This window comes from Poecilia reticulata, chromosome 3 (assembly GCF_904066995.2).
Source record: "Poecilia reticulata chromosome 3, P_reticulata-male-v2, whole genome shotgun sequence".
In the NCBI taxonomy this organism is placed as follows: domain Eukaryota; kingdom Metazoa; phylum Chordata; class Actinopteri; order Cyprinodontiformes; family Poeciliidae; genus Poecilia; species Poecilia reticulata.
This window is the reverse complement of record NC_088832.1, coordinates 19,602,634-19,725,587: the sequence shown is the minus strand read 5'-3', so window position 1 is coordinate 19,725,587 and position 122,954 is coordinate 19,602,634. Positions and strand designations below refer to the sequence as shown.

General features: G+C 38.8%; 3 protein-coding genes and 1 long non-coding RNA gene across 10 annotated transcripts; 3 read left to right on the top strand and 1 right to left on the bottom strand.

The window, feature by feature from the left end:
* Window positions 1–1,015: 1,015 nt before the first annotated feature.
* cgnl1 (cingulin-like 1) lies at window positions 1,016–43,195 on the top strand. Of its 3 annotated transcripts, none has more exons than XM_008405379.3 (19): window positions 1,016–1,162; window positions 6,570–8,215; window positions 8,734–8,828; window positions 10,847–10,952; window positions 11,242–11,343; window positions 12,320–12,456; window positions 13,700–13,838; window positions 15,203–15,415; window positions 28,646–28,852; window positions 28,945–29,049; window positions 29,681–29,833; window positions 30,829–30,999; window positions 33,454–33,615; window positions 34,704–34,793; window positions 38,838–38,921; window positions 39,071–39,195; window positions 39,973–40,081; window positions 40,652–40,815; window positions 42,063–43,195. In XM_008405379.3, the coding sequence occupies exons 2-19, from the start codon at window positions 6,620–6,622 to the stop codon at window positions 42,211–42,213; spliced, it is 3,909 nt and encodes a 1,302-aa protein (XP_008403601.2). In that variant the 5' UTR covers window positions 1,016–1,162; window positions 6,570–6,619; the 3' UTR covers window positions 42,214–43,195. The 3 variants fall into 3 exon arrangements, with proteins under 3 accessions (XP_008403601.2, XP_008403600.2, XP_017159645.2); XM_008405378.3 differs by having other exon boundaries at window positions 12,317–12,456; XM_017304156.2 differs by lacking the exon at window positions 38,838–38,921 and having other exon boundaries at window positions 12,317–12,456.
* A 12,276-nt stretch (window positions 43,196–55,471) lies between these two features.
* myzap (myocardial zonula adherens protein) lies at window positions 55,472–71,442 on the top strand. Of its 3 annotated transcripts, none has more exons than XM_008405376.3 (14): window positions 55,472–56,352; window positions 57,176–57,244; window positions 64,249–64,335; window positions 65,954–66,118; window positions 66,219–66,311; window positions 66,394–66,507; window positions 66,597–66,749; window positions 67,049–67,174; window positions 67,366–67,494; window positions 67,581–67,675; window positions 67,792–67,897; window positions 68,734–68,817; window positions 69,089–69,150; window positions 69,244–71,442. In XM_008405376.3, exons 1-14 carry the CDS (start codon window positions 56,272–56,274, stop codon window positions 69,791–69,793), a joined length of 1,914 nt encoding a protein of 637 aa, XP_008403598.1. In that variant the 5' UTR covers window positions 55,472–56,271; the 3' UTR covers window positions 69,794–71,442. The 3 variants fall into 3 exon arrangements, with proteins under 3 accessions (XP_008403598.1, XP_008403596.1, XP_081461312.1); XM_008405374.3 differs by having other exon boundaries at window positions 55,473–56,352; window positions 69,044–69,150; XM_081605186.1 differs by lacking the exons at window positions 55,472–56,352; window positions 57,176–57,244 and adding an exon at window positions 61,016–61,150 and having other exon boundaries at window positions 69,044–69,150.
* LOC103462521 (uncharacterized) lies at window positions 60,511–112,966 on the bottom strand. 3 transcript variants are annotated; one of them, XR_014086907.1, is made up of 7 exons: window positions 112,702–112,966; window positions 105,063–105,194; window positions 104,858–104,977; window positions 94,831–94,938; window positions 83,397–83,611; window positions 83,127–83,287; window positions 60,511–60,597 (listed from the first exon to the last, which is right to left on the bottom strand). It is a non-coding gene; the product is annotated as an uncharacterized LOC103462521 (long non-coding RNA). The 3 variants fall into 3 exon arrangements; XR_533354.2 differs by lacking the exon at window positions 60,511–60,597 and adding an exon at window positions 81,063–81,559; XR_533355.2 differs by lacking the exon at window positions 60,511–60,597 and adding an exon at window positions 81,063–81,559 and having other exon boundaries at window positions 112,732–112,966.
* On the top strand, window positions 73,269–77,636 carry polr2m (RNA polymerase II subunit M). The gene is made up of 4 exons (XM_008405377.3): window positions 73,269–73,662; window positions 75,595–76,116; window positions 76,196–76,418; window positions 77,097–77,636. The coding sequence occupies exons 1-4, from the start codon at window positions 73,553–73,555 to the stop codon at window positions 77,238–77,240; spliced, it is 999 nt and encodes a 332-aa protein (XP_008403599.1). The 5' UTR covers window positions 73,269–73,552; the 3' UTR covers window positions 77,241–77,636.
* Window positions 112,967–122,954: the final 9,988 nt, after the last annotated feature.

The window sequence follows — 122,954 nt, the reverse complement described above, 5'->3', positions numbered from 1 at the left end:
AGTTATAAAAACAAATCAAATATTAATCAGAATGAATTAAATAAATAATGTAGATGGTGACAAATACAGACCCATTCAGTGAAATAGATTATTATTGAAAAGTAATTTGTATCAGTAACTGAATTCACTAATTAAACCACATTAATAAGATTAATTACACGCAGACATATGTTTTCAAGCCTTTCTTTCTACTAATGATGATGATTTTCTTCTTGCAGTTAATAAAAACATAACATTTAAGATTAAACTATTACATCAGACTAATAAAAACATTTTAACCCAGAAATGAAGCTGTAGTGAAAACCTACCTTCACTTCATGCCTGACTAAATGTAATTGTAATATAATCCTAATCTCTCTTCTTCTTCTGCCCACTAGATGACGCTGTAGGTTTTTAAAGACATGCATTATAAATTACATTTATGCAAAGTGCTAATAAGTAATTAGGAGTTTTATGCGATCACAGTTGTGTGTAATCCTCATAAAATTGTTAATAAACATATTTAGAAAAATAATATTCAAACAAGAGGAAAAAGTTTAAGTTTCTACAAAATTATGTTTTAACGAGATTTATAAAGTAAATATATGTCATAAATAATATTATATTGAATAATAATAATAATAATAACTATTAATAATAATAATATTATTTAATAATAATAACTATTTAATAATAATAATAAAAATAAAACTTGCATGTAAATGTTATTTTTAGATGAAAACAGTACTTTTAGATGTTATTTTAAATTTATTTATTTATTTATTTATTTATTTATTTATTTTTTCTTTTTTGTCCATTATCCAGCCGGTGGTGAATTGTTCTGGTTTCAGGGCGTGTGAAAAGTTGACCCGGTCCAAACCGAGTCACCCTCACTTCCTGCAGGTCTTTCCAGGTCCGTGGCGTGGAAACCTGTTCCAGGACCGGCCGCGGTGTTCCTGGGTGGGTGGGCGGGTTTTCTCCGCTCCTCTCTGGGGGCGGAGCGGCCGACTCCTCCCGGAGGGTCGGGCGGACGGGCGGGACGTCCTTCTCCCTCACACTCAGCAGACTTTACCGAAGCAAATAAGTTTGCAAAGTGCGGCAAGAGTTTCTTCCTTAGAGGGAAAACTCCGGACAAACGCTTCTAACCTGCGGAAAGGAGGATCCAGACACAGACTCGACCCTGGTGAGTAGCAGCGCCGCAGCGAGAGGGGCAGAAAATTAACTTTTAACTCGGATTATGACAGATTATTAACCTGCTGCAGGTTGGAGAAAAGTGATGAAGCGGAACTTTCTCTCCACCTGTTGCTCCGAGCATCTAAACTCCTCCAAACCAGTCCAGCGTGTTCCCACTGAAACCAGTAGCCTCCAGCGAGACTCCCAGTCTCGGGTCTGCAGCTATTGTGTTGGGATTTCAGCAGTGTTTACTGTTGCTACTGTACCCACACAACCTGACGCTCTGATTCACGTTACGTAACTTTTGCGTATTTTCCCACAGTGTAAATCTTGGCGTTGCTTCACTTTTTTGTCCCTCCGCTCTGATCCGCGGTGACCTTTAGGGTGGAAATCACTTTGAGTTTCAGAAGATACTACAACAGCATGGGGGTGTGAAATGTTGAGTATCCTGTTTGGTGTGTTCTGTTTCCTTGTTGTGTTTTCGTCAAGATGACTTTTTCTCTTTTCATTTCATCAGTTTAAGGAGGCTGGATTGTCATTCTGTCTCCACAACGGTGCAAAGGTGAAACCGGTCAACCCAAAAAAGCAGGAATACATTAAAAGTATTTGCAGACATACCAGAGCCTGCGAAGGTCTTCGTGCACTTTCCACGTACTTTAACTTAAATTCAGACCAACAAAAAGCAGAGCAGAAATCTGAGGTTGAAGGAAAATCATTGTTCAGTTTTAAAACCTTTCAGATTTGAACAAAACCTAAAAGTTTCGCCATTATTCAACGCAGCTTCAGGTCGTTTGGAAAAGTCTCTTGAGATTGAAAATGTGTGTACATCATTTTTCAAACCTTAAAAGGCAACTGGATTAAGGCCTGGACTTTGACTAGACCATTCTGGACTTGATTCTATAACCCTCTCAGTGTAGCTCTGGTTTAACGTTTGTTTTGGTCTGACTGCAATAATCCATACAACTGGATATTTTTGAGCTGAAATATAAAACACACGCAGATACTCTGCATGACTGTTTGCCTCTGAGTTAATGAGCTACAGCCCATCAGAGGAGCCTGGTTTACACTTTAAAAAAAAAAGCAATGTTTGTTTTTTCTAAAGGTTTTTCCGTCACTACATGAGCGACGTTTCTTCCTCTTTTTTCTTTCCATCTTCTCTTTAACTTAATTAGCTTCCATTTCCACTGCATGATGCTGCCACCACCGTGCTTCACACTGAGGTTGGTGTCTGAGGACAGAGTGCAGTTTTAGTTTTCTCCTTCATAAGTTCAACTCTCACATTTGCAATATAATGACATAGTTAGTGAAATAGCACAAAAATGAGGGCACAGTACACAAATATTCACACAAGTAAGAGTAGCAGTACTTCAACTTATTTTTACTGTAGTAAAAGTAAAAAGTAGAAGATGAAATTACTCAAATAAGAGTAAAAAGTATTTTGGTAAAAAGGCTGATCAAAACAGTCATTTAATATTTAAAAATTACATAATCAGACAGAACAAAATATATAGAAATGTTTGTATTTTAAAGATCAAAATGAAAATAGTTAATATAGATATTAACAAAATCAAGCAAAAGAAACATTTTTCCAAATCGGTTTATTTTAATATAGATCTTATGAAACTAACAAAAGTCACAGTTTTGTGTCTGGTGATTTATTTTTTTATTTTTAGTTAAAATGAACTTGTTCCTCATTCAGTAAGGTTACTCTCAGTATCCAGAAATATTACTCAAGTACTTCATAATTAAATAATTCAAGTAAACACAAAAAGTACATATTAGTAGAAATACTCCTAAAAATATGTATATATTTTCCAGAAAGTTACTCAGTTCCTACCCAACTCTGTATCTGAGTTGGTTGCACAGGATTTTATTAAAGGGTATTTGAGTAAAGGGACCAAAACACATGTTCTTGTCACACTTATTCACTTCGCATAAAATACTAACAATTTAAATAATTTTGTGGTTTTTATGTGTCAAAATGTGGAAAAATTCATGTTACAGTTTCGTCTGCAGAGTGCAGGTCAGTGAAGGCAGCGCCGCCGTGACTCAGAGATGTTTCTTCTTCTGGTGGAAAGACACCAGAAACGAGAGGAAAATGTCTTGCACATTTAGCTGAACCTTTGCGTATCAAGCAGTGGTAACGGCAAACATGAAAGGCTCCTTTGTGTCGCCTTAATCTGTCCTTGACTGCTGTCCTGTTCAGGACACCTTTTTCTTTCTCCTCGCTCCTGTTTTTTCTAAAGTGTTTGACGCAGAAATTTTCCAACTACGCAAAGCAAAAGTCACTCACTGGCTTATGGAGATGTAATGAAAATGAATCTTGGTTGTGTTGCGTGTTTTATGGCAGCTAACAGAAGAAAATTTACAGCTTTATGAGCTGAATGTCAGCCTGGAATGAAAAACGTGAAGCGGTCTTATTTTCAGTGGGTGTGGCTCTTATAAAGGAATCTATCTCACAAAGCAGCAGGGTTGTGGTGTCCTTCCAGCTTCCGGCTTCACATTCAACATCTTTCTTTATTGGAAACGCTCTGCCAGATAACATGACTGTGCTGAAGTGATTTGGTTGATGGAGGAGACGGGACTCATTCGACATTTGAGTAAACAAAACAACTCATGTCCATTTATATTACTGCGAAAACACAGACTCAAGGATTTCTGGTCTAGTTCCTAGTACAAATATCCTACTAAGGTTGGACAATAAATCAATAATAATATATTGATAGATAACACATCAGATGGCATATTACTGAACTCTGATCCAGAACTGCACTTCACGTCGCAAAAACACAAAACCTTACCAAGTATTTTTGGTCTAGTTTCTGGTACAAATATCTTAGTACACTTTAAATAAGACAAAACTAACTTATAGGTAACTTTTAAGCAAGAAATAAAAGCTTGTTTTATGCCAATAATTTATTAATATTGATAAAAATGTGTTGGCTATTAGTAAATAATCACTCTTTCATCAATACTGAGGAATTATTGACTTAAATGAGCTTTTATATCTTGCTGAAAAGTTGGTTATAATTTAGTTTTTTTCTTATTTAAAGTATACTGACGTATTTATACTAACAACTAGACCAAAAATACTCTGTAATCTTTGTGTTTTTGCAGTGTAGGCGGTCAAATTCTCATGAACAGCTAAGAAAACTTGGAATTAACTCACTCGCTTGTTTTTTGGTTGCCTAGCAACTCGCTCACTCTTGGGTTGCCTAGCAACACCTTTTGAGTTAATTGGCAGCAGCAGTTTGAAGTTTCACCACTGTGCCTTATAGCTGCTTAAAAATAAAAAAACAACGTCGTGGAGTGAAAACAGAAAAGGTCACGCCACCAGTTTGGCATCATCTAAGATATTTTAAGCACAAAAACTAATCAATAATTATCGCTATGAAGCGGTTATATCATGATATATTTTTTCAGCCATATTGTCCATCCCTAGTAACTTGAAATAAGACAAAGCCATCTTAAAAGAAACTTTCCTGCAACATATAGGAGCTTGTCTTGACTAAGTAATTCCTTAATTTTGATAGTGGAAATGGTATGTTTGAAGGAATTAAGTAATTATTAACTTAAAACAAACTCTTATATCTTCCTTGAAAGTTATTTGCAAGTCAAATGTGTTTTATTTAAAGCGTATCAAGACATTTGCACTAGAAACTAGACCATCAGTACTTGGTAGCGTTTTGTGTTTTTGCAGTGTCTTCAGCTCAAATCGGTATTTAGAGCACATTTTGTCCGGCCGTCCTCCTGCTTCTTGTACTGCATCACTTCCGAGTTGTTTTGTCCTGATTTATCTCCTGCTGATGCTCCATATCCTGCCTTGGCCTTTGTTCTCGGCCTTATCAGCGTCCTTCCTCTGGGCTCATCTCGTTCCGTCCTCACATTGTAACATCAGGTAGAACGGGCCGCTGACAGCAGGGCAAACAGGAATCTGCTCAAGCCCCATTGTCTGCTGAAACACATGGTGCCTCTAATGGTTTCCCAGGAAAAGTAAGCGTGAGCTGCTTACTTTGATATTTGTAAACAGTAGTATTTTTGTTGCCAGCTGAGCTGCTTTTTTCCCCCTCCACCATCTGACTGCAAATCTGTCAGGAAACAAGTGTTAATTATGGATGTTGAGCTGGATGACGTCCTGCTGGCCTTTTTGTTTCCTTGTGCCACTATTTTACTTTTCTACTTTGGCTCCTTACAGTGTGTAAAATGGACGTTTGTGATGCAGTGGGGAGAAAAGTTGTAAGTTTGATTCCAACTTGGAAAGACTTAAAAACTGGGATTATGATGAATCATTTCAAAAATGTTTCCAACTGTAAAGTTACATTTTGACCTGAAAAACAAGTTTGTGGAGAACAAAGATAAAGGTGCAGTTTGCACACCCTTAAAATAAATGCTTTGTTTTATTTAATTTCAGCATAATGTCTTTAAAAAATACACCGGTAAATAAGGTGCAGTTTTCCTGACCTCTGTCTCTTTGCGTTTTTTGGTTGAAGCCACAGCTTGCAGAAAATTAGATAATCATTCACAAATGCGTGAGTCAGAAAAAAGGAGAAAAACACACAACAATAATCATCCATATTTAGCAGGAAGCAATGAAATCCTGACTTCAGTAACTGAGATTCAGCTTTCTGTGGTGGAAGTTGATCAACATCCCATCCACTTCTTGTATTTTCAATAATTTCCTTGGTACTGCTGTTGAACAGACATTGGAGATAAATAGGAAAAATAACAATCCTGTTAACACGGACAGTTTTCTTAAACATCAGGATTATTATTATTATTTTTATGGAATTTATTGTGACAACGATGAACTAAAATCTTACCATGATAAGAAATGTATCACGATAAATGATACGATAAATTCCCATTCCTAATTTGAGGCATTTCAGTACTGAGAGGCGTGAACTGAAGAAGACTGAATGCTGAAACTAAATCAGACGCTTCATCAAAGTCGAATCATGATTTAGAAACTTTTGAAATGGTTTCATATAGTCTCAGAAACATGTCAACAGGGGTGTGTGCACAAACGCCCTCAGTGCTGTAGAAATCTGGGCTTATTCTCTAACATAGCTGACTCATTTTTAAGTATTATTTCTCAGACACGGATCAGTTTTTATTATAACACGCAGGTGTGTGATAATAATTGTTGTGTGTTATTGACCTGCGTCACGTTTTGAGTCACGTCTTCAGGGCGGTTGTGGCTTCAGAGAGGTTTACCTGCAACAGAGGGAGATTTTTATCTCCTGAATCATTTAACCTTAACTGGAAAGTCTCACCGAAAACGTCTCCTTGAAGATGGAAAGACAAACATCTAAGAATGCAAAACAATGCAAGAGAATGAAAGTGGAAGAGATGAGGTGTTTGAATTATGCAGGCTGATCTCTGACTAATCCAGCCGGTCTGATTCTTTGCTCTCATAGGTGGGCCACCTGATCCAGGGAGAGGGATTTATTTTCCTTCTAAATTCCTGATGGAGTCCTACAGAGCGACTGGCATTCCTAACAGCGGGTCGCAGCGTGGATACACGCAGTCATCCCGTATTTCCAGGCCCAGTAGTAATGGAGCCGGCTCTTATGGCCTCAGTATTCGTGTCCAGGGTATAGATGGACACCCCTATGTGGTGCTGAACAACCAGGACAGGGGTCACCAACCTGACAGCAACGGCTACCTGGACACAGAAAGCTCTTTTATTGAGAATTACCAGGAGTATGATTTCAGAGGGGATAAGGAAGCTGGATCCAGCGACCCCTTCATGGAGTACAGGACACAGAAGATGAGGCACTACTCCGGGCCTCAGAATGGGCTTCCTGAATCTCAGGCAACGAAACCGTCCACGCTTCTGAACTTTCAGAGGCACCCCGAGCTCCTGCAGCCCTACGATCCCCGGACCAACTCCCTAAACATCGAAGGCTTCCACAGCCTCCCGTCCAGGCCTGAGCCACAAGCCGACACCAGGATAGAATACCAGAACCCCTACCCCAAATCTGAAGTACAAAAAGACCTGAAACCCTCCCGTTTCAGGTCATCAAGCCTTGATCGTCACCTAGACCGCACAGAGCAGGAGAACAGGCAGCCTCCTCAAACGGACCTCAACACCCCCAAAATGAAGTCTCCATCATTACCTCCAGTCCAGGTTCCTCAGCCTCAAAGCAGAACGCCGTCCCAGCCGACCCAGCCTCAGATTAAACCGTACCTCACCAGTCTGAATCCATCTCAGCCCAAGCCGACCTCTAAAACTCCCCCAGTACCAGCAGCGCAGCCTCAGCCGTCCCCCATGTCAAGTCCACCAAGTGACCAGAGGAAAGAGTCTCCTACTTCCACTCGTAGCGCCAACTCCAGTCTGGAGCGCACCCACCACGACCCTGACGTCCTTCCCCTACGCCGGACCGACTCCGGCGAGCCCATTCAGTCCTCCTCCCGGTCCCGCCAGTCCTCCTTATCGTCCACCAGTAAGTCGCTGATAGACGAGCAGATGGAGGCTCTTTACACGGACGCCATAAACCGCCACGAGAATCGCCGCTACATCCCCTTCCAGCCCGGTTCAGGCAGAGACATAGACACAGGGTCCATCCCTGCAGTTGATGAGCTAATTGATAAGTTTGATGGCAAAGATGGCGGCCAACAGCGGAGGGGCAGGGCGGGGCGCAGAAACAGGATCAACCCGGAGGACAGGAAGCGGTCGCGCAGCGTGGACAGCGCCTTTGGGTCGAGGTCTGACTCCAGCTTCATGGACGAGTTCGGTCAATCTCGAGGCACGTCAAAGGAGCACGTCCTTCGGCCGTCGCAGCTGCGGCTGCAGAGGACGGCGAGCGGTCAGGACCCCTGGTCTACGGCTGTGGACGGGCCTTCATCTCAGGCCATTAGTGCGCCAGGATCCCCCCAGAGCTCAGTCTCCAAATACATTGGCTCCCTACGGGGTTACACAAAGCTGCAGTCACGCCCCGCCATACCGTCCTTCAAGAGCAGTGAAGAAGCTCCTTCTTCTGTCGGAAAAGTCTCAACAGCGTCCCTGTCCAAACTCCCGCCCACCGCTGACAGCAAGACCAGCACCGGGGCAGACGTCCAGGTGAAACTCCACAACCCTACATATAACGGCACATTAGGATGAGAAAATGTAATTCTACATTTCTGCCAAAAAATCTCAGAAAATTTCTGGAAAAGAACACAGAAACTTTTGAGTTTGAAAAGTTGAAAATTTGATAAAAAAAAAAAATCTGAAATTTTCTACAAAAAAAAAAAAAATTTTTTTTGAGTTTCAAGTAAAATATTTTTGACTTTCCAAACTCTGAAAATTTCCAAAAGTCAAAATATTTTGAGTTTTGAAACTTAAAAATTTCAGGTTTTTTTTCTCGCAAAAATTTCAGAGATTAATCTCAATATTTCAGGGTTTTTTTTCCTAGCAAATTTTCTACTTTTCAAACTACATTTCCATGTTTCTACTTTAGATTATTTGGTGAAATTTGGTAAGAATGTTCTCACCTCTTTTCTGCAATGGCCCTAATACGCCGCTGTTGTAATAACGCACATGTGGTTTAACTTATTTAACTTATTTAAAGCTGCTCTTGTCTTTCCCTCCACATCCAGGCCACGCCTGATCTCCTGAAAGGTCAGCAGGAGCTTTCACAACAAACACACGAGGAGACAGCCAAACAGATTTTGTTCAGCTACCTCAAAGAAGGGTGAGTTTACTAGACTTAACTTTAAGCATTTATGTTCATAAAAAGTCACCTGATGTAACCAACATATTTTGAATGATTGGTAAGTAGTTATAGTGTGAATGTGCTAATTTCTCTCTCCCATACTTACTGTTATGAATTGAAGGATTTGTTTACATACAAGTCATCATGTGGCACAGATTTCTCTTTAATGAAACACTTGAATGGGACCTATTATACAAAACAAACATTTCACACATTTTTTACATTCTCTTGGATCTCAGCTGCTTCTACAAACAGCCTCAGGGCTTTACGTTAATGTTTTTTGGCATCTTGAAATCAAGCCATTTCACAAACTTCCAGATTAAGTCACATTCCAGGGGCACTGCGCTGTTACCTAGCAACCCCCAGCAAAGCCCAGCCCCGTCACCTAGCAACCAAGCGGAACTCCAACACATTTGGACAGCTGGTTTTACTGCTGCTTTAAAATGCAAGTGTTTTGGTAATATTTCCATTCAGATGATAGGGTTAGGTAACCCTATAATCTGACCCTATTTTAAAACTACACTAGCTAAGCTGTGCGTAGCGGTGGCTGCAGCTAGCCGGGCCAGCTAATCTGCTAGCATCTGCTTGGTACACAAGAATAAGTGCTTACTCCACAATCTGGTATGTCAGAATCACAATAGCACTTATCAGTAGAAAGTTAAACAATATAACAGCTGCAATAACCAATGTGCAACATTATTTTTGCCACAGTAGGAATAAATGTTGCTTTTATGTGTTAGTTTAGTCGTGAACTTCATTACTTTATGAAAACATTTGTTACTTTTTGATCCAGTATTGACTGGAATAGTGAAGTTGAGAATCAAAAAATTGTTTTTACTGAAGCACAAAACTGAAGTGGACACAGCTACAGGGAGTACAAGACGGGAATGTTAGTCTGGCATGTCAACAATGCTAGCGTGTGCTGTTTAATGAATATCTGACCAGCTGATCAAATTTCCTATCTGTGTTGAAATCCAAAAAAATTTTTCCACGCCGCCTGAGAAAGGGAAAAAAAACAAGAGAAACTTTTCTCAGCGTTCCCTGCTGCCTTTGCAGCTTTTGTTCTTTGTTTGATGCAGGCTTGACTGACGGCCCAAAGGCAGCCAGGGGGAAATGAATTATAACATTTCTGACACAACCAAGAAGCCAGTCTTGAATTTTTGATCAAAAATCACAAACATGTGGAATATTTTAACCTGACTCTGACATTTGTACAGTAAAACAGCTTTTGGAAAGACTTGTTGCGTTTTTGTGCAGTACAGTTCCTCCATTCGCTGCTGGCTTTGAATATTGCAGAAAGCTCAGGAAACTGCTTGGGTGTGTCGGAGCGCAGGTCAGGAGTCGCAGGACAAAGGGAAGGAAAGGAAACACAGATGTAAGTTCAGGGGCTGAAACTGAGCTGCATTCCCCAGGCTCCGAAGACAAACACCCACCAACAGGGGTTATAGCGCTCTAATGAAAATCATCTGTCAGAGCAGAGAGCAGAGGATGGTGATGGGGGATTTGGGTTTTCTCTTTCACATTTTAATAACAAAAAGATTGATTGTTGCTGTCAGAGTTACGAAACTTTGGTTTTGCTGAGTCAAAAGCTGGATGATTAAATGTTCCTCCAAGTCAAGAAAACTCCCACATTTTTGTTTTTTCGTGGCGAAACTCTACAAAATCTTTAAGCTTTATCTTTCGTCAGTTTTAAACTGAAGGGAAGCTGATACTGAGGAAATCAAATCTACATATGGTGTTTACACTATTAGGAAAATTATTTGCAGTTTTAATTCCCACATTGAACAAAAGAGAGACATTTATGTTCATTTAGTATCGTAATGAAGCTGTTTGTTCTGTGAAGTGACACATCGGAGCATCATAAAACCTTCCTGACTCCTGCTAAGCCGGGACGGAACTGCTTTGTTCCCCAAACAGCCTGAAGTCGTGATTCACCTCAAAAACACACAGAAATGTTTTTTCATTAATTCAAATGTTTCACCTTTTTCCTCACGCAGAAGCAATGATAATGACGACCTGACGAATAAGAAGGTGAACTTGGTTTTTGAGAAGATCCAGACGCTGAAGTCCAGGGCCACAGCCAGCGCACAAGGCGACAGCAAAGTGAGTCTCCTGTTGCATTGTGGGTGTTTTTACGCACAGCTGCAGTGTTCTTTATCATGGCTTAAAGGCAGATATATTTTTGCAAACTTAATGATAGTTTTGTTTCACTCTCCAAAATAAGCTTTCTGTTTGGTGACACACAAATATAAACCTGCTCCTTTTTGAGAAAATACTGTAAAACTGCATGTCAATCAGCAGCATAATTAGTTTTATTTTTTCCTCTTTTTTTTCTATTTGAAATGAATAAATAACTGTGTGTAAGGGATAAATATCTGATTTGCTCTCGCAGTCGGTGGACCTGGCTGCACAGACCAAAGCTCTGCAGGAGCAAAACGCTGAACTGGAAAAAGAGATTATTGAGCTGAAGAGACAGCTGGAGGAACAAATGAAGGTAACATGATGGCAACTGCAGCTGTAATGCTGATACCAGGCTGTTTATGCTGACATATCCCTTTAATGCTGAATTAGTTGTTCTGGAATATCCTTTAAACATGGCTTTGCTCTCTGAAGAGCTTTAAGGGATCACAATTTAAGGATTTGTTTTAAGGCCTTTGTTTAGATCTAAAGTGTCAAACTTAATACAAAAAGCTAATTTTTCTGGAAAAAAGCAAAACAGCTGTGAAGCAGTTAGTTGGATTTTAGTTTTTTATCAAGCAAGGTCAGATTTATAAAAGATAAAAGCAAAATCTGTATTTTGATGTCACTATTTTAGTTGATACACATTTGTTTTTTATTTTTCCTTTACCTTGTGTTTAAATCATTTACACATATGTCAGTTTTATTTTTCAGCATTTTTCTCTGAATAGATCTTTACAGTAAAGTTTTTAACCTGCATTAATTATTAATTAACTCTGAGTGTGTCAATAAAATCAAATTTAAGCCATAAAAACTCATGAATGATATGTATAACAATAACGTCTCCATTGTTATTTGTCAGGTAAAGGGATAAATGGATTCTTTTTCATTTGGAGTTTAATTTTAACTAAACTAAAGCCTATTTTAATTTTTTTCCCCTCACTTCAGTATCGTCATATTTACCATAATATAGTCAGGCTTTTGTCCTTGTAAAAGCATAAATAATATTGCTTTAATTTTAATTCATCTTCTTAGTTGCACTTTGTACATATATTTCATACTTTAAAGAGAAAAATGTTTTTATTTTATTTAAATTTCTACATTTAAATTTTTTTTCTAAAGAAAAACAAGTTGTTTAGATTAATAAAAAAAATTATATATTGATAAGAAATGTAAATGGAAGCAGCCAAAAAATACGAGTAAAAATGTGCTCAGATCAGTTTAATTGAAATACTATTTTTTATCAGCAAACAATAACTAAATGAACACCTGCATTGTGTTGTTGCCAGCAGAAGAGTCAGGCGGACCGGCGGGCGGTGGCGGGCCTGAAAGAGCTGCAGCAGGAGCTACAGCGGAGTCTGGATGAGTGCAGGCAGCTGAAGGAGAAACTGGCTAAAACCGAGTCTGAGCTCAACTCCTCGGTGGAAGAGTGAGTGCTGCACAAATCATTAACCTTCTCGTTTATCTTTTCTCGTCAGTGCAAGTGATTTACTTCAGCTAAACGTTTAAACTTTTGAAATGTGTCAGTAGTTAAGTAACCTATAGATAATGTTTTTCTTTTGTTTTTTTGTAGCATAAAGTGCGACGATTTGCATTGAGAAGTTGGTTAAGGTGTTTTTGTTGCTTTCTAGACTTTGGGTGTTCTGGTGAAGCTGCTGGTTTAATGTTCAAGCTGATTCATATTTTAGTGGAAATAAAGTGTGTGGTTAAATTTATGCAACAATTAAGCCCGGTGCAAAAAGTTAGATCATTTTAATTCTGATGATTTAATACTTTTTTAAAGGGAATTTTTCTTTTGAGAGTTCATAATTAATTTTTTTTTTCTTGACTTTACTTGGGGGTAACTCCCACTTACCTCCAAGTAAGTCATGGTTTTTCTCTGGTTATTTCTTGTTTTATTCTGAATATTTATAATTTCTTCCAGTTCCAGTGTGACGTGATCTTTTCTGAATTAAAGTTCATCAGTTTCATTTTATTATGCCATTATCAATAGGCCTGTCACAATAAAAAAAATTTGCTGAACCATGAATAGTCCCAGAAGTTATTGCGATAAATAATAATATTGTTGTTTTGAGACCCATTGCAAGTAATATAATGCTAATGGCTTAATAATGCAGGAATGCATTATCAAAGATTAATAAACATTAAATTATAATGAATATTTAACGCTGGAGCTGGAAACCATTTTAAATATCCAAAATAAATAAAGAAAACAACAAATAAAATGGATAGACTTTGTAAACAAAATTGTCTGGCTGAGACTAAAGCACCAGACTGAACAGAAAAGAGAAAACGATAAATCATGCAGAAATCAGGAAATTACTGAGTTTGTTTTAATTTATCATGCAATTAATTTATTGCTCATTGTGCCTAAGTATCAATATATTGCTTGAAAAGAATCTCAAAATAACGATATTATTTATCGCGATAATTGCTGGTTTATCTGGTTTAGTTGGTTTATTTATATTGCTGGTTATCGTGGTGGGAACAGTATCAATTGGACAGTAATAAAGGTGTTTCACATTAATTACCACCAGTGATCCCATGAAAGCAGGTTGCAGGTAACCTCTGAGGGCTCCCGTTCGGCTCACCAGGTGTTCCCAGTTATGTGTGTGAATTACAGGTGCATGAAGAGCGGCTCTCCGGAGCTGACGTGTCCTGTGCTTCGTCAGGCTTTTCCAGGTGAAGATGGAGCGGGAGCAGTGCCAGACGGAGATCAGAGACCTGCAGGACCAGCTGTCAGAGATGCACGACGAGCTGGACGGCGCCAAGAGGGCCGCCGCTGACGGAGAGAAAGACGTCCTCATGGCGGTGAGCCGCCATGCTGCTATCAGGCTGAGCTGCCAGGACAGACTCACTCTGTAAACTAGGAGGGGCGGGTGTTTGTCGCATCGCTTATTGTGATGAATTTATCATCATGAGAAGAATTTTGATTAATCTTTGTCATGAGAAATTCAAGTTAACGGAGTTTAAAAAACCCAAAACTGTTTGTATTGTCTGGGTTTCTCCACTATTTTTCAATAACAATATCAATAAATGCCAAAAATGTAAAAATATGATTATAAATGTAACTATTGTGCAGCTTTATGTGATTGATTTTAATTTTGTACTCTTCACCCTGGTCTGATTATTTCCTGACTGCCACAGAGTTTGTCACACTGTGGCAGTTTTGCAAAGTGTTTATGATTAATTATTTACATAAGTATTGCTAATTTGCTTTAAGCTAATGTATGCCTTAATTTAATTACATAATATCCTCTGAACAATTTAGATTACAGAGTCTATGATCAAGCTAAAATAATCACAAGTGACCTGCTGGTGGTAGATTTTCTCCCAGTAAATTATTGAAAATTACATTAAATGATCAGTTTTAACAGCAGGTTGGAAACAAATTGGCATGAATTGAGGCTCCGTTGGTACGAATGTCCCATATCTGTAAAAGTTTGGTACAAAAACACCTAAACAACATATGAAAAGGACAAATTGACCAAGATTATTTGTGAGAAACTATTTTTAATGAAGATTTAAAAAATATTTAGAGATTGAAATGTTTTATTTTGTTTTTAATGGCACAGTTTTAATAGTTTCTGTATCTTCACTGTAAAAACAGAAAATCTTACAAAGTGTTTTTGGTCCAGTTTCTAGTGCAAATATATTAGTGACAAAACTAACTTATAAGTAACTTTTCAGCAAGAAATATTAGTTTATATTAATGAAAGCGTACTTTTTCTATTGGTAGATTATTTCACTTGTAGCGTGGAAAAAAATATCTTGTTATTAAGTGAAATAATCTGCCAGTGGAACTAGTAATTTTCCATCAATATTAAGGGATTATTGATTTAAAACAAGCTCCTATCTGGCTGAAAAGTTACTTGTTGGTACACTTGAAATAAGACTAAACTAAGGTATTTGCTTCTTTGGTAGGATTTTGTGTTTTTGCAGTGTTGGACATGATGCACACGGCTCTAGATTATAAACATCTGTTATCTAATTGATAATTGGATTGATGACGCGCATGTCGTTGATTACAAAACCTCCAGACTCTGCTGCGCTTCCACAGATCTTAGGAATGAAAACAAACGGTTTTAATGAGAAGACCTTCAGGATGTTAGCTGAACTCTGCAGCTGAACTCTTGTCTGAGATAACGTTAGCAACTTGGCTCTCTTTGCTTCAGGACATGATGCAGCTGAAGGTGGAGATGCAGGAAGTGGTCATTGCCAAAGAGGAGCTGGAGGAACTGTTGAGGAGGCGAGAAAGGGAGCTGGCAGCCCTCAAAGGAGCTTTGAAGGACGAAGTGGCCGCTCACGATCAGGAGGTGGACAAGATGAAGGAGCAGTACGAGAAGGAAATAAGCCGGCTGCAGACGTCTTTGGAGGAGGCCAAGCAGGTAATCATCCTCCCTTCTCAGCCTGCCTGTCACAGAGCGGCATGGAGATAAGCGCACCATGAGGGGAGCTGATAGCGCCACCATATGTTTGTCGTCAGGCCTCGGCGTTGTGCTTTAAAGCAGCACAGTTTGATCTGGTCACCATTTTCACAGGCACCAGGGGTTTGTAGATTAGCAGGGTTTGCTAAAGTCAGAGGCCAGCTCGTCTTTTACAGGAGAAAGGAGTCAGCGATGCGTTTTTTATTTCATCACTTTGCTGCCTATTTTATTGGGATGTTGGAGAAAGACCCAAACAATAACAGACCAACAGTAATCACCAAACAGCTTTAATGAAGTAGAATTACACACAGATGGACTCTATTTACTGATAAGGTGACTCCTGAACAGATTCACTGTCTCTGCTGAAGTAAAGACATCCCCACATTATGATGCTGCCACCACCATGCTTCACTGGACTCCTTTAACCAGACCACCATCTTTTACATGTTTGCTGTCCCCCTACATGGACTAGATATCTTGATTTATAATTTACAGAAATTATATTTTGAGCGTTTTAGCTCTTTGTTTAAACCAGAGGTGTCCAAACTTTTTGTTTACTAAGTATGAATTAGTTTAAACAAATTAAGTAAACAGATTTTTTTTTTCTTTTTGAAAAAACGGGATCATTGATCCAAAACCTCAAATGGCTTTTGCACGTCTTCCTTGTTAAATGAATCCAGATTTCTTATTATTTTGGACTTGATTGAAAAAAAAAATAAATAAATAAAACAAATAAAATAAAAAAATATTCTATTCTCAAGTATAAAAACAATATCTAAATCAGTCTTCATTTGAAAACACTTTCTATATTGAGGCAAGTTTTAACACAGCAATGTTTAGTCAATGAGTCGATGTGGTCCTAGTTACCATGACAACAGAAGGAAAAGATTAGCATTTTGTGTTGCATCAAACATTTTTGTTGGTAGATTTTAATTTATAAGTCATGGCTTTGTCCTAATCTATTTAGGTTATTCTTGTGGTCAGGGGGACACATAAAATCAGTTCAGGGGCCCTAAATGGCCCCTGAGCCCCTATTTGAACAACCTTGATTTAAGCAGATTTACACCTGAAGGCTCATTCATATCCATTGATCTTTGGCAGTTTGACGATATGAATCAGGAAATAAACCATTAAATCACGTGATATTTCAAATTACAAAGACTAAAAAAAAAGTAAATCTAAATTTGATTGCAGATTTTATGAGTCAACATCGACGTTTTTATGGATTCTGAGAACTTCTAATAAGATGCAACTAATTAATTCAGTGGGAATAGTTTAAATAAACAGTTTGTTACAAGCTTTGTTGGATTTTCTCTTAATAAAATGATTTATTGGTGCGGAAGCCAAACCATAAAAGTATTATAAACTAGTATAGATGTCTTATTATTTAAATCTGGTTTCCCAGATCAATTATTCCCTTATTTGACATCTTTCTGTTCTTCCTGCTTTTGTCCAACAAACTGTAATTACAACATGTGGACTCTATTTACTATTTAAGTAACTTCTGATTGGTTCCACTGAGTTTTGTTCAGGGGCGACATACTGGACAGATTTTTATTTGTTGAATAAGAAAAACTCATTCATCCTCTCTTTCCACAAACACATTTTGTCGGTCACATAAAATCCCAATAAAATGCCTGGAAGTTTGTGGTTGTAATCTGACAAAGTTCAGACGATGTGAATAAATCTGCAAGGCATTGTAGCTGATGTTAGTAAATAATATCTTGTTACCACAGTGGCAGCTTTACGCCTTGCTGGAAGAGCGGCAGCTGACTTCAATTAACCTTTAAATTCCAACCTTAGCAGTGTAGATGTCTTAATGTGATGAGCAGATGGTTTTCTGCAGATGGTTTGCATGTTTGCAAAGGAATGCAAAAGAGCTTAGATTTTTCATTTTGTAGCGATTTAAATCACTTTGGCCAACATGAATTATGCAGAATGGGCAGCACTGAAAACTATATTTATCTACAGCTAGGAATTTTGTTTCTTTCAGTTTCTTTCAGAGTTGCATAAGCAGAACAATCTGCAATCTACATGTAGCTTATCATTTTGCATGGGAAAATGATAAAACGTGTTCTTATCTGAGCCTGTTACTATTCATATAAACATTTTTACAGGAAGAGATCTCTTGAAAATGTTAAAAAAAAAAAAAAGAATTGCAAATGAATCTTGTAGGTTTCTGCGTAGGGATACTTTTATTGAATTGTGACGTCACGCTGTCCAGAACTCCGCCATGACGGACGTCAAAACAGCATCTGGTATGAGCCCCAACCAGACGTGTTACGTTCACAGACAAATTAAAGCTAGTCTAACAACAGACATCTGTAACCTGATATCGCTTCTATCGCTTCCCTCGGTGTAACCGCGAATTTGCAGCGAACGCTTTTTACAAGATAAAAAGACTAATGTTCATATACTTTTTTAGCGAGTATGATTAGAAAGATATGTAGTATCGCATTATGGAGAAGGTAGCGTCTAGTAACCATGGAGACAGTGCCGCCGTCATGTAGCCTAGCATATATGTAGAAAAATGGTTTGCAACTCGTCTTTTGTAAGTTTTTAAATCTACTCCGGTGTAAGGGGAACGCTGTTTATGACATTGTGATAAAAGTCATGTGGTGTGAATTCAGACAAAGTCAGTAATTTGATCAATACGTCAGAAGGGAGGAAGTACGGGTCGGCTTCTAAGCTAGACGTTTCAAACTTACACCGCCGTCTATGAACCTCAACCAGGTGTGTTACGTTCACAGACGAATTGGCTCGACTCGAATAAGTAGAAGCCATGAATAAACTAGCAAAAACAAATTTGGAAAACAGTTTCAGTCGCTCTGTTCAATAATCCCGTCCCTCACTTCCGACGTCCATCATGGCGCCTCGATTAAGTGACGTAGTTGCGGAGGGTCAATAGTTGTGGTAGCTTCACGGGTAAAGTTGAATCAAAACTGGACGTGTAATCGTGTTTACAAGAGATATAGAGACTGGTCGCACAATTTGAGCATCATTTTTTCCGTGTGGCTCATGTGCGTCCTGTTTGCCTCAAAGAGTGGAAGTCGTCGTTGTTCTGGGCTTCCTGCGGGCCTGAGCGGGTCCTCAGCGACGCTTTGCAAAAAAAGATCCATGAGGAAATTTCCTTTTGTTGAACAGAGGACCTGCTTCTCCTGGGAGTTTGTCATCGGGGGTTTAGCCTTGCCGCTTTGTAAACACCTGGCCAGATAAAGTCATTGTTTCACTTTTGGAGCATAAATGAGTCACTCACTGAAGTTTTTTCCGTCTGATTCAATGCAGGATTTTTCTAAAGCCGCATTTGTTGTTCTCGTTAGTTCCAATGTTGAAATATGACTGTGTTATTCCCAAGGCTGGGGGATAAATCAATTTGATCAATTAGTCAAATTTGGGGAAAATCGGGATTTTTTTTTCTCCCGTGCACTCCTTTGATTTCCATAATCAGTGCCATTTTGTTTGTCAGGCTTGTTTTAAAGATTTTAATTATTTTAACTTTAATCAGGTCAACTCACAGAAGAGCTAGTTGAAATAAAAGCCAGTTTTTGAAAAATATTTCTGATTTCATTTTAAGAAAAGTGTAAATAAATCGACGATAATCAGAAATTTAAGTTGTTATAAAAAATTGTAGATCCTGACCTCATCTAGATCCAAAGTATTCTCTTCCTTTTTTCAAGGAAGATAATAATACATCAACGTTGAGGTACGACAGCGTATTAGAGACATGTAGATTAAAAAAAAGGTGTAATTACGGACTAATTAATCATGTTAATGTCTGATTAATCTTGAAAATGTCCTATAATAAAATGACTTGGAAATATTTGAGTCTGAAAAGTGAAAAATTTGCTAGGAAAAGCACAGAAATTTTGATATTGATCTCAGAAATTTCCTAGAAAGTAATGTCAGAGTTTCAAAAGTAAAAAATGTTCCACCAAAAAAATAAAATTAGCATCAAGGCAATTTAATAAAAAAAATAAATGCCAAGAAGCAGTCGAGACTTTTTCCAAGTAAAATCTGTTCAGGAACGTCTCACTACTGCTGCTTTCTTTTTGAAACTAAGGAATATCCAAATCAAAAAAATTTTGGCTTTTGAAACTCAAAAATTTAGACTTGTTTTTCTAAAATATTTCTGAGTTTTTTTTCTTGTTAAATTTTGACTTTTCAAACTCAGAAATGTCCATGTTTTTGCCTAGAAAATATCTGAGATTAATCTTAGAATTTGTTAGTTATTTTCTTCCAAATTTTCAAATTGTGGATCTTGTTTTTTTTCTTCGAAAATTTCTGAGATTAATCTAAAAATTTCAGCATTTTTTTGGCAGAAATTTGCGCTTTTTCTTCCTATCTACTATGGCTCCAATATGCCATTGGACTTATGTGGCCATGTAAGAATGCTGGAAAGTGGAACACTAAATTGCTCTGTATGCATGCTAATTGTAGTGGCAACCCATCACCAATCTAATGAGCTGCAGTTCCCCCGGGCGTGCCGTGCCCCCTCTTCTTTCTGAGCCCCGGAAAAAAAAAGTGGGTGGCAATTGTGGACCTCGGTCAATAATGAATGATGAGTTTGTTTCACACAATAAAAGCAGCGGGGGTTGGGACGTGCTGAGTAAGTGGGTCAGTGTGCTGGAGGAAAGGGGGTGCGAGGCCAACCCCGGTGAAAGGAATTGGGGGGCCTGTTTTGTGTCTTAACTTGAAAGCTGCATTGTGTTTTTGATGGGCTGAAATCTGTGGAATTTTATCTGGGTTGAAAAATTTTGGACGTACCGATTAGACTTAGCTTATTTTCACAAGTATTACACGGCGATCGGTGTTAACAAAAGCCATCTGCTCGTTTGGAAGCGGTCTCGCTGCTTTGTGCCTGCGTGTGAGAAACGCGCAGGGATGATGTTGGGTTGGAGGAGATGAGGTTTCTCTTTCAGGAATGTGGGGGTCAGATTGGAGAATGTGCACCCTGTAGACCTTCATCTCTACTCAGCTCCAGCTCCGTTACACTGTACCCACTCCCACTGTGGGAGAGGCTCATATCTTTTCATTTTGGCCTCCTCAGGGCGCAGTAGTCGTGTCCCCATCTCTGCAGCGCTCCAGATTCCCAGTGATGGAGGCTTTAATAGGTCCCAGCCCTTTCAAACTTTAGAGATGGAGTCTCGTGCTTATCGCATCATTTCCAGGTCTTGTTATGTTTCGCCAGCTGACCTAAACCATTGTTATCAAGCCCTCATCTGTAACCTCAATCCCCAACTCTGTATTTTTTAATTTCAAAACTCCACAGTGTCTCCTGCTCACCTGATCGCTGTTTATTTCCCGGCCTCGCTCCTAACACAGCCCGCCTCTCTACTAATCTCTACCAGCGTGTGAACTCAAGTCTCGCTGTCTGATCATCAAACTTGCACAGCCCAGAGAAGAGTTCCCCCTCAGGCTTGTTGTGGAGGTAAAGACTCCAACGTGAGTCTGTATATTTGATGATAGCGCCGTATTCCCCAGCAAAGCTCTGGGAGACGATTTACCAGACGGCTGGAAAGAAGAGGAATGAAACGTAGGACGGCCAGGCAGGGAGGAAATGGTGATCTCCACGCAGACAGCAAGGAATTAACAGTTTATCCCACGTGAAATATGACTTCCTCCGAGTTTTCAAATAGTCATAGTGACAACTTTGTAGTCTGATAGCTTTGAACCATCTCAGGAACAGGAACTAAATACTCAGGGGGTTTTTGCCACAAGGTGTTTGGTTCAGAAATGCTGCTGGGCAACTTTATGTGGTTTAGACGAAGTTTCCACTCTATTCTAGGAATCAGGTCTAACATCAAGGATACCTTGACTATCTAGTTAAATTAATGCTGAAATTGCTGTAACACTGGTTTTTATCTTGCATTGTATGTTGCCATATCTGGACCTGAACATGATAAAAGAAAGGTACTTTTTCAAAGGTCCAGATCCATGTATAAATGAGGTCTGTGAATTATGGTGTTTTGCTTCCAATGTGACCCTGTTTTATATAGTGTGTGGGTATTAGGATGAAAGATGTAAAATAAACACCCTTTTTAATCCTTAATATTCTCTTGACCATTTGGGGATGAAGGTTTAATGCTCTCTAAGAAGTCTAATTATTGAGAAAATAGTTTGGAATTATGGCTGGGTGAAATGGCTAAAAAACATATCAAGAGATGTGCATTTCATATCAGTCAATGTGGATAATTATTGATTTGTTTTTTGTTTCAAATATTCTAAATGCTGCCAAACTGGTGATGTGGCGTTTCCTCTTTTGTCTAGAATTTCCTCTGGATCTGCTGCTCTCATTTTTTCCCTTGAATCTACCTTGATCCTTTTTTTTTTTATTTTGAGGCATAGTGGAAAAACCTTAAACTGTTGCTGCTCAAGTAATTCAACAGGCTGTTGCTAAGTAACCAAAGAATGAGTGAGTGAGTTGTTGCTAGGTAACCAAAGAGTGTGTTAGTTGATTCCACCAACCTTACTTAGCTGGCAGTTAGAAGTTGAGCGGCTAAAGACTCAAGTTCTCTTTTCTGTGAAATTATCAACTTTCTATTAGACATATTTTCTGTTAATATTGATCAGATATTAATCGCATTATATATATTGTTTTTGTTTTATTGCCCAGCCTAAGTTTGGATGCCATCAGCTGGAGACATTTCAAGCTTTCAGCATGCTGAGATGAGTGGATCTTCCACTGAAATGTTTAAATTCAGATTTCAGAAAGGTACTGTGAAGTCCCAGTTCACAGTCTGTGTTGTTTTGGTTTCTTTCTTCTCCATGTGGTGACCTCATAAACACCTTGCCATTCATTGCTACGGGTAACTAAACAAATGGAAACACTGATTAAAATTCAGTAGCTCCACATTCATCAGAGCTTTTCAAATTCATCTTCACAACTGTTGTAATGGTCAATTTTCTTTTGTTTCATTTTCTTTGCAGAATTAGCTAAATCCTTCCTTTTTGCCCCTTGATCTCTTTCTAGGCTGTTGCTCTTGACATGAGTTGCTTTAACATGATTGTTAGCTGGTGCGCAGATGGAGGCCTCCGTGTTTGAGTTGTTAATCTTTGTACTTGAACTGTTGTGTGTTTTGGGTGTTTCCTCTCTGTCTTGTGAGTCGTCTTTCATTTATCTTCTGTGGCCCTTGACCGTCAAACCGGAACATGTCTCTGTAAGTTAGACAGGACGATGCTTCTTGTCTGAATACTGTCTCTGAGACCTGAAAGTGATGCAATATATTTACAACAATGAATGCCCTGTAGTTTTGGTGACTGTAGTCAAAGTGCCAACTTTTGAGTTGGATGATTCATTTCTTCTTTAACTATTCGTGATTTCTGTGTGCATCAGCTAATGAAGTCACCGGGAGTACTGAAAACAAATCGTCCAACGTGAAATAATAAGATCTTTGAGGTTCTTGTTCACGTTTTCCCCCTTACTTTGTTCTGAGATAAAAATTAATAAAAATAGTTCTGGTCATAGCCTCAGGTGTCGCCTTGTCTGGGTAAATGATCTCGCAGAGGTTCTGTACGGTCGCAGGTTACCATGGTTACTGTAATGCTTCAGTAAATGTGCAGTATGGCCCTCTCACAGAGATCCTTCTAAAAGCTGGCAGGTGTTTCTGTTTTTCTGAGACAAGACACGATTTACCTTCTCCCTTGACCAAAGAGATGCCAAAACTTCCAGTTGTTCAATCCTTCCTTTCAGTCTGAGACATTCTAACCTTTTGCTTGGACGGTTCATCGTGTTCAGAGGTACTGTGTCTTTAATATACGTATAGCTGAGGAAATCAGTTAGGCTCTTATTCACATTTTGCAAGGGTTATTGAAGCCTCTTCACCTTGAAAGTTGTGGGTAAATTCAAACAGCTGATTTAAGAAACGGGCACAGGCTCCAGGCAAGAGCATTTTCTTTCTTTTTGTCGAGGTTTTTAAAAACTCAGATTCAAAGCCACTAAAAATTTGGAAATGGCATAATGATGCAAGTCTGTCCTCTCAAAAACTAATAGGCTTTAATTTCTAATCAGCATTGAACACTGGAACTGAAAAATATTTCAGATATCAAAAATAAACAAACAAAAACAACAAATAAAATGTATACTGAAGTCTGTAAACAAAATTGTCCTCCACAAACGGGGCTAATTGAGACCAATACTGAAGCCCTTTGTTGTCCAGTCTTTGGTAAAAAGAGAAAAACAATTAATCATCCAAATGGAAACTATTGAGCTCGTTTTCATTTATCATGCAATTAACTGGGTTACTTTTCATGGTGACAAGCTTATATTGTATCTCTAAATAGTTAAAGTGTTTTTAATAAAATGCAAGACTGAACTGATTTTTTTCTTTTTTGGTTGTTTAGTGCATAGAGTAGTACAGTTTTGTCCATCCCCCCATTTATTGCTGAAACCTGCCAGTCAGCTGGCTAAAATAGTGCTACACTTTTCCCATATAAGTTACTTTCCAAAATGGTAGAAATGTTGTCTGAGTGCCAAGGTGAAGCCCAACAGATTTACTTTCCCAAGTGCAGCATTATAACTTTTGCTATAATGCTGCAATCTAAATCTAAAAAAACTTTATTAGAAATTACTTTGGATTTATTTATGTTGCAATTTGAGTGGTGACAGAAAAAGAGAGAAAAAGAAGATAGCTGATAGCAGATAGCTGAGCTAATACAGTTTGTTAAACTTGTATTACTTTATAAGGTTTAGAATGACAGAAACAGTAATATTTATCTATTAAACTACCTTTAGTGGGTGTTTATTCTCTACTTTTTCTTGTTTGTGTATCAAAATCAAAATTACACTAGTAAGCAATTTTAAAAATGTTTTAAAAAAAAGTGGATTAGGTTAAATATTGTATTAAATATTTCCATCTGAGCACCATGACAGTGAGGTATTTGGAGTAAGATCAGGAAGCTCAAGCTCAGAAAGCTCAGGGGAAATGGTGAAAACATTGTGGGTTAATAATGTTGGAAGTTATGTTAATATGAAACAATAATATGACAATTTTTTTCTAACTGTACACAGCCCTAATTTATTGCTCTGCAGCTTCACTGAACTATAAACTCTGATTCTGTTGGCCTGGTTTGTAGATGTTATTTATACATCAGGGTCAGTTTATCTGCAAATCAGTTTCTATTGTGATTTTGAAACTCAATCTTTTGCTTTTTGAAAAGAAAAGAGGCCGGTCAGTCCAGAAGAAAGAGTGGCGATGTAAGCGCAGCACACGACCTGGAACATGCACTTCACCTCGACGTTTGCTCTGCGCTTCAAAGACTGCACAGAGTTAGTTAATGTGCAACTTTGAATAAACAGCTTGAGTACACACAGAGACCCAAGTCAAACTCAGAGTTTAGGGTAGAAAATGGAGAAAATAGATCATGTTCACAGTGACTGTGTGGCATAATTATAAAGGAATCAATCTGTAATAATAAGTCATGTTTTGCTGAACGTTAATTTCTCATCTTCTAGTTACTTTGACTGAGCTTTAGTATTGTTATTTGAACGATAAGTAAATGTAAAGTGTTTTCTTGGATACAAAGTGGATCTTTTCATGCAAGCAGTTATGTTTTAGTTAGAAATAAACCTGATTATCTTATAGGCCTGCTGCACTGACTCAAATTAAAAATAACATTGCCAGGGAGAGTCTGAAAACAAAGGAGGTTAATGTTATTTCATCTCCATCCTGCTTCCTGTCACAGAGCAGCAGCACCATCCTTATTCATAGTTTAAACACATGCAGGCTAAGGTGGGAAGTGGGACAGACAGAAAGAAAGTACGGGGTTTGCTCTGGTGTCCTGTTAGTTGTTATTCAGTGCTTTTGTTATTTCAATGAACACTGTGTTAATCTCCTCATACTCTCTTACCCCCTTTGTTTATTTTTAGCTTCACCTCAATTATGGCAATCAGCATAATTCTGAAACGAGCCAAAGAGATTTGAAGGGGACAAAATGGCAGCTTGGTGCAGATATTTCCTAAAGTTCTCTGTGAAGAAATACGTACTCTATTAAAGATTCCTACAGTTTTTATTTACATGTTTAAAGTTAATTATAATGTCTGGCAAAGATGGCCTTTGTGAATATATGAGTTGTCAGTTTTCTTTTATCTGGAAATTTTTTTTATCCAAATCAACTTTACTGAATGATGCGTTTCTTTTTGAGATCCCTTCATGTTGTCAGACAGGTTCTGTTTTTAAGTGAGTCAAACTTTACTTGCGCGGTATGATGATACGACTGAAAAATGTATCACTACTTAAGGGTTTCACATCAGTTGATGCTGATAATTATTTTGTTTTTTGTTTTAAACATCTGAAATAGTCCCAAATTGGTAACGTGATCTTTCCTCTTTTAACCACAATTTCCTCTTGAGCTGTTCAACTCCACTGAGTTGTTTTTTTAATTTTTAAGCAGTTTTGAGGCACAGTGGTGAAACCTTAAACTGCTGCAGTGCCAGTTACTCAACAGGTTGTTGCTAGGTAACCAAATAGTCAGTGAGTTGCTAGGTAACAAATGAGTGATTAAATTAGTTGATTCTACCAATCTTGCTTAGCTGGCCGGGCAGCTAAAGCCTTTCCTCTGCCTATATTTCCCAGAATGCTCAGCGGTTCTGGATCAAAGTTTGGTTAAATTATTGAAAATTAAATCAGACATATTGTCTATTGATATTGATCATGTCTATCGCGATATAAATGTTGTTATAGATTTAGTGTACAGTCCTACTTGCACAATAAGTCACGTTTGATTTGCCTTAAAAAAAAATTTAAAACTTCATTTTGTATTTTTCTCAGTTTATCTTTGTCTGATATTAAGATTAGTTTGGTCATCTAAAATATTTAAGTTTGACAAAGAAACAAAGACACAAGTCTGAAAGGAGCAAATGCTTTTTGTAATGGTAACCTTGAAGGAAGTTGTTGAAACATAAAAATGACAGAAACTGTATGTATGTCATACGAAGGCCTCATTTTGTTTCTGCCTAACAAATTCTTATTTGATGATCCAAAGACATGAAACTGATACATGTTGGGCCGGGGATGTTGTCACCTCTTTAAATCAAAGAAGCAGCGATGAGGGCGGCTCTGGAGCGACTGCAGGAACTGGTCTGACTGGCCTGGACGCACTGAAGCAGGGAGGCGTCCGCCAACTTTTCTTCCTCTAGAATGTTTCCCTGCTCCTGCACAACAAGATGAACTGGCCATTGCTTTTGTTGTTATTTTTACACCTGTCACAGATAAGGAAATAAAGGAAAGCTGTCACGATAAGATGGTCTCACAGCAGCTGTAACTTTATCAGATTAGCTCAGATTTTGGATATAGATAAAGTTTCATAAAGTGCAAGTTGCACAAAGATATTTTAGATAAAACACGTTAAATATAATTTAGCTGGAAGATTTTTGTGTGATTCACTATTTTCTAGCAATGTTAGTCATTTTGCTAAAATAAACGTGTCACTTGGTTAAGAACAGCTGACAGCAGAGGGCGGGTGTGTGTGTGTGTGTGTGTGCGCGCTCTTGTGTGCGTGTGTGTGTGGGTGTGTGTTCAGTCACACACACACGTTCAGTGACAATCTGCATGAGCAGCACAACAAAGAGGAGCCTCCCTGTACACAAAGATGACCTGAAGCGCTAAAACATTTTATTCTGTAGAAGCTAATGTTGAAGGTGTAAAACGATAGCAATAGATTTTTACTGTTTTTATCTGTAATTTTAGTTATGCAGGTGTGTACTAACCACGCTGAAATGACAGAGAGCTGTCAAACCAGTTATCTGACATTCCTCGCCACAGAAAACAAACATTTGAAAGCTTGTTCATCGGTGACGTCGATAAGGGAGCCATCTCTTTGTTTCACTTCTCTGATCTTTCTTTTTTTTATCTTTGGCTACTGCCTTTTCCATAAATACGTACAGTTGCCTTTTATCCATTAGTGGCCGTATTTGTGCATATTTGAGGCTGTGTGTTGCCGGTGAATCCACAATGGATACGATCTACAATAACTTAAACATTCAAATTCAAATTATTACCGGTAGTCATGTAGTATGTAGATAAAAATATCTGAACATCTGATTGCTATTAGCAAGTAATTAAGTTTGTTGTCTTCTACCCATATATTTAAGTGTAATCCATAATCTATGATGGCTGTCCCAAAGCCTAGACCTCAACCACAAAACTTTGCGTGCTGTTCAGGTAAAGTGTGTATATTGGTATGTAAAAGTTTAATCTTGTTGGAGAAAATCTGTGGTAAATTCCAAACTTTTTGGGTAATTCTTGTTTTTAAAATGTTTATTTTACCCTAGATCCGGACAGTAAAGCTGAAAAACTAAATCACGATATAAGCATTTCATATCAGTCAATATCAATAATTGTTTCTATGGATAATTATAGATTAGTTTACTGTTTTAAATGTCTGAAATGCTGTGACCTTTCCTGTTTTATCCACAGTTTTCACTCCACTCCGTTATTTATTTTGAAGCAGCTTTGAATCTCTGTGAAGAAAAAATTAAACTGCAGTTGAGTAACAGCAGTTGCTCAACAAGTTGTTGCTAGGTAACCAAAGACTGAGCGAGTGAGTTGCTAGGTAACCAAAGAGTGAGTAGTTGATTCCACCAACCTGGCTTAGCTCACTGTGAGAGATTCAACAAGAGGTTGAATATTCTATCAGACGTATTATCTATTGATATTGATCAAGTGTCTGTCCCACTATATGTTGTTGATTTATTGTCCAGACCTTTTACCCTGGAGGAGAAAAAACAGATTAGATGAATCATTAAAAGCATGAAATGAATGACACAACTGCCTAAACATCCAAATACAACTATTACCCAAGATGTTTCCATCTTAAAATGTACATTGCTTACTTTCCTGTCACAAGTTCTGTCACAAGTTGTGTTTAGCACCTTTTAATCATAAGTACTTAGAGTTTATTAGCGGTCACATTGTCACCCTCTTCTGACTTTTAGTGGCCGTCAGTCGTCAGGCAGCAATAAATCCTCACTTTGCAGCCTTCAGTCATGAATTATTGTGAAGTGTGAGAGACTTACAGGAAGGCTCTGTCCTTCAGCGTCCCACCAGCTGCGGAGAGAAAGTGAGCTCGACAAATGCCTTTTGTTATGAGGCATTTGAGTTGCTTCTTCATGCATCATAGCTCTGCTTTCCGTCTGAGAGTCACACACTCATTATTTCTTTGAACTGAAGCGCCTTACGTCTTCGCCTTCTGCAGAACAGCGCAGCAGTGGTCCGAGAGAAGGCCGAGGTAGAGGCAGCCAAAGGACAAGCGGAGGGCCAGGCCGGGCGACTGAACCAGGAGATCGAGCGACTGCGCAGGCGGACGAATGAGCTGGAAAATGAGGTGGCTAAACTCAACAGGATCATCGACGAGGCCAAGCTGCTGGAGAGCAGACTGGGAGACAAAGCTGGCCGCCTGGAGGTGCGAAGACGCGATACAAGTCAAATCTGGTTTCTGATTTACCTATTCAGTAACTAATATAAATGTTTTAACGGTGTAACGTGCAAAAACAGAGAGAGAAAAGGCAGTTGGAAGAGTCCCTGGCTGAGATCAGGGAGCAGGAGGAGGAGATGTCTCGTGCCAACCGAATGTTGAACATCCGACTGGAAGATGTGCAGGTAAGAAGGCATTCACACCGTCCTGGTTGGTCCACTTCAATCAAACTCTGGTTCGTTTGGAGAGTCCTCGTATGAACTCTGGTCCGCCTAAAAACTGACGTCTCAATTCAATTAAAGTGATCTCTGGCGCAGTTTGAATGCATGTGTAGATGCAAACAAATCAGAGGCCGCTACAAAAACAGGGCATTCTGGGTAAATGCAACTTAAGCAAACACAAGAGTCTAGCACTGGAGGGAGAAATGGATTGTAGACTTTAACTAAAGACAAAAGAGACATCCTATAAACACTAAAATCTGAGGCCACTCCATTTTTGTCTTTTGTGAAGAAGGAAGTGGCACTCATGTCCTCTTCTGAGGTTTTTGTGTCGTTTCCTTCTGTGGTTCTTGGTGCAGCGCCACCTGGCGAGGAGTGGAACAGGTTATTTATAGAGTTTGGATCATTTGACACAATGCAGTGTGAAAGAGAACCAAACCAGATGAAAATGTTACAAATGTTGCTGTTTTGGTCCCCAATCAAACAGTCAACTAAATTATCAGGTATGAAAACACCCTAAGACTGGTGACACTGCTTGAGGTTTTAGGCAGATAAATATCCAGTTCATCACTTTTCTTTTTACTTCTTTTACTTGTAGAAGAACCTGGCCAAACTAGACCTTGAGAACAAGGACCTGGTGGACCGGCTACAGGAGGAAAAGTCTCAGAAGGAGCAATTTAAAAACATGAAGAACAACATTGAAGACGAGAGACGTGTGCTGGACCGGACGGTGGAAAAACTGCAGAGGGAGGTGAGGTTCACCTCAGGCTTTAATGAGAGCAGTCATGTAAGCATGAGAAGGAGCTTATCTCACATGGTCAACCTCAGGTCGGCCATCGTTAAACTTTCAGTCAAATGAAATTAAGATCCATGTTAGTTAATTGGATTTTTGTTCAAAAGACGGAGAGGAGAAACTGAGATATTGGAAAATATTTAAACTATTCCAACAAAACACAAGTTTGTTTTTATTTTTAACCAAAAATTTGATACCCTTTGATACTTCTGTGTTATTCAAAATAGCATGTTTTTGAAGTAAGCATCACACTTACAATAATTTTATTTGATAGATTCACACAAAATAGTGAAGTGGAAGGGAGAAATGAATACTGTTTTAAAATTTTTGGTGAATAAAAACGTATAAAATTGTTGTATTCAACACATCGTTGAACCACCTTTCTGGGGTTTGTCTCCATCTGCTTTGAGCATCTATTTGGTTTGGTTTAGTACTCAAAATATTAATTGGAATAATCGATTGTTAAAATAATCATCAGCTAATTAAGTAATTAATTAACTGTTAACAGGAGTGTACAGACTCAATAAAAAACCACTTACTGAAAGAACAACACTATCAGAGCAAATATTAAGCCGAAACGTTGCATATAAATTTTGCATCGGAGATAAAAACACATTTGTCTGTAAATATGTTTCACCCAAAACTTTTCAAGTAGCATAGCTTTAGCTTCACTTGGTCCAAATTCACTGAAGGAATTCATTTTAGGCAGTAAAATGTTTATTTTCTTGTTTAGAAAAGGAATTGAATTGTTGGTTCACTTGCATCTTTTAAGTGGTTGGTTGAAAAATCAGCAAAAGGTGCCAGATTAATCAATTGTTAGTTGCAGTTTGGTTGTAATGTCACAAAATGAAAAACAAATCAAAGGGCATGAATAAGTGCGTCTCCACACATATTTAATTTCTCCACACGTCTCACTTTCTGCTGCTGCTTCCTCCTGCATCCCCGGCCTGCAGATGAGCGATATCGTCGAGGCGTCTCAGTCGTCCACTCGCGAGCTGCAGGAGCAGATCGATATTTATAAGGAGAAGAACCGGCGGGAGCTGGCAGAGCTGCAGCGGCACCTGAAGGAGAAAGGACAGGAGCTGGACAAGCTGGTGCCGACCACCAGAAACCTGCAAGAGCAGGTAAAGCTGAAGGACGGTGCGATCCCTGCTTTTACGATAAGATGATGGTCAGATGTAGGTCATCATTAGTCAGACCGGCTCATGCAGAGCAGCTTCATAATCTCTCCTCCTTCAACATCACGGCCTCTGTTAAGGCAGTGATGTCACCTTCTAGGTATTTCTGCCTCCCCCTGCTCTCTGCAGCCTCAAACATGGTCTTAAAGTGAACGGCTGGAGCACAGGCTGTTTATGAATGCTCGACTCAACTTTTTCAGCTAAAAGAAAGACATTGTTCTCTCTTTTATATCCCACTGATTCTTGGATAAAGGTGAAAATCATAAAAGTTAACACATGACCTACGCGTTATTAACGGTCAGAAACTCTTTTCTAGTCAGCATAATGGAATGTGGAGAATTTTTTTTGTTTTGTTTTGTTTTGTTTTTTTTATTGGAAACTGTATTAGATGAACGTGATTGTTTATGTTTAACGTGAATGTGGCTTTATTTATACACCAAACATTTACCGAAGGCCGAGCGGTTGACAGTTTTTATGGTTTTATGCCACACTGCCCAGTGAAGCCAGAACTCTGTGTAAAATTAATGTTTCAAATGCAAAACGAGTAATAACTTCTGTGTTATATAACCACTTAAAAAACATACAGCTTTATTTTAAGTCTTACTTAAAGGTCTTATATTTCCTGCTGCAGTTTTTCCTTTTTGTAAACATGCATTTGATGGGGCTTTTAAAGAGTTTTATGGGACGGGGAAAAACGTTATTTACATGTTCTATGACTAACTTTGTAAACAAAACAATAAAAGCTCAGCTGGATGCCGTTTAAAGACGGAGGATTTGCAGGTCCTGCAGTCATTTCAGGCTTTAAAGGCTTCATTGAACACAAAATGTTCTGGCTTTGCAGATTTCCTCAGTGTTTTCTTCTTCCAGTTGCACATTCTGCTGTAAAAGCAGACTGCCACCACTCCCTTTCTGACTGCTCCAGATTTTTCTCAGATGAAGTTTCATCTGCATAGAGTGCAAAGAGCAAATGGGTCAGTGTGCATGTTCTTCCTGCCTGCATCCCCGCTGATGAATCTTTGTTCAGCTGGCGTTCAGGAAGAGGAGGATGTCTGTCCGAGCAGATCGCTGTGCTGGCTCGTTCACATCCTCCTCCACTGCTGAGGAGCCGATGACTGGTCCAGTCAGTCCTCTGGTTGAACTGATTTCAGATGTTCGTCTAGTTTTCTCCCACATTTACCAGGCAGATCATTACTAAAATTGTCAGAAACACTGCAGGTTTAGGACGAAGAATGGAGATTTAAAAGAGTAAAAACTGATCATTTTTGGAGTGAAGATACATGATTGTCATCTTACATTTACAGGAAACCATTATCTTGATATGTGAATGAAAAAAAACCCATAATAACCTGTAAAAATGTTGGGGTAAATGATGAATTTCTCTTGGGCAGCAAGCAGTGGAGGTGGGGCTTTTTTACCTCTGAAGGAAAAGGATAATTAGGTCTTACAATGGTCACACAGGGGAGCCTTGAAATTATTCCACTAAAGTTGAAATTATTGTTTATTGCTACAGTAGCAACTATCTGAAAAATCCCAATGGTTTCTGAAAGGAGAGACGTTGCACGTTCCAGCCAATATCGGGTTGTTATGGTAATTTCACCCCCGCATAACAAGGAGTGAAATTAATCTGATAAGACGCTCTTTTAATAGACGGTAAATTGCTAAAATAACTTGCTAGATATTGAAAGTTCCAGTTGTTATGGATAAATGTGCAAATATATTTACTCACAGGACATTTAAAGAACTGCGAACAATTAAAATAAGCAAAAAATATCCAGGCAGAGATTTGAAACTTAGGACTCAGAAGGTTAAAGACAACAATCCTGGTGTTGGTCAGCGCTTTGGCGGCTGCATGTTGGATGAGCTGCGTCTTATTTTTGTTTTGTGTTGCAGAAATCCAGTATTTAAGATCACAGGAGGAGGATTTCTTAATAAACTTTTATTAATTTTTTTAATTAAGGATTTTTATGGATGTGGCCATAATTACACCCACTGAATAAAAATAACTACAGAGACAGAAATAGGAGTTATTCTTTCACTCAGAGATTTTATGAGTATTTTCTGCAGAAGTGATGGTCAGTTGGTGACACAACAATATAAAGTTGTGAGTCATCACTGTATCACAATGCATGTAATCTTTAATAATCTGAGGGAATGTTGAAGCAACCCTGAGGAACTCCACCTGTGATCTTTGCACAGATAATCTCACTGAATCTTTTAAATTATATTTTCTCTTTTCAACGAACAGGTAATTCTGCTACATTTGAATTAGCAAATGTCTGAAATCTGTCTGAGCGTTTTGTGTAAATTACTAGCTGCTGTTAATTAACGTTAAGATGAAGTCACTGTTCTGTAGCTGTGGTCCGATTGGACATCTGGAACAATCTTTATTTCTGTTTCCAGTTGTCGCTGCGGGAGGACGAGCTGCGACGTTGTAAAACGGAAAGAGACGAAGCTGTTCTCAAGGAGCAGACGCTGGAGAAAAAGGTTCATGATCTGGAGATGGAGGCTCAGAAAAACAAGCAGACCAAGGATGACAAGTCCAGACAGATGAAGCTGATGGAGGTAATGATCTGCAACCTTGACTACCCAAAGAGACGTTTTTACCCTCAGTCCAGCTAAACAATATTCATTTAGAACCTAAAAAAAGAAAATAACTAAAAAAAAAAAGGCAACTTTGACTTCTGATAAATATCTACTGTAGTAAATTTGATGTAATTTTTAAAACTTTACAAAGAATGATGGATACATTTTCTTCTACAGGATGTTGATAAAACCAAGTTTTAAAAAATAAAATCATATGCTCTCCAATCTAATTACTAGAAAAATAGATAACAGCTACTTTTAGAGTGATCTTGTTGTAGTTCAATGTAAATATCCCTTGAAAAAACAGGAATAACTTCTAAAACATGCATTTAGTACAATAGAATTGGATATACTTTATTTATCCCCAAGTTATATGACTAATTCATTGGCAAGCTGCTCCATCTCTGAGGTGTTAAATATTAATAATGTAAATCTAATCATTACAGATAAAGTTGAGGAAAAATCGACTGCACATGCAAATATGTTACCGTAATCTAAAAATAACCTTTAAGTTACATGCAGCGCTGGAAAAACATTAAGAAACCATTTAAAATTATCAGTTTGTTTGATTTTATTCTCTATAGGTAAATGTTTGAGTAAAATGAACATTGTTCTTTTATTCTAAGAACATCTGACAGCATCTCTGAAATTACAAGCAAAAATTTAGCATTTATTTGAAGAAAATAATGAAAAAGATGCAGTGCTTTCAGATCTCAAATAATGCAAAGAAAACATGTTTATATTACTTTAGAAACGATGATACTAATGTTTTAACTCAGAAAGAGTTGAGAAATTAATATTAGGTGGAGAAACCAATGGGGTTCAGAGCAGTGGCCTGTGTTTATATATATGGTCAAAAACATTTAGTACGTTTGTCAGGTTTTTATCCGCTGTGGCTCTGGATCCACAGGTTGCAGACTCCTGCTCTACATCATTTAATTTTTATCTGTGAACTTTATGCCGTGTTATTTCTTTGTAATCTCTGAGATCAACCGCTGTGACTGACGAAGGTTTTCAGCGAGAACGTCACAAACTCACAGCGCAGATGCATCGTCTCTCATTTGCAGAACAGGATTTCTCAGCTGGAGCTGGACCTGGAGGAGGAGCGTCAAAGTGGAGACCAGCTGATGGACAGGATAGACCGAGGAAGAGAGCAGGTACACACACTCACACACACAGTCACACACACTCTCATTATCAGTGCTCACCTGTCTCAGGGAGACGTTGTCGCTGTTCCATCTCTGTCTGTAAATGATCTCCTGTTGCTTTGTCCTCCACTTCTAACATCATTATTTCAGCCACTAAGAAAACTTCACGTGTCCCAAATATGTCCTCAGTGAGTCTGTCTCTCACCTGTCTGCGTCTCCATGTCCACAACCCACCGTTCATAGTTTCTGCTTGAGGTTCTGCAGGTTTTTCACTCTGTAAGTTTTTATAATCGGTCATGTTGGAGTCCTGCCAGCTAGCTCCGGTTTTCATGCCTCCGTCACAAAAAGGCCCTTCTTAATGCGCCGCCTGAGCCAGAATACTAAAGCTGCCAAACTTCTCAGATTTTCAGGTTGCAGAGTTCAGTTGGAAATGGCACCGAGAAACATCAGTCTGAGAACAAGCAGGTTGTTAAGAAGCTCTCCACTTCTCCTTCCTTTATGATGAAGCTGCTGACGGAGGCGCTGCGGAGTTTGGTTTAGATGAAGTAAACGCGCTTTCAGCATGTCTCCTTAGAGGATTTTTATTATGTTACTTTTATTAAAGCTGCTGTACATTTTAGTTAAAACTGTCACTGTAAAGTTTGAGACAGATAATCTGTAAAAAGGTCGATGTCCATCACCTCCTCCCTGAGCTACTATCGCTGTCTGAAGAAATGCACCGTCAAAAACGGCCAATCAGAGACAGGAGGAGGGTCATAGCGCTGCCAATTATCATCATGTACTCGCTGCTAAATGTGCTAACGGTGGAAAAACAACAGGAAAACCATCAGCAGCTATGCCAGCTGCAGCGTAGCACAGAGCAGAGGCAGGAAGCTGGAGGGGGGACGAACAGCGCCACCTGTAGGGTGATTGACAGCGCTAAGATGCGCCTCCTGGCTCTTTTTGGCTGTTTCCAGTTAGCACTGGGAGAAGAAAGAGCAGCTTGATTTTGTTACTGTCATGACATGCCGACAGTTTCAGCTAATATGTAAAGAAATGTTTTTATAAAAGTTACTGCAGCTGTAAGAAACGGTGTTTTTATAAAAACATGGACGTTTTATTTGGGGTTTCTCTCCTTAAATAACTGAAGTTCAAAGAGATTTAGTGTCATCACATACTCCTCTCGGTGTGAATTCAAAAGTTGTGACCGAGTCATAAATTAAAAACAGCGGAAAGTTGCAGAGCAGAGTCTTAAAACGTTGTTCTCCCTGAAGAGGAAAGGTCCTGGCACAGAGAAGAGAGTGGCATTGTGACAAAGTGCCACTGGTTCAGCATGAGGCTGAGGTCTGTAGTCAAGGCAACGTCCGAGCTTTGTGCAGCCTGAGTGCTGCTGGTGTGTGTGTGTGTGTGTGTGTGTGTGTGTGTGTGTGTGTGTGTGTGTGTGTGTGTGTGCGTGTGTGCGTGCGTGCGTGCGTGCGTGTGTGTGTGTGTGCTCTAATGTCTGGAGGGGGGCTGCAGTGCAGGCAGCAGGACGAACACCTGCGTCTCTCCTGGCACCAGGTGCTCCTCTCCTGTCTAAATGAGAGTAATCTCCTCTCTACTCTCCTGCCGTCTCTCACAAAGCAGATTAGTTTCGCTGCATGTTCCAGTCTGCTGATTCAGCTCCCTCCAGCACCGCGCTGGCTGCACCAGTTATGGGGCCCATCGTTCATCAGAGCAGCCCACTGTCACCCGCTAATTGGCATAAAATATCACCGATTCTCCACAGAAACAGCCATCACCGCCGTATTGATCACTTCTCACTCCCCCTGCTGCCACTGAGCAGGGCAGCAGTCGACCAGCCCACCTTTCTGGGCTGGTCGACTTAAAACTGATGGGTGTTACTAGATTAATTGCTGAGGCCTCCTCTGGTATATTTTAACCTCACTGCATTCACATGTGCTATTTTTATGCCATTACACTCAGTGATTTTTATGCATTCGAATGAGATGACATGAAAATTTGATGTTGCTTTTAAACAAAGACACTTTACAATGAAATCCATCATTCCCATTTTGTTTTGGATTTATTGTCTATTTATCTATGATTAAAGAGCATATCTTGATTTGTAATCTGACAAATTAAATGTTATTTAAACTTTTAATCAATACAGAAAAAAATTTGTTGTTTTTTAAAGATATTTTTCCTTAACAATGAATCTTGAAAAAATATTAGGTGGATTTACTTTATTTATGTTTTATTATTATTATTTTTTGTTAGGATTTGCAGAGTAAAAATAACAATTTGGTTTAAAATAAATCAATTCAGAAACAAAATGATTGGTTGACAAACTAAAACCCTTCATTTTAACTTAAAGATTTAAAATACCTCAGTTGTTCCTTTTCATGTAAATTTATTGCATAAAAATGAACGAGGAACTTTTGAGAGACAAGAGAATAATTATTATTCATCATTTTTGCAGCCATATTATTTTTCTGTAAAAAGGGAAAAAGATTAAATAAAATAAGTATCTGCTTTTGCAGCTAATTTCACATCTTTACCAACTTAAGCTTTTTGTTTCTTTTCCAGGCAAAATCACAATCATTTTAAATGTTTTTCTTTCCATGTAATATTCCTCCAAATAACATGCTGAAAAAAGATTCAAATTCAAAGTTGTCATACTATTAAATTTAAATAACGTTTTTATTTTCTAACGAGTTAAGATGACAAATTTCTAAAGTTGGATTTTAAAGTTTTTTGCAGCTGAAATACCTTACAGTCAACCAGATAAAGCAAACTCTAAATTTTAATCAATTTCTGTTGTTATTTTATTTTTTTTACAGGATTACTTGGTATGGAGTGCCCTAGGGGTCAAGGGAACAACTTTCTTTTGCGTTATCTTGCAAACGTTTTACGTTCCCTCGCAATAAATTAGTAAATGTTTGTTTAAAGTTTCTGGGTAATTGAGGGTAATTAGTTTCCATTGCGGCTGCATTACATGTTGCAAATTTATCATGATTTCAGTTCCTTTGTACACATAATAAATACAACATATAACTGTTTGTTTTGTATTAAATATTGCCTGGTTATGTAAGTACCCTAAATCCACGCTCTTTGTGCCACGATGAAACTTTATGAAACTTTTCAGATGTCATTTAGACGTTTTGGGTCTGTAATGTTAATATTATTGAATAACAACTGTAGGGAGATGTATTTTAAAGAACCATGTTGTTTAGATTAATAAACTACTCACTATCCATAGTCTGCATTAGCAACAATCCCAAGCAGAAAGTGTTTTTATTTATAGCAGGTTTTCCTGGTTTCATACAAACATTCTGGTATTACTCTATCTGAAAGGTAAAAATTTGTAAAAATCAACAGTTTTTTCATATTGATTCAAACTTAAATTACATTTAATTTGCCACATTATAAATCAGAATATGCTCTTTATTCGTTTTGTGTTTTTACAGGTAGTTTGAGAGAACCCACAGATAAAAGGGCCGATATCTTGCATCAGGTTTTTAACTTCTTGTTGTTAGTCTGGGTGTGGTTCAGCCTCCAAACAAAGCACTGAAACTCCTGGCTACTTTTTCATATTATAACAGAAATAATAACACTGATTGCAACGTATTCTTCAATGAGCCTGCAATTTGTGTAAAATTATTTTGAAATACCTTGATCTAAACTTCATCAGACACCAGAATGAACCTTTTCTACTTTGTTTTTAAGATTTAAGGAGCAAACTCAGTAAAACTCAACTAAAAAGGCCATAAAAATCTTTAATTTTGAGTCTTTTTTTATATTTCAAATATAATTTGATGCTAATGCAACAAATTAGCATCAAATTGCTTCCATTTGCATTTTGTAAACGGAAGCCACTCTTGTTTCTCTGAGAGCTGGGACAATAGTCGAAACGAGTGTTGGAATGCAGTCGAGGAGGAAAATCCAGCTCACCAATTAGGCAGAACGTTTGTGGCGTTAGCGCCTCCATTGTTCAGCGCTCTGACTCGGCGGCTGCCACGGCGGTTTGGGTGAGACGGAGCATGAGGATAATTGTTGTGGGACTGCAGTGATGACGGTGTCTGGACTTGACAGGTGGAGCAGATGAGGAATGAACTCCTGCAGGAGAGGTCTAGCAGACAGGACCTGGAGTGTGACAAGTTGGCTCTGGAGAGACAGGTACACTCTCCTGGCTTAGACAGCAACACAGCCACAATCACCTCATTCATTTTCTCATCACATTCATGTTCATGTTGTCCATCATCACTGCTTGTTCAGCGTCTGGTGGTGGATTGGGGAGCTGCTCACTGGTTTTGTGTCGTTTCTAGAATAAGGATCTGAAGTCCAGAGTGGCTCACCTGGAAGGCTCTCACCAGTCCAACAAGGGCAGCCTGGTGAACGAGCTGGAGGCTCGAGTCCAAGAACTGGAGGAGAAGCTGGAGGAAGAGGAGCGGTGAGGAAAAGGAGTGGCCTTCAGCTCTGACTCTAATAACTAGCTACAAACAGACTGATGTAATGAGTGCAAGACGAGGTGTTGACTTCGTATCTAATGCAGGATGATGGTTGTTTTATAACACACCTGTTGGGAGTTGAAGCATAATCGATAGGCCTGTCACAATAAACAATAAATCAATTAATCACATGATATATATATAAAAAAAAATGTATTTCTTGGTTCATCATTTTTCTCTTTTACCAAAAACTGAATGATGAAAGTTTACAGTGAAAGAAAGAAACCATCTTTCTTTTTCTGGAAGATAATTTTGCTTACAGAGACATCATAATTTATTTCATTTGTTTCTGTTGTTTTCTTTACTTGGATATTTAAAATGTCTTCTAGTTCCAGTGTTTAAATGTTCATTAGAATTTAGTTTATTGATATTTGAGAACATCTTCATGCGTCTTTATCCATTATTACTATTATATTACTTGAAAATGTAATATAAATGTAATTGTTGTTCTCGAAACAACAATATTATCGTTTATCGCAATAAGTTTTGGGACAATTTATCGTCCAAAAATAGTAATCGTGAGGGGACTAATAACCGATTCAGAATTTAACGGTGGCATTTGTTTCAATTGTTGATTTTATGTTGCATGACTTTGTTTTTATGTTGTGAAGCACTTTGAATGCTGAAATGTGCTATATTGATTGATTGATTGATTGATTGATTGATTGATTGATTGATTGATTGATTGATTGATTGATTGATTGATTGATTGATTATAGGGAGAAGTCCAACCTGTCGCTGGCCAACCGCAGGCTGGAGAGGAGAGTGAAAGAGATGATGATGCAAATCGAAGAGGAGCATCACACGATGCAGGATCAGAAGGACCAAGTATGTAGCACACAGGCAGTAATGATGTCATAACTAATTATTATTTTAGCAGTAGTTTCATTCAGGGGTGTTCAAAGTGTGGCTCAGGGGCCATTTGTGGCCTTTCGAGTAGTTTTGTGTGGACACTGGAGTACGGATTAGGCCGTACTCCAGCAAGACTTTTTTTTGGTGAGATTTCCAATAATAAATTTATATGTGATATATAATAAATTTAAGGTACATTTAAATGTCAGTAAGTACGGTCACAAATCTCTTAATCACATCCAGTAAAACATAGTTAACGACTTTCAAAGACGGTTCTCAACTTTTTCAAAGCTTCTCTTCCTTCATATTTGACTGTAAGATAAGAAACGACTGAATTTGCTTTCATTGCATTCATTAAAGCCTTTATTTCCCCACCTTATTTTTATTCCCTTTTGTTTAGTTTTTTGTTGTTTAGTTTCAGTCCCTCTCTGATCCATATTTAAGTTTTCCTCTTAAATAACGACGGTGAGGTCAGATCTTTGTCTGCTGAACTTCCTGCCGCCGTTTTAAGCTCAGGACGTGATTTATTTCTTTCGCCTATTGCAGCTGAATCTGCGTCTGAAGGCTTTGAAGCGGCAGATGGACGAGGCGGAGGAGACGATCGACCGGCTGGAGCACAACAAGAAGAAGCTGCACAGAGAGCTGGACGAGCAGCAGGAAGCCAACGAGCAGCTCAACAGTCAACTCAAAGCCCTGCGCAGCGAGATGAGGTGAAACGACAGATACGTTCAGACCAACCACAGCAGGGCTTTTATTTGGATGTTATATGAAAAGTATTGATGTTGAAGGAAAACGACGTGCAGCAGGCCGTTCATCCTGTGTTTACTTCTCTCCACAATTACAAATGGACGCCCATTAAAGCATGAATCCAGCATTTAGAGACAGAAATCTGTTCTTAAGCCTTGCCATAGTTTGCCAGCTGTATTTATATCAGGACTTTGACTGGGCCATTTCTTCAATCTAAACTGTTGCATTTGCAACTGTTGCAAACCGTTTCTGGTTTTTGTTCTACTGGAAAGTGAACATCCAACCCAGATTCAAGCTTTTTCAGGAACTAATCATCTGAAAAGCTTTCTGTTACAAAAAGAAAAACATCCTGCAGGATGATGCAGCCACCACCGTGTTTCACTGAGTGGATGGTGTATTCAGGAGGGTGTTTTTCTCCACATGTAGCCATTCTCATGTTGATGTAAGGGCTCAGCGATTATGTGTGATTAATTGATTATTGAAATATTTATCAACTAATTTAGTAATTGATTAATTGTTAACTGGATTATATAGACTGAAAAGTGTCCACTTTCTGGTAGAACAACATATTCGGAGCTGTAATTAAGCCAAAACTGTACAAAAAGTTTATATATTTTGCATTTAAGATTAAAAAAAATCTCAGTAACATTTTATTTGCAGGGTGACATGACAGCTGCTATAAACATGAATGAGTCTTTATGAATGTTTAAATCTGTTGTCATGAAAAGTCTTTTGGTAAATAATGACACTTCTAATGCAAAGTTGCATTTAAAGTGTCATTATTTACCCAATGATGCTAATTTCTACTTTAAAAAAAATGCTTAAATGAAAAATTGTCAGAATAATCGATGGATTTAATTGATAACTAAAATAATAGTTAGTTGCAGCCCTATATAATCGCTCATTGTTTTCATAAAACTTGTGGCAAAGTGAAAAAATGATTTCTTACAGCTTTCTTTCAACAATTCAACAGTTTTTTCTTTAAAAGCCTTGTTGCCCTCTTTCACAGAGCAGCTGGATTTACACTGAGGTTAAATTACACACAAGACAGGATGCATCCAGTTTTACTTAGCGGTGTCAGAGGAAAGACGACCATACTTTTCATGTTTTTATTTTAATTGAAAACCCTTTTTGCTTCTTGACCATCAGATAAAATCCCATGTTGATGTTTTAAGGGTGAAAAAGTTGAACTTTCTTCTACCCGATGCAGACGCAAGAACACGTCGGCCCCTTTGCTCAACAACTTGGACGACGACGACGATGACGACGACCTCAGCACCGACGGGGAGATGTACTTCAGCTCGTCGGGGTACAAGCGCTCCTCCAGTCAGGACAACAGCTTGTCAGGCTTCGGCTTATGAGCGGAAACGCTTTATAAACGTGCCACCGATGAACCAAACAGCAGGATGTTCGTTTTCTGTCATGTGCTACTGTTGATGTCACACTGAATTATCCCTGTAAATACTGGGACTTTCTGCTTCCTGTCAGCAGCGGCCGCTGGACTCTGTAAACTCACTCAGTATTATTCGAGCAGCTCTCTGAAGGAAGACATTGAAAAGGTTTAATTTGAAGAAATGAAACGTGTAAATAATTTACATTCCCTCCTGAATGTTTCTTTGCTTATTGTTGATCATCCCACCAGTGCTAAACTTGAAACCCGGCTACTGCAACCCAAACAACCAGTACTGCCTTTATCAGCAGCCGTTTATATTCTCTTTTCTACCACCCAGGTAGATTAAATATACAAACCTTTCCTTTTTTTAATGAATATAAACCTAATATGAAGTGAATTTTGCCAGGACGCTTCTTTAATTTATTCATTCTTGGCTTATTGAGGGTTGGTTTTAGGGAAATGAGGGACTTTTTACGCCTCTTTTTTTACAGTGTTGTATCCTTTCATGACCAATTTTGTAACACAACTGCTTTCATTTATATGTTATTAACATTTTCTGTGTTATTAATTAATCAGCTTTTGTATAATAATCTCAGTATTGTTTATAAGCCTTCTGGAAAAGTTAGTTTTTATACTAAACGAGATATTATTAGTTACATCTGTACAAACTTATCTTTGATTTAACTTCTGTTTCCTCTCAGATCCGAGTGTTGGCGCTGAGCAGTGTGAGACCTTTTTAAATTCTCCTTTGTACCTGGATGAGTGATCCTTTTCAGATGTGACGAACTGACAATCAAATGTTTTTCTACACTGTGATGATTTGCACTCTGTTTGCTGAAAATGCTGATTTCTGACGCCTGTGGAGGGAAGCAGGTTCCTGCCGCTACCTCTCTGTACGCAACTGTGTGTTCATGAGTCCTGCTGCGACGAAATAAAGTTACTTTCTGCTACTTTGTTTTGCTTTTTTGTTCTAGGAATAATGTCTGAATGTGAGTAAACGATAACATGATGAGTCCTACTGGAATTACGAGCAAAACGGAAAAAAGCAATCAGACGGTTTTTAGTTCACAAATGGCTGTGAACTAAAAAATAAATATTCCTTTGTAGTAAACAAGAAGCAGTCAGAGTAAAACCAGCAGTCAGATTTACTCTGCTGGATCGTAACTCCAGCAGTCAGAGTAAACCTGGGGTCTCGGCCTTATTTTCATTTTGGGCCACATCAATAATCTGAATCTACTTAAAGGGCCGGTTGTGCCAGAATATATTGATAAACAAATTAAACTTTTAAAATATCAATAAAAAGCTGTTCCTCCAAGACTTTGTGATTATTTTAGTGTTTTTTTTTTGCTATCAAAATCACAGCTTTTGTGATAATTTGGAAATATTTCCAAGGAATTTTTGTGATATTTGCGCTAATATATGATGCTAAATGTAACTTTTTACCACTCGCCGTATCGATCACGGACTATAACTTGGCATCAAGGCTGAGGCAGAAGTCACTTAAACTTGATGTTGATTTTGTGTGAATTTCGCAGATTTGTGAAAAACTAGAGGAACTTATTGATGTAACTTGGAGTCTAAAGGGCCAAATAAAAAGCTACGGCGGACCAGATTTGGCCCCCGGGCCTTTGGTTTGACACATGTGGAGTAAATAACATTAAAGCAAAAACAAAGGAGCTGTTGATATCAATAAACTGACTTATTTAAAAAATGATTTAACCTTATTCTCCACATTTGTGGCAGAGAGCATCATCTGGAGCACATGTCAAACTCAAGGCCCGGGGGCCAAATCTGGTCCGCCGCAGCTTTTCATTTGGCCCTCTAGACTCCACCAGTTTTTCACAAATCTGCAAAATTCACACAAAATCAACAGATCCCCACATTTTTTTTCTCAAAATTGACCATAAACATTGAGTTAAAGTGACTTGATGACTTGATGTCAAGCTATTCCCTCCTGATTGATGCAGCGATTAAGTCACATTTACCATCATACTTTAGTCAACACATTTTAAAAAATCCTTACAAATAGCCTACTTCTAAATTAACCCCACAGAATCTGTAATCTGGACGCAGAATCAGTGTGAAAAGATGTTCAATATTATTTAATTTTACGAAACGCTTACTGAATGCTGAAACAATTATTATTTTGACAATTTAATGGGTTTTATCAACACATTCTGGCACAATCAGCCCTTTAAGAACATTCAGATTTTTGATTTGGCCCAAAAACAAAATGAGTTTGACACTGCTGGTCTGGAGCTTCGCTTATGGCCCCGGACTAGCTGCTTTTTGTCAGGTCACGACCTTCGTTTGTTGCCTTTCTGAGGGGAACAAACAGTCCGACCTGTCCGGCCTTATCTCTGCCGTTCCCGCGTCAAGCCGAGCAGTGAACGAATGAGGCCGCAGGATTAGGAGGCAAGAGTTGTGTAAGCCTAACCAGGTGACCATTCCTGGGATTCCTTCATGTGCCTGAGTGACTTCAGCCAGAGGGACACAAAGCGGGACACAGATGTCACCGAGAGGAGAAACTGTGGCTAATTTAGGACGTGAGGCCGGAGATTTAAGGAGAGACCTGGACGATTCTCGGAGAAATTAGCGTAAGGATTTTCTTTACTTCGTAGGAATCCAGGTTTTTCCAGTTTAACGGAGATTTGTGAAAATTCATAGTGCCATACTGCCCCCTAGCGGAGGCTCAAGCATAGGTACCTACATGAGTGGCCATTCATTAAATGAATAAATAACATGTTTATCAAAGAAAAGTTTTTACATTTTTCTGTGTAAATTGGTGCAAAACATTTTGAAAAATGTACTTCCAGTACTTCAAGGTATCAGATTTTAAAACAAAGTCAGCTGTTTTAATTTTATTTTTGTAACTTATCTCCTTGTCCTACATTTACCTGACTCCTTAAATCTGCTCCCACGATAATTAAAAGGTTTTCGCAAGTTATAATTTATGAGCTCATCGAGCACATAAAAACAACCGAGAACAATCTCTTTGTTTTCTCTGAGACACATATTCAGCAGTCTGACCTGTCTGCTGACTGTCTGCGAACAACACCCAGCGTGTTTTGTGTTTCTGCCTGACGCAACTGTGATGTTGTGGCTCGGGGATCAGAGCTGAAACATCCGGTGAACGCCTCGGTTCCTGAATGCATCAGTGCGGCAGGACGGACCTGCTCCGAGCTCAACATCAACCTGCTGACGCACCGAGAGCACGATTTGATTTCATTTACATTTGAAAATGAACATGTCACTTGTTGATATACACAAAGGTTTTGAATGAAAAGGAGCAGCTGGAAGAAAAAAAAACATAAAAAAGCAATTAAGTATCAATCATACATATTAATACATATGTACACACACAAAACAGGCAATACACATAAAATAATAATGAAAAATATTATCTTTACAATGATACAGCATTCTACTGAGTCAGTATAATTCATTATACATTGATAAAATACTACATTAATGACAACATGAAAACTGATGTCAGAACAAATGTTTGTGCTAATAACACTAATTTATTGAAAAGTAAACCATCAGAGTTGAGCTTTATATAATTTTTTCCTGCATAAAGTCACCTCTCTACATGTTAATTATTGCAGCTGCATCCGTATTTAGATTAATAAAGTCCTGGTAAAAAAAATAAACAACCCCTCCCACCCTCCAGAGTATTTTAATCTTTAAACGTTTTATTAAATAGTTAGCAGAGGCTAAATTAGCATAAACATCTGAAATGATGAAGGAAGAAGCTATGAAATAAGAGCTGCTTATTTCAGCTCTGAACCTTGTTGTCAGAAATTAAGGCTCAGGTAAACAAATTGATCCGTTGATTAATCCAGATTAGCGGTGGTGTGAGATAACAGGAGGATCAGAGCATTGATCTTACAGGTCAGGTAGATGACGGATGAGGTGCTTAATCAGTCTGTTATTGATTTATGGAGTTGTTATCTTAACCTTTAAGTTGGCACTGAGCTTTTCCATAAAAAAAATAACAATCAATCATGTTTTTACATGAATAGATTATACTTATTGATACAAGAAATAAAAACATCACTATGTGAATGACTTTAACATATTTTCTTGCCTGTTTTGCCAACATTTTGATTTTATTTTCCCTTATTTTCCTACATTCATTAATAATTTAAATAATAAACCAACTTAAGCAACAAATCACCTATGTGTATACTTTGCTGCTGTTCTTGTTTTCTTTAAAATGTATTTTGTTTGTATATTACTCTGCTTATTCTTTTATTGCACTACGTTCAACCAAGTCACTGACAAACTGTGAAGTGGACGTTCAATTATACATTTTTAAAACTGATATGAATAAAAATATCACAACATAGAAAAGATAAAAAATAATGTGAATACTTTTTTAAGACGTTGTTAGCACTGATGTTTTCTTCTCAATGTAGCATTTTTATTTAAAAGTATTAGAATGAAACACTTTTCCTAACATCCTAACTCCTAAAAGTTTCCACAAGGCGTAACCTTGATGAAATGGAAACCATGTAACACATTTGGTCGCAAAGCGCCGACTGAACTCTGATGTGGGACACAAAGAAACACAAGCTGCCAGTTTTGAGTTTTAACTTCCCAGAAATACAACATTCTGCAGTTATTTCTTATTTAATTTTTTTTTCTTTTGCATGTGCAACAAATTTATCTGTGGGAGTTTTTCTGCAGCAGTTTTTCCTGCAAGCGGTGCTGAACAGACAAACTATTGTTTTCAGTTTCAACAACAAAATCCACCCAAAACAAACAGACCCTCACAGGAGACCAGATCAAACGGCGGCTCTGTGACCTGCAGGCGGCGGCCAACAACAAACTCACCTCACGGCGCCTCAGCCGCACGTACCGACTGGATTCATCTCTTTTCTGCAGCTCTACGGATAAATAAATATGTTTAAACTGTAAAAAGGCTTTGTAATGTTAGAGCTGAGTGTATTAATACTCAAAATGCAAACTGATGTGGAAGATGTGAACCGAAAAGCTCCAATTAAGTAGAAACATGAGTGAGTTTTAACATCACTCAGATGAGAATATTTCCTCTGTGTGTAGATGTTCATGTAAGGCAGAGCTTTGAAACTGGCTCTGATTAAATACAATAAAAGTTTATTTTCTTCATTTTAGTAAAAGAGAATCATCCAAACCTGATTTTTCTCCTGCCCTAAAGTGACCTGCTGACCTCTTTTCAATGAGAAGAGCAACGAGGATTTTCTCACTGACCTAGAGCTGACGAGGTAAAAAGGAGGAGTGGCACTTAAACACTTAAATGATTCTGCATTTATCAACCCAAGTTACCAAGAAAACCTGTTTTGTCATCATTCTTTTACATCAAAATGGCTCCTCAGGTAAGGATCTCTCTGCTAAACGTCCACCCAAATCGATCATCTATCAAATCACCCAGAACCTAAATTAGAGAAATAAAGTTACAGGAGAGTTTCCCAAAGAGGATTTAACTAGAGGATCGGGTCGCCACCAGTGCAGAGCTTGTTACATTTTCCATGAGTTTGAAGATTAAATTAGAGCTGGAGTTATGGCAACATTGTTTTCAAATAGCTGTGTGTTGATTAACTACACAAAAACCCAACAAAATAAAACATCTCAGTTATTTTGGTTGATTTAGATTTTTTGACAAACAAAATCAAATGTTAATATTTGAGAAAATAAGCAGAGTAAAAACAAAAAGTCATTTTCAAAAGATGAATTCATGTATTTAACGGAGGTAAAGGCCTTATCCATAAAAGTGATTAACTCCCATAATGATGATCAAAAGTTAATACATTTTTCTTTTCTTCAGAAATAAGTAGAAATGGTTTTGTTGTTGTTGTTAGAAAACTATTTCTAAACAAAATGAAAAAAAAAAAAGAAATTTGCCTTAGATTTCTACATATTTTGTGAGTTAATGAGACTGTTATGTTCCTTCTCATAACTTAACAAACTATAATTCAACAGAACCTCAGCGGAACGTGACTTAGTTTATTAGCCATTTTTCCCGAAGAACAACATGAGATCAATACGCTCATACCACACTTGGTATTCTTCCACATAGAACACAAAATAGTACCATTGAATAATGTATTGTTTTATCACATACATAACAGTTCCTCCCATCCAGCTTTGACGAACCAAGAATAAATTTAGCTGAATGTGGTAACCCAATAAATTTCCTCAAACAGAAACATGACACCTATTCAGATATTTGCAACGCTAGGCAGGTATTTACTCTTAAACATTTAAACTGCTTCTTTATAAATGAACAGGTAATCTACAAGTTCAGTCTCTGAGGTGCTCTGCGATTTCTCTCAGGATAACGTCTGCATGTTTGACCAGAGTCCGTGGTACTCTGTGTAAAACGTTCAGCTGTTGGCACACTGGTGGTTTCAGATGAATCCTGAACCCCAGAAGATGTAGTAAAGATAAACTCTTCTGAATCTTGAGATGTAGATGTGTCCTCAGGTTGCTCTAGACTTTTGTGGGTGTCCACATCTAGAATCTGATCAACATGTCTACGCCAGACTGAATTGTCTAAAACATTTACGTTGTACGTCAGAAGTCCTGTCTGAGACAGAATTGTGCCAGGCTGCCATTTCTGACTTGGGCATCTGTAGTCTCTGGTGAGAACTTTTTGTCCAATGTCAAATGATCTGGTTTTATTCCTTCTTGTTTCCATCGAGGAAGGCTGTTTGTCCTCAACATTCTTGCGAATGTCTGGTTTCAACAAATCCAAACGAGATCTCAGATTTCGTCCCATGAAGAGCATAGCCGGTGTTTGTCCGATTGTTACATGAATGGTGTTTCTGTAAGCCAATAAGAAGTTGTCGATTGTCAACTGCAGAGGTCTCCCCTCTGACCGGCTTGCCTTCATGGATCTCTTGAACGATTGGATGAACCGTTCAGCTTGTCCGTTCGTTGCGGGGTGATAAGGAGCTGAAGTGATATGTTGTACACCGTTGTTCTTAAGAAAACCCTGGAACTCCTCTCCTTTAAACTGACGGCCATTATCACTGACGAGCTGTTGAGACAGACCTGTGCGGGCAAACAGTGGCCGAAGAATGTTGATTGTGCTGGCCGCTGCTGCATGCTTTACAGGAAAAACGTCTGGCCACTTTGAGTTAGCATCAACCACAATCAGGAACATTTGGTCCATAAATGGTCCAGCATATGGATGCGCTGCCAGGGGGTGGATGGCCACTCCCACATGTGTACAGGTGCTGTCTGTGGCTGGCGCAGTGTCTGCTGGCAACCAGCGCAGAATTTAGCCAGGTTCTCTATTTCCCAGTCTATGCCTGGCCACCAAACATAGCTCCTAGCAAGACTTTTCATCTTGACCACACCCAAATGTCCATCATGAAGTAAACTCAGCACCCTATTACGTAGTAATAGGGTGCTGAGTAGTGGTATTATGACACGGGTTCCCCACATGACACATCCTTGGCAAACTGATAGCTGGTCTTTGCGGCTGGAGTATGCAGAGAACTGAATGTCACTGGAGGACGGCCAGCCATTCACAGTAAAATCATATACTTTGGACAAGATTGTGTCTCGACTTGTTTCTCTTTTTATCTGAGCACTTGCCACAGGCAGAGGTTCCATTTGTGCAACGTGAAACACAGTTGCTGGATCAGTAGTTTCTTCAGTGGTTTGAGTTTGTGGAAGGCGTGAAAGTCCATCCGCATTTCCATGCAGTTTTGTCCCTTTAAATTCAATGTTGTAGCTGTGTGAGCCAAGGAACAAAGCCCATCGCTGTAACCGTGCTGCAGCCATGGTTGGCACACCTTTCTGAGGGTTAAAGATAGACACCAGGGGTCGGTGGTCTGTAATCAGGGTGAAGTGTCTTCCATATAAATATTGATTGAACTTCTTCACTCCCCACACCAGACTTAGCGCTTCTCTGTCTATCTGCGCATAATTACGCTGGGCTGCATTTAGGGACCTTGAGGCAAAAGCAATTGGTCGTTCCACTCCATCAGGCATTTTGTGAGACAGCATGGCACCGATGCCGTGCTGTCTCAGCATGTGATGCCGTATGGAGAGGCAACACATGCAAGGCGCAGAGGAAGATTTGGGTCAAAATGTGTTAGCACCTACTCTGATGTAATGAGCTGCTTAGCACTATTAAATGCCTTTTTACAGTCTTTTGTCCAGTTCCACTTAACATTTTGTTGCAGCAGTGTGTGCAGCGGATGCAGAACTGTTGACAGGTTCGGTAGAAACTTGTGATAGTAATTAATTAAGCCCAAGAATGAGCGTAACTCACTGACATTTTTAGGCTCTGGTGCCTTCAAGACTGCTTCGACTTTGTCTTTGGTTTTGTGGAGTCCATGCCTGTTGATCTGGTGTCCACAATACTCAATGGCATCTTTGAAGAACTCACATTTGTTCTTGTTTGCTCTCAGTTCATATTTTTCTAGCCTGGCCAGGACTTCTGCTAGGTTAGGTGGGTTTCGTCATCGACACCTGTGGCAATAATGTCATCCAGAAAACATTGTGTTCCTGGAATGCCCTGCAGAACCTGATCCATGGCACGTTGCCATACTGCTGGAGCACTGGCGATACCAAATACCAGTCGGTTATACTGGAATAGGCCTTTGTGGGTATTTATCACTAGATATTTCTTGGATGTCTCTTCTACTTCCATCTGTAGATAAGTTTGCGCGAGGTCGATTTTTGAAAAATTTTTGCCACCTGCCACTGCTGTGAATATGTCTTCTATCCGCGAAAGTGGGTACAGATCAACGCGGAGTACTGGGTTCACTGAGACCTTAAAGTCACCATAGATTCTCACACTGTCACCTGTTTTCTTGCTCACTGACACTATTGGTGTAGCCCAGTCTGACCATTCCACCTTGGTGAGTATTCCTAGCTCCTCCAAGCATTGAAGCTCTGCTTCGACTTTGGGACGTACAGCATATGGTACAGGACGTGCTTTGTGAAATCTGGGTTTTGCGTCGTCTTCCAATATGACCTGTGCTTTAATATTTTTCAGAGTGCCAATGCCTTCCTTGAACACTGGAGCATGTTCCTCAAGTATCTGTTTCAGTCTTTCCTCAACAGAACTTGCACTCAGGTCTGGTGCCAGTCTCATGGACTTTATTTCATTCCAGTTGAGTTGGATGTGTTTTAACCAGTCACGTCCAAATAATGGTGCACTGCCATTTTGCAGAACATAAAGTTCAAGGTTGCATTTCTTTTTCTCATATTCCACTTTCACTTTCCCTAAAGGAGTTATTCTTTCACCCGTGTAAGTTTTTAGTTTCACCGAGGAATGCTTTAGTTTCAGGTTTGGAAACTTGTCTCTGTAATCTTCATATGAGATCAGTGAGAGGGCTGACCCAGTATCCAGTTCCATCTTTAACTTAACCCCTTGTACTTTAGGTGTGAGCCATATTTCCCCCTTATATTTCTCCTTTTCTTGTATTGTGTGCAGCTCAAGGCATGCTAAATTCTCCTGGGAAGAATTTGAGTCTGTCTCATTTACTTCATGCAGTTTCCTGTCTTTTTTCCACATTTTGTTTTTCTTATATTGTTTTGATCTGCACATTTTCTGTATATGTCCCTTTTTGTTGCATTGGAGACATTATTTATCCTTAAACCAACAATTAGCAGCGTCATGCGACTTCTTGCCGCATCTGTAACAGGTCTGTAATTTATCATTAGGCTGCGCACGCATTTTATTGACAGTGCACGGTTCCGTGTATTTTCCCTGAAGTTCTCCTGCATCTTTTGCTGCAGTTTCCATAGATACAGCAATTTCTAATGCGCGATGCAATGTCAGATTGTCCTCTGAGGGGAGTCGTTTCTGTGTGCTTTCATTGTGCAGCCCGCAGACAAAACGGTCTCTCAGCGCATCTGACAGCCCCTCCCCAAACTGACAGCGCTCCGACAGCCGCCGAAGCTCCGCGATGTACTCCGGAGTGGACTCGGTTTTTAATTGATTTCGTTTATGAAATCGGAATCGTTCGGCTATGGCCAGTGGCTTCGGTTGGAAATGTTTTTGGAGAACCTCTGTGATCTCCTTGAAACTTTTGTCTGCTGGTTTGGCTGGTGTGATGAGGCTGCGTAGCAAGTTATACGTTTTCGCTCCCCTTACACTCAGTAGCACAGCGACTTTCCTCTCATCCTCTACTTTGTTAGCTAAACAGTACTGCTCAACTCGTTCCACATATGTTGTTCAGTCCTCTGTGCCGTTTTCAAAAATGTTCATTTGTCCAACGCCTCCCGACATTTTCCGTGTGGCGTTCGCTACTCACGTTCTCTCTCTGTAGCTCGTTAGCTAGGAAGCCACATTAGCATTCCAGACGGAGGGTTTTTCTGTTCTCCTTTTCTTTTCTTTTTGTCACTTTCCGAGGTTTTTCCCCCTCTCTGTCGTTACATGCACATCGGGGATCCGTTTAAATCTCGTCGCCAGTTTGTTATGTTCCTTCTCATAACTTAACAAACTATAATTCAACAGAACCTCAGTGGAACGTGACTTAGTTTATTAGCCATTTTTCCCGACGAACAACATGAGATCAATACGCTCATACCACACTTGGTATTCTTCCACATAGAACACGAAATAGTACCATTGAATAATGTATTGTTTTATCACATTTGAAGATCTAATAACATCGACGCTGCAAAGTTTGTGCAGAAGAAAACTTCTGTTTGTTGCAAAACATCTGGTCACAACGATTCACCGGACTGGAAAAGCTCTGCAAAGAAGCAGCAGAGCATTCAGTCCTTTTCTTAAACATAGAGAAGCTGCTCGTTCTGGTTCTGCATGTGTGAGCAGGATTTTATTTGTTTGACTCATGACTCATTTATCTTCCTACCGACTTGATCAACCTGTAAATTACCGGAGATTAAGGAACAATAAACAATGGTTTTCTGTTTCCCAGCAGCAACAGGGACAGCTCTAGCTTCTCCAGATCGTAAATCGCTCAGGTGACGATCACTGAAGACAAAAAGGGAAGCAGGATTTGACGCTAACACTTTTAAGATAGCTCAAAAAAATATTTCACGTTTTTCTAAAAAGTAGACGCTGTGGAGTTTAAAAACAAAACGTTCTCTGGTTGAGTCAGTGGAGCATGAAGCCGTGTGAGGTAAATATGTGAGGCATTTCAGAAAACCTCAACACGTTTCTCTGCCTTTTGGCTCGACTCCTGCAGGGTTTATGGGCGTAGCAGCGTAAACGCGCCAGGCCTGCGCTGACGTCACAAACAGTGAGAGTGTGAACATGACGAGAAGTGAAAATGGTAGAGAGAAAAAAGGCCCACATGGACCTGGACCGAGTTTGGACTCACTGATTGCAGATGTAAAAAAAAAGAAAAAAGAAAAACAGTTTGTTTGATGTCTGGTTATTGATTAACCAGCTGTTGTAAGGATTTTCTTCTCACTCGCTTTTACTGTATTTTGCTGGCAGCTTTGACATTCAGCTGATCAAGCTTTTGTGGGGCAACCTGAGTCTCTTCCCCATTCTTCATCTGCTCCGGCGTTTCTCTGAAAAGGGAGTGACTGCTGCCATTCACAGGATGATCGTCCTTCCGCTCTGCTACGATAACAGCGTGTGAAGCGGCGTAAACACCCGGTGATCTGTTGGTGGTAAGGGCCCAGGTAGAGTTAGCATTAAAAAATAATGGCTGGGATCCTTTTCATCAATACCCATTGTCAGCCGCGTCAATTATTTATTACCTGTGGCACTCCTGAACCAACTGGGTCCATGATGGAGACTCATTTCTGAAGCTTTGACACCAAGATTTCAAGTTATTTTAAGTTAAAGTAGCTGCAGTGGGAGAATATTTAATCACAAATTAAAGTTTGAAAAGGAGATGCATTAAAAGGATTAAAGGGATTAAAAGTACTCACTTTCAAAATGGATATTGATTGATTAGATCTCCATTCCTGATGTATTTATGTGTAAACAACGTGCTTAAAAGCTTGATGATAGTGAAGGTCATGCTTTCATCAAACAGAGTCATCATTAATCAGAGTCATCCATGAGAAAATGAACTGATAAACGTATAAAAAATTGAAAAAATGAACTGAACATAGAATTAAAAAAAACACTCTAGAGGACATATTAACTTTAAATTTGCAGGGTTTATTTCACAGACTTTACTGTTAGCGACATCCAGTTTATTGATTAGTGAAATAAGGAAAATGTTTGCTCAGCAGGAAAGTCAACGACTCCATGCAGTCATCTGGGCTTCCTGTGATACAGTTAAATTATTCATATCTACTGGTAGACTTAGTGTAAAATTATTTATATTTAATCAAGGACCTTAATTCTCACACCACACTTTTTTCTTTCCAGTTCCAAATACAGTGACCTGGATCATGCTTTTAATGCTCCAAACTGACAACATTTTTGCTAATTTTTTCAATAAACACCTGTCAAATACTTCATTTAATTGGACAAATCTGTAAAATCCCAAAGTCTCTACACGTCTCTTTCCAACCCCCCAAAAAATCAGACTACAGTTGTTTAATGAAATTAAGTTGGTAAAAAAAAAAAAAAACAAGCAAAGAAATAACAACAACAAATAGTACAGTATAAGTTTTATTAAAAATAAAACATTTTTGGCCCTCAAGTTCTTTTGAATGGGATTGTTGACCAATTTAAAAAGTTTAGACGCCCCTGCTCAAGAGATTGTGTCCCATTCATCTGGACCCTCACTGGTCATAGTCAGAAGAAATATGTTGGTAAATATGACTACTGAATATTTTGGGATTCAGCCTTTTGCTGTTCGCCTGTTAGCCACAGTTTTTACTCCACGCTGTTATTTTTTAGGTGGTGAAACTTTAAACTGCCGCCAAGTAGCTACTCAACAGGTTGTTGCTAGGTAACTAAAGAATGCGTGAGTTGCTAGGTAACCAAAGAGCGAGTGAGTGCTTATTTCACCGGCTTTGCTTAGCTAGCCCCGATAGGCTTACCGGCTAAAGCATAGACATATTAATGTCTATGGTTCCGTCACTACAATTTAGCTGACCTTAATATTTCCTGTGTTTTATTTAGGTCATTATTGTTTCACTTTCATAGGCATCAAACCCGCTGAATTCTATGTTCTCACGTAATAAGTCAAGTTTCCTAGCTTATGTTAAAAGCTGTGTCCGAATTCAGGGTCTGCATCCGGGTCCTTCGTAGACCGCGAATATCGACGACGGGAAGAGAGAAGCTGTGACTTCGGACAGGTTCAGCCATGGTTTTAGCCAATGTAGTCTTTCCGCTACATCCTCCAAAATGCTGTGCGGTTCTGGTTCGAAGTTCAGTGAAATTATTGAATATTTTATCTATATTCTACTATCTATTGATGTTGCTCACGTGTCTATCGCAATATATATTGCTGTTGATTGTCCAGCGCTAATGTGAGTAAATTTACATATTTACTTGTATTAGACTGATCTGATTATGTACTTCTAGATCTCTTCAACTCATAAAGTGGCGTTGCTGCTTTAGATGAACACAACTGGAATAAATTGAAAATATGTTGATTCTTTTTGTTCTAGAACATGTGCCACTCTGAATAAGTTTTCTAATATTACTTATGAAAGGCTCCGCCGCCACTTCAGCCCCTCCTGCTGGCCACAAGTATCTGATAAGCGCCGCTCCACCTGCCCCAGCCCCGGGGAGGAGGACCCGCCCTTGTGAAAGTCCAGCTCTCGGGGCAGGAGGAGCGCAGCAGCGGGAGGCAGGTGAAATGTGGCCAGACAGGTCTGATGGGAACACAGACACGCTGCTAGATAGAGGCAGGGGAGGTGACTGACGTACAGTCACAGCAGCAGACATTAACTAAGACAGGGTGGATCTGGTGTAGAGGTAGGGGACCTTTGTACCTCGGGGCCCCGTGGACTCCCAGCTGTAGGCTTCGACTGAGAGGAATTTCCCTCCTCTGCGCCGCCTGGAGCCGGGGGCAGATGGTCGGACTGAGAGCCTGAGCGGAACTCAGGAAGGAGAGTGAGAGGAAGGGTGGGAGAGACGGGGGGCTGGAGAGAGAGAGACGAAGACAGGCGAGGACTGGAGAGTAGAGGAGACATGCTTCGCTACGGTTCAAGACCAAGGGTTACCACCACCACCACCACCACCACAGAGGACTCCGCAACTCCCTCCAGCGAGGTAAGAAGGATAAAACTTTGTTCTTCAGTTTTCGGCGCTTTTCTCCTCCCTCCTGTTTGAGTCTCTCCCAGCTACATCTACAGCCCCTTGACTCTCAGGGTTGGTGGGTTATGGTTTGCTGCTGGATGTGCTCGGTTGCGCAAGCCTGTAATGAGAGCCCAGTGGGCAGGAGGCAGGGATGTCATGTTTATTTCAACGCCTCTTGGATAAAATGAGCCAGTTTTTAATTTCTGCACCGCAAAAACACAAAATCTTACTCTGTGTTTTTGCTCTAGTTTACAGTACAAATAGCTCAGTACGCTTGAAATAAGAGGAAACTAATTTACAAGTAAAGTTTGGAGCTAGTTTTATGTCAGTGATATCAATGACTTGTAGATTGTTTCACTTAAAACATGAAGTGAAATAATCAAATACTTTTTGGTCAATATTAAGGCGTTGGTTCCCATATCTTGCTTAAAGATTACTTATAAGTTAGTTTTGCCTTGGTTCAAGTGTACTACATTTGCAGTAAAATACTTGCTAAGAGTTTATGTTTTTGCAGTGTAATCTAAATACTGCATGCTGCAGGGTTTTTTATTATGGCAAAAATAAGCAGGATTAATTGCTAAACTTTTAGCTTGGATATTAACTATATCAGAGCATTTACTGTGATGTACATGGCATGCCAGATGTTGCCTTTTGACAGTTTCACGTACATCATTTACATAAACTTTGTTTGCCATTCATCATCTATAAATAAACGGCAGAGATGTTCGTGACTCTGGATTGTTTCAAGCTAACATTTTCTCACTGCAGTGTGTTTCTGAATGTCCTTTTTTTTCAGAGGAGGGTCCTCAGGTTGACTCTGCTTGCAGGAAATGATGGAAAAAAGGAGGAAAAAACTGCAGACATAGTAAGTCTGAAGTTTCTCACAGTGACATTGCACAGTAAGCCGCATCGGTCCAGATTCAGGCAGTTCAAACTTTATTAAATCAAGTTAAGTTAAACCTTTAATTCAAGAAAACTAAATTACTGTAACTGGGAATCCCCTTCAATCTCCCCACATTTTGATTATTTAGCTCCAAGATGAAGAATCTGAGATTTGTCCCTTTTATCATCAGGTCCAGTTATGCAATCATGACCGAAGGGCGTGTGGATTTAATAATACACAAACATCTGCTTCACATTTGCTTCAAAGATAACATCAGAGCTTTCTGCTAGCTCGGCCAATCCAGGAGAAAATACTCAGAAACACACACCAGCCGAGCCGAGCGGAGACACACGGCCGCTAATAAAAAGCCCATAAAATTATTAGCTTGCTGAAACGCGGCAGACATTTTTAAAGGAGGCAGTGTGAGTTACAGTCGCTGCAGGCTGTGTGGGTGTTTGCTGTAGGTGGCTCTCACACAGGCTTTGTTTGTGTTGCGGATCTGATCCCAAGTCCGACAGTGAGAGCGTGAGAACGGAGAACTTTCCTCTGCTTGCTTTTTGCCTCTCAAGAGGTTTGCGCTTGCTTACGCCATGCAGCAGCCTGACTACATTACTGTGGCATGCTTTGAGTGAACCTTGGCCAGAGAGCAGAGTGGTCATCTCGCAGCCACACCTCCACGCTGATAAGTCGGAGTAATCTCTGAGCGTGCTTTGGTTTGGGAGGGTGGGACCGTGACGGCTCACACAAAGGAAGGTGTTTGTTTCTGTTTGGAGTGATCATTTTCAACCTTCTAGTCAGACTTAAAACAATAAAACAGTCCTCTTAAGCAACAGATAATTTTACATTTCTGCAAATAAGTTTATTAGTAAATATGTAAAATGTCTCAGTGATGTAAAACTAATGACCTCTAGCTATTTTTAAACCAACCAGAGCTTGTTTTCAGATGTTTTGCTGGGTTTTGTTGCTCAACAAAAACAAGAAAGGCAGCAGGGCAAAACCTGCAGAACTGTTTAAGTAAATATATTTACTGCAGAACAATGTGAAGAAAGTTTATCTGTTACCAAATGTCCATAAATTAAAAATAAAAACACTTTAAAGTAACTCTGATAAAGTTAAGCTGTGATACGTTTTTATGGCTCCGGCTCTGGTAGGTGTAAAGTTTTCTTGGCAGCAAAGCCAAATCGCCAAATCTAACTGTGTCACTGTAGTGAATATTGCACATATTAGATAATTCATACTTTTAATGCAACTTTTATTGTGCACACAAATGTAATTTTTATATATTTATTGAGCTGTGATCAATTGGTGGCAGTTAAGGAAATCTTAAACAGGTGAAGCTCTTTAAGGCTAATAGTTTGTGTGGAAATGTTTGACCATTATACCAGAAAGCAAAGATCATTCCTTATTTCTGAGGTCAGACACTGATGTGGGATCAGAAGGCCTGGATCATAATCTCTGCCCTAAATAATCTTAAAAATTGGGACTCTTTTCAGTTTTATTAAAGTATTATGGACCTCGCTTTGTGCGCTGGTCATGTTGAAAAAGAGTGGAAAAAAGCTGTTGAAATATTAGTAATTTGTTAACTAGAACTAAGATCGAGAAGGAGAGCTCCACCTCATGACTCCGCTTGCAGCCAGCTAAACGTAGATGCAGTCAGAAAAGAGTTGCTCTTCTTCTGGCAGCTCCAACATCCAGACTTGACAGTTTGATCATCAGACAGAAATGTGGTTTGTTCCTCCAGAGAACTCTGTAGTCCAGCAGTGACATCATTTACAACACTGAGTGACGTAAGGATTGAGTGCAGCTGCTCAGCCCTGGAAACCCAGTGAAGCTCTGCACACAGTCTTCATGACCTAAACCAGGGAACAGCTAAAAACTGGAGGACCGACTCTGTGCTCTATGGAAGATTTAGATGCTTGGCCTGTAATGCTTGCAACACCTGAACAGATTCGAGATGCAGCGTCTGTATAACATCATGGGGATCATTAGATGAAACAAGAGGTTTTAACTTTTGAGAAAAGTGAGAATCTCATTATTTTCTTGCTTGTTTTTCTCAAATATTGCCAAATCTCCAAATGTGTTTTAAAGAGTCTTTGTCTAATGAAGGAGTTGAAGTTGAGATGTTCAATTAAAGGCAGTTTAGATTCAAATAAATAGTAAAAAAAAGTAAAATATCATTTTAGTTGATAAAATACAACCTTCAAACGTTCAGACTCGCCCTAAATTAGAAAACTCATTCGAGGTACAACTGACAACAAACTTTTTTCAGTTTCTTAGTTTAGGTCAAACATATTGGCTAAAGTCCACAAGGAGAGTTTTATTTGGGCTGCGGATGTGGTGTTTAGATTTCAGTCAAATCTCAGCCTGGTCGTTTCTGAGAAAAGTTTTAAGGTTTTTTAGGCGCAGAGCTGTTTTTCTAAATTATAAAGAGAAAAAGGTGATAAAATGTTTGTTGTTACCAGGATGTAGCTCAAGTAGTAAATCATATTACATGCCTTTTGGCTTCTTTTTGTGTCGTAGTGAATCTCTACAGCCTAAATGCCAATTATCCAAGTAACTGGGATGACATTATATTACTTAGTATTTAAGTTAATCTTTCTAGGACAAAAAAGGCAGAAGTTACAAAGACTCTTTTTCCTGCTGTGTAGGGAAACGCTTCGAGAGATGAAGCAGTCGCATCTGTTTTGGGGATTTTTCCTGTGTTTTAAGTTCTTAGAGTGCAAAATGAGAAGACAGAGATCAGACCGGAAATGCACACTGGAGGGAATCACACACACTCGGCATTACTCGACCCGTAACGATAACAACATTTTCTGGATGATAAATTGAGCCAGAAGTTATTGCGATAAATTATAAGTTTGTTGTTTTGAGACAATTTCAGAGTAATGTAGTAATGCAGGTACACATTCTCAGATAAATAAACTTAGCATTGTATTGAGCATTTAACAATAGAACTGGGAGACATTTTAGATATACAAACACATAAAACAACAAACAAGAAGAGACATAATGTCTCTGTAAACTAAAATTTCCTTCAAAGAAAGGAGCTGATTGAGACCAAAGCGCCAGACTGAAGATTTTTGTCATTTAATCTTTGGTAGAACAAGAAAGAAAGGAGAAAATGATAATGGAAAATGTAGAGCTTGTTTTAATTTATCACACTATAAATTGATTTATTGCTTATTGCGACAGACCTGTGTAGGAGACAGAGGATTGTTTGCTGCAGCTCTGAAACTGCAGAGATGGCAGGTGAAAACAGATGCCCGGTTCTCAGGCCTGCTGGTGTTTGTCGAGCTGACCGAACACTGGTTGACGAGCAGGAAGTGGGAAGAAACCTGTTGAATGAATAAAATAGTCAATTTAAATTAAAAACCAAAAGTCCATGAAACAACAAGACTTTCATGGTCTTCTTGTTGTCAGCCTCCTTTGGCTAATAAGAGGCTGACAAATGGTTTGTTAGGTAAAAAGAAAAATATGCCTGACAGTTTAACAATCCCTTTGTGAGGCGCCACTGACACAACAAAGACTTTTAGATTGAAGGGAAAAATCTGAAAGTGTTGCAGGGCGCTATAGTCAAAATGCCTGAAATAATTTCAACACTGGAAGTTGGAACAGTGTTGACTTGTGGACGTTGCGACATCTGTTTTCATATCGTTAAAAAGTGCAACAAACTTCCAAAAGTTTCCCCCGTCTCCCCTGGCTAAAACGAGCAAAGTGTTCCTGCTGATTGCAGTTTCTTTTTGTTTAGGAGATAAAGATTGGAACGTTTTGATCAAAAATCTGCTTCATCATGAGGAGAATGAGGTCATCAGGCCACGAGTTCACAAAATAACTCTGAGGTTTCTGCAGATAGGAATGAAAGCTGAAGGAGTTTCTCTATCTGCCCAGGTTTGTGCTGAGGCTTTATCTGAGCCGTGAAGGTTCACAGTGCTGCAAACCTTCATGTTTTCTCTTTGCTATCAATGACCTCTGGCATAATCACCACAGAGTTCAAATCTAGGTCTGTTCGGCTGTGATAAAAGGAAGTTATGAAGTTAATCAGGGAGGAAGGAAATTACCAAAATACTCTGAGAGGGGGAGATGCCTGTTTGGACAGAAACACACACTGAAGCAGCTTTACATTGTAAAATTAGAACGGGTGTGACCTGCAGCTTGACTCATTGTGGACACAATCCAGAACTGTGACTTTGTGATCTAGTGCATCATCACTGTAGCGCACGGACTAGAGTAGCTCCACAAAAATGTTGCTAAACCTGCAGAGTTAGGATTTGCCTCCTTTACGCCTCACGGTGTCTCCAGACGATTCAACTACATCTCAGGGTCTTTGTGTTGTGAAGTCAAGTGAGACTTTGTTGTTTGTGCTGGAAATCAGCAGCTTTCTCCTTCAGGAAGCAGTCATGTGACTCCCAGCTCAGCCAGATTTAGATGTACATGCGCTGCATGAGTAGGTTACAGCGGCGTTGATGTAATTCAGGTCAGCCTCGGAAAACAAAGGAAACCTGTTCACCACCTGAACTGTATGGATGCAGCTGTAAACCTGGGTAAACATTACCCCACTACGTGGACAAACACTGAAAGATTCAAAGCTGGATTCAAAGCCATCTTTATGCTGCCAGCGCATAAAGATGCAGTTTTTCCTCCCTCACATCTGCTGGAATTCACATCCCCACCAATCAGCGGCCGCCGCCGCGTCTTCTGTAGATGAAGTGGTGATGAAATGTGAGGCCCTGCGCCGTCCAAGAGGCAACACTGGCGTCTTTGTTCTTGTTCCTCCTCATTCTTATCTCTGCAAAACTGTCGCCTCCTTCTCCAACTACTTTTTAAGTTTTATTAATACGACTCGTCTTGAAACAAAAGATTAAGCGTTGTGTAATAAAGGAATACGTTGTGGATGTTTTTAGATGGCAGGAGCTTTTCCAAGCCTTTAATCAGTCGTTTTTCTACCACTTCTGAGTCCGAACTTCTTTAATTCAGAGTTTTCCAAAAGTATTCACATCCCATTCAGCCTTTTCATGTTTAGGCACTTTTTTAAAATTACAAATAAAACACTGAAGTGTGGTGTCCGTTTGTTCAGTTTGCAGTTGGATCCTCAGATCTTTTGGTGCCACCAGCAGCTTTGAACATCCAGGGAGAAAAACAAAACAAAATTGCTAAAGCTAAATGAGACTGAATAGAAACAACAACTATCACATTCATTACTGAGTTTCGCTGCAGTTAGCTTCATCCTGACACTGCCACCCTCATGTTTCATTTTGTTCAGATATTTATCTTTGAGCCAGACATCGTTTTCTCTCCACTCTTCGAAGGTACGGTAATGAGCAGCGAATGTTGACTGGTCACATCTTAAACCTAAAAAATGTATTGTTCATCTGTCTCACAAAAAAATGCATTAACTCTTTTAAATTCAGTCTACTTTGATTAAAGGTAAGGTAATTTTATTTATACAGCACATTTTCAGCAACAAGGCAGTTCAAAGTGCTTTACAAGAATTAGAAGGAAAAACAACAAAACAACAAACCAAAGGAAAGAAAGAAAGAAAGAAAGGAGAAAACAAAAAAGTATAAAACTACAAATTAGTTCCCTGTGTTTAAGAATAAGTAGTCTGTAATTTATAAACCAGCAGAAGTTTCTCTGGTTTCTTGTTATGATAAAACTAGATGGTACTTTCTAAGTTTGTTCTAATTTGTAAACTAACCGGAGTTTCTCCAGGTCTTATTAAACTTATATTAAAAGTTTAATGCTAGACGTTGAATGAGAAGTTTCTCTAGATTAACTAATAGGACTTTCTCTGGACGTTTCTACTAGTTCCTGCTCTGGGTTGAGTGAATAAAATGCTAAATGTCAAAATAAAACAAAATAGAAATGAAATGCTGGATTTATTGTGCCAATGTGTAACAAAAGGAGAAACATGCAGAGGTCAAAGCCTGTAGGGAAGGAAGCACAACAATAAACGTACTAAATTATAAAAAAATAAAGTGAATCTGATCATAAAATCTTCTCTTTATATATAAAAGTTAAATTAAGGAAAGAGTAATTGTATTTTTGGCCAATTTCAGTCACTGAATGTCCCTTTTCTTTGGACATTCAGATTTATTTTCTTTAAATTTAATCCCAAAAGATGGACAAATCAGTTACTAAAGTGGAGATTTACTTGTGCAGGTCTGCTCTCTGGACTGAAGGAGAGGTTACCGTTATTAAGGCATGAAATGAATACGGCAGAAAGTATATTTAAAATTTTGAGTGAAAACAGATGGACGCTGATCCAGGATTTTGGTGGAGAATTACCCCAGACTGGTTGTCAGATTATTGGGTTCAGACGTTTTACAAACATGGTTCATGAACCGAAATGATCTTCTTGCTCCGTCTCTGATCTAATGCTGCCCTATCTGCAAACAGAGCTCCAAATATTTATTCAATTTAAACCGCAGGGACAATAACGGCTCCTCCACAGAAACACATGCAGACATTATGACAGACCATCAGGACAAATAAAACTTGATATTTACATCCTGCACCATTGAGTCCCAGAGTTTATTTGCTTGTGGTCTGGTTGTGAAAGCATCTTTCTCAGGCCGAGTTGCATAATGACGGTATAAAGTGCAACGTTGCCGCTCTGTGTAGTTTGGTGGAATAACGTTCAGATTATGCAGAGAAGACCAAAATGAAGATCACAATCGGTCATGTTCGAATAATTTGGATTATTGTGGGTTATTTTGCTTACCTTTTGTTGTAAAGTTCAAATTATAAGGATATTTTGAGCATATTATGACATCTCTTGATGCAATCTAAGCAATAAACACAACATAGCAAACATAAACAACAGCTGGAGGTGACATTTAATGACAGCATAAACATTTGCTTCCTGTAAAAGAGTCATGACAAAAGTCAATTTTGCTCAGAAATTTGTGCAACCTTTGTGTTTTCACAAAGCCTATGAGAAATCGCCCACAGAGTCGGTCTTTAATTTAGATTTGTTCTGTCCGCAGGCGGAGAATCACATCAAGGAAACATGGAAGAAGAAGAACGGTCTGATCCACAGAGAGCGGCCGGCTGGCATGGAGGCACCTCAGAAGGTAGACACAACAAAAGCCACAGAGACTCAGGTTCCTGATGCCCTACAAACACATTTCTCCTCTCGACTCTCAGGATGTCATTAATATCTTCCCATCCGTTCTCCGGGAACAATAGACGACTGTAGCAGTTCATTTCTGTTTACACTGGAAGACGGTGGAGATTCATTCAGCAGCTCTGTTGTTGTTACAGGACGTCAGAAAAGCGGCAAATTAAATCGTGTTTTAATGTAACATGTATCCATCTGCCACTAGAACACGATTTAGTTAAAAATGACCAAAGAGTTAATTAAATTTGGATCTACTTCACATATTGGTGCTCTTGTCTGTGTTGCTTTTGCTTATTTTGAAATTAGTTCCTCTACCTGAAGAAGCAAAGATGTTTGTGTTTATTTAGTGTCTCCTTTTATTGTGAAGGAATCTAAAGTTTGAACTTTGACCAGGGGATGTTATCATTTAAATACCTGTGGTACGGCATCCTCTTTAGAGGAGATTAAACGTTTAGTTGTTGATGAATAGTTGTTTCATACATTGCATATGGAACAAAATTACTAAAAAAAGGATGAAATGATAAATAAACTGCAAAATAACTTTAAACTTCAGACGTTGGCCCATTGGATCCTTTGCCAAACAATTCTTAAAACACAGAAAATGTCTTTCTTAACTCCTGAAATGATAAGTGCAGGCAGGTTTATGTGGTTAATCTTTGTCTTTTCTGTGCTAAATAAACACAAGAGTTCTTGTCTGGTGGTTTTTCCTGCCAAAAAACAAAACTCCAGAGATTCATTTGGAGGAAAATGAGTTCTGATCTTTGCCCCAGGTTTGTGGCCATTTTTTAATCAAACAATCATTTTTATTGCTTACAGTTAGCTGTAAACATGCTTTAATGAGTGCCTCGTTTATTTATTACCCTTTATTTCAGCACAAAGACATCTCTGATGTTCTTTTTCTTCTGTGCAGTGATGCTGTTGCTCTATGAAATCCGCAAGTGTTGTAGAATGAATGTTCATGAATCTGACTGCACTAAATTCAAAAGGGCAAATAACAACTTACAGTAGAATATTGCATTTAAGTAAGAATCTTTAATTGCTCTCTACTGTGATTTTTATTTTTTATTTTTTTGCATTTTGGACTTCACTCTGTTTAAAGGACTAGGAGTCCCAAACCAATTTCTCTTTCAAACATCCTATAAAATATTCATTGAAACCTGATCTGACTCACAGTTTGGTCATTTATCTGCACCAATCACTATTGTTATTTAGTTATGTCGACGTCCCAACGCCATGCTGGGCCTGTGCGTCTGTTTTCATTGGCTGATCGAGGGACAATAGGCAGAAACGGCAGAAGCTCATGTTCTGGGTTGCAGAAACCTGACACCGCCTGTGCACTCTGCTCTGCACCCCTTTTAGCTGCTTGTTACCAGCCTGCTGTTTCTCAACAGCAGCAGTGCTGCAAACGCCTAATCAAGCACACACACACACACACACACATATGCACATCCAAATGCAGACACGTAAACCTGAAAGCGTGCATGTCCTCACATCAAACCCTGAGTTCAAAGACAGCAGAAGTCAGCCTGAGTGGAGGTTGGGGGCAGAAACCTGACCGCTGTCTCCCTCAGCACCTCGGAGACACAACCAATGGGGCGCCGGCGACCTCGGCGCAGCATCATGGACCCAAGGTGTACGGCGTAGTGCAAAGGACGAGCACGGACAGGCGGCAGGAGCTGATGGCACGCGAGTGGTCTGTCGACCACCTTCATGACGAGATGAGGTACATCCGGGAGGTGAGTGGACAGAAACGGAGCGGCCTTCACTTCGCCAGGTCTGAGGGAGTTTAGGTTTCTGTGCTGACAACGTCTGTATGCTCTTGGTTTCTGCAAACAGGTGAGGGACTCTCTGGAAAAAGTGAGAGAACGGATGTACGGGCAGTTTGGAGGGATGCAGCAATCCATGGAGAAGCTTTCACGAGAAATCAGGGTAGAGAATCTTAAAAGAAACACGTTATTAAACTGATTCATCAAACTCTTGAACAATAATAAAAACTCTTGCGTCTCTCCAGGCTGCCAACGCCCACCGGAAAACTTTGGAGTCTGAGGTGAAGGTTCGTACCTCAGCCATGGAGAACTTTGATCAGATGAACACCTCCCTCATATCTGCAAACATCAGCCTGCAGGTAGCAAATCATGTGAGGATTTGTATTTATTTGACAGCTGCATGCTGATACGGAAACCATGTGTGCTTTTTTTTTTATCCCCTTCTCAGAAATCCCTTTTGGAGAACTGTCAGAACAGAGTGGACATGAAAGACGAAGTGAAGACTTTGCGGAGCACCAATGAGAAAACTGAAGAAAAGCTCAGGGACAAGGAGCGGGAGCTCGCCGCAGCGCAGGCTGAGAACCAAACACTCAGACTTCAGGTGATCCTGCAAATCCACGCATGTCCAAAGACCTGCAAACATCTGCTGCAGCTGATGTGCGAAGCTGATGAGAAGCTGCATGCCAGCTGCCAAACACACAGATGCTTCACATGTGGAGCTTCTCTGCATGAGTTTATCAGAAAATCAAACCCATCATCAAAATAACTCCCCAAAGCTCTGCTTGCAGTATTTTTCTGCACAACAGAGCTGAGATTTGAGCTCTATCTGCTTCTCCCAGCTCCAATATGTTCCCATCTGCTGAGAGCGGCCTTAAATGTGCTGTGCTTTGGGTTGTCCAGGTGGAGTCTTCACGGGAGGCAAACACCCGCGCCGTGCAGGATCTCGCCGCAAAGCTCCAGAGAGAGTTCGAGGAAAAGCTGCAGAGTGAACAAAAGAAACACAGAGAAGAAATAGAAAACCTACAGGTTTGCATTCTTTGTTGCTTATGCTCACCAAGGTCTGTTTTCACAGATAAGAGGGGAAAAACCCTTTACCACCAGCACAGTGATGTTTACTCCAGATGCTTCAAATGCTTAGATTTTTATCACATTTTGCTAGTTTCTAATGACGATCAAATCACACGAGCAAAGCATCAGCAGGGTTTCTGCTCACACAGGCCCAGCTGGATGAATACATCCGGCGGCTGGAGGAAGCAGAGAGGAACCTCACGACTGCAGAGGCCAAGATTGCTGAGCGAGATCAGCGGATCGTCGAGGTAGAGCGTCTCCTGAGCTGCATGGGGATGGTAAGGCGGCTTTCTCACGAGGCGCGCTTTTGGTTTTTGTTTCTATTTGAAGTCTTTTTCAACACGAAACCTAACATATTTTACAGGAGAAGAGCCAACTCCAGCAGAAGCTGCAGGAGTGCGAACAGCGGATCCGTTTGTTAGAGCTGACAGACAAAACGGACGCAGCTGCAGCCAAAAAGTACAAATTAAACTCCTCCTCTTCTTCAGTCTCAACCATTTTCAGATTTTTCTCCAAAACAACAAACTTTCAAACTTGTAAAAAAAATAATCACAAGTCCTTGATGCTTGCTTCAGGTCGAAGCAGCTGCAGGACGAAGCCGTGGATCTGCGAGAGCGAATCAAGCACTTGAACGACATGGTGTTCTGCCAGCAGAGGAAGGTCAAGGCAATGATCGAGGAAGTGAGGAAGACCTCTTGTCACTTTAGTTACATTCCATAAAAAGGCTTTCAGATCCTCTTTCTGCTGATAACAAGGCTTAGAAAACAAAAACACTCGCCTGACACTTTATTAGGTACAGTTTCACTTTGCTGATTTGTGCCAAAAAGTTTGATGTAAATCCAAGAGAACCCAATCCTGGTCTAGTCTGTGGCAGGTGAGCTTTTGTGCATCAGAAAATCTGCACCTTAATTCAACTTCCTCTGAAGGAAATATAAAGTATTTTCTACTTTTAAGGTTATTAGTTGCCTTCTACAGCTCTGGAAATGTGCTTAAATGCCAGAGCTTTGAAATAAATTCAGGAGCAGCATCTCGTTATAACGGGGGTGAAAAACGATCCTGTTTTAACGAGATAAGTTTTATGTTTCATTCTAACAACAGATAAAATATGCTCCTCTGACAGATTAGGACTTTTTCAAAAGGCATACATTCTCCTCCTTCTCACCTTCTAAAAATCCCAGGAGGTGTTGCTGTTTTACTGTTATGATCTTTCTTACTCAAAAGAGGAGATATTTTGGTTTTAATGAGACATAAACCTCTTAAAATCTTGTCAAAATGAGAAAGATTTCTTGTTTCATCAAGAACTAAAACAAACCTTTCTGCATAAGTGAGATTAAAGGCGTCCAAAAAAACAATGAAATTATTCAAACAATGTCACGAGGTCAACTATAGCTATAGGTCAGAGGTTAAAGCTGTCAGGAATTCATGCCAGATTTAAATAATGTTCAAAGAAGGTTAAGTTTTAAATCTAGAAAGCCCTGCCGAGCGTTGGGAGTGTCTAACTGTGCTGTTCTGTGCAGGTTGAATCTCTGCGCGCTCAGGTTGCTCAGAAGGACATGTTCATTTCAGAGCTTCTTGACAGAATCGCTATAGTGGAGTGTGAGGTAAGGCTGTGAGGAATAAACAGTGTTTAAATTAAGGTGTGGCTTCCTTCTGCATGGCTACAGATGATTTGATGAGCGCAGGATATCCCGGTCTTTCAGCAATGTGTGTGTGTGTGTGTGTGTTTTCCACTTCCCCTGTCAAATCGCCTTTTTTCCATGTAAAGTGACTGCCGTCCTTTGCATGATGCTGACCTGATGGTGCTGTTTCCTGTTTCCCTTTTCCTAGAATAATGAATTAGAAGACAAGCTGAAGTATTTTATGTCCACACAGAACAGGCCTCAAGAGATTTTGGAAAGACGAGACGTAGGAGTAGGCTGCGATCTGCTCCCCAGGTAGGAGTGGGCGCCTGGACCGGTGCCCGGATTGTGTTTGGTGCTTCGGTTCAAACTGGTTTCTAATTCTCACGTTACTTCATGTGACTGCAGACATGAAGTGCAGAGGCATGATGTTGAATCTGTCTATCTTCATTCCACCCCACCTTCATCACCTACACCACCTGTCCAACCTTCATCACCAGTTAACCCATCATCACCCACTCAACCTCTGTCACCGACAGAACCTCTGTCATCGCCCACACCGTGGGCTCCATCCTCTTCACGGCCTTCCTACCTGTCATCCCTCCAGTACCCGTCGTTCAGACTAACAACGCCCATCCAGCCACGGACATACAGTTCGACTAACCCTCCACCCAGCAGGCTGGAGACTAGTTTGTTGAAGTACTCTCCTGGTCAGTACAGCCAGTACCTGCAGTCCAGCAACCCGGCGATGAACGGTGTGTCCTCTGAGTCCGACCCCGTTCAGAGTCCGGTCCCGCCCAGGAGAGACGAGGTGGATGCAGAGCCGAAAGCAGACACTGCTACTCAAACCAAAGCACAGGTCACGTCCTCCACCTCGTCTTCTCAGCCGAGAACAAGGCTACAGGTTTCCTCACCCTTCATGAAACTGATTGGACATAACCTGAAGGATAAGCACTGATTGATTTACAGGGTTCAACATTTGAGAAACTCTAAATAATTACGTTTATTTTGCTCTTTTTTTTGTTTGCTTGATTTTTACTTTTTCTAGTTTATCAGATCTTGTAGACACCTTCAGGAGAAAATATGCAACTTTCTGAGTTGAGTCTTTTACAGTTAAGCCCAAAGTTGTTCATATCCCTCAGCGTAGGGCTGGACGAATGTAGCTGAAAAACTTAAGCGTTTTATATTTTTGTTTTAAATGTCTAAAATATTGCCAAATTGGTGGCAGGACCTTTCCTGTTTTATTCTCAGTTTCCACTCCATGTTATTTGTTTGTTTTTTTCAGCAGTTTGAGTGGTGAAACCTTAAACTGCTGCTGCTTAAGTTACTCAACAGGTCGTTGCTAGGTGACCAAAGACGGAATGCGTTGCTAGGTAACCAAAGAGTGGCTAAAACCTTTCCTCTAAATACTTCTCCCAGAATGCTGTGCGGTTCTGGCTCTGAGTTCAGTGAATATTCTATTTATTGAATATTGAATATTCTATCAGATGTATAATCTATTGTTATTGATCGTGTGGGCTGTGATATATATTGTTATTGATTTAATATCCAGCTCTACCTCAGTGGCAGAAATATATTTGAAGTGACCTTTAATTGTACCATTATGTTCCTTCTGACAATAACTAATGTTTTGCAGTGGCCCAGTCAAAGTCTCAGCTTTAACCTGAGTGTGGGACTTGAGTCTGGGAGGCCTTGCAACCTTAAAAACACAAACTTAAACATTGTCAAAGTACCAGTGAAAACATGCACAAACCTGCTCAGTAATTATAAAAAGTTTTGTATTGTCATAAAAAGCTTTTCTATTATTTATTGGAAATGGTATTGATCATTTTCAATGTGCCGTTTTTCAAATAAATGTAAATAGAAACTTATTTTTAGATTAATACTCTTCTTAAAGTGTTTTCCAACTGGAAACAAACTTCTGGTTTAAATTAACTTTAAATCCAAATCCGTCTGGAGTATTGACACCTGTGGGCTTAACTGTAATTCACTTGGGTTTAAAATGAAAATGTACTGTTTATTGTTCTGATTTACCATGGATAAAGCTTTTAAAAACAGATTTGCACAAGTAAAAATGAAGTTTATGAAACACGTTCTTTGTTTCCCCTGGTGAACTTTTGTCACTTTTTCTGTTTTTTAATCACAACGGTGAAAGTTAAAATCATCTTACTGCCTCTGCCAGGCATGATGGAAAAGAGTGTTATTGATGATGTATGAAGTCAGCAGCTTTTGTAGTAACACACGTTGCTCTCAGTGGGGTGTAATAAACTGAATACATTTTTTAATGTCTTTTTATATACAGCGGATGTAGCCCATTTTCCATGCTTACTGAGCTAAAAATATCTGTCCTGGTTAGGGATTGATATGGTTATTGTTGGTATTTCTAAATGTTTCTTATTTGTATATATTAAATGACATATTTTGCTATTGTTCATGCCCTGTAAATAATATTTATTAACTTGCATTGTGCCTTTGTGTACATATCCTACTGTCTCATATTGGTGATGGGAATAAATATCTGTATTGACAACAGGGTTATCGTACATTTTGAGTACTAAGACTTTGCAGTTGTGCTTTTGTTGATAATAAAGCGACTGCTATTACTGAGCCATAAGCATTGCTTTCCTCCTTCTGTGCCATAACGGACTGATTGTGACTGAGAGTACTTTTATAGATGATTTAAAAAAGACAAAGATTGTGTCAAAAATACGTAAATGCTAATGCTAAACGTGGACAGAAAAATACATTTTGGAACTGATTTAAATGCTTATTTACACAAATAAACCAACTGCACGGTTCTTACAGGAAAGAAGTGTGCGTAAATAAATTGTTAATAAATTCAAACTTCAAGATTTCATCAAAAAGAATCCAGATAACCTGAGGAAATTGTATTTTTAGACTAATACTCTTCTTAAAGTGTTCTCCAACTGAGAAAAACTTGAATCAAAATCTGGTTGACTGGATGGGGGGAGCATCAGCGTTTTAAACTACCCAGTAGGATTTATAATTTCATTAATAAACATATTGGTACTGAATTTTGTAAATACATAATGGAAATAAAGTCTGCTGTTTGTTGTTTTTTTAAAAAAAAAAAACTTTGCAGCTGTGTGAGAACATAACGAAAAAAGAAAAAAAAACTCATTTCAACAGATTTTGACCTTTGACACTGGCTGTGAGGGACACAGCTGTAACTTCTCGGTTAAAGTGTGGGCCATTGTCTGCTGAGCTAAATGAGAAATGGTTTGGTTCAGTGGTTGGAAAACATCCGGACAGGAAATGCAGCTGTGGAAAATCTGAGGCTGCAAAGCTGGAAAAGTTCAGGCTGGTTTCACTGGTGGTCAGCCAACGAGAAATATCTAAACACCAACATCCCTCAGAACAAATGAGATATTTTACAACCTGCAATGGGATTACATTTTATCACATATCAACAAACCTCAGTGTTTCATCAGGACAAACACAAAGTAGTGCAACAGTGAAGAAAAATCACATAATATCCTCTGATCTACTGTCTTCATTGTAGCTCAGGCTTTATGTTTATTTTCGTTTTCCTGTTAGAAGTACAACCTTCACCACAGACCTTTTAAAATTTTTTAAAACAGATTTCCTTCCAAGATTGTCCTGTTATTTGCTCCAGTCATCTTCCCATTAACTCTTAACAAAAACATCCTCACAGCATTGTTTCTCCACCACCATGTTTCCACTGAGAGGACGGCTTGGTCTGTGATTTGCTTGGCTGGTTTTAGTTTGAATGTAGGACAGAAAGTTCAGTTTTGGTGTCATCAAATCAGAGCACACTCTACCTTTACTGCAGATGAGAGATAATACTTGCTCTGTGAGATCGTTAAGTACATGACACATTTTTACAATTGTATCCTGTTGACCTTTTAACAACGTTTCTTGGCATTTCCTCAGTCTTAATGACAGTATTCTGGACATCTGTCCAGTCACCAGTCTTCCCAATGACTGTGCATCCCATGACATCTGTATGCCACAATCATAAATAAATAAATAAATAAAAGACTTGAAGTATTTCACTTACAGTAATAAATTGATATAATGTATGAGTTCCACTTTTGGAAATAAGAGACAAGAAATATTTAACTGTCATAACATTTGGAATGAAGGAAAACATCTAACTTTTATAGAGAAAAAAATTAGACCAGTTTATAAAGTTTATTTTTTTCAAAATGCAAGTGTAATGAAGAAATAAATTTGAAACAATAGAGAAACAATTTTGAAACAATTTGAAACAATAGAGCACATCATTTGTAATACAATAAGATAAAATACTTCTATATCAGTACCACTGTGCCTGAAAAAACGCTAATATTGCATAAAATCATCCATAAAATCTCAATGGTGGTGCTGTTAACCAAATTTGGCCGGAAGAGGGCAGCAAATACGCTTCTTTTGCTTCCATGGAAACGACGTACTTATGAATGTCTAACGGTGGGGGCGATAGAGCGCCGTTTGTGACATTTCATTTCCTCAAACGAAGTAGAAAACGGACTCTACTTTCAAATACTGTTGGGTCATGTGTGCTTTGGAGTGAAACCTCCGTCTCAGGAAGTTTTTATGTCTTTTTAATGATTAAGAATCTGTATTCTAGTAGCTGTTTTTTTTTTAAATTTTTTAGATTTGGTACATGTTGGTGTTGACTTTTCAACCGGAGCTGTCGCTGTTAGCGAATGGCTGTCAGTAGCTAAGAGCAGCGATGTCCTCACCGTGGACAGAGCGGCAGGGACAGGTTGGAGACCTGAGGAGCCACAGCTTAGAGGAGCTCCAGGAGCTGCTGCTCCGGCAGGAAAAGATCCTATCTAACAAGTAAGTACAATAAAACACAGTGACAGCTGTGATGATACTCGCTTTCTCTCTCCAATTGTACCTTTTGTGTTTACTCTCATTTTAGCTTAATATGGATTACTGAGCTATTACAAGTGTGTTTTTAGATAACAGAGGGATAAATAAATGTTAATAATGCCTTGTAACAAGTTTTTCGTTGAGCTCCATTTGGAAAAATGTAATTTTATTATGTTCAGGGTTTCGTCTCAGTTTGGTAAAATAATGTATACATTTCAGGTGTGGATAAGAATCTGTTTATGTATTCGTCCATCACATAATCAATCTGTGTTTTTTTTATTGTTGTTTTGTTTTGTTTTACAGGTTCTATATTTAAAGTTTATGTTTGAATTTATACATCATAAAAGGTTACAAGGATTGACAACTCTGGAAATTACAGCCTTTAAAAACATGAAATTTTGAAATAAAATGTGTAAGAAAAAGCCTTCATGTGAATTGGCTGTATGTGTTGAAGCTGTATGCAGTCCTGGATCAAAGAGATCAAGCTGAAGAGAGGCAGGACAACCATACCAACTGGCTGATGCAGCATATGTTCTTAAAAGTGTGATTAAGTCTGCAGGTTACTAATAGATCAGACTCAGGTGGAAGGCTAAGACAAAGCACTGTCAATCATGCTCTTGTACATGCTGCTCAATGTGCTAGCTATAGAGCTAGCACACTGAGCTCAATATCTAGCATTCTCCACCAAGACAACTGTTTATCCGCTGTGATTAGTGGCCTTGCTAATTAGCCTAAGGAGTCAGGCTCTGCTGTTGGTGTGAGTGGCATACACAAGAATTACTGACAGCACTAAGACCCCCCACCTGACTCTGATTGGTTGTTTCTGACTCAGCTGTGTATTTTGTGTTTGCACTGGGAGAAGGCAGAGGAGCTCGATTTTATTTTTCTACAGATTATTTGTCTTTCACCATACTGTCGCGACTGTTTTAACGAATATGTAAAAAAAAAACTAACAAAAAACAACTTTTTTTTAAAGGCACATACTTCAGGTTAACTTCTTTTCTATTTGTTTTATATTGGGTACATGCTACTTTTTATAAGTAGAGTGCTCTATAGTGCCACTGTTAGTCTGCTGGGGAGGTTGTAGTTTCTGGCTCGGAGCATGCGCAGTTCAGAATAAACGAGCTGGCCGTGGCATCACGGTAATAATTGTCTCCTCTGTGATTCACAAGCACAATAAAATGCAACTCTTATCTAAAAGTGATTTACAATGTAAAGTAAATATATTGAAATTATTTTTTTTTGTTTTCCAAGGTGATATGTGTAATTCGGACAGTTATTTTGTAGTTAGCTTTTGTCTGTATTCGGTAGCTTGCATGATTATAGATGTATTTAACTGACATATTCAGTCGCGGCTGTTACGCCTGTACTTAAATATTGTTACACTGTTAACATGTTAGTATATTTTGTGTGATGTGTTTTTTGCTGCAACTTCCGTAACGTTCGTAAATGCCATAACGTTCGTAACTTCCGTAACGTTCGTAAATAACGTTCGTAACTGCCGTGATGTTCGTAAATAACGTTCGAAACTGCCGTGACGTTCGTAACTGCCGTTCATATTCGCCGTTATTAGTGAACATAATGTTTTTCTCTGGTTATTTTATTTTCAAATCAGTTTTCTTTTTGTAAATAACAGTTTTTACATTTTTATTTTATTTTTCTTTTGTTTAAAAAAGTGGATTTTTTTTTTCTTTATTTTATTTGTGCAGGATTAAATTTCTTTCATTGCCAGTACTCAAGACATTGTTGATTGTATATTTGTGTATGATTTGTATTTTGTGTTGAAAATGCAGGCAAAACAGAAATTGCTGTACAGTGCCATCTGTAACATATGTTATCAATGTATGTCTATGGTTTGGTTAAGATAAAGCATAACAGATTTTTCTTTTTATGCAGGCGGTTCTTGCAGACTCTTCCTGACAAAGGAAAGAAAATCCAAGACTTTGCAGAGAAAGTGCGTCTCGCCATTGAACAGTGCAGTGAGGAGGAGAGGAGGCAGAGCTTGATGTCTGCTGCCAGAGCAGAGTTACAGTCCAAGTATCACCAAGCTTTCTCTTACCAGCACCGTGCTGCACCCTTCACACCAGCAGCTTCATGCCTGAATGAAGAGAATGAGGGTGGTGCAGGTGATGGTGCACAGGACACATCTTTGGACAAGCAGCAGGACCAGTGTGTCTCCACAGCAGAGACAGCTGCAGTGAACTCTGATCACACCAAAGAAAGTGATCTTGTGGTTGCCTTGGACAGAGTTACTCTGTCTGAAGCGAGATCTGAAGAATTTGATGAACAATTAAACAGCAAGTCAAAAGATAACTACTTTCTTGCAAAGCAGCCGGCTAAAAAGCCTCACTATATAACTGTCTTAGAAAAAACCGAGAGGTCTGCAGCTCCCAAGAAGCAAAAGTTCAAACCAAATCAGTAAGAGCCCAAAGTTTCTCTTGTTTCAATGTTCTCTCACTTTGTTATTCAATACCATCTTCTCCTCCATATTATCCAGACTTCCCCAGAGAAATGACGGCTCTCCATCAGGATCTTTGTCTCCTGGGCGTTCTCCTGGAACTGCGTCGCCGCTCTCCGCTCTGGACAGGAAGGAGCGTGACAGGAAGCACCTGGATGACATCACTGCAGCCAAGCTCCCTCCTCTTCATCACAGCCCAGCACAGCTCCTGTCTTTAGAAGAGTCGGCGGCTCTCGTCAGAGAACAGACGAAGAAACAGCAGGTTGGTGCAGACTAATTTATGTCTTTCTCTCAATGACTACAACTCCACAACTTTATCTGTTTGTTGTATGCTGTGTTTTCTTTTTTTTATGATGCTATTTTTTCACTTGTTCTCTAACAAACATATCAGATATTTGAAGAAGAGTCCAGAGCTGTATTCTTTTCATAAATTTGGCAACTTCCAAAGGCAATTGGTTGTGCTCAGTTTTATTTTGGAGCATCAAAGTAAAAATGCTGAATATAGAGGTTCATGCCATACTTTTCAGATATATATTTGTAAAAAAAAAACAACAACAACAACAACAACCATGTATCCATTTGCTTTGAATATTCTGACTATTCCTCTTTGAGTTGGTTTGAAACAAAATCGTGAATATTCAAGGGGTATGAATACCTTAGCAAAGCACTGTAGTGGCTAATTCACATTTTTTTTGTCGTTTATAATAATTGGGTTGGCTTTAGTTCTTTTCCATCACCAGTAGAGGGCAGCATCCAGTCGCTGGTTGTCACAGCCAGACTCCTGAGCCAAACTCCTGTGCTGCTGCTGCTGCTTCTGGCTCTAAGTGGAGCTCTTTATCATTCATAGTTAAAGGTTTTAACACCACTAGCTTTGCTGCTGGTTCTCTGTTTAAAAACCTTTTCATGTCAGCTGTCTTTCTGTGTTGGGGTTTATTTTCAGGAGCTGCAGGCCAAACTGGCCGCCCAGAAACTGTCTGAAGGACTGAAGATCTCTATGGGGAGCTACACTCCTGACGGCGGCCCCATGGCCGCCTACAGAGAGGTTCACGATGAAGGAGCCCACCTCTCATCTGAGGAGGACTGATTTTGGATGGACAGCTTGGGAAAACAGTGTAACCTTGGCCTCTGACGGAAAGAGGCTTTGGACCTCATGGTTCAGGGTTTTCCATTTCAAGACCAGAGAGAAAATCAGTCCTTCCTCACTGTGAATAACTTTTAGCCGTCAAACACTGAAGGAAACTGATTGTCACTAAATTTATGTTTGGACCGGTTGTTGCAAAGTCTTGCCAGTATACAACTACATTGAAGTGACAAGGAGTCTTAAAATGATCAGTCTGGTGTGGTTTATGTGAAGCTTCAGCCTAACTGTGTTGAGTAGGCACTATGCAACAATTAATTCACACCTTTACATGTTTTTCTCAGACCTGATGGCTACAAGATGTCAAACAAAACTTAATAAAGCTTAATTTTGAGCTTCTCACTGGCTTTGTCTTTACTGATCTACAAGTACAAGAATGAATGAGGCATGTTTTGCTGGGGTTTTTTTTGTCTTTGAAACACATTTGCTCCGTTGAGGGGTTCTTAAAGTCATGACCAGGTAGACTTGTTTAATCATGTTAATTCATTTGTGTAGACATTTGTAGAACAGTTACAATTACAGTTTTTGTCTATCAGTAATGTTTACTGCTCCCTTATCCACTCCACAGAACTCCATCACAACATAAATACAAAACTTTGAAAAAGAAAATGCATGGAAATTTACTTTTTCTGTAATACGTTTATTCTTAATATACGCAAAATCCTCTGCTGCATAGTAAAGAAATATTTTCCTTCATTTGACTGCATAATATATAATTTAATATTTATACAAAATTACGTAAAATTTGCGAGTCAAACATTCGAAGAAATTTAAAACAAGCTTATTGTTGACAAATCTTGCTTCCGTGTGAGCAAAGTGAAAGTGCTCTTGGGCACCCCCTGCTGGACTGGGGTCTATACGCTACCTTTAGCTATTCATTAGCTCTCAAATGTGATAAATCCTATTCATACCAGTAAATATAACATATAGGTTCAGTTACATACCATTCAATTCAGGTATAAATGTAATTAATCAAATTGATTCAGTTGGTAAAATGTTATTTATAAGGAAGCCCCGCTTGTTGCGTACTGTTGGTGACTTTTAAAAGTGATGTAAATATCACTGATTTATTTTACTTCACCTTTAACTTATATGTTAAACTTGAACACTAGCAGTTTAAAAATGATTTTCTAGCCCCTTTCTCTTATAACTGAATGCATGTTATGACCTGCAGAAAGTCCCATCTAAAGAAAATACAGACCTCATACACCATAGAGATGTGATTAACTACCACACTTGAGTTATGTGGAATATTTCCTAGATGTAGATAAGGAAATGTCAAGGAAAATATATTTTAAAAAATCCTCCTCATTTATCACCTTCAGTCTGCAATTCCAGCATTTCTATAAATAAACAGCACTGAGATGGAAATCTAAGCGGTCAAATAATAGAAGAATAGTTTTTTATTTGGATAAATTAAAAATATCAAATATATTTTAGCTTATTTAGGAGTGAAGAGGTGGGGGAGGGATTCAGCTACCAATCAGCTCGCAGTAAAGCTGTGGTCAGTTGCAGGAACTTATATTTTGAAGCGCTGTGAGATGTTATCAGACAAGAATCCATCACACGCTTGATAAGATTAATGTGGGGTAGTGAGTTATTAAGGCTTGATGGCTGAGACATCTGGACTGCATTTGGATCATGTTTTCGCTGGGAATGGCAGGCGATGACGGGACGGCAGCAGGCTAATGGAATATGGCAAACCCCATTTCTCAGCTGCTAATATATGGTAGATAAGAAGTGCCAGGATCTTTCCAATCTGCCTTTCCTTTCCCGTCATCTGTCTCGCAGCTCTGCTAGCTTTCCATATTTAAAGGGCCTGAAATGGGGGTGTAATAAGGAGGAAATAAGGCGGTGAGGAGGGGAAGTGAGGGTGGGTTTCTGCAGGTCACAGTTTGGTGACAGATGCCCCTTGATAACCTCTAGTAATTGTGGCTGAAGTAACGGCGGAAGAGGTTTAGAAGAGAGAAGGGAAAACATGTAATGGCTGGGTATTTAGAAACTGTATCTGATGGGCCCACGGTGACGTTAGATAACTAATACGTGATCGCACTCTGCAGAGGATCCTCTCTGCGCTGGGATTAATTACACCATACCTTGCTTACATTCACTTGCAGACTGTTCTCAATTATGGCGCATATTTCTGCCGCAGCCCTTCTCTGCGCTCTCTGGCATCGCACCGGTTTCTAAATATCTGTAGAGGTTGTGAGGTGGAATTTAGCAGACTCTTTTTTTTTTTCTAACATTGCCCATTGATGAGGAGGTTGTTTATACTTCAGCTCAGATCCCGGACCCCTTGACTCAGATTAATAAGCTCCTCATGAAGTAGTCTGCAAGTGATTTGCTCCAACTCGGGGTCCGAAATCACACGTCCTGCGGGAGTAGAAATAATTTGCTGTTTGGGAGGGGAAACTGGAATGTGATTTCAAAACTTTGTCTTCAAAGAGCCGTCTGCTCAGCCTTAAATTAGATATACAGTATGATGTATAGACTGGCGCTTAATGCGAGTTAGACCCTCAGCACAATGATTTGATTATGTCTGCCAGGTTGCAAAGTCTGAGCTCATTGTTTTTCCATTCTCTGATGTTTGTGTCATATTTTTTCAGGGCATATAAGGAGATTAAATATTGCAGCGCACAGCAGCTTTCTACAGAGATGATTGCAGCCGATCTCCACCAAGCCCAGCGTCTGCACACCCAGGTTAAATCATCAGATTTTTGTGAGTTGAAACATTTGATGATGATAATAATAATAATAATAAATGTGGTTTGGATTTACAGGGATGCTGACAAATAACTTCCCTCTTTGTCTTCAGCTTTTTAGCAGACACGTGACGATTTTAATCTAAACTGATCCGCATTTGGAGTTTTTTATTAGTTAATTCCAGATCATGATGCTGCCACCACCATGCTTCACTGTTAATGTGATGTTATGTTGATTTAACAATGTTGTTTTATTGTTTCTTACATTGTTTTACCTAAGGGTGCTCCAATGTATCGGCCAGCCGATGGTTTCCTTCATTTTAGGAGATTGGTAATCTTGTCTGCATGTTTGGAGTTAACAGTAGTCACCACATTTTTACTAACTCAGTGACTTTCTTGCTAAATTTAGCAACTATTCAGACAAAACTATTGGTACCTGCCACAATCGGAATCGGCAGGTTTGGCTTTTTCAAGATTGGTGAACAGAAATCGGCCAGAAAACTGCAGTCGGTGCACCTGGGATGTGCACTGAAAACGAGCTAAAACCATAAATGTTACAGTGTTCAGTGTTGGTTTGTACCCATAGAAATAGATAACAAATAAAGAAAGAAGGTGTTGTCCTTGTGTCATACTTAGCTTTGTGTTGTCACATATAGAAAACAAGTTGCATTAATTAGAAACTTCTGAACTTCATTTCGTGTGAGTCTGTCTCTCAGCCTGGAGAAACGTCCATCTTTAGTCATGTACATGTTGTTTTATATGTTCTATAATCATGGATGACATGCTACTCATACAGTGATGGTTTTGTGCTCTTCTCCTGATGATGCATTTTGTTTAATTAAATCATTTTAATTCTTGTAACTTCTCTTCCAGCCATGTCTTTTCCTAAAGGACAAGATTAACCAGAGCAGCTGTGTGGTTCAGCAAAGTCTTTGTTTTTATCGGTTTCCTGGACCATATTTTTGTTTGATTTTCAGTTTATTAATGCCATTAAAAAGATCACTTTTTTACATGTCAAATATTAATTATGGCTGTGTGTAGACATTTTATAAACTGAGAAACTTGCTAAATTAGAGATTTGTTTACTTGGACGTGTTCCTCAATAAAAGCAAAACAAAGCAAAAAAGAACTGAAATAAACTTATTTGCTTCAGCGTTACATTACAGTGCTGAATATGTTGACGGGAAACAACAAAAAAAAAGAGCTTGTCGGTTTTAACTCATGCAAAATAAAAAAACCCAAACAAAAACGATTCATATGCAAATGAGATGAGCTGCAAATGAGAAGCAAACATCTGTGACTCTGCGCTGGTAGGTGTCTGCGTTCTCTTGACAGGCCGACGAGGAAAGAAAATACTTTCCTGACAGGACGGAGGTGCCGGGCGCTCCAGTTATCTCACCGTGAAACAAGTGTGTGTGTGTGATGGTGAGCCAGCTCATAGTTCATGTCATGTTTGTTGGCTGCCTGACGAAGCATGATATGTGGCTGCAACACTCGCAAGGGTCCTGCAGCTGTCTTGTAGAGAATGTGGACGGGAAAATAACGCCTGACTGCAGGGCTGATCTGTGAAGAAGAAGAAGAAAAAGGAGAAGAAGAAGATGGTGTTTCGAAGTGAGTGTTGGTTGTAAAAATAGTCAGAGGGATGATTTATTGGGATTTTACATTCTCAAGATGTTTATAGCATCCATAAGGAGGCTAGACTGTTCAATGAGGATCTGCTCAGAGCTTTTCCTGTGGATGTTTTTGTTAAATGTGGCTCACAGACGCTGAAATCAAGCCGGAATCTAATTATAATGTTTTGAGTTTAGCACTGATTGAAGTGCATTGAACTAATGACGAGGATATTGTTTCTGACCTGCAGATTATCTCCACACCCTCTGTGTCGATGCAGAGGATTTTCACCATTGATTCATAAAACATCACCAACATGTACTGTAGCTCAGTTCATACAAATGATTAACGTGTGTTGTACAGAAATGGTGAGATCTTATATTAAAGTTTCAATGCCCTGAACTTCCATCCATCCATTTTCTTGCACCCTTGTCCCTCAGTGGGGTCGGGAGGGTTGCTGGTGTCTATCTCCAGCTAACGTTCCGGGCGAGAGGCGGGGTCACCTTGGACAGGTCGCCAGTCTGCCACAGGGCACAACACACAATCTGTCAAAACTAAAAACTAAAACACCTTTTTGCTTCAGTGCTGCTTTATAAATACGGAGACGTGTTACCGACATTATAGAAAGACTAAAAACATTACAAATGTTGGAGATGACAAGTGTTACAATGGACAAGGATTTCCTCTGTGGAGAAGAATGAAGCAATTCAAAATGATCAAGTAATGTTTTCACCTGTGTTTCTTATTTTATTCACATTTAAACTTTTGTTTCTGGTCCGTTTGAGGTTGTGGTGATTTCTAACCAGTTACTTTTCCCAGGTTTTAGGTTGTCAGTCTGACTGTTTTCCACTTTTTACATTATATTTTTATTATTTCAAATGTTGTTCTAACAGTACAGAGCCAGTTTTCTGCTCTGTAACGCAACAAATGCTCTAAATCAGGGGTGTCAAACTCTAGTCCTGAAGGGCCGCTGTCCTGCAGTTTTTAGATGTGCCACAGGTACAAAACACCTGAATCAAATTGCTTAATTACCTCCTTCTTGTGTAGGTAAGTTCTCCAGAGCCTTGCTAATGACCTAATTATTCTATTCAGGTGTGGTGAAGCAGAGGCACATCTAAAAGTTGCAGGACACCGGCCCTCGAGGACTGGAGTTTGACACCCCTGCTCTAAATCCTTCTGTTCATCTCCATCCTCTTATCATAACTGGGATTTAATATGTGAAATAAATAACAAATTATTATTTTAGTTACTTTTGTGTTTCAGATAAACACATCTGTTTGTAATAGAGTGATGAAATACACATGTTATTTCATTAAACATGCACTGCTAGTTTTTTTTTATAATGTTGGACTGTTTTTTCTCCCCATTAGGTTTTTTTTTTGCCAAATAATTAGCAGGTTTAATGTAAAAGTAGTTAAACAACCCACAGTATTTCTGTAGGACTCGAATGTCACAACACATGCGTTATGTTTCTTTTTTCTTGGAATAATGTTTACAGTGGAGAAGCCATAAAACTCACCACAAATGGAAAAGGCATGGTGTGGCTGTAATGAGTTATCCATGTTGCTGCTCTGTAGGCGCAGTTCCCTCAGGTCACCGCAGGATGGCAGTGGCGGATCTTCTGTCTGCTTTTGTTTGTCACGTTGACGCCGTGGTTTGCTTTTAAAAAACCACCAAGTTCTGAGAATGAACTAAGTAGTTACACATTTTATCAAAGCCGAGGAGTAAATGTGAGTCCAGAACCGTTTTGGGATTCTGAATGATCCACATCTGTTTGAGCCAAATTCACCTCTTGATTCCAGGTAATGAGCCTCAGGGATGGGGATCCTTTTCCAGGACGGGCTCCAGCCTTTCCACCCGTCACAGAGCAGATAAGAGCTCACAGTCTGAACCCGTGTCTCTCACCATGACGGGAGATCGTACAAATATGATCCGGACACATGTGTGCTTGACAGCCCTCCCACACTCTCTGCTTGGCCAGCTTTGCATAACAATCCTGAGGCCCTAGGAAGAAAGGATGGAGAAAGTGAGGAGGAGAAGAAGGAGGAGGGGTGAAATGGGTTGAGGCCCGTGATGCGGAGCGTGGGCCAAGAAGCTGCCAGGATCCCAGCCGCTCCATGTCTGCCCTGGCACAGTATTAAGCAGGCTGTTTTGGGGCCTGTCAAAAGCTCATCACGGCAAGGAAGCCGTCTCTGTGGGGGGGAGGCAGGGGTGCCAGGGCCTGGCAGGGGGCAGAAACCAGAGAGCCGGCCTGGCAGCCTGCTCATACGGACCAGCATCACTCTTATTCTTGTACTCTCATTAATGTTACAACAACAATGAACTCACATCCAACTTCTATTAAACGTTTTTTACACTCCGCTTTCGGTTTATGTGCTCTCTTCATCTTGGGTTTTGTGGTCTGTAAGTGACGGGGCCTTTTTAAGAAGCATCTCCTCTGTAAAATTCAACGAAACACCAAGCCTGTCGCGATAACAACGTCTGCTACATGACGAATTATAGGATTGTTGTTTTGAGACCATTTTCAAGTAATACAGTAGTTATGGCTTAATAATGCAGGAACACATTCTCAAAGATCAATAGACTTTAAATGTTATTTAACATTTAATGCTGGAGGTGGGAGGCATTTTAAATATGCAAAATAAATAAACAAAACAGCATGAACATGAAGTCTTTGGGCAGACATAAGATTTTTGTTGTCAAGTTTTTGGTAGAAAAAGAGAAAAACGACAAATCAAATGAAAAGTCCTGAGTCTGTTTTAATTAATCATGCCATTAATTGATCTATTGATTATTGCGACAGGCCTACACAACAGCTCACAATCCTTTTCTACAAACTTTTATGTTTTAATATTGTCCAACATGAGCCAAAGTGTAAGAAAATGTTGAGAGTGCTCAGATTTGCAGAGAACAGGTCTGTGAATGCGTCACTTGTAAACATACTAAGGAAAATGTTTCACGCTGTAAATGTCCGTGGAAGGTAAGGTAAGGTAATTTTTTCTTAAAATGCACCTAAATGTTGCCTGTTGTCCAGAATGGGATTATTTTTATTTCAATCTGCCCAAACAAAGTTGTCAGAAAATGAAAAAATTGATGTTTTTTTCAGTCAGTGAACCCAACAGTCTGTGGTAGTAACACTCACCTCAAAGTCATACTGTGAGAAAGAGACTCAAACTGAACTGTCTTGGCATTTAAAAAGAAAACGACACACCGCGACAAGCTGAAACATTTACGCTGCAAGAGAATGAGAGAGAGCAAGACTTTCAGTGTAAACTTTCAGAGTAAAGCAAACGTTCCCTGTTTTATGCTTCGGAGGTTTTAGTCTCTGGATTTGGGCAAGTTTCACTTCACTTCACTTGGTGGATTTAAGCAGCAGACCGGTGTGTTTGCGCTCAGCTACGTTTGGTGTTATCCAGGGAGTATCGCAATTACAGTTAACACAACCTTGCGTGGGAGCGTCCCAATTACAAAACACTAGAAATTTACGTTGAATTCAGTATTTCGGTTTTGTTTTCATGAAAATACTCAAACACACTGGCCAGATCCTGCTCATGCTTCAATCTACCTACTAAAAATCTGCTCTAGTAAAGGCTTTATTTCCCATACAAGCGTTTCACATCTGTGCAGTGTCAGCGCTGCGCAGATCTTTGAGAAGAAACTTTCTATTTGTTTTGCAAAATTATGATCATAAAGCCTGCGTTGGGCGTTTCAAATTGGCCCGGGGTCTAATGTGCTACAACAACAGTAAAACTACGCAATAAAAACACAACAATCTGAAATCCTCCTCTGTCCAACAATTATGGGGGCTATATGGAGCGGCTGGCTCGTTCCTGAGCTGTAATGTTGTGACCATTCCAAGCCCTGAGGCCAGGTGTTTTTGATTGCAATATAGCATGTTGGAGTGCACACTCTGCAGAACAGCTCTGGATTTCTGATAAACCAGATGAGACTGAGTGGGAGTGAGAGGCCCGTATTTATTCATTAACGTTCTGTTTTCTCAGAGACGGAGCCCGACGGAGAGACAGGCAGCTACACCCTCTTCTTAGATGACTTCCTTTGCTGAGTAACTACATTCCAGCTGATATACAACATTTCAGTGAGCAAAGTGTTTTTGGGGTAAACACCTACAGACACAGACAGATTTTACAGTTTAAAGAGGCAACGAGTGAGCGCAGGAGAAAAAGAGACAACAATTACTTCACTTTTACTCCACCAAACCTTTCTTGTTGTGGATGTTCTGCAGCTGCTTCTGAGACGTTCAGGGTCTTGAAAAGGAAACTTTCATAACACAGAAATACAAAAAAATGTTGACATTTGTGAACCTGATTGAAAACCTTGTCGTTATTCCACCAAATACTGATTTCTGAGCTCTTCCAACATCAGTATTGTTGTTTCTACATGAACGTGAACTTGTTTTCTTTGCTTTATTTGAGGTATGAAAGCGTTGCAACTTTTTCGTTATTTTCTGCAAATAAATACTAAATCTTTGCTTGGAATTTCGGAGACATGTTGTCAGTAGTTCATAGAATAAAAGAACAATGTTCATTTTACTCAAACATATCTACAAAAAGTAAAATCAGAAGAAGACGTCATTTTGATGGTGCCTTTAACCAGTCATTATTGCTCCCAGTTTTCCAGTGGTAAATGTGACTTACAGTTAAATTTCCCAGCTCAGAGGAGAACCTGAACGCAGCATAAGCTACATCTTTGATGTTGACCATTTGGAGTTGAAAACAAGAGAAGAAGGAGCGCATTAAAGCAGGATGATGTTAGGATGCTGTTACACATGGGAGTAAAACAACTTAACATACTGACAGGCAGGAGTGGCCTTTAAACAAAACAAAAAATAAAATGCACTTTCCACATATCTGATCACATTACTGCCAAATAACAAAACTCAAAACATCTACACCCAGCTTACGTTTCCCTTAGCCATAACAAGAGCAATGTATTTGCAGGACCTGGCAGTGGAGTCTAATTCCTGCAGTGTGTGTACTGTCATCTCCGTAGTCCCTAAGCTAAACTCATAAAAGCTGTCTTCCTGTTCTTTCTTAGCTGTCAGCACAGAGCATAACAACATGACAAAGATGGTCATGACCAATGAAGAATTTATTAAACTCTGACAAGCATTTACAAGCTGCATCTGGTCCTGATTCTCATGTGTATACATCTCTGTGTCAGCCCCTGCAGGTGCCACTGCGCTGGTTAGCAGGCCAGTTCTGGATGCACTGCAGACTGCATAAAGAGAGCGCGCTCTCATCGGCCTCCTGCACGTCTTCTCTAGATAATAGTAAGGTGATGACGGCTGCGCAACTGCGGCATCTAAGGTAATTCCTTTCAAAGCGTATTATTAACGAGAACAAAGTATTCCAGGGGAAATACGGTGCCTATAAAAGTACTAATCCCCCTGGATGTTTTACCCTTTTATTACTTTTACAAATCAATCATGATCAAAAGAAATTACAAAAAAAAAAAATCTCTTTAATGTCAAAGTAGAAACTGATTTCTACGAAAATAATGACAACTAATATATGTCTCAATCAGAGTGTGACTTCCTAAACTCAAATTTAGGAAGTCACACTCATTTCAAGGATTTAATAGCAACAGATTTAATAAAGAAGTGTGTTTTAGTGTATCTAATATTTATGACACAAAGTGCCTCCCTGAATGAAGTGATAGTCGTATATAAGAGCCCATGACTGGTGTGTTTATTCAGCTGAATCTGTGAGCGCTCTCTTCATTAATCCCCCGACAGATGCATTGATGCACCGCAGCCTTTCACCTGTGCACATGGTAAAAGTGATGTATTTAAGGTCTGACACGTGCTGGGAAAAAGCAGTGAACATAACGTGACTCAGCTGCGTAATTCGCTTTGTTGTTTTGAAATAACCACTACAAAGCCAGGACTCTTTTTGATGTGGTTTTCTTATTATTTTGCTTCTCTGTAACTTACAGAAACGTCTGCAGTGTAATTTCTCTTAAGCGGAGTTTTTAAGGACCTCGTGTGAGCTAAAAAAAACACACTTTTTTTAAAGGGAAAGATGCAGTGATGTGTGTTAAACTGTCCTCCTGCTGATTATATCCAGGTTTGATACCATCTATGCTTTGGAGGAGTAAAAACTAACGAGAACGCTTATAAATTAAAGCGCACATTTCAAGTATTTCTTTGGATTAATCTAGAACAGTGGTTCTAGATTGGAATAAGAAGGGTTCGGTGAATGCACATATGCAACTGGGGGGTTCGGTACCTCAAAAAAGGTTAAGAACCACTAATCTAGAATAAGTAACAGTAATTACTTTAATAATTCATAATGTGTACAAATGTTCATTCTTGTTACTATTTAGCGTACAAAACGCCTTCAATTTGAAACTTCACCTGCAGGAACTGCTCACTTCAAAGTGAGCTCGCCATAACGTTTAGGAATGTCAAACTCATTTTGGGCCGTATCAAAGATCTGAATGTTCTTAAAGGGCCGGTTGTGCCAGAACGTTTTAATAAAACCCATTAAACTGTTAAAATATCAATTAATCCCAGTCCTTCAAAGATTTTCTGATTGTTTTTATGTGTTTTGTAATCAAAATCATATTTTTGGATGCTAATTTTGTGCTAATGGTAAAAGTGGCTTTTTACTTTTACCATACTTGCCATATTGATCACGGACTACAACTTGACATCAAGTAAGGCTGAGGCAGCGGTTAATTAAGCCCAATGGTTTTGACCGATTTAGAGAAAAATTTGCAATGACACTTTACTTGACGGGGTGTGCATGATACATAATAATACATAATACATGACATAACACCTGTTATGAACATGAAGGAGTCTACATGAATGTCTATGACTGTTGTCATGAAGCGTCATTCGGTAAATAATTACACTTTTAATGCAAAGTTGCTCTAAAAGTTGCATTGAAAGACCATTAGAAGTGCCAACTTTGCATTAAAGTTTCATTATTTACAAAATAATACAGAGTTGGCACTTTTAATGGACTTTTAATGCAACTTTGCATTAAAAGTGTCATTATTTACCAAATGACACTTCATGACAACAGTCATAGCCATTCATGTTCATGTCAGGTGTTATGTCAGTCTTATGCACACCCTGTCAAATTAAGTGTTACCAAATTTGCAGTAAAATCAGAAAAAATATGGGGATTTGTTGACTTTGTGTGGATTTGTGAAAAACTGGAGGGACTTATTGATGTAATTTGGAGTCCAGAGGGCCACATAAAAAGCTACGGCGGGCCAGATTTGGCCCCTGGGCCTCGAGTTTGACACATGTGTTTTAGATGCAGACAAAGCAGCTTCTTTTTCCCACTGGTGGGATCTGCAGGATGTGATGGCTTTTATGACCTCAGCGTTTTATGTTCAACAAAGGTTTTGTCAGAAATCCTGCCAAACTACGTATTACACTATTTGTTAAAGTTCTCTCACGTGAATTATCTTATTTTGGTTCATTTCAAAGTTCAGGAACCTTTGAAGTAATTTATGATTGCTCCAAACCCTGAAAATGATTTTGGCTTTTTGTTCAATGGAATAACTGAATGCTTGAGATCTTGTGTCATGAAAAAAGTATTTTATTTTTGATATTTTTGGCCTAAAGAATTTGGTTTGAAGTAAATCAGAGCTGTATAAACTTTATGGAGCCACAACTGTGAAGTTAAAAGTAGCTATGGGTCACAAAATGTTATCTCTTTTGTTATTAAAAATACAAAAACAATTCTTTTGTAAAAACAAATGAAATATGCAGTATCGTAATGAAATGTACTAGCCTCATAAATCCTTTTAGATGTATTCTAGGCTACAAATAACATTAGACTCTTTTTAAAAATGTTTTTTGGTCTATTTTAATAAATTTTACTTGATGTTTGTAGTGCTATGTACTTTAAATGAAAGGAAAAAAAGTGGCTGTTAAAAGAAATAGTTTCTAACTTTTGCTTGTGTTTTCTTTTTTAAATATTGTTTTAATTATTTCCTTGTCCTTCCTTTTGTTCAGCGAAAATTAAATTTTAGTTTGTTTGAAGCGTTTCACCATCAACAGTCTGGTGAAATAAATTATTTTTTAATCGTGGACACGGGCCGCACAGAATCAATTCAAGGGTCACAAAAGGTCCCCGGGCTGCACTTTGGACACCCGTGGAGTTAATGATAGAATATAGTGGCACCCAAACATTTTACTTTGGTGCTGCTTTGTGACAGAGCGGTTGGGTGGTTGCCCAGGATGGTATTTGAAAGGGGTGGCACAAACCAATCAATGATTAAACTTAGTTTTTGTTGCCTTACTTGTTTCCTGAACAAGTTTTCTGGTGCTTTTATTCATGTGCAACAATAGAAAGTTGGCACTCCATATATTTCCAATGCACTGCTGATTATAGCATGATAAAGGCGTGTTTGTTGTTCCACAGGAAGTAAAGCACAAGTTATTCTGTGAATTCTTCTTTTTCTTTTGCTAGCGTGACAAAGCAATACCTCTAGTTACGCTCAACTAGCAAATTTGAAGGAATTATGTATTCACAAACTGGGAACATTTCTGTGGATGTTTGTATTATGCAAGCAACCATGAGAGGAAGATAATAGTTGTGGGAGTAATGGCAGAAGGAAGGTGTTAGCCAGGGTGGCGTCCATGCAGGAACCACCACTATAAATAAGACTGTACGTCACCAGGAGTCCACCTATGTTTCTGTGACCCTGTCCGTGTGAGATGGGCCTCTCTTCTACCGAATACTCTGCTTTGTGTTTTAAGGATTGTTGTTGGAATGAGGTTTGAGGCAGGAGGAGTCAGACACACGGCGGTTAAAGTCGTGGTTCAGACCGTTACGTTTATTCGGTTCACTTGACAGCGGCTTCACCTTCTGAGCCACACACCAACACTGCGTAACTCCCATTAATTTTTCCAAACACATTACAGATTAAAAAAAGAAAAACTATACAAAACTAAAAAAGACTCAGTCATTAAACCTAATATTTGGCTAGCGGTCAGTGTTGCTAACCCTCCGAACCACATGCAAACTCCGACCGTTACAGAACACCGGCTCACCGTAGCAGAAGCCAAAGTACGGTGTTCATTAAAGGACATACCACACCAACTGCCAGAACCCAAAGAAAAATCTTGGGGCTTCTGCGGACTAAGGGTGCGTTCACATTGCAGCCTGAAGTGACCCAATTCCGATTTTTTTGCCGGGGCCGTTCACCGTGCCAGTAAATGCGACTTGTATGCGTTCTGCAGTGTGAACGGGCAAACCACCTGAAAGTGTCCCGCATGCGCACTAGAGGGCGCAATAGCGTCAGCGTTCTCAGTGGTCTGCCAACCGCCATAAAAAGAAGTAGTGCTCAGTGTTTGTGGAAGTAAACATGGTTGTTGTCCGACCGGAGCAGCATATTAACAACTTAATCCTCATTATAGTCCATCATGGTCGTTGTTTTTCTTCCCGCTGGCGCGTATCAGGACACAGAATAGTGAGATTTGTTGAGAATCAGTGACGTTCAATTCGGATGAATGCGACCTGACTGTTAGGTCGCATTTGAATCGGATACGTATCGGATATGGGTCACATTCGTAAAAGAATCCGACCTCTGCTGTTCACTCTGCCATGAAAAGATCGGATACAGGTCGCATTACGTCAAAAAAATCGGAACTGGGTCACTTCAGGCTGCAGTGTGAACACACCCTAAGACACTACCCTACATTTGACTGGACTACAGGTAAGATATTCTGATAGAAACTCTTTGTTTTGTTTCTGTCCACACCTTGGGCACCAACCCAGCTCTGAAGTGAGAAACCACCAAACCAGAGTATGAATTATTGTCCTGTTTTGGCAGTTCTGATGCTGGAAGCAGACAGATCAACGAGCTCTGAGGCTTTGTTATTCACTTCGTCTTCCTCTGTTTTTATTTTACCCTCAGTATTGACACTCAGCAAAGCTTCTTTATTTAAACTGGGAGACCAGCAGCCTTTTGATGAATGGTTTGATTTCTGGTCAGTTTATTTTATATTTTTTATGTTCACTTTTCGAGTCATAAAAGTTTTAGTTTTTCTGTTCATTTGTTTGTGCATTTCTGCAACTTAATAAATCTGAGTTAAGACTAACTGTCTTAACTCAAGACAGTTAGTCTTGAGTTAAGACAGTTAACTCAAGGACAGTTAGTCAAGGACAGTTAGACCTTGAGTTAAGATCTCGCAAAGAATGAAAACAAATCATCCTTCAAACAGATTTTTGACAGATCAGGAGACTAATTTATTTATTAACATTAAGATAATTTAATGCAACTTCGTGGCCAACAAGGGGTTTTGTGACTAGAGGGATGCGTTTTATTTTTTCCCACAAATATTTTAAAAATCTAGCTTATCACATTTTAAACAGTTGGTAAACAAACAGAAGAGCTTCTGTCAATTAAATGTGGCAATTACCAGAAACTGTTAATTTAAAATGATTTCTTAAAGAGATTATTTTTTTCTTTTGGAAGCTGTTTTGCATGTATCTTCGACTATCAGATACACCCGTTTTTGCTTTTTGTTTGGAAAGGGTTTCAGTCAGTCTAATAGCTAAAAGTGAAGATGTCAGCATTTTTGGTCATTTTCAATCAGTTTATGAGGGCCAAAAATATCCACACAAAACCTTTCTAAAAGCTGCCATCTTTTCACTGATTAGTTTAATGTAGTAATTGTTGTGTTGTTAATTCATAGCATAATTGTGTCCAGAAGGTTTGCTTTAAATTAAAGCAAACCTCAGACTTATCCTGTTTAATTGCCGTGGGGATCTGGTTACCGTTTGGCCAAGCAGGATTCGTGCTCACCACCAGTCTGCCATACCTCATATAACACCTCCAAGTGGGTTTGGACTCGGGCTGCAAGGTAATTGTAATTTTAACTATGTTGTCTAAGTGGGATGAAAGCAGGCCAGGCCGTCTGAACTCTCATTTTACGTCAGACTTGCATTTTAAGTGAGGTTGGTACGTGCTTGGAACAGCTCTAGACTATAAACGAGAGATCCAGCAAGCTGCAGTTTCATTTCGACAGCACACCAGAGTGTCTGAAGCAATTATATTTCTTCCCTGCCTTGGAGGAAATTTAAAATAGGAACACACCTTTGTGATTATTAAACAAAAGAGTGATATTGTTTACTATGGAAAAGGTTTCTGAGCTGTCAGATTGTTCCTCAGAGTTATCTTTTTGACATATATATGGGAAATATTACAGTCGGTAATTTTGTCCATTATCCTGATGCAACATGGAAACATTCATCATTCTCTTGTTATTCAGAAGATGTTTCTCACAGCATTTCGAGCGGCCAGAACATTAATGCTGGCTGTTTCTCATGTGGTCGCTCCTCTGCCAGGCCCAGGCCTCTACTATTGTGCATATTTGGCTCCTTTCATGGTTTACTTGGCCACCGAAATGGGACAGGGCCATCATTAACGTTATTAGTTACACCTGACGGGTCAAACTTACTGCTGTGGGAAACATCTATATTAGAAGATGTCTTCCTATAATTAAATGAAAAAGCTAGAAAGAGATCTGCTCATCCTTGTTTAAGAGACAAAATACTGAAAAAACTAATAGGTGCTTCCAGTGGTGGGAAGTAACGAAGTACAAGTACTTCGTTATTGTACTTAAGTACAATTTTTGTGTATCTGTACTTTAAATAGATTAAATAATGGATACTTTCTACTTTTACTCCACTACATTTTACAGTAAGTATCTGTACTTTCTACTTAAATTTTTACAAAAGTGTCGCGTTACTCGTTACATCCAAGTCGCATTGTGCTTTTTTTCGTTAAAAAGGGGATTTCAGTGACTTAAGGTGGCGCCGTAAACTTTGCTTTCACAGACGGTGGGGACTTCGTCCAACTTTTAGCGTCACTTGGAAGGAAAGCTTAAAGAAAGGTAAGCTCCGTGTTAGCTAGCTGTACAGAGACACATGTTGCATCGGCAATGAAAAAAGTTGTCACTCATGCGCTGAATTATTGTGTGGAGGTGTCGCAAATATGGGACAACGCTGTGACCAAAATGCAATATAGTGATGACATTCAGGAACGATCCGATTCTTCTGGATGGATCTTTACTGATTAAATTCATTTCAGCTCTAAGTATTTAATATCTAGTTTTTTTATGGGAATATGGATCTTTGAGATCAATTTGAGAAGCAATTTTGATAGGTAAAACTTATTTTTTTTGTGTGTCACGTAGCGCGGGGTGCTGGTCTTGACTTGATCTCGGGTTAGGTTGTCTTGACTACAACTCTGCTACTGGCTCCTTGGTTGCCTGTCCTCTCCCACCCACCTTCTTTCCATCCCCTTTCAGTTGGATTTCTTTAAAAATAAATGCCACTAGTGGCAAAAAAAAAGTGAAGTTCATGCTATGTTAGGACAGGAGACCAGATGTTTCCATCCTTGAAATTATGATGCATAGAATCATATATCTAAGTCTAAACTGTGTTACAGAGTAAACACAATAAAAACATGCTTTATCTGTGGCATTGTTCATTAAAATGGCACATTTCTAATGAAATAAAATTTAATAGATCGGTTCACTTAATGATATTGTATTAGGGATTAGGTAATGCATTGAGCAAGTACTTTTACTTTTAATACTTAAGTATTTTTAAAAGCCAGTACTTTTTTACTTTTACTTAAGTACAAATGTTAATGTGGTAGTTTTACTTTTACTTGAGTACATTTTTGTCTGTGTATTTGTACTTTTACTTAAAAGTAAATTTTTTTGAGTACTTTCTCCACCACTGGGTGCTTCAAATAAAAGTAATTTTATTGATAAGTCGCTTCAGAGTTGAGTAGTAACTGGTTACAATGCTTGAGTAACTTTTTTGAAAAAATTTACTTTCATGATTTTCTTTTCTACGTTGTACTTTTTACTTTTACTTGAAATTTTTTTTTATTAAATAATTAAGTACATTTTTTTCATTTTCTACCACTGAATGAAAAACAAATATGTTTTAATCAAAAATTCTCCAGGCACAGACACAATTTCTGTTAAAGTTATATACGTTTTTTTTATTGAATGAAACTAATTTGGAAACATTTTCTTTTGCCTTTGCTATAATTAATGTCATTTTCGTCCTTAAAATACCTAAATTTCCACCAACTTTATAATTTGGTCCATCTGAGGATGTAATTTTTAAAGATTAAATGACCGATAATTTGGTCAGTTACTCAGTTCTTGAGACAAAAATCCATAAAACAAAGTTTTTATGAGACAGATTGCATACCTGGCCTCAGTAATACATCGCTGCATTCAGAAAACTCTAATCTGAACCTAAAGTTTCCTCGTCAGGGTTGGAGTTTTCTCTCGGAGGCCTCTGATCTCGTTGTGATACCTGCATTAAAAAAAACTATGAAGGTTTGTTGGCAAACTGCAGGAAATGTACAGATCAAAGTGATGACATCACGTTTTGAATTGTACTGAAGTCAAATTAAAACCATATGATTGGTGGATGCAATTTTCCCATTTTCCATTTGGAGCTTTAACCTGCTGAAGTATTGGACGCAGTGTGGAGCACTTAAGAGTAATTTGTTGGGCGGATTAGAAACGCAGATCCATCATCAATCATCATGCAACACAAACATATTTATTAGAATTTTACAATCATGTAATCCATGTTGACAAACAGTGTATGACTGAATCCAAGAAAAAAAATTCAACCCAGGTAAAACGTAAAGATAGGAAAAGTGTATTTTATTAAAAAAAAACAAAAAACATTAAATTGCTACAGAGAGAAGAGTGACTAAATATTCATCCATTCATAAATGCAGCTTTTAATTTTCTTTTTGTATCAGTGAAATGCTGCTGTATATAAGGAAAGTGGATTTAAGTGTAACCTTTTATTCCTCATTGAACAAGTTAGCTATACAAAACACGTTCATTATACTTTTTGAACAAAATCTGTCAGTTCTGCCTATTTTTGGGCCTCTTGTCACTTTAAATCTAAATAAGCTGCTGTTGGTCACGCCCTCCCAACTAAACGTTTACATTCGCACATGACAATGGCTGCAATTATACAACCGTACATCTTTGAAAAGCATCAGTAGAGCCTCCTGCAGCAAGTGGTTTCTGAATGGTAAGTCAACAACAAAACACTTGTCTTTTCCAGAAGCTTCTGCTTGAGTTGCTAGGCAACGGGGCGGGGCTTTGCTGGGGTTGCTAGGTAACGGGGCAGTGCCTGCTGATTTGTTACATTCTGGAGGTTTATGAAACCGCTCATTTTTCAGACACTAGAAAATATTATTGCCAGAAGTTGTCTGTGTTTTTTTTTAAACACTTGTGCTGTTTTTAGAAGCCAAAGCTAGACCCAAATGAAAGTACAGAAACATGCGAAGCATAAATTTTGCACAATACGTCGCCATTAAAGTAAATTAATGGTTCTGAGACCTTTGACAAACTGAAACTATGCGCATCATTTTAGAAAAGCTGTGGCAAAACTCCACGTACTTTTGTTTCAGCCCTCTGGAGGACGACCTCTGGTCCGGCCCGGCACTGGTACTACAAGGCCTTCACACTAAACAGAAAACAAATACTGTAGCCATAAAGGACCTGGCAAAAGGAGAGCAGCAGCTGCGGCTGCGTCTGTGGCCCAAAGTCCTTTGAGAGTATTCTTTAATCCTGACACCTGCAAGCCATTTTATCATGATTTACAGTGGGGGGCGCGGGGGGCTAAATGCTGGCTGGGGGCAGAGGGGGCGACCAGAGGAACTGTTTTCACAACAACTGATGCAAAACACAGCGCTGCTCCGGCCAGGGATTCGTAGTTTGTTGTGCAGAACGATAACATGCTGAACTTAATTTGAGCAGGAAAGCTTTGATAGAAAGTCCTGCTCTGATTTACAGACAAGCGGTTTGAGAGAGCAGAAGAGCTAATGAATGAATGTTTTTTTTTGTGTGTCTCTGCGTGAAACCAGCTGAAGATAAATTGGCCGGAGGTTTTGGGACAGGATAGGGAGTTCACTTAAATGATCATTAGCGGGATCTCTGAAGGCCAGTTTAAAGTCGCTCAGCTGCTCAGCCATCATGCCTTGATGCTGCGCTGATGTCGTTCACATCCATTCACCGCCGCGTGCATCATTACTTTTGTGTGTGTGTGTGTGTGTGAGTTCAGCACATGCTGGATTACTTTGGGCTTGGACATGCTGAATCTGTTTCTCTGTGTCATGTAGCAGCTGTAATTGCCTGTGACAAACAGTCCTCGTTTGTGGTGCAGCTGAATCCGAGTTGGTGAGGGTTTTTTTAATTTTCTTTTTAAAGTGCATCTTGCTCGGATCAGAAACAAAGGTTACAGTGCAAATTATAGGGATGACACTGGAGCTCACAATTCAAAACAAAACAAAACAAAAAAGATAAATTCAGAATAAACTCATGTCTTCAATTCTGAATGAATCCTTTTTTTTTTGTTTTTTTTACCCTCAGATACGTTTCATTTAGACGCTGAAGCCAGGAATGAGCTGAATTTGCTGGTTCTGGCGTGTTTTTCTTATCAGATTTCTCAAACTCCCCTGCTCCAAAAACGCACTTATTCAGCTCCAAAAATACCACATTCAGTTTAGCTAAGAAACTAAATCGTTGTCTGCTGCAATTAGCAAGACCTTCTGAGAAGTATAGCTTATCATTTCAGTGAGCAGAATGATCAAAACGTTGGATTAGAAACCGTCAGAAACAGATTTTTTTAAAAACCTGAAGTGTCTGGAAACAGAGCAGAAGGAAAAATCACACTTTAAAACCTGGTTTACATTGACCTTTAAATTTTTACAAGAGAAATCACACTGCAGTGGTCTCTCTTAAAATGTAAACTTCCTGCCTGTTCTGGGAAACTAAACATGTTTTGTTTTGTCTTTTGAAAGCTAGACTCTACCTCTGTTTCCTCTTCTGTGGCGAAAACACATGGCTTAGGATTTGTTCAGTATATAGTAAATAATAAAAGTGCTGTATTGTAAAGAACATTTATGCTAAAAGGGGACCATGTCAAAACAACCTGAAATCACAATACTCCTGGTAAAGATGTGCAAATACTCTTAAAATGAATGAGTCCTTTATTTTAGTTATATAACACCACCGAATATGAGCCAAACCCTCTTTTATTCTCAGTTTGAATACATTTTCAGTGAGTTTAACAAAAATAATCACTGCTGCACGAGTACTTCTAAGAGTTCCTATTAATTTAATGTATTTGAAGAGATGTGTAAGAAGACTTAATTTGACGTTTCTTTAGTAATGACTTCACAAACAAGACAATTTCTCTAGCCTTTCTTCAAAATACAGAAACCATCTTTCATGTACGGCAGGCATGTCATGATTTTTTAAAATCAGGGAATAACTACACGATAACAACTACTCACCTAAACCTGTCCATGTCGATATTGAAAGCAACAATAAAAACGTTTAAAACTAGTTTAACTTTGAGAAAAAATGTTAGTGAAAAAATAACCTCCATCGACTCCATTAGCAATCAGTCTTGCAACAAATCTGAAGAGGCCACTGACTGAAGACGCCTCAATTTCTGGGCAGCAGAGAGCACAATAACATGTAACAGTAACATGTTCTGAATGATGCCGTCAGTTGTTGGGAAACACGGCTGATCCACTCCATTTGTTTTTGCTACCCCTCTTTAAATCTCTGAACGGTTATAAAGTCGAGCGGAGAGACATTAGAGTTTGGGATTTGATCCTTGACCACCGTGATCGATGGAAGAGACCGTTTGAACTCCCTGCTTCTCTCTGGTCCATGAGGCCTCCATCTCAACTCCTCTGGGATTTGGGGTCAGAGTTCAGCTATTATTTGATCTTTTTAGATGCTAATCAGCTGCTCTCAGTTGTAAAAACAATACCTTGTTGCCAAGGTTCTGCATCATAGCAACTGTCAAAAAATAAAAAATAAGAGCAGAAATCCTTCCAGCTGCACAGCTTTCAAACCCAGAGGGAATAATTGTCCAAAAGTTAATACCGTAAATAAATAAAATACAAACAGAAGTTTACAAAAAGAACAAAATACAACCGATCTTTTTGCAAAACCATTTTCCCAATTAGAATTGAGTTTTTTCCAAGCATGATTTCCATTTATTTATATATTTTTTTTTACTATATGTAACATTTCTTAAATGTCCTTAAATTTCATTGAAGATTTCTTAAAAATATAACTGGCTTCCCAATCCAACCTTAAATGTTCAAGTAGAACTGTCCTATTATTTATCGTACTTTCCATTAAAGCAGTCAGATTTTTGTAATGTTTAACTGGAAATTGTTGCTCACTGGTTGCAAATCTTTATTGAAAGCTCATTGAGAAACTTCACTAAGGTACAGAAAAAGACTCTGTAGGCGAGTTGCTCTAAATGATACTTCAATACTTTATTAAAATGATACAGTACTCCAGAAGTCAATATGTAATCAAATGTTGTGCATAGGGTGTTTCAGCAAAATTAGATGCATTTTGATATTTTTTATAATTGCTGGAAAAATAAATTCAGAGATGGGAGGAGATCTAGTTGCATAATGAAACTTTTCTCTTTAAGTAAACTGGTGCAGTAAGTTATGTTGGGAGGAAAATGACAGCAATATTATCCAGATCTGGATTTTTCAGCTCATCATAATGTGTCATAATGTCTCAGCGTTTTCTATGTGTGTTGCTCAAACTGTGACCTTTTCTGTTTCCTCCTCTGACCTTTTGCACCAGATGAGTCAAACACACATATATTTTTTTTACCTTTATTTTTACGGGTTGCCTCATTGAGATCCAATATCTTATTTGCATAAGAGACCTGTAGATTCCTTGTAAAAGTATTCACACACTCGGATGTTTTACCCTTTTTATTTCTTTAACGCATTAACAAAATTTAACTTTTTTAAAAACAGAAATTTACAAAAAAAAAAAAAATGTCTTTAATGTGAAAGTCAAAACAGATTTCTACAAAAGAAGGGCAATTAAAGACAAGTATTTATCTGAAAATAAGTGACTGACCTAATTTAACAGAGGTCCAGCCAACTGGTGCCAGTAATCTCAATAGTGGAGATAAGGGACTGTGGTATAAAAACATGTGTGTCTGGTACCAGACACACTTGTGTTGGACCATACACAAGCAAAGTGCTGCAGATGTATAGAGACAACGGTAATCCCAACAGCAAAACATAGTGGTGGCAACATCACAATGTGGAAATGCTCGTCTTCAGCAGGGACAAGGTGGCAGGTAATGGAAAGATGGATAACAGGAAAATCAGACAGTCCTGGCTACTTTAACGGTAGCCAGTGTTCCTACCATTAAAGCACGAGGACTCCAAGATAATCAAGGAAAAAGTTATTGAAAAGCATAAGTCAGGGGATGGATACAAAAAAAATCATGCTTTTTGATGATTTTTTTCACAAGCTAGTTAGCATAAACATTTTTCATGTAATGGTAAGTTATTTCTCCAACACATTTAGCAGTGCATTCACAATGTTGATTGACAGCACAAAGACCCTCCCCTGGGCTCTGATTGGTTGCAATAGCACCACAGGAAGAAGGTGAAGGTGATTGATATTTTAATCAACATATCTGTCTCATATTATATATTACATGGTGACAGTTTTACCAAATATATAAAAACACTTTTATTAAGAGTTACATACTACAGCTTTAAAGATTCATATTTATACTAATTTCAGTATTTTGTAGAAGTTAGTTTGTACTTTTTCTCCTTAAAAAAAAGCTGAATTTTATTCATCGCGATTGATTTGTGAAAGCAACAAGAAGGGTAAAACATCCAAGTGTGCTAAGTACTTTTCATTGTATAACAGCGTCTTCGCCACACATATGAAGGCTGTGTCAAATGCGTTTATGATTGCAGTGTTCCTCTGACTGCTGATAGTTTGTGTTGTTGTGTGGGCAGCCGTCCCGACAGGCCGAGCGTACCTCGGCTGCGGTAATGAGAGAACAGCTTTTCATCACAACGCTGCAGCTCAGATGCGGAGCCAAACAATCAACATGCCCTGCAGATCATTTATTTCCACCACTTTCCATTATTTCATGTAGTGTTGCGTAAATCACAGAGGCGGACTGGCTGAGCCACCCAACGCACTTCCCTAACGCAAACCATGCTGAGGACATCGGATACCTACCATGTGACCTCCAGATCTTTATCTCTCAGATTCCACATGAGCAGGTTATTTAATATCCATCAACTGAGTCCTAAATCAAGCCGAGGCATCTATAAAGAGCAGAACATGCGTTGGATCCCGGCAAAAACTTAGGCTTTTTGAGGCAATCAATGATCATAAATCTGTTGTAACATATTCTATTTATTCTTGGATAGAAGTTTTATGGCTTCACTGTAAACTTTTAGATGATTCATAGTTATTCTGAGGCTCTGGATCCCAGTAAAGTCAGGATTAATAACAATTGCCTAAGCAACTGGTTGCTGTTTTTGGCATTTAGCAACAAGTCATTTGAAATTTTTATTGCCACATAACTTTTCTGTTTCTCTTGTTTTGTTTAAAAGCACAATTGGGGGATTTATCTCAGCAGCACATGATTGTCTTCATCATCTCGTTTATTCAAAGTTCTTCTAAAGCAAAAGAGAGAAACAATAGTGGTTGAATTTGTCCAAAATGCTCAAGGAAAGTGTGATCTATCGCATTTACTGTGCAGTGAGAACAGAGAGGCATAATAAAACACCTTGCAGCGTCGTAAAACAGACACTCAGCTTCTATTCAAACACTTTTTTGTCTGCCTTTTCTCCCCTCTGAGCTCCATTCCCAGAGATGACACTGTCATATTTTGAAACATCTCTTTCTTTCTCTCCCGGCTGGCATCGGTACGCTTTCCTCCGTTTCCCTGTTTCTGTTTTGTTTAGGACCACACAGAGGGATGACATGTTGGAGGCAGATCCAGGCTGGGTGGCCCGGCTGCAGGAAAGATGTGGGTGACAGGATCAGCCTTCAGCAGACTATGGCAGTAATGCGTGCAGACAGTGTAAAACCAGTCCTTTGGAGACCTGGAGAAAGAGCAACGCTTGCAATTCTGAACAAATGCAGTTTGAAAACAGAAGGAGGGGGTTCTGTTTGGGACTCTGGACTCTCATGCACTACTAATGTTTTTAAACATACTTGGCAATAGAAGCAACCCTGAAGTATCAAATGTGAATTTCCCACCTGCTGTGAAAGGAATGTCGCTTATGGAGAAGGATTGGAAATGAAAATCTGACTTCAGTGGAAATATTTAACAAAAAATGCATTTGGTGAAGTACTCAGCCACCAGAATCGGATTTTGCATCATTTCTGTGTTTCAGGCAGGTTAGACAGCATGAGTCCTGGGAGAACATTTGTTCAGTCATTAGAGACTTGAGACTTGACTTGTTCTTGGTAAAATGTCGTCTGAATATCTCTACAAACATGTACTAAAAGCAAAGCATGTAAAGCGTTTCCAGTTGACAGAGAAGTAAAGCTGTTTAAAAATAAAGTTTTGCAGTTTACCCCATTTTGCTTCTATATCAGACAATAATCTGATGGGAAATGCTTAGATTCTAGCGCAATCACCTCCTTCTCTGTAAATAACCATCCAATGCAAAGGTGATAACAGGTTTTTAACGGTTCGTATAAGAGCATAAACAAAAATTACCTGACATTTTTCAGACCGGATGTTTCTAAGATAACAGAAGTTGACGTTGAAATTGTCTCCTCTCTGATTAGCCGTAAGCTTCAGCGATCTAATCTGGATTTATTCAAAAAGACGAAGTTTATTATTAACAGGTTTTAACCCGTTTACAGCACAACTTTTGAACTATCCCTTTAATATCGAAGAAGTGTTAAATAAAATTATTTCTTTGACTCGTCTCGTTTTAATTTTAAAGTCCATATCGATAACACACAGATCTGCTCTGTTCTGGGACTCGCTGCTCAGCTCGTTAAAAGCAATGAGCTGCTACTAATCTGTTGCAGCCCTTGAAACAGTTCAGGCTGAAGTTTCCCCTTTTTAAACACTCTGGCTTTGCAGAAACCAGAGATGGCTCTTTTCCTGATAATCAGCTTGTTGCATTTAGCAAGTACTTAACAAAACAAATGGCCCGACTGTGTGTTTTTGTGAGTGTGTGTGTCAGGGAGGAAGAGGGAACTCCACTGATGCTGGATTTTGTCAAGCCTGGAGAGCAGAGAAAATAGAGCAGAAGTGTCATCACAAACAGGCCCCTGGATCCCGGCGGCCCCCACATTCTTCCTCTGGATGAAGAATGGTGCGACTCACAGTTGTTTATTTTGTTTTCTATCTTGTCTTAGCAACCTCGTTTTAATGAGAGGGAGTAATTCCACATTGAGGTCTGCTCTCTGTTCGCTTCCTGCTAACTTCTTCAGAGACAACTCTTTATTTTGTTGTATCACCACAGCTGCGTAAACGTGGCAAGCTGGGAATCTTGCACAATGAACTGATGCAGAAACTGATTAAATTAGCTCAGTTTGTTACTCGGTCTACACGTCTGTTCATTGTTGCTCTTGACTGCTGAGTTATGAATATCCCCAGAGTAAACAAATTAATATGTTTATCTGACGCAGAGTGCTGGGAAAATAGATTTTTAATCTGTTTTTGATTTTTTTTTTTTCACACTTAAATGTTTCAGATGATCAAACAATTTAAGAGTTAATGCAACATGTGGCACCTGTTTGGCAACATGAAGTGGGTTAAGCCAGGTATCTGAAAGAGCAACACATCATACCTCAGGGTTTCCCTCAGTGTATTATAAGCCTGACGGGCCACCAGGCTTTACTTGTGCCCTCACTAGGCTTAGCTTTGTTAATTTATTAGTTTTTTTTAATGATTGCCTTTTTAAAAAAAATACTTTATAGTTGGTTTTATGTATAAATATTCTAGTCTTCCAAAAATGCATAACTATCAAATGATATTTTCAAATTTCCTGTCAACTCTAAACATTTTTTTATCTCAAAAACACTGTGAGTGGCTGCATGACTGCCGTAGCGCCCTGAGCAAGTTTTCTGGGGGAAACTGTGCATCTATTATGTAAAATTTTTGTTCTTCTGTTTGACCTGTACTGCTTCTAAAAGCCTTTTGGCTTTTATTGCCTTTTGGCAATAAATTAATGCTTTTTGGTGTCTTGAAAATGAGTTGTTTCAAAAACCTCCTGATTATTAAGTCACATTCCACAGGCGCTGCACCGTTACCTAGCAACCCCAGACCTGTTACCTAGCAACCCTTGTGGGACTCCAGGACATTTGCTCAGCTGGTTTTTAATGCTGTATGCACTGTACAGTGTCTCCTGGAAAAGATAAGTCTTTTGTTGCTGAATTACCATCCAGAAACCACTTGGTGCAGGAGGCTCTACTAATGCTTTTCAAAGATGTACGGTTGTATAATTACACATCTGATTGCAGCCATTTTTACGAGCCAATGTAAACACTGAGTTGGGGGCGTGGCCAGCTGCAGTCTTTTTGGATTTAAAGTGAGAAGATGCCCTAAAACAAAATAGACAGAGCTGATTATCTAAGATGGATTTTGTATATAAAAAAATGTAATGAACATGTTTTGTTTAGCCCATAGACTTATCCTCGCCTGTTCAAGGAAGCACAGTAGGTGCGTCATGTTAAGGGGCTTTAGTTGTTTGTTCAAGAGACTGGATACTGAAATCAACAGGTAATTTGTAATTAATTGGTAGTTACTTAAAAAAGGAAAGTAAAGGAGGTAAGAATTTGCTTATCCTGCTCTCTTTCAAACATGTAATGTTGACATTGTTGCTTTCTTTTCCCATTCTCTCTTTCCTTCCTTGTTTGTATGAATAAATTCTTACTAAATACAACTTAATTTTCTTTGAGTAAAGAGCCAGGTTGGTTTAATTTCTTTTTTCTCCCTTAATAGGCAGAACTATCATTTAAAAACAGTTTTGTTTACTTGAGTTATGCTTGTCTGATATTAAAATGTGATTATCCAACACATTTAAGTGGCAGAAAAAGCATAAACTGAAGCAAATACTTTTTAATGTCATAGTGAATTATGAGCATTAAAGAGTATAAAAATATTACACCAGAAAGACCTACAGATCAAGTAGTAAGTAGATTTAATAAATCTGCATAATTAATGGTGGCGAACAGATTGAATGTTTCGAGCAGCTCTGAGGGAGACGTTTCAGACAATGCTCTGAGCAGGAACCAGAGAGGTGTGACAAACTACAGCCTGTTACACATTACGGTGTTTGTGGTTTTGTGTGTCAAAGTGGAATAAAGCATGTTAACTTGCTCCATAGAGAGGGGAGGAGATGTAAAGAAACTTTCAAACAAACCTGCTGTCAGAGGACAGATAAAGACACAATCAGCAGTTTGTGTGCGCGTTCCCAAGCACCAGCGGGCCGTCAGGTGGTCCTCGGTCCTCTCCAGTCACCAGCCCACCAACCTCCACGGCGCTATTGTGCAGAAAAGACGCTGCATGACTGATGCAACAAAGGAGGAGACATTGATCTTCTGAGACAAGCTCTACTCTCTGCATACTGCGCTAAAGGAAATGAGCTGATCCTCCTCAGTGGTCTGCAGCTAAGCCTTGCTTTTGAACATCGTAGCTCTTAATCTACAGCATCAGGACGACCAACGACTCGGGATTTTGTGTTGCAGCCCTTGTTGGGTCTGGAAAGAAGAAGAAGAAACAGAATAAGAAGAAGAAAAAAAAACTCCCAAAACCTTTCAAATTAATTCAGGAAACAGGAATAGAAATCTCAGAGGCTAGATTATATGTTTTGGTAAAATAATTTACTTGCCACACACATATAACGTTTCCCAGAGCAAACCCCCACAGTGTGTGAAGCACTGGCAGGTGCTGCATTTCTAGTGTACCCTTGAGCAGGGCACTTCAAATCACTTATCACGGCTTAATTCAATCGCTCCAATAAAACTATCCAGCTGCATAAACACATTACAGGACGTGTGAAATCGAAAACACAGAGCATCTTTAATGCTCTCTGGATAGCGCTGTCCACTACAGGGGGACAATAAATCATTTTACACAGTAATTTAATGATTTAAGAGCTCAGTGTTTGTCACACTGTCATGTGGCACCAAGCCGGGACGAGGTGTCAGGCTCCCATGAGTCCATTAAAGTCCACTTTCCCAAATGGCAGAACGTGAGAGCCCATTTGGGGCGGCTGGTAGAAGCCGTGACGGCATGAATCTGTGGAGAAGGCTTTGGGTTTTACACCTGCGTGTGACGCAGGGGAGAGTCGGCAGCGAGTGGGAGAATCGACCAGCTGTGCTCTCTTGTGGTGACTCTGGGGATAGCCTGGAAAATGGCAGAGAGGATTTAACCAGCTATTTATAGGTCTTTTTACTGCAGTTGCACATTAGCTGCTGAGGGTCTTACAGAAATAGACTCAAATGAAAAATGTTTTGGAGTGCAATTAAAACTCTTCAAAGTTTCCTAAATCGTTTTGTTCCTCAATGCTCTGTAAAAGTATAAACATGGTTCTTATTCCCTGCTTGTTCATGTGTGAACTAGTCAACTGAATATCCACTGCTGCTAAATTAAATATTTCTAAGATAAAAAATGTAAAAAAAAAAAAAAAAGATCCCGATTCACCAGGTAATTCAGCAAAAAATATTGTGTACAACTTCTCTGAATATCCCAGCAAAGCTTGTCCGAATAAAAATTAATAATTAGGTAGACTGACATTTTCTTATATTTTAGAGAGAATTTCCTTTTTTTTTCCCCCCGTGTAGAGATTTCTGAAATGGCAAACTGACTGTATTTGGAGCATTAAAATCAGAAATAGAAACAAAGTCTTTAAATATGTGCTAATCAATCTGTGTTGAGTGCAGCATTATTTTGCTAGATGCTAACCAGTTGAAATACATGTGATTTTGAGCTGCAGATGATCCAATTCAGCCCAAAGTTTCAAAGAACACTGAAATAGCCCCTTACTGTTGCAGCTAATGATAAGATGTGAAGCAGCTCCAGGGATTACATCTTGCATATTGAATAAGAAGTATGTTAATTAAGTTTCATGACTTTACAGCCACAGAAATGTGGTGAATTATGTTTTTAGATGGTAGGATGTAATCAAAACCAGGGCTCCTCTCAGTTTCACTCTCCTGCAGAGACTTTAAAAATATCCATTCTAGCTACAGATTTCCACACAGTTTACAGTGGCAGTGGTTTTAAAACCAAAACCTCTTTAAAACAATCAGAGAAGTATTGATCTGACTGCACACTTTCTTTGCCAAAAATAGAAGAAAAACGAAAACAGTATCAGCAGAAGGAGATCCTCTCTTGTCAGAAATGCAGTTTTTAATCTAAATCTCTGATTTGCTTTAGTTTTCTGGGTGTAAACGTTATGTAACGTTTTAGTGAATCAGGACATCAAGTTTCTATTTTTAGTATTGAATCGATGTGCTTTCCTTTCTCTGCTTTTTAATTGTTTTTCCAAACAGACCTTTCTTAATGGTAGGCCTGTTTGGTGTATTTTTGGAGGCACTGGTGTAATGGAAACTTTAAAAAAGAGACAGAGTGTGACCTGGGGGTGTCTAAACTTTTTGTCACGTGGTCAAAATTATCGAGTCAGAAGTGCTTGCAGGCCAAGAAAATAAAATTAAAATTCTGGCAAATAAAGTAGTTTGATTTTCTCTTGAAGAAATCTGATGTTAGTCAATGTAGATCCAAAACTTAAAAATGATTTTGCACGTTTGCTAAATTACAAGAAAGAAATCTAGTTTTCAATTTCTTTTGGGCTCGACTGAACATTTTTATTCTCAGGAATAAAATAGGGTTAAAGTCACTTTTTATCCTAAAGGCTTGCTATATTCAGATGAGTTTAAAGGTATCATGTAAAATTGACTTTTTTGAGCTTTATATGATGTTGTGATGTCATTTTCTCATCAGAAACATATCTGGAGAGTTACTTTGATTCTTTCACGTATATTTAGCTAATCTTTTAGTTTCCCATGGCAACCATTCAGTTGTACTAAACGCCTGGGTGGACCTAGCTCCGCCTTTGAGGCGCAGCTCCTCCTCTGCGCTGCAGTTTCCAAGCTTCAGAGTTTCGGCCTCACATAGCAGCCCTCCCCGAATCAGATCCTCCAGACTAGCCAGCAGCAATTAGCAAGCTGCACATCTGCTCAGCTGTTTCTCAGTGCAACGTGGGTAAAATCGTTGTCAAAGGGTTAATAGAAGAGCGATGCTGTGACGATTTCCAAAAGGCGGAGTTTCAGAAAGAGCAGGAGTTTACTGAAGAGACAAAGGCCCAATTTTAAGGTGTCAAATAAGGAAGTAAAATTTCTTTTAGGTCATATTTGATATCATTTTTATAGGTGAAGATAACATAGTTTCTCGATTGTGCTACAAAATGGCACAATGTGGCTGGAAAACACAATACTGCCCCTTTAATGATCAGTTTTGAGTGCGGAAACTTCACTTCCCAATTGTCTGCATTTTCAGGTTTTTCAATTGGTGGTCAGATCTGTAGGACTGGAGGGAGGCTGTTTCTTTTTTGGTAGATGTGGGTTCCTTCTTGTATCAGTGCTAGCAGGTATAAATGCTCTCTACAGGGCCGTCTCTCATGGGGGGTCAGCGGCCTCTCGGTGCGGGCCTGCACATCGTCCTCTCCATCACTCACTGGGCCAGGCCAACATGTACAGTGGCTTTCCTTCGTCTCCCAGGACGTCTTCAGCATTTGCTTCATCAGGACTGATTACTGGAGACATTCCTCTCCCATACAGCCATAAATTCACCTGATGTGAAGCAGACCTGCATCCTCCACTTCCACTGAGGCGTGGAGAATCAGGGGAGAAGCCTCACCGTCAAATTCAGCGACACACTTTGCTGAAACGGCTGAATAAAACTTTGGAATCAGCAATCAGTGATAACCACCCTGAAATTACCTCATAAACGCAACAAAAACCCTCCAAACGCTTTCTGAGTCCAAAGTTACTCAGGACGTGTTTGGATGATTTTCTTTTTACACAAAATGTAAAGTTGCTGTAGTTTTAATTAAAGAGAATTTATTTCATCTCAAGGGGGGGAAAAAAATCTTTATTTATGACCCCATCATTGACACAAGAATAGGTTCAAGCTTCTCTCCATCTGTTTGCAATTCCAGTGTAATGCTATCATCACCTGTTTCCACGGTCCCAGTCACATCTGGCTTGCATTACAACAGAAAAAAAAAAAATTACATAAGGTGCATTTTTTTCTCTCTCTTTCTCTTCTTCTCTTAACTTTAGTATTTGGCTCGAATTTCAGAAATAGACAAATTAAGCCCCAAGTTATGAGACGTGCAAAACAAAACAGCAATTGGTTTTTAAATTTTAGAAATCTCTCGAGCTTCGGTATTTTTAAACAAAAGAGTTTAAAGGCTTTGTAAGATTTTCTGGAGAATAAAACCAGTTTAACCCAATAGCAGAAAGTTCAGCTCTCAAATCTGGCAAAGAAATCTTCACAATTAAGCAAAGTTTTACACATTCGAACGCCTTTTGAAGGCAAGACACCACTACTAACAGTGACTCAGTTGATGCATTTAGGTTCTGGGATGGCAGGCTAATTTGAATTGTGGACAGGTATAAGAGCTCCAATTTAAATCTAACTCAGAATACAGTACCTTTTAAAAACTTCAGTGGTTTTAGTAACTCGATCTGTAGTTTCCAATTAAAAGAAAACTTTTATTTTGTAAATGAGAAAGCATGTATGATTACAATAATAATTCCCATTGCCTTTCTTTAATTTTAGTTCTTACATTAAGTTAACTAGTACAACACTAGTTGTGTGGATTTTATTTCAGCTTCTTCTGATTTAAAGTTCAGTGAAAAAGTTCTTTGCCGCCTTACAGATTTCTTCTGTTTTCTTGCTTTACTTTGTTTCTCTCAAATGTTTCAGATTATTAAACCTTTTTAAAATCCAACAAAGAAAAAAAAGATGCTAATGTTGTGCACATCTTTTGGAAAGCTGAGTTTCATTTCCATCCCAGGACTGTCAGGCTAAAAAAAATTACTCCAAATGTTTATCAACAATTCCTCCAGAACAATCTCTAACGCTTTGCAAGACTCATTAAAGTCAGAGTTCATGATTCAGCAATAAGAGAGAGAGACAGGGTAAAAATGGCACCAACGGGAGAATTGCAAGGCCAAAAAATAGTTAAATAAGAAAATAGTGAGGCTTCTTGGAAATTGTGCTTCCTTGTTCAACCAGTTTAAAACTCACACAAGAAGCATTTAGAGCAACAGAATGTCATACTGACGATGACCCCAAGGTTATTATAGTTAACTAAAACTAACTAACTAACTAACCGAGCTTAACTGAAATAAGTAAAAACTGCAATTAATGCGGAAAACCTACAACTGACTTGAAGTATATTGTGGGTTTATGAAACTAACTAAAAACCAAACTAAATATTGTTAAAAACGTAACAATATTTAACTAATAAAAACTAAAAACTAATTAAAGCTAACTGATTTAGACAAACAAAGAGTGACAACAAAATAAAACCAACAACCTACTCTAACCCCTGGTTCACACACACTTCCTCCTACTTATGGAGGTAGTGTGATGATCTGGGTCGGCTTGTGAGTGATGCTCTCTGCCAGAAAACCCTGAAGAAGAACTTCTCGCCATCTGTTCTGTGAGCTTAAATACAATCTGCAGGCTAATAACTAGCCCAACGTTTGAATGGCTCATAATTAAGCTTTTAAAGTGGCCTAATTAAAGTTTTGAATGTAACTGCCCTTAAGCAGGCTTTTCATGCCCACTCCTTCTGCTAACAGGATTATGTTTTTTTCACACTGGGCCATGCTGCATTGGGTCGTTTTTTTCCCTGAATAAACCGAATCATTAGTTGAAAGCCGTATTTTGTTTTTACTCCGACTATCTGAGTGCATTGCATTTTAGTTCACAATCTAAAATGCAAGGGTGACATAATTGCAAAAAACCTTTCTGAAGCTCTGTGGGTTTTATGACCTGAAACATTTGCGGAGTATTTGTTAAGTCCTGAGCTGCAACGTTATACACACTTTTGATGGATGTTGTGCAGGTTTCATGTCTGTGGTTTATAAGGAAATAACATTTGTGGTTACAGCTCAAAGCATAGTATACTATTAGAAAACTCTTGCCCCAGGAATTATATTTCCCCGCCTCATAACAGTCTGGAATTTGTGTATCCGCTCCGTCTCTCCCATGGACACCAGCTGTGCAGCTGGTGCGCGCTGGAAACTGCAGTTAGCCTGTAGCCATGTGGGATTTTTAACTCGGCTCTCCCATGTGCGTTTAAGGAAGCAGTAATGTCATGCAATCGGGGCCTGTGTTATCATTGTGCAGATCCTGGAGAGTGATGTCAGAGGAAAAGGGAAACTAGCAAACTCCCAAACCAAGGGAGCAAAGGTTTGAAGCTGGCTGGCAGAGACCCAGATCAGCTTAAAGACTTTCCTTATTCTTTCTTTCCATTTTGCTGACCTCAGAAGTATACACACTCCATCCAAACGGCTCCACTGGACAGGATGTTGCTTCCCTCGGCATATGTGGTTATGAGGAGTGATGTCTTTAATAAATGAAAGGCGTCTGCATTGATAAAACTCGCTTTTGTAAATGGGATCAACGTTAAAAAAAAAAAAAAAAAAAAGGGCTCAGCAGGAAAACGAATACATCCGCTACATCAATGTGAGCTTTTAATCCTCGGTAATGAATAATCAACACCGCCTAATCAATTAAAGAGAGATCATTAAGTGTCCTTCAATAGATCCTGTTTTATGGCTCCAGTGGAGCGAGGGATCAAAGCTGACTCTTTAATGCACTTGAAAGAATTTGCCACAGTGAAATTAGTTAAATGTCACTGCAGAAAACTCTGGTAATTTATCACAGAAAGCCTCTGACAAAGACTTTTAGCCTCTCACATTGTTAAGACAGTGACTCATCCATAATCGTGAATGAAACAGACACACCTGCAGATATATATAGAAGAGCTTTCATTACACCTACTGTATTAATTGTGTTACACGCAGTGGAAAAAAGTATTCATATCCTTTGAACTTTGTCGGATTTTATACCAATAAAAATATGAGTATATTAGGAAGTTGAAGGAAATTATAACATTTTAAAAGGATTATATAATTTTAAATAAATTAAATAATTCTTTTAGAAATAGAAATCTGAAAAGTGTGGAGTGCGGTTTCTCCGATACATCAGAAAAATAGTGTGGTACATCTACAAACTGGCATTTTGCTCAGGCAGGAACATTTCTCAAAAAATCAACTAAAAGGCCTATGCTAACTTATCGATGAGTTTCAAAAAGAAAGCTATTATTAAACGTCAGAAAGCCAATTGAAATGTCGTTGCAGTGAATTACCAGGATGCAGCAAACACGTGAAAAAGGCGCTCTAGTCAGATGAAACCTAAATTAATCAAACCCTTTAGCTTATGTTACATTAGAATAACACTACACTTCATCCTGAACACATTATTCCAGTGGTGAAGGCAAACCATGTGCGGATGTTTATCTTCAGTAAGGAGAGGGAAGATGGTTTGAGTTAATGGGAAGACAGATGGAGACTTCAGACTGGTGAGAGATTCACCTTCAAGGACAATGACCATAAACATAGAACTAGAGTTAACAGAATGGTTAATAAACATATTCATGAGCTATGATGGACCAGTCAAAGTCCAGATCTGACCTGTGGCAAAACTCATAAATGAATGTTCACCTTTACTCTCATGCAGTCTAACTGAGCTTTTGTGAATCCTTTACAGCAAAAGGCAACTTTACATAATATTGAGTTAGTTGGGCTTAACACAAATATACAGCACACTTTAAACACTTCTATTTGAAAAAAACGTCTTTTCTACGTGTGACGTCACACGTCCGCGAACTTTGTCACCAAAAGCCATGTTGACAGGCAGTTGCTATGACAACAATAAACAAGCCACAAGATTATACGTAGTTAACAGCTCTCCCCTCGTTCCTAACTTAAAAACAATAAGTTCATTATACCTATAACCAGATTAAAATTTTTGAGTACTTTATCCGCCTCTATGTGATGGTAAGATAAATGTCAGTGATATTTATTGTAGCACTGACTGTCGAACTAGCAAAATTAGCTTAGCTAATGTGGCAAGCTAATAGACGGACATGTAGCCTACGTGTATATTAATGCAGGTACTTACTCAAAAAGTCACCAGAACATTTCTATTCACCTGACGGGATCGTTCGTCTTTTACAAAGCCGCTGACACACTGACTGTATCCGTCCGTGGATTTCAGGCCGTGAAGCTCCTCCACGGTGTTCACGAGGGAGGAAACTATGTCGTAGATCTGAGGCAAGTTGTCCACGTCGTCTCACATATCTTCATTCTCCCTCTCATACGGGTCGATCAGCAGCGAGTGTGTTCACGTATCTTTTTCTCGCACATTCTTTTTGTTGCCATGCCATTCTTTATGTATTGCGCATGCGCTTGCCTACAAATATTGCGCGGATTACTTCCGGTTTTGACTTGTGGGACATAATATTGCAATAAAATGCCCCACTGTGGTTGCTGTTTGAAAATGTGAAAAGGTTTAAGGTATGAATACTTTTGCAGGGCACTTTTTAATCTCTGTTGTAAACAATGAAAAAGTCAAGCAATCATTTGTGCCTGGTGAAAAAGTAAGTATCATTTGACAACAGAAACAAACTCTTTGGTAAATTTATTAAGTAAAAAGATACTTCTTCACTCTCAGCGAGCCACAAATACTAAAACCCACTTGTTTGCTGAACTTTGTAACTATGGGAAATAAAAACGAGACTGAATGTGTGTCCTTGGAGGTAATTTATGACAGTTACAAGTTTTTCCTCTTTAGTAGAGGAGAAGCAGCTGTGTTGCATTGGCTGCGTGTTTTTGCTCTTACAACCAGGACTGGGCTGTTGACAGAACCAGGTGTAGGCTGGCTGCGTTTCTACAACACAAGGTTCTTTTTTATTACAGGCAACTCTGCTTTCGAAACGCAATATCAGCTGGAGAAAGCAGAAATACTTCCTTTCACAGGTGACTTATGTTACTTTGTTTTAATGTGGATTTAAACATGTTTTGGAAATCCATTCCCAAAAAGGCTCTTTGTTTCTGTAATTAATGTTATGATAAAGTGCAGGAATTGCAGATCTTTTCCGTGGCAGCTGCAGAGCCTCATAACATGATTTAGTGTAAAGCTGTGATTATTCTCAGCTTGTACTTGGTTTGATTTTAGTTGGACCCAAGAGCAGGCAGAATCAGAGGCAGAGGGATGAAGTGAAGAGTTTCAATGATGAAAATGAAGACTTACAAAACAAGAAGGGGACAATCACCCAAACATAGCTTTGAACAATCCAAACCAGGCAGCTAAGTACTAAGGCAGAGGTGGAAAATGACAAACAACCAGGTGAGCTAGTTAAAGGATGTGGGGCAGAAGAAGAACAGGAAAACTGAGGGAGGGAGACGAATTAATACAGAGGGAAATTAACTGAAAAGACTCAAAAGGATCTACATACTAAAAGGGGAGAACCCAGAAATAAAATAAATGTAGAAGAAAGAAGAGAAGAAACTGAACAGAAAAGATTTAACTAATGTAGCAGCACTGTAATGGCAATAAGCAGAAAGGACTGAGCTGAACCTAACTGGCAGTAATAAACCCAAAAATGATCAGAAAGTAACCACAACAGCGTGGCAGTGACTCAGCAGGTTAGGTGTTCGTCCTGTAACCAGAGAGCTGCCAGTTCAGACACCTGGTCTGCCCTTCTCAGTCACTGTGTCCTTGGGCAAAACATTTCACCTGCTGGTGTTGGTCAGAGGTGCCGATTGTATGGCAGCCTCGCTTCTGTCAGGGCAGCTGTGGCTATTATGTAGCTTACCAGCATTGGTGTGTGAATGGGTGAATGACTGAGCGCTTTGGAGTCCTCTGGACTAGACAAAGCGCTGTGCAAGTACAGGCCATTTCCCATTTACAAAAGAAAACCAAAACACAAACAGTCGTGGATCATGGCGGCTTGTTCTTGTGCTGCTCTGTCTCCTCAGGCAAAAGGGAAGTAAGATACGATTTTCAAAGGATCATTTTCCCCACTGGACAACTAAAAACCAGACATAAATGAAATCACTCTAGACAAACTATCTTTCTTTAAAGACAGCATCACTTTCATTTCCAAATAGTTTCCGTCTGTCCTTTACCAAAGCCTCTCACAGAGCATTGTGGTACAAGCAGAAAAAATCCAGTATGTTGCAACATTCAAGTAGAGTGGAGAGAGTTCAATGTTTACTTTACTTTATTTAAATAGCTGAAAATGAAAGATTTATTTCTGTTCAGCTCACAATTTTGACATGGCTATAAATATATCTTTGTGTGTATTTTTTTTCCCAACAACAAAGCTCACAGGACAAGTGTTTGTTAAATGTACGCTGAAGTTTTTTTGTTGTTTTTAATGAAGAACTATTTGTTTAGAACAGCAAATAATCCCAGAAAAAACAGCAGGAGTTTTATTGAAACACTCCCAGTTTAAGAAATGTAAGACAGATCTAAAAGACAGATCTGTTTGGACTTTCAGTTTTACGTTTGTGAGCGTGTGGATAAGTATTAATATTTGTTTAGTTAAGAGCACATTAACTGTGATTACTATGGCGGCTTTTTGCAAAAGAAATGCAGCATAAGGAGCAACCTGTGATTTAATTTAATGCAAAAACTCTTAGTTTTAAGGATAAAATATCAAGCTGTTGCTATTTGTATGTGTTTGCATGATTGTCTGTCCTGTGTGTCTCTGCGTTTGAACTGGTGACCAGTCCAGGGTGTTTCTTTTACCAAATAATCACTGGAGACTGCAAGGATAAACGGGTATCTAAAAAAATGAAAAGATAAATTATGTTCTAGTTTGTTTAGGTGCATGTGTAGAAAAAAAAACATTTGAAACATATAACTCACTGTTCTGATAGAAAGATGGAATATATGTGAATATTTTCCATATTTTACAAATTTTTTAAACAGTAATGGAAAAATCTGAAGGCTGTCTTCCATTTTGACAGATTGCAGTTTCAACACCTGACCACTTTTTAACTTTATGCACAAAGTACATGAAAGAAAACCAACTGAGTATCATTTCTGACCTGCACACTGAACTCAATGCATCTTGCTATCCATGAGCTGACAGCGCGTTGTAGAGTTATGGAGGTTATGAAGCCCGTCTGGTGCAGCTGAACCACTGCTGCAGGATCTCCTCCTGCTGAAGTGAGGCCCTGTCAGAGTAGGAAATCTTCTACTTCAGAGTGTCTTGCCATCTTCAACCGTAGAAATGTTCCCTGATTTCAAAATTTTGACTGAGGTGGTGCTTGTAATGCCGTGCAGCTTGGCAGCAGAGCATGGATTCAACCTCCAGGACGGCATCACAACCTCAATGGTATGTTCACACCACAGCTTTACGCGTGTCAAAAACGCTTCGACGCATGTGCACATTGAAGGCAGACGCTCGACATTTTGCTCTACACCTAGCGTTTTGTGCATCTGGTTTACATTCAAAGTCTAAGTGGAGGCGGGCAGAGGGTGCGTCAGACACGCCAACTCTAGCTGTTGTTTTCCGATGGACGCTCTTGATGCTCAAACGCTCAAAACGCTCCAAAACGTTTGAATCTATATGTGGATTTGAGCAATTTTTGTAATTGTGAAAAAGTTGCATGTATTCATTTGCTTGATATGTGATGGAACAATGTGAATTTTCCGTTCTGTTAATTAACCTAAATGGAAATTTAATGAATCTAAATATGTCATTGTTATAATTTAAAAAATTATGGGTAAAATAGATTATGACTACTTTTTTTTTACCACTTCCTTTAAAATGACAGACAGCAAAAAGCCTACCAGAAGAAAACATTGAGATCATTTATCACAATCATAATGTGTTAATTGTATGTTTGAAAATTAAACTGGCTTGAGGTTTTGCTACATCAATGTCTTTTCCAAACTGTTTAAGATGGTTTAACATATAAAATATATTTGCCTAAATACCTAAAACTATTTTTAAAAATCAGTCGAACATCCACAGCTAAAAAGAAACTTCCACCAAGTCAGTCAGGCAGGTGTCCTTTCTTCGCACATTTGAATATCATCAAGCCTGACTGTAGACACATCAAGCTAGTATTTTATGATGACATTCATAGCTGCGATGTCCCTGCCTCATTTAAGTCCTGACAGCACAAATGAATAAATTCAATAGTTCCAGATTAAATTTGGCACACCATGGATAACCCATAGATCACCGAGCAATTCTTTTCTTTAAAAAGTTATTTCTCACAGGTTGAATCAGAGAAATCTGTGCAGCAAAATGTAACCTCTGAAGCTAATGAGCAGACTGAGTGATTAGCATACGAATGGCTCCCATAGCTCATCCTTCTGAGCATAGGGTAATGGCAGGTGAATGATACTTATCAGGCTTCATAAGTGCTCCTTCCAATAAATACATAGTCCAGGTCATTTGTACTGGGATTCAAGAGTTGATGGATATAGGATTACCACTTAACCTTGGAGTAATTCCAAGACGTTGCTTAAATCATCTAATACATTATCTATCCCATAACGGCTTGACCGGTCTTTAGGAATATCACTTCATAAGGCAAAATATGTTTTATGAGATAGATTCAACAAAAGGTGTTAGTGACTTATGAATCATGTAGATGCAGTCATGACAGCGCACCAACAAGTTTGTATTTGTAAGAGACTGTTCGTGAATCTGGCTTTGATAGATTTCCTGCATGATTGCTTTTATTTTTATACTTCCCTCATTCTATGCTTTGTTGACATGAAGGCATTCCACAATGAATGTCTCGCATCACTGCAGTGAGCATAATATTTACTGCTGAGAAGTCTCTGAAACAGGTCTGATCTTCATCAGGCTTAAACCTGACTTCTATCTAAGATCATGTGGTCCTCGCTGAAGCCTGGCTCTCGTTTTGAATCAAACACTTGACCCTGACCTTGTCTGCCACCATTAAATCTGAAGATATTCACTCCTCACATTTCTCTGGAGGGAGAAAGTTAGTGGTTCTTATGTAAATGTTTGCAGCACATTCTTACTTTAACTCCCCACTGAAATTAGATGCCCTGTTTCTATCTTAAAAATGTTTTATGCTGTCTGACATTTCTCTCAACCTGCAGGTGAAGGTCAAGCAAACATAAGCAGTTTCAAAAAATCTAAAAGTTCTGCTTTAAAAGAAAGACCACTCCTGATTACAGGATAAACTATTCACTATCATTTCAGCCACCTATCCTTTTTCTGTACTTTATTATAGCATACTCTGCTATGCTACACTATTTTATGCTGTGCTATACCACGCAACACCATACTATACTATGCCACACTGTATCACACTATACCATACTGTGCTATCCAGCACAGCACTGCACTATACCATGCTACGCTATGCTATGCTATACTATACTATACTATACTATACTATACTATACTATACTATACTGTGTTGTACTCTGAAACACTATACTGTACTATACTGTGCTGTACTGTGCTACACAGTACCATGCCATACTATACTGCGCCACACCATAACGCACTATACTATACTGTACTTCACTATGCTATGCTATACTGCACTATGCTATGCTATACTATACTGTACTTCACTATGCTATGCTATACTATACTTCTCTATGCTATGCTATGCTATACTACACTATACTATACTACACAATACTATACTATACCATGCTATACTATGCTACACCATGCTGTGCTGTACTATACCATGCTGCGCTACACTGTACTGTACTATACCATGCTATACTATACTATGCTATACTATACTATACTATACTATACTATACTATACTATACTATACTATGCTTTGCTATACCACACTATACCACACTATACTATACTATACTATACTATACTATACTATACTATACTGTGCTACGCTATACTATTCTGCGCTGCACAATGTTGTGCCATGCCCCGCTATGGCATACCATGCCATACTACGCCACACCATACTATGCCATGATACACTATGCTATACCATACCATACTATACTGCCCTGCGCTGTGCTACACTATGCAATTCTGTGCTACACTACGCTATATTATACTATGCCATACTACGCTATGCTATACTATGCTTGCTGTACTAAACTGCACTATGCTGTGCTGTGCCATACTATGCTATGGTATGCTATACTATACTGATATTATGCACTGAGATGCATGCAGCATTTCTCTTCAGTATGTAAAGCAAAGGGATTTCCACCAGATCCAGTCTTGCCTCCTAATCTTACGATGCATGCCTTCCCTCACGTTTCCAGCTGTGAGAGTGCATCCCGAGCACTAAATCAGCTTTGAAGTATACCTGTGAATTACAACAGTTTAGAAAATCTGGAACAAATTGTCTGCACATTCTCTTAAATATATGCAGAGGAGTCTGAGGACAGCCGTCCCAAGGCAAGCAGTCAGGGTTGGCGTTGAAGAAATGACCTCAAAGCTTTCAAATGGTCATCATGATGCACCATAATGGTTCTCATGATGGTTTGGGATGGACAGCTGTGGTAGTCAGTGCATTATCAAAGTGTCTAAAGGAAAATTTGATTTTTAAAGACATGCTTCTCCCACAGCAAACCAAAACGTAAAGCAGCAGCTGCAAAAAGCTGAAAGATAATGAAATGTTCTTTCTTCCTACAAAGACACAATTAATCCCACTCAGATGAAGTGAGTACTAAATTTTTTAATGTCAAAAACATGGATGTACTACCATAAATAGCAAAGCTATTACTGACTGCTTAAAACAACATGAAGACAAATTGCTGTTAATGAGACACACATCCAGTCTAACAGAGTTAGAAAGTTTGAAAACCTTCCTTCTGTCATCAACCACGTTCTTTGTAGCTGTCAAATATGTTTTCTCTGACATTGTAGCAGTAATAATCAAACTACGAATCCCCATAACCACATATCAAAGATCTGGTGTGATGCTTTAAATTTCTTTAGGATACAGATGAGGTGCATGCTAGAAATGATATCATATGGCATTCTTATCGCCATGATGGAGTTATAATGTAGGCAGGAAGTTAGGCAAAAGTTTAAGGTCATTTTTATGTATTTTGTGGGATTCCTATGGGTAGATCAGAACTTAATTAAGAATTAATTCAGAATTAATCTCTGAACTAATTCAGGGATTAATTAAAGGCATATATCTTTGCACTTTGTGAATATTACAAACTATCAGACTATTTTTGTTCTCCTAACTGCAGACATTCACATAATAATATCTATCAGATTAACTTCAGGGTTTATTTTTAGTTCATCCATGGAAATAACACAGACGTCTCCCAACTAACACGAAGAAACTAAACAAGAGGAATAATTTTTTTAATTACCTTTTTAACATGTTGGAAATGATTTAAATCCTTCTCAATAAATGAAAACTGGGGGTAAGTTTATGCATGTCTCCTTCAGTAGTTTTGACCTTTTGTTCCAAATCATCTCTAATCTTTATCTCCCTTCATCTGGAGGTATGTCGGTGTTTTTAGGGCCGACTGTATATTTACAAGACTTTCCGCTCATTAAGGAAATTAAATATTGTGCAAATATCGACTCTATTAGTTAGTACTGGAGTGCATTGTGTCAATAAATCAAAATAGTAATTGAGGCTCTATTTTACAGTTCTTATTGCATTTTATCTGCCTTGCTTTACAACTTTGCCACTTCCTACACGTAAAACTAAAATGCAAAACATGATTTCAAACAATGTCAGGCTGAGATTGGTTTGTTAAATTCACTGCTTTGAAATTAACGTTAAAGATTTCCATTCTTGGAAGACGTATGCAAAGCAGCCCCAGTGCAGGGCATGCTGAAGCAAAGTGCAAATTTTCCACCGTTTAACAAAATAAACATAGAATATATGCAAATAATAATCACAAGTGAGTTGTATGCAGCTCATACAACTCACTTGTATGCTAAATATGCTATTTTTCATATTCTAAACTATAAAAAAAAGATTTCTAAACTTTCAAATTCAGTTACATGTGTTGCTTGAAGGCTTTTTTTAAACCATAGTTTTCATTTAAATTGAAAAGAACATATTAATTTCTAAAAAAAAAAAAACAGAAAGCAAATTCTAAAAATAAAGGCTAAGTTAAAAAGAAATACAGTAATAAAATGTATCATTTGCATGTTTTCCAAATCATCTGTTTGTTAACGATGAGATAAAAGATATAAGAATTTCTTCAGCGATAACATCCAATGAATTATCTTTAACACAAGGATGAATAACATATAAAGGTAATAATCTCACTTATGGTGTCAAAATAGCAGAACATTCAGTTTCAGTGTGTCTGTGTTGCTGACGCTGTTGCAAAGATTTCTGGTTAAAAGTAAAAAAAGAAGAAGAAAATGAAGGTCATGCAGAAAAGTTAAACTTTTACAGAACCTACAGCAGATTTTACACATCCAGACGTCGTGGTTGACCGAGGTCATGACCTTTGAAAAAGGAAAGGGCGTTACATGTAACCTTAAAGGCGACATGTTGCCAAATATTTAATGTCCAGCTGAGTTGGCCTCGTCTCATGCTTTCTTAAGAGGAACTGAGGAAGTGAAAGTGATTACACAGTGTAACATGAAATAAAAGTTTTTCCTGCTTTGATACATGCAGACAAGATGGGGAAAAAGTTGGTCCTTCTAAATTTTTATTTAAAAAATGTAACAGATAAATAAATAAACAAAATATTACAGTGCTTTAAAGTTGAAATATTTTATTTTCTGTGGGCCTTATCCTCTTCTTTAGAAAATTACCAAATTTTTCATTTAGACATTTTTTGAGCTATTCCCACTTTACTTACATGGGATTTACCATTGGACAACACTGCACAACGTTACTTTAACCCAATAAGAAAAGAGTTGATTTTCTGCTGCAGCAGACTCGACAGCGCACGGAAACCTTCCTTTGTCGAATAACTTGTTGAATTATCTGTTTGCTTTTTCCCACAGCTCCTCTCTCAGCTGGTATCTGCAGACTTTGGAAAGTGAAAATGAAAAAGTGACCAGCTTATTGGATCACTTTATTAACACAACAGGGAATACCAGCAGAAGCTCACTCACAAGTTAAAAGCAAATGAAAGTTTAGATATGACCATCGTTTGTGTCGGGTTTTTATCAAATGGGGGTTAATATGAAGTTCATTTTTGATTGGTGATTAGCTCATTATTTTTCCTAAAATCTTGTTTGAGGTGTTGGTTCTCAAAATAATTCAATCTTGAATTCCGATTCAATATAAAACTGATGGCTTTATAAACATTGAATAGAAAGAGTAGAAAAAACTTACAAAATATTAAACCAAACATGGAGAAACAACATTTAGTTTTATCAGAATAAGAATCCAGAGAAACCCATAAAGCTTATAAATTACAGACTTCTTATTCTTATTAAACGATATGTAGTTATATACTTTTACTTTTCTGTTAGTTTATCCAGAGAAACTCCTATTAGTTTATTAAATGTGGTGTTTTTTTTTTCTTTTGCTTTCTCTTGTTATTTTGATTGTATTTCCTCTAATTCATGTAAAGCTCTTTGAATTTCCTTGTTGCTGTATAAATAAAATGACCTTATCTTACCTGAATTATTTTAAAGTGTGTCATAGCAATGCAAATTGTGCTTTTTATTTTATTTTTCAACATCTGTTGATTGTTCCATCAGTGAACAATCAATGGCAAAAGTTATTTTTTAAGTATTGTGTGAGAGACTAAATTATATTAAATGTTGGAGCTTTTATTCAGATCAAATATATCAGATTTAATTTACTTTTAGTAAGAAGAAACTTTTGAGAAGCTCTATTTTTTAGTATGAGCTGGCCCAACCCTGGAGTCAGGGACATGAGCTTGTTAAAAAGACCACACACTGTCGGGGACGTTCACCCTTTGTCCAGATGCTCACTTATCCTTCCAAAACTTTATGGATTAATATTCCAGAAAGGCCGTGCTGGTTTCCCTTTCATCGGCTCTCAGGATATTTTCTCACATGACTCACCAAACACCCAGGAACGTCTGCCAGACTCTGTCCAGCATTTGTAGCTCTTCGTTTTTCACTCTGTGATTCCTATGAAGAAAGAATCGTCATAAACACAGACAGTGGTAATTTAACAGCTCAGCAGCGTAGTAGCGCTACTCATGTTGGAGGGATCTGAGTCTTCTCACTGAGACGACGTTGTGCAAGTGTCTCTGTTCATGCTTCTCATTCCAGGGTAGTGAGAGTCACACGCTCCTCCTTGCAGTGATGCTATTCTGAGTTAATGTCTCCGTAAAAATGAAGATGGCATGTCTGCTAAACATTACCGAAAATAGCTGCTACCTTAATCTTTGTCTTGGAAGTGTGTTTATGTGCTGTATGTGCAAAGGCATGAAGAGCTTGTTTTAACAGCGGAAGAAAAAG

What these genes read in the sequence shown, in the direction of transcription:
- myzap (XM_008405374.3), top strand. Translation starts at nt 56,272, where the DNA reads ATGCTTCGCTACGGTTCAAGACCAAGGGTTACCACCACCACCACCACC. An exon ending in AAGAAATAGAAAACCTACAG is followed by an intron (nt 67,175 to 67,365) that starts GTTTGCATTCTT and finishes CTGCTCACACAG; the next exon opens with GCCCAGCTGGATGAATACAT. An exon ending in TCGCTATAGTGGAGTGTGAG is followed by an intron (nt 68,818 to 69,043) that starts GTAAGGCTGTGA and finishes CCCTTTTCCTAG; the next exon opens with AATAATGAATTAGAAGACAA.
- cgnl1 (XM_008405378.3), top strand. Translation starts at nt 6,620, where the DNA reads ATGGAGTCCTACAGAGCGACTGGCATTCCTAACAGCGGGTCGCAGCGT. An exon ending in GCACCGGGGCAGACGTCCAG is followed by an intron (nt 8,216 to 8,733) that starts GTGAAACTCCAC and finishes CTCCACATCCAG; the next exon opens with GCCACGCCTGATCTCCTGAA. An exon ending in AGTTGGCTCTGGAGAGACAG is followed by an intron (nt 38,922 to 39,070) that starts GTACACTCTCCT and finishes TGTCGTTTCTAG; the next exon opens with AATAAGGATCTGAAGTCCAG.
- polr2m (XM_008405377.3), top strand. Translation starts at nt 73,553, where the DNA reads ATGTCCTCACCGTGGACAGAGCGGCAGGGACAGGTTGGAGACCTGAGG. An exon ending in CAAAAGTTCAAACCAAATCA is followed by an intron (nt 76,117 to 76,195) that starts GTAAGAGCCCAA and finishes CATATTATCCAG; the next exon opens with ACTTCCCCAGAGAAATGACG. An exon ending in AACAGACGAAGAAACAGCAG is followed by an intron (nt 76,419 to 77,096) that starts GTTGGTGCAGAC and finishes GTTTATTTTCAG; the next exon opens with GAGCTGCAGGCCAAACTGGC.